The sequence below is a fragment of the Plectropomus leopardus genome, chromosome 1 (genome assembly GCF_008729295.1).
Source record: "Plectropomus leopardus isolate mb chromosome 1, YSFRI_Pleo_2.0, whole genome shotgun sequence".
Taxonomy (NCBI): domain Eukaryota; kingdom Metazoa; phylum Chordata; class Actinopteri; order Perciformes; family Serranidae; genus Plectropomus; species Plectropomus leopardus.
Genome location: NC_056463.1, coordinates 24,573,734 through 24,717,912, shown reverse-complemented (window position 1 = coordinate 24,717,912; position 144,179 = coordinate 24,573,734). Strand labels below are relative to the sequence as shown.

The window sequence follows — 144,179 nt, the reverse complement described above, 5'->3', positions numbered from 1 at the left end:
AGAGGGAGCTTAACCCTTTCAGCCATACTGCCATATACAAGACAAGGGCAGAGAGTGGCAACATCCATAACTCTGGTGTAGAGATGCAAGGGAGAAAATGTGTCTTTCCTTTTTGCATTATATTGCAAATTTTTGTAAAAAAACAAACCATAATATGCATTGGACTCGGTGTTCAAGGTTTCTGTGAGTAATATTTTTATGTTTTGAATGATGTATTAAAAAAAAGTGTAGCCAAAGAGTCAAAAAGAGTGAGCTTCATGTGGACTAATCCTGAGATTAACTTGTCAGGTTCTGCTCTTCATCTCTGCGACTTGCTTCAGGTTTCATCAGATTACCTGGCTGTCAGTCTCACTCTCTTAAACCAACTGTGAACTGGACTGAATGTTTAAGCACCGTCATGACAATGTCACATTACCATGTTAAGTAAATCAGTAACATCTAGCATGTTGGCCTGTGTTCAGTTAGCATGATGACATGCAAACATTCGCATTACCAAAATAAAGCTCAGGCTGACTCTGGACCATTCAGAAATTGATCCAGAATCGCTGCAGAAGTCCCACACAGCGCTTTGCTGCTATGAGCTCAAAATATGTGTGCAGGAAGTGTTCAGGCCCTAAATAATTATAGGATTAAGATGACCTAACAACAGTAGAGATACCTATTGACTGACATCAAGGTCTGATTCAACAAATCAAAAGGAGTCCTTTATGCGTTGAAAGAATGACCAAATGTTCACACCCAAAACTGCTGGAGGCCATAGGCTCCAGTCATTATTAATAAAATAAAATTACAGAGAGAAAGAGAGAGAGTGTGTCATTGATTGACTGGTTTGAGTCTCATTAGTGGTAATTAAAGGTACATACCAGTATAAGACAGTAATCTAATTGTTCCTTCAACCACAAACAAAAATTCAATGTTAGCACACAACAGCTGAAAGAAACTAGCTTACCTTTTAAAGAATTTCAGTCACAAGAATTTGCACGTGAAACATACTTTTTCCTTGTTTGGAGGGAACTTCTCTACCAGAGGTCAGGGCTTCTTACTTCACTGTACAAAGGAAAACAAATATAAACAATTTGTGTCAGTCTGTTGACATCATATGAAATATGTTACCATGCTTTTCCATAATAATGGTAGGCAAACCAAACATACTAGAGATGCTAATCAAATGTATGTGTAAGGATACATTTACATTTTACACGTTACACCTCAGTGTAGCACGCCATTGATGTTTACATCTCGGGCTGTCAACTGTCTCTCTTCCATGAGTAGATGCACGCTTCCCTCTGCGCAGTGATAGGTTTGGCAGGTGTAGTAGAAAGAAAATGTTTTGGAGGGTTTTTAAATGTTTTGGGGTTTTTTGGGGGAGTTTTGAGCACCACAAGCTAAGTGCCTTTATTTTGGAGAGAGAGAGATGAATGGACTTGAATCCATATCTATCCATCTATTTAGCTATCTGGTCTGCAAACAGCCAATAGGTCTGTGCTGACTGAGATCATCCTGTAAACTGATAGAAATAGTAAACTGTACTGATGATACTTACTGCCGGATGTCTTTAAATTTTTACAGCTCAATACAAACAAGACTGCAATCCTCACAGTTGGCCCCAAAAAGTCAAAGACAAGAAAATGTATTCACACTTGGCATTACTGATCTCAGATTTGAAAATCACATTACCAGTATCACAAGAACAGTGTTCTGTCATTTAAAGTGTGACAAAATACATATCAAAACTTAGAACATTCGGTTCTCAGACTGACTCTGGGAAATGGTTTCATGCGTTCATCTCAAGCAGGTCAGACTATTGTAATGCTCTATTTGTAGGATTATCGAAACAATCAGTTGGATTACTCCAATTTATTCAAAATACAGCAGCCAGAGTCTTCTCACGTACAGGAACATTTTAACGTGTTTCTCAGTACTAAGATTACTTCATGAGAAATCAGACCTCTCAGGTCATCAGGCAGAAGATTTCTAGCTGTGGTCAGAATTAGATTCAGTTCTGGTGAGGGTGACCTCAGTTACACAAAAGTGTGTCAAGAGACAGAACTTTATTTTCTGCTGGTTAATAACTCTGTGTGTGTGTGTGTGTGTGTGTGTGTGCGTGCGTGTGCATGTGTGTGCCTGAGTGCATGCACGTACTTGAGTTTTGTGTAAGGCCATGGGCTCTATAAATAAAATTGCCGTTGACTGACATCTTATTGTCCCAGTTTGTGTGCTCAGGAAAATGTGTCAAAACCAGTCATGATTATACAGTATGCTGTGTGTTAATAGCAGCCAACATTTGTGCTGACAGATGCGCTGAAGACAGATGTATGTGGAATGAAAGGAGGAGAAATGAAAAGTAGACACACGAGACAAGAGGGGAAAGAAACAAGCATGCTGCCATCAGCTGGTCCACTGATATTTACAAGCTCTCAAAATTCAATTTCCAAGTTTATTTCCACAACAAAAGGGCTTCAATATTAGTTTTCATTTTGTTTTGTAATGCAAGTCTCTTGGAGATCTGTGTCACTGTTCCTACTGGACGTGATCTATATTCTTGAAGAAAAAAATATTACAAAACAGTAGAAGAATAACAAATCCAATCAACAGGCGTGTATTATGTTATTTTGTTGTATATGGCACTGAGCTCAACCCGAAGTTTCTTAAAAGACGGCCTATTTCTGGGCTCATACTGCCAGCAGCTGTTCATAATCCTTGAGATTTCCACTGGGCAGCCGTGTGGAGCAGGCATGCGGTATCCTGAAAAACATCACAGACAGTCAAAACATTTATTAAGATCATCTTGACACACTGTGCACATTTTCTAAAACATGTGGAATCCAGAAAAAAGGCATCTGTGTCAGAATAAAGCACTATGGAGGAGCAGGAATTGTCCTCAGTGCCATCTAAACACAAACACACTGGGCCTCATTCACTAGTATGTGCATAGAAATGTTCTTAAAATAAATGCAGGCGCAAAATCACTGTAGCATCATTCATGACGCACGTACAGGCCAATTTTGTACTTACCACCGTGCGTATTTTAGTGAATCAGAATCATTCTAAATTCACAGGCGTATTTGTTTGATAGCCCATCGATCACTCTCTTCAAACATGTTATGTCACTCTCTGAAGACACGTTCTGCCCTGAAAACACTGGCTACAATATCTTCTGGCACGGCTTTGGCAAGAAATGTCCCAAAAAATGTTTTAAAAAACTAGGGGGAAAATAACTATATTTATAATTACTATAATTGTATATTAAAAAAACATTATACAACAGTAAAAATGTAGGATAGATATTTTTTTTTAATTTTCAGAAATCTTTCTAGGTCATTTTCTTGTTCTTTTTTAACCTTTATTCTTTGGCCTTTTCAACTGGTAATTTTCTTGTACCTTTTAACAAATTTTTGGCCAATGTTTGTTTTTTTAAAAAGAAAAATTAAAAAAAATCTAACCAATCTGCTCAGGGTTTATAAAGTTAATACATTTGGCCTATGCATTAGTAATTCAACCGTTTTAAATATTGTTGTCTATTAAAGTCTTTTTTTTTTAATCAATGTGGTTTCTGTGTGATAGGCGTTTAGTTAAATGTTTGTTTACACGTTTTAAGTCAGCCGTACCTTCATTACAAGGTTTTTGGTTAGGGGACTGCGTTTACCCTGAACCCCTAACCCTACACACGGCTTCAGGAAGTTCACAGAGTAGGAACATATTTGGGTAGAAAAATACTTTTGGGTTTCAGATTTGTGCTTAAAACATTCATACATGCTGTTTCAGCACAGATTTGTGCATACACACTGTTTGTGAATGAGGCTCACTGACATTAGCTTATCTGACTGATGGGTCTGTACCTTTCTCCACCTCGTCACGTGTCTGTTGGTTGGTCATGCTCGTGTAGGGCGTCATCCCCATTGAGAAGGTCTCCCACAGCAGGACACCAAAGCTCCAGACATCACTCTCTGTGGTATAACGCCCTAAAAACACCAGCAGGGGGCGGCATTAACAAAGGCACAGCACATGTTTTTAATAAACTACTGGCAGAGAGAAACAGGAGAAGTGTCTGAGGCTGTGACTGCAGGGGAGGAAACAGTTGCGGTGTACCATAGTTCAGGGCCTCAGGAGCCGTCCATTTGACAGGGATCTGTCTGAGGCCGCCCTCTGCAGAATAGACACCATCATCTTGCTGACGGGACATCCCAAAGTCGCTGATCTTTACAACGTTGTGCTCTCCAACCAGACAGTTTCTGGCTGCCAGGTCCCTTAGAAAAAGTCAACAAGGCAGAGAAAGAAAGATGTAAGAGGGATGAAGGCAGAGGCTGATAAAAAGTTAATACAGAGGAGACACAAAAGCATCATGCTCTGAATGAAAAAATAAATGTAGCGAGAGAACGGAGGACTAAAAGGAGTGAGAGAACAGGCGCTCTTGTCATGTCTCTGGTGTTACATGTGAGACAGTTTGACATGCAGCGTTACAAGCTGAGCAGCTACCAGCAGCCGACTCTGATCTGTCCCCACCGGGCAAATCGCACAGTGCTTCTGTAATGAGCCCAGTGTCACAACCTCATGTCTTCTCCGGAGCCCCGTCAACCTCCACTGATCCCTCACCCGAAGCACCACAATCACTCCCACTCAACCACCCATCCCCTTAAACCCAGGTCTTCCGTATCAGATTGCATCATTTCAAATACTTTCACAACATACTCTTGATCTCAGCGTATCCGCATTTTTCTTTTAATGAATGCTTCGAAAGCAAGATTTATTTATGGTAGTAGATTACATGCAAAAGCCCATGTTTGATGTTGATCATCAGTTCCTGCTCACTTTGCGATCTACGGTCTTTAGAGGTTTTGAGCCAGTTTTCCTCCTGGCTTATTTCAAAATGTTCAAAAAGAAAACATCTGCCATTTCAGCATCCTTGCTTTTACCTCTGTGTCTCCTTCAAAGCTGATTTTAAAGCTGTATTACTGGAGTTTACAAGACTCATGTTTTTACACCATCATATTGAGCTGACTGCTTCTCTTTCGATACCAGAGAGGCAGCTTTTTATGACCGGAGGAAAGATCTGTCCATTACAGTATCCAAAAACTAGGTTTAATTATTTTTACTGTGTTTTGTTGCACTTTAAAGTGTTTGTTTGTTTGAGACCTTTGCAGCTAACTCAGCTCACAGTAAAAACCTCCTAATCATCTGGATCTTATGTTATCAGAGAAAAAAAGCAAGCACACATTAGCAGGTGCTGGGATAGCGATCCGTCTCTGACATGCCAAACAGCAAAGAAGAAACACTGATTTGTGACGTGAACCTGCTTTATTCAGTGCTTTAAGCGATTTAAATCACCTGGTACATTCGTTATGGAGAGGAAGAGACCTCTGTGGAAAATTCCTTTCAATGAACAATGAACCCAGCAGGACTTCTGCAATGCACACTGAACCTTTAAGGTTGTGGTTGCAGCTTATTAGTTATGAGGATCCTGAGTCATAATACCTGTACAGTCAGGGCTCTTCTCTGTGGACTAAACTCCAAATGGACAGCAGTACAGCAGTCACTACCCATCTTCCACCACATGTTGCTGCTTACTTACGTCTAATTTCTTTTAAAAATTGTTTACAAAATGCCACATTTGCTCTCTGTACACAGTTTAAGATGCTTATTTGGAATATCTCCAGGTTTTGAGGACATTTAACTTCCTCTGAGTTAGAAAGCACTTATTGTGAGTTGCTTTGGATGAACATGTCTGTCAAATGAATGCAGTGTGATGCACTGTTGAATTAATGGTTGAGCTGTCTTTCTAATTCAAGTGGAAAAAAAAGGTAGGTCAGCCAGCAGAGCATTTAAGCTTCCTCTTCAAGGACAAAATGGCTATCAGTTATTTAAGATAACTTTATCCTTCACTTTTAATCGACTGTTGAGGGTTACATCAACATATGGGGAAGTGCTGCTGTGGGAAAGTGCAGTTTGGTTTACAGTTTGGTGATGTAAATGTTAGGTGAATTATGTTCTCTATTTAGGCCTTTGTACCATAAAGGCTTTTCGATCCATCTGCCTGCAGTTTGTTCCACACTTGTTCTGGTAAAACCTACATTGTCCTTTATGTAAAATGAACACATTTTAGTGTGCAACCAATTCACTTTAACTGAAACTATCATATGTCCAACACACTTCTCTGCTGTGCTTTGCATGTTTTCTGTGTGTTGAATTCACCGTGACTTTAGATCCACCCCTCAGATTTGAGCTACCGACACATTAAGTATCCTACACTGTCCTCTGCTCTAAGAATGTTTACTTGTGTTATGCTTGTTTAGTTACTTATATCTTTTTAATGTCTTAGATTGTGTATCTGTATTTGAAAATATATTTTCAATATGGTGTTAAGGTGGAGCACTGCAGCCTCTCTCTACTTTGTAGACTGCTGTTAAGTTTTCTTCTCACTTGCATTTTGTTCACCATTAAAACATCATTTTGTTCAACACAAAACTACTCAGGAGAGAAAAAAGCTCTCGCAAACAAGCTTGCTGAAGTTCTTTCTGGCAGAAATCTGTTCAGCTGAACCCAAACCACATTTTTTTTCCTAAACCAAAAAAATCCCTTTCTGGCTAAAAGCCCTCCAGGCAAACCTCTCCCAACAGTGCACTGACCCGGTTTAAAGCCAGGTGTCCCGAGTCCTGACAAATATCTGTAAAACTCTAAATTGTCCCAGTTTTCACCAGAATTAACATTATAAAAGTATTATATGGTGCAAACTCAATTTCATTCATGACAAGTGTATGGAGGGGGTGGAATTTTTATATTACATCCTAAAAAGGCTTAAAGGCACACATATTTTAGAGCAGGGCTGCTTTGAGTGATAGGCTGTCTTGGTAGGTGTGTTAAGCACTCAAGTAATTGTCATCCATCCAGATGAAAACACCTATGGGTAAGCAGAACATTTATATGTGTGTAAAGCGAGAGGGAAATCCAAGCACTCCAAGATATATATGTGTGTGTCCATGAAAGCAGGTTCCTGGTTTGAGGTTTGAAAATATGGTCACTGACACTAACAGGACAATAAATTAACATAGCTTATTTATTTATTAATTTATACAATAAACCCCTGTCTGTCCTGTCCTGTCATTTGTGGATTTTTTTCCCCAAAAGTGGAGATTAAATAAAAGTAATTGAGGCAACAAATTAGAATAGCTTCCTCCATTTTGGACTCTCAGGATGTTCATCCCTCAAGGTCAGCAGTGTTAAGACACCTCTAACAAATTATACAAAGTCAACATCTTTCCTGCGACTGATTCAATAATTAGACATAAGCAGATAATGAATAGACTTAGAAAAGTATTATATATGTTAAAAAACGATTGTATCAGTTGTATTAAATCTTATCATATTGTACAAACATTGATTTATAGGTTGACCAACCTGTGGATACACTTCTTGCTCTCTAGGAACTCCATGCCAGATGCCACATTTTCTGTCATTTTGACCAAAATTTTGGTCTTCAGATTGTGACTTTCATGCCGCAAGAAGGAGAGGAAATCACCACCTTATGAAATGTACACACACACACACACACACACACACACACACACACACACACACACACATATATATAATTATACATACATATTTAGAGAGAGAGAGAGATGATGGAGGAACACCAGAAAGCAATAATGGTGGACTGAAGCTTGAAGTATGTAACAGGATCATGTTTACCTTGAATGAGCTCCATGATGATGTAGATTGGCTGTTTCTGAGTGCACACTCCTATCAGCTTCACAATGTTAGGATGGTCGTACTGCTTCAGGATCCTGGACAGCAGAGAAGAGGAGATAGATGTGTGTGTGTGTGTGTGTGCGTGCGTGCGTGCATACGTACGTGCATGCGTGTGTGTACTTACCTGGCTTCCATCAGGAACTTACTCTTGTGCTCCGGGGCCAGGTTCTCTTTACAGGATTTCACCGCCACAGGAGTGCTATCAGAGCGTAAACGACCACTGTACACCTCTCCAAAGTTGCCCTGTATAGTACAAATGCCAACATGATCAGTGACACTTTTTTAAAGTCATTTTTAACTCAGCAGGTGACAAACTGTATGTTATCTGAAGTTAACAATTTTCCTTGCGTCAATTTTTGATTCAATGAAATAAACACGCGCATCAATTTAAATCACTTTTAAGTATTCAAACCAGCGCAGGAAGATATGAAGAAAATCAAAGATCACAGTATTTTCGACCAAATACCCCTGTATCAATATTGCAACCATATTGTAGGGTTCGCAAAATATTTACACAGTTATTTTTGATGAATAATGATCAGTAGTGCTGATATACTGACTATGAAATAAATGAACAGATAGAACAGTCTGGTAAGTTCAGGAAATTAATAAAGTAAATGATCAGTTTACTGTAATGCCTTCAGAGCCATGCAACATCACTTACAATAGTGCAATATTTAAAAAAGACAAAACTCCCATATCACTATATCCATATAATATCCCCCGGCTCTATGTAAAATTCGCACATCGGGTAAATTTGAAGTAAAAAAAAGGGTTAGTCATTGCTGTAACTCTTCCTCCTGTGCATACAGACAGCATGAGGAAAGCCCTTCTTTAAGCAATTTCAATGTAAGTATTGGGGGACTAAATCTGCAGTCCTCCTCTGGCAGAGAAATGACTTTCAAAATTCAGCTGCAGCAAATGTGAGACTTCAGCAGTCTAAATTGTTCAAACCAAGTGGATATTCTTAACAGTTACTGTCGTTTGTATTTCCAAGGACAGAGTTTGCTTAGTGAGTCTCGGCAGAGGGACAGAAAAACATAGTGAGAAGTTTCTACTTAGAGGACCAGAACTTTGCAAGATAGAAACAATATTTGACCAGTTCACACTGACAAAACCTCATATTAGCTTTACTTTAACTTACAATAAAATTTATTTAAGACGGGATCTCTTTGCAGACAGAGTGGAGAAAACATTAAAACAAACAAACAAAAAAAAAACCAATTTCAGTTTTCATGTGGTCATGCAAACAAGGTAAATGTGAACCTGTCCTATAAAGTGTCAGCAAGGTCTCCAGATCACTCGTGCAAGCTGGCCTCTGGTTATTTCAACTGACAGGCAAAAAAACCCCAAAAAACAATTGAAGTAAATTATTGAGACTCATTAAGCATGTCTTTCTTGTCCTTTAAACAAGCCTAACAATAAGTGAACGCAAACATCTTCATAATGTTTAGAGAAATCTAACTCAGAGACAGATAAACACATGGACACACAACTCATGACTCCCTCTGATACTAATTGGCATAATCACAAGCAATGAATAAAAACTAGATGTTAGCCTTTTCTCACTTCACCTCTAATTTTCTGTCAATGGATGTTAAGTTCACTCACCCGTCCGATGAGGGGTCCCAAGATAATATCATCATGTTCCAGGACCCACTTGTCCTGATGGGGTTAAAAAAAACAAACAATAAGAGACCCACAGTGGTGCTGTTTTAACATCTGAGACCAGCAAGGAAGGAGAGACAAAAGAGGAAAAGAGAGTATTGTAGAAAAGATCATTAGAAAGCAAGTTTATGTTTGCATGTGTGCTCATGTGTGACAACTATGGAAGCACCTAATTTAAAGGGGATCATTACACTTATATACAATTTGTTGCCATTTTCAGGTTCATACTTTGAGATTCTACAAGAACATGTTGATATGTTTTATTTTCCGTAAACTGTGTGTGCTGGAACACCTGTATTCACCCTCTGTCTGAGATACTCTGTTTAGCACTTTTCTCTTTAAAGAGGCTGCATACGACATCCAGAGTGTGTCTATGGTACAGATTCTGAGCCGGCGGCTCCCAGCTAACAGTGCTAACTCAATAAGCAGCATCAAAAACAGGCAGCAGTCTTGACACAGCTAACAGTGTCCTCACATGATTACTTGTACATACGTTTACCTCATTATTTGACCACGTTTAATATGAATATTCAATATTGTAACATGAAAGATAATATGGAAAAGCAAAATAGGCCCCTTTTAACAGTTAGTATAGTTTTTCGTGTCTTTTTTTTATAACAAACACAAACACGGAGGACAGAATAAGAGCTCTGAAGAATAACTGCCAGCATTACCACTCTGAATGATAGTCAGTTAGAGGAGAATTAACTGATGGGAGCACTCACCGAAGAAAAAATAAATAAATAAATAAATAAATAAATAAAGAGAGCAGTTTGCATATTTAAATCTGCCTGGTCTCACAGAGAGATGTAAAATGACTATGGCCTCTTCACACCACGTTATGACAAAATGTGTTGAAATTCCAAACAGTGCAACAATTACCAACAATTTATCGACTGATTTCAATATGTCTCTTTCACAATGTAAGTCTGTGGGGAAGAAAAATCTTTTTGGGCCCCTTGGCATCACGTGACAAACCTGGAAGTTGTAATTCTATGTTTAGCCACTATGTTAAATTGGCTTCAAAGTCCAGCGCTTTTCCTAGAGGCTTGGTGGGTGAGTCAAACAAACGTAGGCCTTTCAACCAGGAGACTGATGTCCCTGTCCCATGTAAACAAAAGGTCAACCGTAACTTGTTTTAACTTTACTTTACTTTATGTTGCTGCGTCAAATTATGTGACCTACACGTCATGTTATGACATACATACGTTGCTTACTTAACAAACTAATTTTAAGCAAAACAACAATCTTTTTCTAAACCTAATGGTGCCTAACTGAAACTGTGTCCGTTTCACGACAGCTTGTAATGTGGTGTTCAGAGTTTGTGGTCATTTCACACATTTCCGTAAGATCAGGTGCAGCACACTGAGCGCGCCAGCTGTACCTTCAGTACAGGTTTCTTCAGCACGATGTCGGATCTCTTGGTGACGTGTTGTCGTGAGGACAGCAGATGATGGATCAGCTGCGGGATACTGTGGAAGCTCTCTCCATCCAGACGGTACATATTCTACTGACACAGATGGAAAAGCATTTACAGAAGTGAACAGATGTACAAAGATACAAAGAGGAGAAAAACTTGAGGACATAATGAAAAAAGCATGCATCACAAAATAGCCTCTGAATTCATCGATTGTTTTAAATAAGTTGTCTTGTATTCGTGTTTCATTTATTCTAAAAATTCTGTTTAATTCACAGAAAAAACAACTAAGTAACACAAACAGTATTGGGAAGGAAACAGCTCTATGTATCTAATGTCTTGGCAGTATCAGTGATCATTCAAAACTTGCACTCACATTCAAATACAATGTAGCCAGACACAGAAACACAGAGGGTCTACATTTAATTTAAAATGTCCACCCTTCTACAACTCACAACAAAAGTGTTTTGTTCTTTACTTACATCTGTGTTCTGGATGAGGAAATGCTTGCACGATCCTTCCCACTGCACAGACAGCACATAACCTTGTTTCTCTTGACTCTTCCTCACCAAGAAGTCTCCGTCAGTCTTCAGCAGCTGTTGGACCTCTGGTCTGGGAATGGCTCCATGGTACCAGTCCTGCTGTCCCAGAGGACGATCTACCTCCTGCACCGGGGTGACGGTCGGAAGCATCTGAAGGCAGGAAGAGAGAAAAGCAGAATCTTTAAAGCTGACATGAATAATGAAACAACAAAAAGTGATGGAGGATGGGTTTTAGGGTGATTCTGCAGAGGATATATGGAGATACTTCAAAGAAGAGTCTGTAATACTTTAAAGTCGTACCGCACCACCTTCCATACCTCCAGGGAACCACAGAGTGGGGAGCTGGAGAGCGTGAAGTAGCTCACTCTTAAGGAATAATTTGGGCTTGAAGTCCAGCACATTACAGATAGTAAAATATTTGCCCAAGTTGATCTTTTACAGGGTGCACACAGTGATTTTTATCTTTTATCTTTTCAGATAAATTAAAAACTGAAAGACTGGCTGTACGAGATCTTTTCCTGTTGAGAGTTCGTGTGGAGCACAGCTGGGTCAGGACTCCATCTGTGCTTTCGTCTGTCAGCGATGATAAAACCACGAAAGGTAAACTGGCTGCTGAGAAGTAAACTTAGTTTTAGGTCAGGCAGAGTTTCCAAAGTAGTAACTTGATGGTCAAAGCTGACCTCATTAAGTCCGACGGTGCCTTCAGGAGCACAGCGCCCCAAAAGAAAGATCGTGTGCCTGAGTTAGCTCAGCTGTGCAGTGGACACACTTTCTCTAAAACATGATGAATTGTTTGTTGTGTGGTAAGAGCTATGAGTGCACAAAAACAGACGCTGGAGTTTGAATTAAGGTCAGGGAGGTGGACAAGTGAGGAGGGGAAGTGTCCTTCAACTGGAACGAATGTCCTTCCTTTTAAAATGTCCTTCAACAACATACTTGGAAATGTGTGAACAATGTGATGCCAAACAGCTTAATCATTTGTAACTATTGTGCCTGGATAATTATTCAGTGTTCAACCTACCTCCCATTTGGGTTTAAACAGACCGCTCAGATTGTTCTTGATCCCATCCATGAGGAGTTTGGAAGCAGTTGGAATGTGGTCCTGAAAAAAGAAAAGATCCAGAGCATATCATGTTGGTCAGTAAAGATGCAGAATAAATAATTACTACCAAAATAAAAACAAAAAAATGCAGAAAAAAGTACCTGCAAGACTTGCAACAGAATAAAATTTTGGAAAGAATTATGTTTATTGGTAGATAACGTTTCAAAAATGTGTTTAGTGACAATAAAGCAGGGCTAAGATTATAGATTCACTTATTATTCATCAATTTGCTACAGAAAAAGTACAAAATAAAAGTGTGGACTCAATTCACACGAGTCATTTTCCAGTCACAAATTTGGTGACTTTGAACCATAGACTGTAAAAATAATGGAACTAGCCACCGTGACTTCACATATTGGTTTGTGAACTGCCATTCTGAGGTCTCAAGTATGGCATTTTTGCTGTCCCCATCTTGTTTTTTTTTTTCAGCACCAGAAGTGACCACATTTGGACAAGAAGTTGGAGCTGTGGAGGAGCGAGCAGTGGCTCGGATTGAGAACCAAGGACACTATTGGCAAGTGGCTCCACCCTTTATAATGCAACACTTCAATAAAATGTAAATATGTGAGTTATATAAAAATACATTCCACGTACATTTGCTATGAAAAGGGGGATATATAACCATAGAGACCAAAACTGTTTTTTTGCACCAAGCTGTAAACATGTTTATCTCTGTTGGCATTTTAACATGGAGGTCTGTGGGGATTAACTCTGTTTTGGAGCCAGCCTCAAGTGGCCAATGAATGAACTACAGTGTTTGGCACTTCTGCATCGGCTGCTTGGTTTGAACTGAACTTGACAAAATCGAACAAACGGGCATAAAAAGTCTGCTGCCACACTAGTGGCGACTATGTGAGGCCGTAATCTACTTTGGCACTGCAGTGCTAAATGCTAATGTCAGAATAATAACATGCTCACAATGACAAGGCTAACATGCTGGTGTTAGGCAGCTTAATGCTCACATGTTGTTAGCATGCTAACAAATCGCTAATAAGCACCAAACACAAAGTCCAGGTGAAGTTGACAGGATGTCAATAGTTTTGTAGGCATTTCATATTTGGTCATACTTGACAGTTCATGCAATCTGATGGTGGTGATTTGTGAAGTCAGAGGATTATTTCGGGAACATAACTATATACAGTATTTGCCATATTTCCTGGTAACTCAATCAACAGTTGTTGAGATACGTCACTTAAAAACAACATTGTCAACCTGCTGCTGGCGGTTGACAAAAAGACAAAGATCCCTAAAGTCAGTAGGCTTCATCCTCTGATTAAATTCAGAGCTAAGAAAAGGAAAAAAGTTAGGAGAGACTATGGCAGAGAGAAACATACATTGCTTGTGTTGGACGAAAGCGAGACGCCGTCTAGGTCCAACTTCAGAGCAGAGGGAGGTTCTTTGGAGCCCAGCTTGTCCAGTTTCTCCTTCAGAAGAAGCCTCTGAACCTCCAGCTTTGCTCTCACTCCCTGAGACAGAGCAACCTGCTGCCGGCACTCCTCCATTGCATGTCTCTTGCTGAACTGGTAGACTCTGGACGAAGCAGAGAGCAGCAGTAAGTCAGGGAAGGTGAGTTGTATTTGTTTGGGACTTTTCAGTCTGAACAACATAAATGGTTGCACAAAAATAGACAAACAGACAGTGCAAGACCACACGGACATCAATAATAAGTCTGTCAGTCAGTATAATCTGTGCATTACGCACACTGCACAGATTATACTACTCGGCAGATCCATTTTTTTGCCCTGAGATGCAGAAAACAACCAGTATTCCTGTGCTACAAAAATACAATTTTGTGCTACGTCTTCAGTAATTTAGGATGATTTGATTAGAGCTGAAACGATTAATTTATTGTCAGGAAGCTAATCTAATATCTTAACTATTAAAAATATAAAAATAAATATATAAAAATGTGTGGAGTTTGCATGTTTCCATGTGCATGAGTTTGCATGTTCTCCCCGTGTCTGCGTGGGTTCTCTCCGGGGTCTCCGGCTTGCTCCCACAGTCCAAAGACATGCAGCTCAGGTTGATTGGTGACTCTAAATTGCCCTTAGTTGTGACTGTGAGTGTGTATGGTTGTTTGTCTATACGTGTCAGCCCTGTGATAGTCTGGCGACCTGTCCAGGGTGTACCCCGCCTTCCGCCCGATGACAGCTGGGATTGGCTCCAGCCCCCCCGTGACCCTTACAACGGACTGACTGACTGACTGACTGTAATGCGTTCAAGCTCTACTCAGTAGAGTACTGAGCAAAAGCAGATTTCAAAGTTCACATCAATATATATATCAATATTGTAGATATTATAGAGGGGATTGTGATAGAGGGGACTGCCTTATATTTAATATAGTAATATTGTTATGTTAAAAGGTTTTTCACATGATAAAGCTCATTTTAAAGGATGTTTCATAAATTTGTTAAATTGAATTTTATTCAAAGATAATGTTATGAAGGTCTTAATTACTTCAAAAAAGTTCAGTTATTTTTTTATTATGAAGATTTCTGTGTTTTCCTTCGACAAGAGCGGGAATATAAAACAACAAATACAAGATGAATAATAACAACCAAACAAAAAAACCAAGACAAACTATATCGGTTTTGGGCCAAAGTTCATGATTGCTGCACTCCTACATCAGACCTGCCTCAGCTTCTCAAATGTGAGGAATTGCTACCTTTCTTTGTACTTATGGGGTATATGGTAGTAAACTAGGGCGCACTCAGTCCTCAACTTCCTCAAGTTAACAGACTCTCAGCTATAAGAGGTCACACAGGGTCAGCCTCATACAGCATGTCACTGTTGGTTTACAAAATGTTACTTCAAAATACAAACCAAAGGGCAACATAACCTCCACTTGCCTGACTAACACCAGCACCATATGTGCTCCCCTGCTGCTCCTTACAAGGTATCAACTCTTTGCAAATAAACACCATGTTTCCAGTCGTCCTCCAGGAGCTTGACTCGATCACTCCCGCAGGACTAAAAACCTCTAACACCTTCAGACAGCTTCATCAACCAAGATAAATGAGGGGATGGAGCTCCATACTGTAGCTCTGACCATGTCTCTGTATTATAATTCATAAGGCACCCACAGTCCCCCGAGAACAAACTGGTTATTAGCCGTTGCCCAGCCAAGAGCACACTGAAGGACTGCTGCCTCCTCTGTGACCTCTGAATACAACATCAGAGCATCATGATGTCTGTGGTGGGCTCACCTCTGGCCCTTCTTGACACCTTCTCGCTCTGCGTCCAGCTCCAGCTCCAGCTGCTCCACCGAGGTCTGCTGGGAGCCCAGAGTGCGAGCCAGATTCAGCAGCTCCTCCTCTATCGCAGTCAGTCTGGGAGACGGAGATGGAGAAATAACTTGCAGGGAGGAAGTAATTGATGCAAAACAGTCAGAAAGGAAATAGGAGGTAAAAAAAAGACCAGAAGGGTGAGGAGGAGGAAGTAGTTGGGACACTAAAAAAGGAAATTAGATTTTAGATGGTGTCGTTTGTTCTTACTTGTGCTGCACTGTCTCGAGCGTGAGGTCGTTCAGTTCAATCTCTCGTGGACTGAGCTGTTCGTTGTCCTCCAGGAGACTGCAATCAAACTCTGCACACGCAGGAGTCTCCCCCACAGACCTACAAACACAAACACACACTATCATCGCTCTGCAGCTTTCTATGATTGCACTGATTGATCTGAGAGGAAGTTTTTCCTCTGTCTACCTGTTCTGCTGGATGAAGCTCTCATATTCTCTGTGGGGATCGATGGCCGTAAGAGCAGAAGATATCTCCCTGTGGATATGGACCACTTCGTGATGGAGGAGGGTCGAGATGTCGAAATACTCCTGCAGGATCTCCTTTCTGGTTCAGAGGTTGCATCGAAACAGAATAATACAAAGTCAGTGTTTTATCACTTTACACAGTGCGTAACATAAGGGTTTCCAGGCTGGTTAGTTGCAGGTTGATTTGTATCAGTACGATAAAAATATATGTTGGCAGTTTTTGTCCTAGATAAACAGTCCAACACAGAAAACATTTCAACATGTTTGAATTCTCGTCATATTTGTACTGTTTTAGGAACAGCCTGTTTTGCAAACTCTGCGGTCAAACCAGCTGTGACATCTGAGATCTGACAGCTGACTGTCAAAACAATTAATGCATAAAACTGACAAATTGAGATTATGCATCCCCTTTGGTCTTCAAACCTTATCATCAAAGTAATGTGGATTTTAATTTTTTATATTTATGCTTTCTAAATGCACAAACATGGAAAGGCTGTCACTGTTCTCAATAGCATGACCAAACATTAAAATAACACTGAAAAAAACATGCATTTTCATTGCTCACTTAAAGGTCCAGTGTATAAGATTTAGAGGAACATATTGGGACACCTGGACTATATTATTATAACTATGTTTTCTTTTGTGTATAATCACCTCAAAATTGACACCAATAATTTTTGCGTTATTTACCTTAGAATGAGCCGATTATATCTACATATGTAGTAGGTCCTCGTGCACGGAAATCATCATTCTACAGCAGTACAGACCACACAAACCACACACTGACTCTGGATAGAGCTATTCCTGTTTTTGCATCAGCCTCTTAAGTTAGCAGCCCCTCCTCAGTAAGCAGTATTGGAAAAACAAAGATTTTTTTCCATGTGAAACTACTTTATTTAAAGTTTCTACCAGTTTAAAATCACTGGGTCCTTTTGTTTTAATACGATATAACCCCCCGTAAAACCTCCCTGAATGTAGTGATCAGAGAAAAAATTTGAGGACACATTAGCAGGTGCTGAGCGAGCTGACTTATCTGTCTGCGATGTGCCGAATAGAGCTGAAGAAAACCCGATTTGTAATGGGAAATTGCTTTATTCAGTGTTTATACCGGTTTTAATCTGCTGCTCCATTTGCTTTGGAGAGAAAGAGACCTCTGTGGATAACTTGTCTCAACCTCCTTAACAATGAACAGAGAAGTTTCAGATAGTTGTAATCCTCATCCTAAAATGCCACTAAATCCCCCTAAATCTTACAGACTGTTCCTTTAACCACAGTGCACACACCATACTTGGCAGATCCATTATTTGCCCAAGGAACCAGTATCCCTGTGCTGCAAAAAACACTATTTAGCCCCAGGTGTTCGGTGAGTCAGTTAGTTTGGAGTAAATTTGTTAGAGCTGAAATGGTTAATTGATTGACAGAAAAGTTATCGGCAATTATTAAAATAATTACTTAATAGAGTGCTACAGGGATGAAGTTTTTTATTATGGGCTGACCTGGAAGTTGGTTTCCTCGACAAAAAGCCTTTGGGATTCTTCCTTAGACTCTTGATTATTGGAGAAAATAAGGTCTGTGGCAAACGTTTAAGGCTAACAGTCACATGACTTCATCGTTACCACCACAACAAGGCGTTAAAGCAGTGTTTGGCGTGATGACGTTCTGTTGTCTTATTTACCTACTTGTTAGCAAGTGTCTTAAAAATCTTCAAGGAGGTAATTACTGATTGAATTTATGTTGTAAAAATGTGAAAGTCTCTTATACTTGTGTTAACCACAGACTTTATTTCAGGATTCTAACCAAAAATGCATTGACTTTGAGACTGAAATTGAGAGTGCTAAAATGCTAACCCATTTCCGTGTTTTAGGACTATTTATTGATTGATTTTGATTCATTTCGACAAAAGCAGACTGACAAAAAAAGTAATATTTACAGACAACGCAAAACAAAGTAAAAGAAACGGTCAACACATGATGACTTGGTATAAATATTTGAAAAGTAGTGAGAAGAAGTAAAAAACATATTTAATCCCACCCCTTCTCCATAAGTAATTGAATTTTAATAAACCACCTTCCTTATATCTAAAATTTTATATTATTTACAGAAAAAAAGACAAGGATAAACTAAGAAAAAACAAATTTTAACTGACTATCCTCTTATATTTAATGTGCTTGAATGGAAACCCGCCAACTAAATGCAAACGGAAAAACAGTAAATATAACCACCGTACACCCACGCCCACGCCCACACACACACACACACACACACACACACACACACACACACACACACACACACACACACACAGTAGTAGATGTAATCTTACAGTATGAGCACCATCTCCTGCTGCAGTGTCTGCAGTGCACTGAGCAGGGCCGGCTGGATCTGACTGTAGTGGTGCTGATGGTAAACTTGTGCGGCTTGCACAGACAGCACATACTCATTATGCAGCTCGTAGAGTTTCAGTGAAGCCTTTATGCATCTCTCTTTAGCCTTGTCTCGCTCTTTATCTGCAAACACATAGACACACACACACATGCAAGAAGGAGGTTGACGCAACATACCATGATGTAAAAAAAAAAAACAACCAAAAAAAGCAGTCTGTGCCATCAAAGTAAAACTGATTCTGTTCAGAGAAGTTCGTGATGCCAGAATTCCCCACCTTTCATGGCCTCCTGGTACTTCCTCTTGGCCTGAGATGCATCTCTCAGTGCCTGTCTGTAGCTGCTCTTAAGCCTCTCCAGCTCTGTCTGGGTTACCTGATGCAGCACGTAAACAGATGGAAAACATTTGTGAGAGGGTGGGCGTCATTCAGAGGAGCTGTTAGTGTGGTTAAAAACAGCCTTACTAAATGTGAGACCATGTCACACAGGAAGTGGACAGTGGCCCTCTCATGTTGCACTGCAGAGGAACACGAAACAAGAGAGAAGACTTAAGAGGAAACGATTTGACCTTTGTTGAGCTGTGGGTGGTAATGTATCAAAACTCCACCTGATAGCATCTCTGACATTGTTGCTCAGTCACAATCACAACAAAAAAATGCATCTCTTGTGCCGCACCATGATTCAACACAAAACCAAAGCCGTCATCTGCATAATAAAGTGAGAAAATTTAAATAAACAAACTGTCTGCTGGAGACGGCCAAACTGAAACCCAATATGGATCAGTGAGAATGAACACATCATTTCCCTGATGTAATTGGGTGATAAAAACAGTCGGAGCAGCCAACAGTTCGAGATTGCATTTGCACACACTCTTTCCAGTCTATTGAACCTCATTTCATTGACTGCTGTCTATTTATAATGCTTCCACTGCACACTCATCTGCATGTCAAGATGATACACTTATGAAATATCAACAAATAGATTTTGTAGCTACAACTTCTGCTTTTTCTCTGATAATAATTGTGCAACATGCGTAAATACGCCACCACTATGACTTTGTGACTTTTTTGTGCACGATTATCACAGAATCCAGAAATAGGGTAGGTAGCAGTGAAGATATTGACTCTGACATAACATCGGACTCTTGAGCTCAATTTGCTATTTCAAACGTCCAACAGTGGTTTCAAAATAAATTAAGTATTGCTTCGCAACAACTGAGATATTGATGGCAAGTCATAAGTATATTATCCCTTAAAAAGCAAAAAAGTAAATTCACAAAATGATATATAACTGGATTATAACTTTAAATATGCAGTCAATCATCTATGACCAACACTATCTTCCTTTGAGAATATAGACATATTTGTTTAGTTTGGCTTTTTGAAAAGTCAACTGTAAGGACGCAAAAGCAAAAACAATCAAAGCTCAACAAAGAGCCAACAGCTTATTTAACAGTTTTATCACAGTCAGAGGTCTGACAGTGCAGAGGTGTTCGCCTGCATTTTGGCTTAATAAGTATTGGTGCATTTGAGTTTCTGTGTGTGCATGAGTTTCACACCTTGGTGAGCTCCTGCCGCAGCAGGTTCCACTGCTCTGCGTAGGTTTTGCGGAGCTGCTGTTTGTCTCTGATGAGCAGCGTCAGTTTGCTGATGGGACCATTCAGCAGATCCTCAGAGCGCTTCCTCATCACCTGACTGAGGCAGTCTGTCTGAGAGACCAGCACTCCCCATGACTGACAGACGGGGGACAAAGATCAGGGAGACAGGTCATTTATATGCTGTGGATATCAACAAAATCTGATGAACGTCAGACTGTGGACCAACAACAAGTTAGCGGGTTTTGGCATGTTTTAAGCCACCAAGTGATAAATTAAAAAACACTAATATTGTCCTTATATGCATAGACTTGTTTTTTTGTTGAAAAAGTCTTCATCACCGTTCCTGTAATAAATTTGATGAGGTCTTTCCATCTTTGGCAGACATTTTGGTGACTTCTGCATTTTGCCCCAATTTCTGTTTATGGCATAATGCTTCCTGTATTACTTATCTGACATGGTTTGCAATAATTCAAGAAAGCTTTAGGAAAATGAAACCAAATTTTGAGTTAATTCAAATACACTCTTCGGCATTTCATCTACAGGTGCTACAGCAACATGACAAACACAGGGTCTGACATCCCTGAAGAGCAGACGTGATGATCAGATACAGATCTGAATCCATGAAGACACAAAACTTCCAACTGTTGTCTTTTTATTTAAGTATCAGATCTAGAGGGATGTTTAGAGCATATTAAAACTATAACAACTAGGAATCAAGATGTTCAGGTCAAGGTTATTGGAACTGATCCTTCAGCAAAACAACTCATGATTTTATTTTGATACTTTGGGCCATTCTCAGTATTTTGCATATTGCACCTACACGATGATTCTCAAGCACTCATTGGAGTGTTGTTTAGATATATGTTTTGTTTTGTTTTGTTTTTTTGCACAAATTTTAAAGTTCAGAAAATACAGCATATTTCTTTTGACAGCAAAAAGTGAACTTCTGATTGGGAGAGCATTTTTCCCACTAAGACCTCATACTCGGACATAATTCTGTTAGATATTTAGGTCCATCTGTGCTTGTTGTTGCACAAACAAACAGAAAGATTTTAAGTGAATGTGGTAAACCTTTTTCAATGGGTCAACTGAATAAATCCTTTATATGAGAAACACACTATTGATTTTGAACTTCACCTTAATTTCAAAAACTAATTTAATATAAACTGAAATCAAAAAATGTTTCATTATGGAGAGGATTTCTTCCACCTGACTGACTGTTGATCAGTGACTGAGCTGCAGAGTGATCTATAAGTCCTTACCTTGTTGAGCTGACTGATGTAGTCCAGTCCTGCCCCAGGCTGAGGCCGGTCCAGCTTATCTGCCATGGCAGCCATGTGGTGCAGCTGCACTGAAAACTCCCTCTCACTCTTCGCCCGCTGACCCATCCACTTCTTCATGACCTCCATCAGGTGAAGCTCTGAGTCCAGCAGCCGCATGACAGCTGCATGTGCCTGAGGGCACCGCAGGTCCTCCCCGAAACCCATCTCTGAATATTTAACCTCTCCCCCCGTCCAGGATTCCCAGTCAGCAGTCCTACAGTCCTTCAGCAGCTTCAAGTTCTCACGAGTGGGACACAAACAGAGCGGCAATCTGAAGCAGCCAGCTGCTCATACAAAAGACGAGATATTTCTCTGTGGACAGAGTCAGCTTTCACTTCCCTGTGAGAACAAAAAAAATGACAGCGGGTAATGTGAGGCAGCACTTCCTCATGTATGTTAGAATGTTTCTGTGCCTGTAATTGTAATGTTTCTTTCAATTTAGGAACAACTTTAGTGTCACAATGACTCCAAAACCTTCCACTGTTGCAAATGCAGGTTGTAAAATATCCAGACAAAATGCAGAAACAACACAGACAGGTGGAAAGTGAAGGCTGAGCTCAAAACATGCATATCACATTATGGGCACTAACGTTCATGTTTTTCAATTCATGCATCAGAAATATCAGCTACTGGCATAAATACAATGTTGAGGTTTACCTAAAGGAGAACAACATTTTTTAAAATGGGTGCAGTAATGAGAGAGAGCACTGCAGCTGGCAGCTGCAGAACAGGCTGCAGTGTAACCACCTGGGGTATTTGTGCACCCTCAATTTACATCCACAAAAAGTGCTTGTTTTTGCCACTGATGGGCTCAGAATGTTATTATAAGTCTCTGACAAGGGTCATAGCCAATTTTAGAAGTGAAGGGGACAGAGTGTTCAGGAATAAGCAGACTTTTATTGAGTGATTTATCATCCTCTCACATTCAATTGTGCCTCTCCTTAACGGCTAAAGAACCAAATAACAACAAACAGCCACATTATGGCACCCGGGGACAGTTCTTTAAAATGATCAAAATCATATACTACCAGGAATCAAAAGTTTGAGCTGCCAAGCTCTGGTTGACACAGAATGACCCTCAAGCATCTACAGGATAGGTAGCAAGATAATCAAGTGCCAAGTGACAACACTGGGCATGAAAAGTTCAGTAATAGCAGTATAAATTAATCTCAGTCACTCAAATCCTATGGACATGTCCTCAGCCAGTTATAATCTGTCCTCACCTGTGAGGCCTGAGGCTGATGGTCAGTGCTGCAGCCTGCTCTCTGTCCTGGCTGCGGTGTGCTGCTTTCTCCCTGCTCTGTCTGTTGCAATACAGACAAAAAATATGTGCAAAGAAATTGAAGAGTGGTTCTAAAATAGCTGTGGAGATGAACGCCAAAGTCATTCTTATTCTATAAATATATTTCCCTAAAGCCATTGGTTATAATCTGTCCTCACCTGTGCAGCCTCTCCCTGACTGTCAGTGCTGCAGCCTGCTCTCTGACTGCTGCATGCTGCCTTCCACCTGCTCTGTCTATTGCAAAAATACAGATTAAAAATTGTGAATAGTGGTTGTGAAAAAGCTGTGGAAATTCATCTCAAAGTCACTTTTTATGCTATAGATATAGTTTCTCAGCCAGTTATAATCTCTCCTCACCTGTGAAGCCCCTGCATGACCATCAGCGTTGCCTTCTGGTCCAACTTCCCATCCTTGCTTTTTCTACTGGAGCATTAAAGATTAAAAAACATAAGTGCAAAGCAATAGCGAGCACAAATTCTGCGCCGAAATGAAGAATGAATGGGTCTACTCCTAGCATGATGCTAGCTAGCCAGCCATAGTTATTAACGTTAGCATGGCTATACTGGCATCTAATTAATTTGCCATAATTTAGCTAACACTATCGACAGGCAACGGCATTACTCAACTTACACGGTTTGTTTCGAAGAAGGAGTGCAAGTTTTTTGGCCTCTTGCTGGTTGCTTTGCTGCACATTATTTTTGTTTTTTTTAATTAAAACCGATAGTTCAGAGCAGTGCTGCCAGCGCACGTGTCACCTGTGTCATGTGATCACAACAAGACCGTACAGCAAGCCAGACCTCGCGCGTACGCCGCCGCATATTCACGGTGCGTTTCAAGACCGCTCGGAAAAACGAGATACGCCATTTACAAATGAATTGAACCGTTTAAAAAAGTACGGGGGACAGAGGGCACAGATACAGGAAGTGCGGGGGACATGTCCCAAGCGTACCCCGCATGCGCTACGCGCCTGCTGGCGACGTTAAAGAAAGATTCCCTGCAGACACAGACCTTTTTGTTAAAAAATAAGACTTTTTGTTTTACCACAAACAGCCCCAAATCACTATCGCCAAACCCACCACACTTCTTTAAAATAGAGTAATTCAATAATTTTAAAATACACTTCATTCAAAGTGGGCAGAAACAAAACAAAACTCACAAAAGCTATCTTGGTTTGTCTTTGTTCCAACAATTACCAGCTCAGATTGGTTTAAATAACCAGTTAGATGCGACAATGTGTTGCTTTTCACACACTAAAATTACTGTTTATTTAAAGGAGTCTTTTCAGTTTGGTGATACCATGTTTGGGCTGTTTCTGGTTAGAGAAAGGATCTTATTCTTTAACTAAAAGGTCTATCGCTGTAGGGTCCTTTCTATAATGTTAACATACACAATAATGAACTGAGCCTGTCGGTGGCAAAACAAATGGCAAATTGACAATGCACAAATGCCCCAAGTGGTTACTTGAAGCATATTCGCGACTGCCAGCTGCAGCAATTTTGCTCAATACTGGACCATTTTCAGAAACTGTCACGTATGCAAAAACATGGTAAAATAGGGTCCAGGTTAAAAAATAACAGAGTTACTCTTTAAGTATTATGATTTAATGTTACCTTTTATTGACACTGCATTTCATTGGCAAATATTGTACTTTTTACATCACTAATTTAATTTTACATCTGTAGATTTAACTACCCAGCCCCAACCAAATACAGCAGTCAGTACAACAGTAAGAACAAAGTAGCAAAACCATAATACTCACAATAGCCATCTTTTTCTCTTCATGCTTTTAGTACATGTTGCTGTAAATGAGTAAAGTTTTAAATACAGGAATTTACTTTTAATAATTATTTTCATGTTATTTTTTATGGTACTTTTACTTAACCAAATGGTCTGAAAACATTGTACACAATTGAATATTTTCATTTCTTTTACTCAGGGTGCTTTAAATGTTTTTAATGATGCTATAAATGTCCATAGGAACAGCTGTTGAGCAGGTTATTGTCACAGTGTGGCATCAACATTTCCCCACAGTGACCTGAAAGTCTGATGTGGGCAGGTGCAGGTTTATGCTACTGTACATATAATGAGGAAATAATAATATTCTAAATATATGGCCAAACACTAACACTGAACAAGTGTCAGTGTGTTGAAATCTTCTCTGGTTGTTTTTTTTTTTTTTTTTTTTAAAGTATACTGCTTATCGCTTTTACAACAGACTGTAAAAACTGCTGATGGTGTTTGTTGCATAAGATAAAATTTAAAAAAAGGTTTTCATTTTCTTTTTAACACAGTGTGAACCCGGTCTCACGTCATTACTTGTATTTATGACTTGGTTGGTGTTGGATGCAACCTCTCTGCTGTAAACTCATTGGCTTAATTACACCAGCCATACATCATCAAATGCACTCATTATACTGAGCGGGGAGAAGGGACAAAAATACAGTGAACAATGCAGTGCAGCTCACACTGGTTTTACAGACCGCAGAGGAAACTGCTGCTTTTATCTTTAGGTGCAGTATGTACACAAGAGCTGCATGTTACAGCCAACCATACAGTGTGGCTACACACAGCAGAAAATTATGCAGCACTGGACAATTTCATTCACTCAGGTCCTATTCTAAAATACAATTTTGAGGTAACCATACATGTGTATTTCCATTTTCTGATACTTGACTCTTCTACTCCACTTCATTTCAGAGGGGCTGCGGTCCTCTTTATTTCACTACATTTCGAAACTATCATCTTTCAGCTCGCTGTGCCAGCACTGACCTGTCAGTGGATCACAGACTTCCTGACAGACCGGAGGCAGCAGGTGAAGCTGAGGAAAATCCCACCCAACACTTGGACCATCAGCACTGGCGCCCCCCAGGGATGTGTGCTCTCCACACTGCTCTTCTCCCTCTACACCAACAACTGCACCTGAGGTTAAACTCATGAAATTTGCAGACCACACACCGGTCAACAGACTGAAAGTTGAACAACTGGCTCTCTGGTGCATTCAGAACAATCTGGAGTGATCATCACTATAAAGATGACATGTCTGCTTGTCTTCTTGATGTTTCTGGGATCCACCATCTCTAAGGACCTAAAGTGGATGTCCAACAGCGACACCATCAGAAAAAAAGCCCAGTAGAGGATATAGTTTCTGCGCCAGCTCAGGTAGTTCAAACTGCCTCAGAGGCTGCTGATCAAGCTCTACTTTACACTGCAATCATCCACTCTGTTCTTTGATATTTCTGTTGGAACCCACCAGCCAACCGCCAGACAGACATTGCTTTCCCTAAAGCCGAGCTGCTAGCACATCTAAAAACAGCTGTTTCTACTCTGAGCTTGTCACGTTTCCACGAGAATTATTTCTCATCTAAACTCATCAGAAGAAAATAAAATAAATGTGAGGCAAATAATTCCAGTATTTCACACAAATGTTCCTGCAAAAGCAAAGATCAGAGTAATAATTTGTGTAGCAGAACTTTGTTTTTCCTCTTATCTCTTCCATAAATCATCTCACAACCTCGCACATTTATTTTGCAACCCACTGGAGGGGAGTCTGCCCCCAGGTTAGGAACCAATGGACAACACACTAAACTGCCTACATATAAAGTAGCTAAAATGAGCTCAACCTGACCAGCTACAACACTATACTGCTGTTTACACAATGAAACATCAATATGAATAGCTTAGTATAACAATATGCAGTATATAGATAGATATACAAGTTACAGATATACAAGTTAGGGCCAAGTTTCTGCAGAATGAGCACCTTTACGCTTGATTCCTAATATATATTTAGCTAATTTTGAATAAAGCACTTGAACCTGTAACAGAGTATTTTTCATGTCCTTATTTTGGCACTTTTACTTGATGCAATACCTCACCCACAAAATGACTATTTGTAAATCAATTAGCCATACCGTGATACTTTGAATTTGTGAAGAAAACTTGTTTTTGTTCTTGCATGCCTCCACGGACAATGGCAAACATATTGTTTTTTTGATTGGGGACCACATTTAACAACAGCGAAGCTAAACCAAAAAATCACTTTCTAAACTCCTGCACAACTCATGCAGTATAATCCAGGTGTCATTTATCCAGACATATGCTCAGTGCTTTCCAAACACATGCATTTTCATTAAAAACGCTTAGTGCTGGAGTCTGGCTTTGAAGAGTGCATAAATTAGTTCAGTTCAGTTTTAAATACTAAGGTCTTTTAGTAAAAGTGTTTAGGAAGCACTGAACATACAACTGGATATATGAGATTTGGATTATACTGCACAAGCTGTTGGAGAGTTTGTAAACAAATGTTTTGATATAGTTTTGCTGGTATTAAACTTGGATTGTATTGTAAATTGTAAATGGACTTGCACTTGTATACAGCTTTTCTAGACATTCGACCACTCAAATCCTTTCACACAACAAATCACATTCACTCATACACTGGCCGTGCAAGGTGCTACCTGCCACACTCATGCATATTGGGGCGCCCACTAGCTCACCTGGTAGAGCAGATGCCCCATTGACCAAGACCGTGTCCTCACTGCAGCAGCCGCAGGTGCGACTCCAGCCTGAGGCCCTTCGCTGCATGTCATCTCCTCTCTCTCCCCATTTCACACTAATGTGTCCTGTCTAATGAAGGCAAAAAAACCACACAAAAAATCATGCACAATCACACATCCATTGTGTGCAATTTGGGCTTCAGTATCTTGCCCATGGTTACTTTGACAGCCCTTGTGGCTAAGGAGGTGGTCCCCAATCAATCAGAATCCAACATGTTGATGCAGATTTTTGTGGAGACATTCAAGAAAAACAAAGTTTTCTTCACCAATTCAAGAAAACACTGATGCCATGACATACACATGTGCATTTTGTGGGTAAAGTTCTCCTCTAAATGAAGGATCAGAGTACCACTGTTTCATTTTAAACACCTACATCAACTCATATGCACTTGAAGAACATTTAAGTTAATAAAAACACATTCAAATTTGCATAGATCTTTATTTTTAGTAGAATCTATAATTGACATCAATTAAATAAAAAGGAGAAAAACAAGAGCAAAAAAATCTTTAAATTACAAGAAAATTACACTGCACCATTCATATAGTACAAAAATAGGCCTTATTTTAGAGTTATGTCCCATGTAAGATAGTCATTCTTGTACATTATTCATAGGTCACAAATCTGTAAGGTACTGTGTGCAGCCACAGGCCGGGAACCTCACAAAGAGGCGGGAGCAGGTCACCAGAGTTGTCTGAGGCCGCTCCACTAAACGGCCCCCGCTCCCCCATCACAAAGTGTTTCATTTATACTTGAACAAGCATGTGCACACACGGACGCACGCAGATCTGATTCAGCCCTTAAGTTAATGGAGATGGGATACATTCTACCTCCTCCCTCCACAGCTGCTGAACATACAGGGTGTCACCGCAGATCTCCAAAAAAAAAAAAAACCCAAAAACAACCCAACCTAAAAGCAGAGATGACAGAATGATGTCAACCAAACACTTTGAGTGAAGGGGGTCGATGGACTGTGACAACCTGAAAGCAACACGTCGTAACACTAAACAGACAGCATTAAAATGATTGTCTTTGGTTATGCCAAAGATATTGCTCCTATTAACTCCATCCGACTTCATATTGATCACTTCAGACTACATCCTAAGGCAGGACTGAAGCAACATCGAGCTCCACGTGAAACAAATCAGCTGTATAAAGAAAAAAGCCTCCATCGTTCCCATGAGCGAGTCTCTTCTTTATAGCCAGAAGAGACTATTTGCAACAAGCAGCCAGATTTCTTTTTTTTTTTTTTGTAACATTCCTGTTACTTTCTACATTAAAAGGCTTCACACTTTAGTGCCAATGAAGTGGCAGCCTTATGATGATGAGCTGCTTTCTGGCACAATTAGAGAACCTCTTCTTTTTTAGTGTGTAGTTTCCATCACATTCTTGCCGAGAAAGAAGTGAGCTGGCTGCTAATGGTTTTTCAGCAGCTCCCTGTGCTTTGGAAGCACCAACTACTTAATGCTGCCCGCATTCATGATTTTCTTAAAAGTTGAACACTTGAATGCACAAAGCTCTGAGTTCATCAGTTTAAAGTTTTCTGAGTTTTCAAGCTGTAGAGAATACAACATCAAGCTAATATGAATAAATCATTTTGTGTGTGTGCACTCGAGGGGCCACAGAAACTTGTCTGAACACCCCCGAAGTGTTGCACTTTAGGAGAAACTTTTATTTTCCCCGGAGGTGATACAAGTCTTTTGTAAGGGGTGATGCACAATGGACAATGTTGATGAGACTGAGCATCAATACTGATAGCAACAAATTGGTTCTTCTTAAGAAGCAAACGCTTCGCATCCAGGGTTTCAGAAAATAGTTTGGGGAAGAAATTTCGGTGCCGCATAAGCCCATTATCTGTTGTTTACACACTTCACACCGAGCTGGGGAGTCAATAAGATTTTGTGGCTGAAGTCTGAGGCTGTAGTTATTACATTTTTAAATTAGCACCCCCCTTAAACCGGGGCTAATCGAAGCCTAAATGGCAGTAGGCACTAATGCGCATCACACAAAGCAATGCAGCACACACTCTGCAGTCACATTAGCTTTGTTCCAGGGCACTTTCTCTAAATCCACAATCTCGGGTTGGTTTCCAGTTTAGTGCTTCCTGGCTGAAACTGCAGCGATAAGCCAAATGTGCTACACCTGCACAGGCCATCTGAGATGAATTAGGCGTCCTGGCTCAGCGCTGTGTCTGCAAGCATATGTACCAATCTCTCTCCATCCTTTTGAACAGGATGTTTGAGGATATTGGTTCTTTATTCTTTTTCTTTCTGAACAATTTGCAATTTAAATCACATTCAGCTCTAAATATTTATGAACGATACCAACCGAAGAAAAACTTTTCCAAACACTACTGGTTAAATTAAAATTGATTAGTTTTGTGTGCTTCTGCACGTTCTCGCCCTCAAAACAAGGACATGATTTGATTGTCAGTGACATGAACTTATGAACACAGAGGTCTTCACCCTTGATGGAGCCGTCTGGGTGGAGACTATGAGAGATGAGGCAAACAAACTCCTCTATCAATTTCAAGTTGATTGAGATCTTTAAATGCAGGCCAACAAGATCTACGGACAATCCTTCGACCCATTCTATTTTCAATAACAGGTTTTAAAGTCGAGGTGTGACGGCCCATGAATGCTGATCCTAAAGGTAATAAATTTTCGGAGAGATAGGAGATTCAGCAGACTTGAATTTACAGCAATTTTACAGTTTCTGAATTGCTTGTTTCTCCTCTAAAACATAAATTTGACTTACATGCTTATTCTCCTAAATCTTTCTCCGACAAGCGTTTTCATGTCTGACCTACATATAATTTGACCTCTATAATCATTTAACAGCTCCTCTGACGGTGTACGAAACCTCGCTGAATGATACGAGAGGTAGATTTTAAAGGAAAGGATGAGCAGCTGCGGTTTTGTATGCATGTTATCGCCATGACAACCTCTCTCAGCAGGCGCTGCCATTTTGTACTGAAAATGAAAAAAAAAAAACCAACAAAATTTCAGCATAGTAAAAAAGGAGATCAATGGATTCAAAGTGGCTACACTGGGTTAAATCATAAGATGCACATTTTAGATGATAACCAGCCCGAGAGAAAAGGAATCACTTTAAAACAATCTTCCCTAAAGGTATGATTAAAATCTCTCAGAATAAATAGTTGCTGAAGTATCATTCAGAATATAATTAATTGGCAAGTACGCTGAAGAGATAATCTGAAATTCAGATTAGATGAGGACTGGAGGGTGAGTGCAGAGACACTGATGAGATGTGGCGTGTCTATGCGGGATTTCTAAACAGCATTTAAGATTTGAAGAGACTGCGAGGCGAAGGAGGAAAGGAAACCTTCGCTTCAGAGGGCAGATAAACATTCCTCGATCTCACGAGCAGTAAAATAACTCACACACGCACACACTTACAAAGTTTTAGCCGTAATGATATGTGGTGCGTCTAACGTACGTTTGTAGTGCTGATGTGCTCTGACAAAAGGGAAAGCCTCAATGTATTGTAACTGCGTCTTCTGTCAATGAATCAATCACAGGTAACTCAACACCTGCCAGCTGCTTTTGAGAAGCTCTTGTGCTCTGCAGTCACATATTGTTCTGGGTCCCATCAGCACTTCAGCTGCTTCTCTCTCAGCCCCGGGGATGTGAGCACATCAAACACAGAAATTAAATATCCCTGGAAGGGATTGTGCCTCAGGGTTGATCGAGTAGCCTGTGTGTGTGTTTGTTTTTCTTTGAATTCATCTTGCTTTTTTGATATCCTTCCATGAGATGGTTGGGGAGGTTATGAGCACAGGAGAATTTATAGTTTCCAAAAGTGGGATAAATTGAGTCCATCTTGAACCCCAAAAAGCTGGAGAAAGCTTTGCTAGTTGTGTGACTCACAGTTTGTTCTGCCAGAGCTGAGAGAGATCTTTCCAGACTGTGTACAATAGGAGAACTAAAGCCCCCCTTCACACCTAGAACAATAACCATACAGATAAAAAGAGACTGAAGGACAGATTTTGTTTAAAATGAATACAAAACTGTCTCATCATGAACAGAACTCAGACAGTGTATTTTGTTTCTCTGACTGGTGACACGTCATTATAAACCATTAAAGTCTGGACATCTTCTTGACAATTATTATGCTTTTGATTTGTGCGTTTTTAAATTACACCGTGACTGGCTGCAGATAAGTGGTGCATTTTGGATGCTGATGTCACTAAACGACACTTCAGAGAGAATCAATGTTTCCAAATCCGATTTCATGCCTCGTAATACATTTTTTTTTTATCTCTTTTAAGTTAAAGTACTAAATGTGACAAGACCGGCTTTAGCTTCTCTATAAAGGGCATTACACTGTTCATCAGATTTATACGCTCACATTCACACAGACACGCACGCACACACACACACAAACACACACACACACACACACACACACACACACACACACACACACACACACACAGACACACACACACACACACACACACACACATCTCCACTCCTCACATTCAACAATCTCATCTGGCTACTGCACTGAGACTGATGGAAAGAGGGGAAAAAAAGGAGGAAATAATAATAATTTGTTTACTGTAACAAAGAGGAGCTGGAGCTGGAGGGGAAAATGGACTCTGCTCAGACAGACACTGTTAGTGATTGAGGGCAAGAAGAGGGGGAGAGCCAGTTTAATAGAAAAGCGCCCAAGTGTGAACAGAGCAAAGCTTGGGCCATCCCGAGCTCTGAGAGACAGCGGCTTCCCATCAGGTCTCCCACAGGGAATCCAGAAGCAGGACTCAGACGAGAACACGGTAAGACGGAGACAGGAGAAAAGGGATGAGAGATAAAACCAGAAAAGACTGTGAGAGGGCAGTTTACCACAGCCCTGACTTATCAGACAAATGAGGGTGAGAAGACTTTAAAAGCAGGAGAGAGGGAGGGATGTGGGGGAGGCATTAAAGAGCACTTTGTGTTTTGATAAAGGCAGTCCTCTCATTTTGGACGTCAAACTCCTCATTTTCAGAGTCTGTATTTATCCCATCATCCCCCCACACTGTCGGGATGCCGCGGTATGACACCACCCTGTTCCCCCCCAGGCTGAAACTGCCCCCGAGGCCGCCACCAGCCTCCAGAGAGGGCAGCTTGATGAGAGCGCCTGAGCGCAGCTGCAGCAGCAGGAAGATGCCAGCGAAGGTGGCGATGATGGCTATGCAGCTGAGCACGGCGATGGTGATGGGCAGCCGGGAGCTGAGCTGGATCTGCATTCCCGGGTTCCCCTGGCCCACCATGAAGCTGCCGGGGGACTCACGCATGTACTGGTTGAGGTGCAGGCAGGTGCCAGATATGGGGTCCAGGGAGCTGTGAGGGGGGCAGGACAGGCAGGCCTGCGGGCTGAGGCTGCTGCAGGTCAGGCAGGGCGGTGGGCAGGGCATGCAGGCTGGGACGGAGGCTGGTGGTATAGAGTTTCCCACTGTGTAGTTGAGCGGCTGGGAGCCCACTGAAAAGCCTGGAGGACATTCTTTCACACAGCCCTGCTGAAAGAGGTAGTGGCCGGCGTCGCACTCTGCAATACAGAGAAACAAAACTGAAGCACGAAGCTTTTACCTTTTCATATGAGTCAGACAACCCAAAAACAGAACCAGGATTCCTGCCCAGACAGGCGTGGCTCAGAGGACACAGTGGCATTGGCTGCTTTTAGTATATAAATCTCTGCTTGGGATGGCTCCTTCTTATCAGTGTACATACATGTGTAAAAAAACAAAACAAATGTGGCCTGTGCTCTTACAATTATATATTAACATATATTAATATTTTCTTGGTGTTGGTCCCCAGGTTTGGAAAGTACTTGGCAAAAAATCTTTTAAGTATGCTGCCCCCTCTTGTTTTTACAGGCCCTGATAAAGACTGTTAGGTGAAAGTTGCTAAGCCTATTCAATAATGGCTTTTTAACTTTTGCAAAATAGTGTGCCTTGTTGTCTTTAAGTTATGGCTACCCCCTCTTCTTGGAAATATTTACAGAAGGACCTGAAATTGTCTGAGCTGATTACTATTGAGGAAATTAAGTTCCTTTCAAAGGACCCAGAAATTAGCACTCTTGGTCAATGTGACTGCTACTCAAATTCTCACTGAAGTCAAAACTGCACATGTTTATGTATTGGACTGTTTTTTGTGCTGCATTTTAACTGGATGTATATATTTGTAACATGATAAAGCACCTTGTGTCTAACATATCTGTGCTCATGGACCAATGAGTTATTGAGAAAATCTGTGACAAAGTTAAGAGGCAATTTTATATCCATGTCGCCACTTTGACTTTTGTTAGAGCTACTTTTGCTTACTCAAAAAAATGATGACGAAAAAAAGTTTTGCAATTTAAATGCTGAGTGCAGCATGTTTTAAGTCAACAGAGCTGTTTCCATATGCAGCAGGTCCAGATGCAGACCATTGCCTATAATGGCAATTAACAGGCTGTGGGTGCTGAGGGTAACAGAGCTGAAACAGGAGTGTGAGCCAACAGAAAGAGGGAAATCTAATTTACTGCGGGGCCTTGTCAACTTGTTCAGAAACACAGAGAAACTAGAGCTGTGAGCCTAGAGTCGGAGAGCATCGTTTAACACATGATACATGATAATGATAACATATGATACAATAATCAAATGTATGATAATTAAATTCTGTTCACTCTTTAATGACTCTGTGGATGATCTTATGTGTCGGTGTGTAGGTACATCCGACAGCCTGTAGGGGTCAGACAGTCACTGTTTCAGACAACATGTAGGTGGACTTCACACTGTGATGTGCTCACTCAGTAGTATCTTGAGACCTTGCCTATAGCAGCATTTAGATGAGGTAAGGGAAGGCAGTATGGACGCTATTAAATTCATATGAGGTTATTAAAAAGGGACCTGCAGTAAAATGTTATTTGATCCCATCAGAAGTTAGATCTTCATTTCAAATTGATACTGATGCAAATGCTCTGTGACGTTTGCAGGAAGAGTTTGAATAAGCTAATTTCAAACGAGCGTGCCAAAAGCTGACGTAGAGGCGTGTGCTGCAAACGGAGGCAGCTGAGCACACATGGGACAATATTTCATCCTGCTCACCTCACACGCTGCTTCACTTGTCACATCTCAACATGACTCAGTAATTACACAGCCCCCTCTCGGCTGTTGTGACAGTAACTTCCTGTGTGGAACAAACTGGGGACAAGAGATACCAGTCTCACCGATGCATATCTGCCTCAGGTCCAGGGTCTTACAGTTGTTGTTGCCAGGCTGAGCCTTGTCACAGGAGCTGGAAGAAGCTGAGCCAGTGCCGTACAGCACCAGGATGAACTGGGTCAGAGTGCCTGAGCAGAGAGACAGAGGAGATAGAAGACTGAAATTAAGTGGGAGACAAAGTGGGCCTGTCAAAAACAGTAAGGCTCTGGCACTCCCTGGGGTGGATTTCGTAAATGTATCCTCTTCTCATTGTCGAGTAGACTCTTGGATTTTCTGCATAAAGTGACAGAAAATGACTCCTTGAAATGAGGCGCAATTTAAAGACAGCATGATTTCACTCTGTGCCTAATATGAGTGTTATAAAGTGCACATCTCCAAAGAAGCATTCAAGTGTGGGGACTTATGAGAGGTTTCACTTTAGTAAATCACTTCTCGCTGAGGAGGGAGGTGTGAGGCGTTTATCAAGATCTGTTTTCTGGGGTTTTCTTGGCCTCTGAATGCTGTGGGTGGCCCTGATAAGTCCAGATGCAGACGGCTGTTGGTGGATGATCCAAGTGCAAACAGAAAGAGTGAAGTATTCACTCCACTGCTTTATCACACTCGCTGCTATAAGAAAACTGATTGCTGCAGAGCTGTACAGAGTCAGCTTCACAGTGCCTATAAAGAAAACAAAGACACAGACACTTGATCTCTAATCTCCTGCCACTGAATCCTAAACCCTGGAGCCAGACTCAACAGATTAATGCACGTGTTGTATAGCTTCCATGAAAGGTCATTCTGGTGGCCTGGTGGTTAAGATGCACACCACGAGACCACAACACCCCCTGTTTTATTCCACTGTCCTCTCGCATTTCCTGTTTGTGTATATATATATATATATTGTCACACACATACAATATATATACATACACATGTACATATATACATGTTTTTATAAAGTCACTTAAAACTAGTTTATATTAAAACATTACATGCTTCCAATAATTATCCCAAAAAAAGATATCAGCATAATATTGCTGTTAACTTGGCATATGAGAATCAGAGTTTAGTGTTCTGCTTTATGTCTTTTTTTAATGGCCAATTATGTACTTAGTAGGCTTGGGCAGTATCTATTTTTGTCTAAACCTTCATACCTTTATGTCATTTCAGTATTTTTGTGATAAAAATAAAACAAAAACGTCGAAGCAGCTGCTTGTGATAGAAGATAGTTTAGCATGTATGCCACTGTCTAGCAGCAATGCATTGTTTCTAATATGCAGTTATTCTAATCAGACATGTCTTGATGGGTTTAAATAATTATGGCTCATAGAATAATGAATAGATAGGGAATAAGCGTCCCTCTTGGTGGAGAACCCGCTAATACTTGTAGCCATGACTGATACAGATATAGCAGTGGGCTGAAGGGAGATGATGTCTTGAATAAAATTATGTTGCTAATAAACTGCTTTTGAGGTTGTAAAAAGTATTATCAAATAAAGTAAGATACTAACAGCAGATACTCCCAAACAAGGGAAGAGGCATTTTTTCTCAAGTCCTGTAACGTTATCCCCACCACTCGCAGTCACCATCTTTCTCAGCTCAGCTGTCTGTTCCACCAGTAGAGACTGACCTCTGGTGGTGTGTGCTGTGCACTACATCGCCTGCATACATCATCTCCGTATCAGTTCAACTGAAAGCGCAGCATATGCTTTAATAATGGTATAAAATAATCATATATTTGACCACATTTTTAGGTCAGTTGGACAAAACAGCATAAGTGTTACATGAAGATAATAATGGGCATCTTTAACTATTTTCTGACATTTTACTGTAAAAAACAAACAAACAACAATTAGTCAATTAATCAGATGAAAAGTCCACAAATTGAAACAATAAGGAAAACAATCATTAGTTGAAATCCTATTTCAAATATGGCCAAAGGGTGGATAAACTCACACAGTACCACATTCTAGATGTAAACAAAAAAAAAATGCAGGCAAATCCACCAAAATGTTAATTTCTAAATAACAAACATGCTTTACCATAGTCACTGGCACCAGCCACGTTCTCAATCTCCAGCGTCCATGCACCAGCAGGGTTCTCATCCCAGGAGTGGGTGGTCATGAAGGCCCAGTCGTTAAAACCCTCGGATGAGTAGTCATGAGGCCTGCAGGAAAAAGCAATAAGTGTAAACTGTGTTTTCACCACCTTGTTCGGTACTGTCTGTATATTTGCGTACTTGTGTGTTTGTACCTGGGGTGGAGCAGAGTGGAGCGGGTGCCGGCAGGACTAATGAGGTGGATCGCCAGGTTTCCCCTGCGGTTGTAGGACAGGGTGAGCCGGGCCTGGACGTGCTCTAATGAGGTCACATGACTATCTGTCCCAAAGCAGGCGTCCACGCTCTTGTTAATCGACAAATGGCTGCCAATGTTCCTGTCAGACATAAGAAACGACATGTGAGGAAGACACATAAAGACAGTGGTCGTAGGTTGTGTGCTGCTGAAATCATTACTGGCTTGTTCTGCGCTCGGGATAAGCTACTCTCCAGATAACTGTGTGAGTGTGACATTTGGCTCCCGGCCAGCGTGAGAGCCTGCGAAGGGTGAAGAGTTTGTGGCCTTGAACAGGATTAGCGTCTCACAACCTGTAGCCCCAGTGTCCTCTGCGAAAAAAAGCACCTCTTTTTACTCCCTCACTTAGGCGATTACACGCATCCACAACAATTCTGAGGAGGTGGAGGAAATCGGGTTGAAGTCACACAAGGTGATCACAAAACTGTCGCGCTCCTTTAATACAAACTGCTCCAACTTTTTATGGCACCTTTGCTGCACCCTCACATGGGAACAGTCCAAAAGGTTAATTTACAGCACTTATCTCAGTGCCAACAAGTCATGCAGTGAGCGTCCACATTATTATTGTGACACAAACTGGCAGTAATGCAGCATTTCTACATTTGCATGTTCAGGCTGTTGCAATATGCATTTTGAGTCAGACAACATGAGAGAGGAAAATGGAAATGTATACAAATGGCTGCTAAACTTGATTTATCATTGCCATTTGAACACTGCGGCACACTATGATTTAAGGTCTGGAAGAAGAAAAATCGGTGCCTCTGTTGTAGGCATGGCATCTGCTTTTACAGGCACACATAGGAAAAACAGAGGGACAGATATGCTACACACCCGCAAGAGTTCAACAAGTAAATGAGAAAGAAAGAAAGAAAGAGACAAAGAATGAAAAAAAGACTTGCTTTTTTATCACCAACATTTCAGTAATAGCTGCATGTGAAAATCACCACAGTGATGATTGTTAACACTACTGCTGAAAATTAAAGTATGCCTGGAAATTAACATAACATTTCTCTGTTCAGCTCCGCCAAAACAGCACAAGCTAAGAGAACAACACTCCACAAACAGTATTATTTTATTTTTTAGTTGGCTTCTGCTTAAATTTGTTTCCCCCCTGGCATGATGAAAATGCTACCAATCAAATACTTACCACATATTGGAAATCCTTCATTAAAATATTTTTAAATTAAATCTGTTCACAGCAATAATCCTGGGGAGACACAAATGTGTATTTTAATCCAGTGTTTATAAAGCTTTGCAGAACCACCAAAAATATTCTGAGAGGCAGCCAAACCCGCAGAATTGTCATTTATTTGGTGGTTAGCACGCTTAGAGTCTTTCTAAAGCATAAATCACTTTCTGAAAAGCTTTGTCGGAGCTTCCAGCTCATGTCATACTGCAGACTGCTGTAATACATAGTGTAGCAATATTTAAGACATTTAAATGTAAGACTTTTTAAGGACTGTTTTTAGACATATCTTTTTTATCCAAGTATAAGATTACTGCTTATTTTTAAAGAAATTGGTAAAAATGCATATGAACCTTGAGACGAAGGCAAAATCACCAAAAGTTACAGAATTTATCACAGCCAGAAACTGTAAAAACAGAAATTATCATTGTATTTTCAAATTTCTGATTGTCCTAGAGCATATCATGTGTTATTATACCAGTTTGTGAAAAAAAATCCATTAGTTTTTAAGGTTTTTCATAACCATACGAACCCTGTATTTATCAAAATGAAGATTGACGAAGGTATAAGATTTCCTACATCAGTTATTGTATCAATGTGGTCCTGGGGGCACTGTATGGGTAACTAGCATAGAAGCAATTTTGAGTACTTTGGCAAGTATTTATACTGTATGTCTCTGTAGATAGACTTTTCTCAATATTAGAGCGATGAGATCACAAATGTGCAAGATGCAGACACGAAACAAAACAGGCATTTAGTAGACATCAATATAAACATTAAGTTTGAAGATAAGCGTGGTCCGAGTGGTGGAGTAGAAAGTAGGGAAGGGGCCATTGCCCCCTCATTTTACGCCCCTGGCTAACAACTGTTTAAAGTTGCAGGTCACAGAATTGCAGCTGAAGTAATCCTAATGCAAAATGGTCTCTAGTTATGCAAGACAATCTAAGATATTTTAAGACTTTTTAAGGACCTTCAGTCACTCTGGGTTTGTTTCTCGTTTAGAAGTCTATCAAAAGAAAGTGTGCAAACGCATCTGCAAGTCCTTCAAATTCAATGTTGAAACAATAGACAAGAAATCTCTCTCACTTACTGATTTGGAACAAAGGCTGTATGCTCACTTATTTGGTTAGACACATGCTTACAGGAGCTTTCCTGCAGATACTTCATGCTCTAAGACACAGTCCATCTTCCAAATGTAAACATAAGATTAGGCTAGCCAATAAGATTCAAATCAATGACCTGCACTCTCCTGCTACTCTAATATCTGTAGCCAAATCAGTCTATAATCTGAGTAACACCAACTCCAAACCCCAGAGCTCTTCATTCATCATCTAACTGTTACACATGTTAATGGCAGAGAAAGAATTGTAATTATGCTCATAATGGTGTAGTGCTGTCTTTTTCCCTGGAAATGTGTCCTTTTTGATCACACTGTCATGATTCTGTTAGATGTAATCACTGGATATAATTGACAGTGATACAGACACTGAACCCCTACCTGCCGACTTATTTCAAGTCACTGTGGATAAGTAAGTCAGCTAAACACCTAAAATGTAAATTGAATAACCTGCCTTGACTGCTGCTCCCAGACGCTCGAACCATCTGCTCTGAGCATCTCATCGCTGCAGTAAAAGAGAAAGAAACCTCAAACCCAGCAAGGGAAGTGACAGCCAGCGCATAATGAAGAGGAGATGTCAGGCTGTTTAGACTGTGACACCAGGAAGAGAAGGAATAAAATGGCTGAAGAGAAATTTACCATCTTAACAGCAATAGCAACACCCCAATTGACAAATTATTTTTGCTCTTTTAAAAGCTCCCTCTCAAGCTGAGCTGAGTGCCTGTCGCAAACATTCACACAAATACACATACACACACAACGACACGCTGCATTTCACCGGGCACACAGAGCTGAGCTGCAGATGAAGACATAACGTGTCACTGCAGCAAAGCATGACGGCTCAGTTATACAGGAGCATCTCCAACACCTGCGCTCTGATATGGACCAGTTTGATGTCAATTTCTCTTATCACTCACTGCGGCTCGAACAGCCAGTTTTTTTTTATCTCATCATGGCGCTTAAATCTCAAAACACTGTATAACAATGCATTTACTGTGCAGCTCCTCTGCTATTTCTTGTAATGGTATATTGACTACTATCATATATCTTTCTGATCACATTTACCCCTGCATATTTTTATCGGTTTTATCAAACGGTTGTGTTTGATGATTACTGACCTTTGTGCTCTATATGCTGCTGCTGGTCAAGCCAGGTTTCCTTCTGAAAAGCTACATTTTTATGTCAGCAAGGCACTTTTCTGGTAAAAGGGCCCCTCCAGTGATTTAGTATTGCACTCCCATTAAGTTTGGGGACACACATGAGACAGATGAGGACAGTGAGAAGATGTCCTGATTTCTGGGTTATTTCGTCACAATTTAGAAACCTCCCAGAACAAGCCCCTTTTACACAGCCTGTTCAGGGCGGTAATGTCATGCCCTTGTGCCCCTTTGCTGCTCTTTATAAAAGGTACAATTGTGGAATGGGGGCACGGAGTTGTCTCGCCTTGATGCCTGCAGCAAAGGTAGTAACAGTGCTGAATCAATGTCTGAGCAAAAGGGACAGCCGGCAGGACAGGACAACGGATGGGATGGGTATGACGTTTTGAAGACGTGCTATGTGTGATTTAAAAAGCAGATGTCAGCAGTTAGCAGCTAATCAAGGAAGAAGAACAGTGGCCAAAGATGTCTGCAAATTGTGGAAACAATGAGGTCAGGGAGCTCCTTACCCTCTGAGCAGAGGATGAGATCAACAGCTATATGACAGGGACGGTAAATTGTCGTTATTTGCCATGTTGTGCTATTACTGTTGTCTAAAAAATCGCTACAGATGCGTATACTATATGTCACCCTTGAGACTGTTGTGTTACACGTCATGCCTGTCACGGCTTTTTGGCCTCTGCAATGCGGGCATGCTGTCTTAAATCAAACACCAGGGTGGTAAAATGCCACTGCTGTTTGGTTCTTGCTGTAAAAATAAAAAAGTGGTGTAAACTTCGTAGCGGACCTATAGAGCAATCTCTGTGTAAAAGAGTCTGCTGTTGCTTTTCTACAGCTTTTCGAAAAATCTAAATAGTCCCCAACATGGCAAGTTTATGTTAAATCAGTGCAGTGCTCCTATAAGGAAAGATATAAATTATTTACAGTGTACTTAATATGAGGGTGACAATTTTGATCTGAAATCCAAAGTGCTCTTCAGAAGTGCAAAAATTAAATAATCAAAGTGAAATAATCAGTGCAACAGACTTGTATTCCAACAGTGTTTCTAAAATATACCTTCCATCTAATCCTATGAGTGTCCTGCAGCTCCTTCAGTAAACTTTACTGTTGTTCTTCTCTTTTTCTAATGCAAAATGAAGAAAACCATGGGAAGGAAGCCATGCTGATAATCATGGCATCAAACCAACAGTGAAGTTAAGTAAGTGGTATGACACAAGGATCAAAGCATTGTGGGTAAAGGTTAGGCTGTTTGCCAAGTTTGTAAAATGAAACTACCTTATAATAATGTTAGCTTGTCATAACAAGGGGACCTTCGAATGAACAGACCATTAACTCTAAAATGTACTTTAGAATTAGGCTGTGTGGGTTGCATTCAAATGAATTCAAATTACTTGTTACTTCTAATTAGTTTTAACTAGATTTTTTTTCAAGTGACAGCCGAAATAAGTGTTGACAGTTGTAATCAGGTTGTGAAGATAAATTCAGTGAGTGTGTGCGTGTGTCGTGTACTAACCTTGGCTCAAAGACCATGCCGATCACACATTTCCGCTGTGGCTTCACATTGGTCCACGTTTCTGCCAGCGCTACAATTGCACTGGCATCAAGTAGACCATATCCATATGAATGGCTAACTGCAGAGGCCGAGAGAAAAGAGGAAACAGACATGTGGATATGTTGGCCTGGAGAGAGCAGCATCCTCTCCAAACTCCAACTTTACAGACCATCTACAGTGTGTAATAAGCTTTCTCATGAACATTTCCAGGGCCTAGTTACAATTTAGTTTATTCGATGCCTAACATGTTAATGAGCCTCAAAGGCATTTGCAAACTGCAGAGGGCAAAAGAGAAGTTGGAAGGAGTTGCTGTACCTTTGCGCCCAACCCCATTGGTTCTCCAGTCGTTGGTGAGCAGGTGGGCAGGGTGAGAAGTTCGCACAACCAGATGTTGCATGTCCCTCCAGGTCAGGTTTTTACTGGAATGTGTGCATACGCAAGCACACATACACAGACACACACAGTCACATAGAGGGAGAGAAAGACACACACACACACACACACACACACACACACACACACACACACACATACACACACACACACACACACACACACGCACACACAGACACACACAGACACAGACACACACAGACACACACGCGCGCTGGCTTCAAAATCAAGTCAGGGCACTCAAACAGATCAAACAGACGCCTCTGACAATACATCCCAAAGTCTTAACCTGCAGGTAGACAACTGACTAAGTACAATGAAAAGCCAGTCACTTACTCTCCTGAATAAGAGTAAATCATCAGTCAACATGTTTTTTAACTCAATTTCTGCCCTTTGGCAAAATGTATTTATGTATTAGAGAACTTGAAAAAATGTTAAGTGATTATTCTGGCTGCAGCTACGCAGGTTTGAAGGGCCCAAATAAAAAGGGTTACAGGAGGTCACAGTTGGATTTAACTTTAAATGCATAATACGTATTGTGGATTTAGTCAAATAAAGCATGTTATTTAGTAATTTTGTTCAAAGGCTTTCTCATCAAATCTGTTCCTAATTGCAATCCTTTACCATCACTTCACTCTCTTTTCCATCAAGACTAATTACTCATTTTCAGGACTGTTCTGACGTTCATGTTTGTCCCTCCATTAGTGCTGCATGACTCGATAAGAGTGATTAGTGCCGTTTTTGTAAGTGCTCTGTAAAAGTCTGCCAGGCAGAAGGGTTAAAAAGTAATTCATAAAATGGGATAATCAAGCAGAATCGATGCATCTGTGCCAGCAATTAAAGCCTGTTCAAATATGAGAGTATTAAATATATAATGGGGCTTCTAAAAGTTTTTGTAGAAAATTATTTTACCTGTTGCCATTAAATAACCATTTTGCAGTTAGGAAACTTAGGAAACTAAGGAAACTAACCACGTGCCAGAAACTGATAAGAGTGGGGCATTAATTTAAACTACTTTCTGAATATTTTAGTGTACATGCAGGTTCTGAAAATGACCAATCTTTCTCTAGAATAATTACAGCACAGTCTAATCATGAGTTTGTTCCATACAAATTATATTTTTAACATTTTTCCATAGGAGAAAAATGATTTTAATCAACAGGAGTCAGGGAAATATGCAGACTGGGAACGAGGCTGCAAAGCTTAAGAGAATTGCAAGGCTGTGCAAGACTTGGGAAAAAAAGGTGATAAGCACTTACTTGGCCTCAAGGGCAAGAGCAATGATCCCAGCAGCCAGCGGGGCGGACGCAGAGGTGCCTGTGTGGGAGTCTGTGCACTTTGATTTGAGGTCTGTAGTCACCTATGGAAGGAAGATGAACACGGGAGAGCTGAAATTGGAAAATACTTTTACAAGAACTGCTTGTGTGCCTTAACATAAAAAATACATTCACACAATATATAAACACTTGTCACCTGATAACTTGGAATTTGCCTCCTTTAAGTGAGCAAAAAACTTTATTCTCCATCACTTCTTTTCCTATTATCTTATATGTATGCGCTGGAAATCTCCAAACAGTTAAAGAAGCTGGAGCTTAACAGCAAAAAGTCCTCAGCACGGCTCCGTGGACAAGCTGGAAAATCAAAGTAGGGAAATCGTATAACTTATGCTCAACCTCTCTCAACAACTAGCAGCGAGGTGTCTTTGAGCAACACTCTTTTTAGATCAACCGCTCCAGTAGAAATCTACTCGGTGACCCACAGCAGAGGGCTGTGGTTGTACTGGGCAGCTCCCAGGAGTGAATTTCTGCAGCTGCATGAATTCAAAGCAAGGCGGTGCAGCACCGCCATGTTTGCACTCAGCATAACCTATCTTGGGAAGGATAAAGGTTACCAAACACTGCTTCGCAAAAGCCCCCACAGTATTAAGGGGAGTTCAGTCTACGTAACTGAATAAGAGCAGTTAGAGTCAAAAATCTGTGCTGACCAATGCAGAGTCTCCAGAAACTAATCTTTTAAAGGACTAAACAGAATAATAAATGCATTGGCAGAACTGACATTAATACTCCGATTATGCATTCAGGAGCTTCCCATATCCCTCTAACTTTAAATTAAAAGAGAATGATAATATAAGTGAAAAAAAAGCCTAAACAGACATAAAGACATTCACTCCTACATAACCCCAGAGGTCCCACCCTCTCTTCTACTCCATCTCTTCATTCCCAGGTTCATGAGTGACAGCACAATTAAATGAGTGCAGCACTGAGGCATTAAGGGACCAGCCACATGTCACAGAGATGTCATAAGCTGTCCGTCCAGTTGGCCTGGCTGCTAGACTCTATGCCCGAAAAAGAAAGATTGTGTGTGTGTATGCGTGTGTGTTTGTGACAAGAATATTAAGCAGCAACAGATTGCCAGACAGAGTTTCAGCCGTTTACTATACATAATAATTTTAATGGTCCAAGACTGAATGAATGGAGAAGAAGAAAAGGAGGAAAGAGCGAAGAAGTCACGCTGTGGTTCAGACTGCAGGATCAGAATTTAACTGCAGAATCTACAGAGCTGAAACTATTAATCATTTAAGCAGTAAAGAAAAAAAAGCAACAATTCTGGCTAACAACCTCTGAGATGTGAACATTTTCTGGATAGTGTTCTGGGATAGAAAGCTGCTTCTTTGTGCTCTGGACCGACAAAGTAATTTTAAGCTACAGTATATAACTTTTTCTGCAAATATGACATAAAGTGATTGTTTATAACTGTCGCTAAATCCTAACAGTAGCACATGAGAGAGATAATCTGTGAAAAAAATCAGGTTCCTCTGCCTTCTCATTGTGCTGCTGGAGTTTTTTTTTCAGGAATCCAGCGTGGCTGACCAAAAACAACCAATTAAAGCCGGGAAGACTCTCTAACACAGTGTCAACCACTGCTCGCGCACACACTGTGCTGCCAACAAGAGCATGCACAGTTAACTGAACAAGATTGACGACAAAAAGCTTGCTTCCACTTTCACATAGGAAGACCGAAAGTCTTGGAAAAGGAGGGACGGGCAGGTTTGTTTCTCAGACATTATGTTTTTAAGGCTCTACTTGAAGCCACGCACTGAAGATATCGAGCTTGACTGAGTGAGAGCATGCACAGGGGACGGGGGGCTGCACAGCCTGTGCACAAGCTGTAATTGACACTGTGTTAAGAGACTTCTTCTGGCTCTGATTGGTTGTTTTCCCTCAGGCATGGTGGATTCTTGCAAACAGAAAGAAAACCACCATAACCACCAAAAAACTATGATCTTTTTCACAGATTATTTGTCTCATGTATGACTGTCAGGATATAATAACAGCTTTAAAAATTACATCTTTTTTTTCATTTTTGCTAAAAAGTCACATTGGAATATCTTTTGACCATTTAAAAACCACAATAATCACTTTATCAAGAGAATAACTAGTAGACTAATCGATAATTAAGATACGTTTTGAAGCTGTGTATGTACAAAATGTAAATATATTTATTAAACAGCATGATCAAGGGGTATTCCTAAAGGGTTTAGAAACATTAAAAAAACAGCAAATGAGATCAAGTATTCTTATTGTATTTTCACCAACCATGCCAACCAGTTTGTTTTTTTTTTTGTTTTTTATTTACTATTAACACTGATCATTATGTCCAATCAGCTACCCAAGTGGACAGTAAACATATTCAATTTACAATAACATAAAAAAACAGAGAAAAGCAGTACATAATCTTAGAATTGTCCAATTTGAGGCTAAAACAAGCCAAAGCTCTGCTTTTTCCTTTGTTTAATGACTTGAATCATTAAAGGTAGCTTGCAGAGTTTCTGAACATTAATAGTGCTCTGAAACTGGGTTTTATATTAGTGGGAGCCTGTGTAGTTTGTCTCGTGCACAAGCGCATGAATGCACAAACACTCGCACCTGGGTGAAGTGATGCCTACTACTAGTTTCACACTATTCCAGTGATCTAACTGTGGGTTAACACCCTATGAAATACAGCTATGTACCAGCAAAGGCAGAGATGATGAAGGCTGGAAGCAACTGAATATGGATGGGAAAGATTGCTAAGTTTACATGCACACTAATATTCCACTATTAGTCCAAATATGACAATATTCTGAATTTCATGCAGCTCATGTTCACAGCATATTCTGTTATTAAGAATTAGGCCTTTTTTAAGTTAGCAGTTTCCAAAAAGACATGTAGGCTATGCTGCAATTAATCAGATTTTAGGAGCATATTTTGATGAAAGATGAAAGAAAATGACAAATGCCACATGTTGATGTGATAAACAACACATTAGGGTACATTTATTAGAATATGCATGGCGTGTGTAAACTTGAATATTAGTGGAATATTCACTTTTTAATTTGCCATGTAAACACCTTCACAGGAATGTTGTCTTCTTCGAAATAAGAGCAAAAAACAGAATAAACAGAGTCAATGCAGATTTTAGAATGTTGTAAAAAAATGGTTTTGTAAATGTTTTAGGAGGAAGGAGATGGGTTTACCACATTTGTTAGAACTTCAGAATACAGCCTCGATAAGTGTTTGTCATTCAAATACACAAGGAAGCTATGAATCGAATCAACTTCGCCTTGGAAATAAACATCTCACCTTTTATTTTACCACAGACGTGGAAGCAGAAGCTCATGTGAGGGACACAAAGAGAATATGTGAAAGACAAAACTCACTATCTGTTTCTCGTTGAGGTTCCCCGAGCTGTAGGTAGTGGCAAGGGTGGAAGAGCAAGCCTCGCTGTACCACGGGACGTTGCCGTTCTGGGTGGAGCTGCTGATGGACAGGGTGTAGATGCTATTGGTGTAGCCGTCGCAGTTACAGCTGTCCTTTTCCCTCCCTCCGTTTCCAGAGGCCCACACAAAGATGGAGCCCAAACCACCACGGCCCTAGATGATGTACAGAACAATTCAGACAAACAGAACCCCCCCCCCAAAAAAACACCACAGATCCTTTCATTCATTCATGCTGTGGAACACCACTAAACAGAAAAGAAAAAAATCTCATTCAATCTGTAATAGGAATCCCAATTACGGGACGGCAAATTCATTTCAGGGCTCATTTCAAAAAGGGCCCATTAAAACGCAGCATACATCACGGAGGCCACTGTGGTCACTCACAGTAAATAAAAAAAAGGAACTATATGACAACAGCTCATTGTGATAAATCATCCAACCTCTCAGCCTTTGAAGTGCAATAATTTTCATCTAAGAGCCGCTTTATTGTATTGAGTGATGCCTTCTTTCTCTGCATTGATCAAACCCAGCTATGCACCACCCACACCGCCATCTGACAGCGCCGTCACTGTGGCAATTATCTTAGTAGTCAGTGTCAGTGGTTCCAATCAGCTTTATGGCACATGCCTTGAATCCAACTGCTCTATAACAAGAGTCAGTGTTAGCTGGATGGATGTGTTTATTCATGGAGTGCAGATGTGAGAGCTCCGGGTGTGATCTGTATGCTTATTAATCTGTTGACTTGTTCATTTTACATGTCTGACACGACATTAAACAAGCCGTGCCATCAAAAACCTGAATAGTTATGTGACAGCGTTGTACCTTTTTGGAAACTGTTCAGACTACTATGCTGTTAAATGCTGACAGACTAGTTCTCAAAATTAAAATCTCTATGCATTTGGAAGCCTTTGATTAGAAATGATTGTCGAATAACTCAAAGCTCCAGTAACTGTTTGATTGGATTTTTTTAAAAAAATGATTTTTTTAAACAATTAAAACTGAAAAAAGACCACATTCTGACTAACTGAAAGAGCTGAGAGATAAAAGATGAGCTGGCAGTTTAAGAAGTGCCCTTCAACTACCAATGAATATTCAAAGGAAAAACTTTTCATATGTCGTTTCTGTTAGCGCTGCTTCTATTCATTTTCCAAGATTTTCCTCCCTGGTGGCTTTTAGAGGACATTCCCTTCCATTCATAATTGTCAGGGTCAAAAATTGCTTTGTTCTTCCCGCTTGTGTCCTCTCATGCTTGAACAGTTCAATTACTGACTGCTGAAAGGAAGCCACACACAGGCAGTAAATAATTTCTGTCTCACACAAAGACACATACACACACACACACACACACACACCTCTGTAACTCCACGCAGAAAGGCTTCTTTGGCGAGTTTGGCAGGCCCGTCCACAGTTTTGCCATCATCCTCTGGGCCCCAGCTGGCACTGTAGATGTCGATGTGTTGGGGATTCAGACTGAGAGACTGAGCCTCCACCATGTCGGTCACCTCACCATCCAGCATACGCACACCTGCATCCACGTTCACACAAGCACACACCAGATGACAACACAGAAAGGTTTTCTTAGAACACACGTACCATTTCTTTATGATAACTAAAAATGTTCATAACAATAAAATACCTAAGAAACACAGAAACAATGTGATGTGAAGTTAAAGGGATACTTTCGACCAGCATTGTAACAACACAATGTGGGTAGTATGTGTGAATGAACTGTGGTAAACTTCCCTCCATCTAACCAGTGCCTGGATATTCCTCCTTCTCCCGCTGCAAAACTTTGCTGGATGATGCCAATTTAAGCACAACACGTCATCCAGCCGAGTCTCGCTGGCTTTCTTGTGCTTTACTTCCGCATTTTCGTATTGCCCTCCACCCATGCCACCGCCACAGACACAAACAGTGTACAAGTGGAACAAGAGACAGACCTCTCTCTCACTCTAAAACTTGGACCAAAATCAGATCAAACGGTAAAGCTAGGCAGTGCTGATCAAATACAAACTAAGATTATGTTACTGTATTGTCTATTTCTCGCCTAAATTGTCTTTAGAAACACATTTTAGCTCACTGTCTAATTATTTATTGGTCCAGTGAAGTGCAGTGCATTCTGCTCGTTGTAGTGTTGTAGACCTCGTGAGCAAATGTGTCCCTTTTCTCTGTTTTCTTTGGTCGTGAAGGACAAATTTAAAAAATATTTGCATCTTTCTACTGCATAGACAGACTAGTTTTTTTAAAAGACCATCTTTCAAGCAGTGAAATATTTCAAGGCCTAGACGGTTGAGGCTAGCTACACACTGCCACTAGCATAACACACCTGGACTGTTGAGTTGCACTGTGGGTGATGTAGGCACTACTGTTTTTTTTTTTTTTTTTTAAGAAAGAACTAAGCCTGTAATTAAAATATATTTCTGAAACTGTTTTGATCCTATTTTGAAAAGCTGCCTTTTATGAGTGCAACATTGTCATAAAAGCGCAGTGGAGTACTCTTTTAACCCTAAAAAAAAGGACTACACTAATACATGCAAAGTACTGCAGGTGATGATAATCTTGCAGGATCCTGTTTCTCTAGTCCACAGCTAGTTCATGGTGTTTGCTCTGTGGTTGTACCTGACAGTGTGCCCGTGTTCAGTAGGGATTGACACGTGTAGGAACAAAACAATGCTGCTGCAGTGTTGTCTGCATATTTACATGCTTGTTTGCAATGCTGCGCATTGTCCTTATGCATTTGTGCAGCTCATGCTGCTGGAGTTCATTATTTGTGCATCCACTGTGACGTTCCTACGGACCCCCCCACACAACTCATGTAAATCAACGCCATCTCTATTGATTTGCTTTGGCTCTCGAGCCAGCGTGAAAAAATAGAAATGGAACGAGATCAATTGCATTGTGGGTGAACTGCCTCCTCAAGTGTGTAGCAGACATTTGAGGCTGAAATTTCAGATAGAAAGATGAAAGACAATATTAGCTGTCCTCCTCTGTGTGTCTGGATGAAATTGGTGTCTCTGACTGAGCGTAGATTGAATCAGACTTTATTTTTAAAAGAAGTGAACAACTCAGCAATGTTCATTGGCAGGCCCTAACCAAGGATTATTTATAAGGTATTTATTGACTAAGTGCTGTACCGGGGATAAAACATAAACAAAAACACACACAACAGTGCAGAAAAGGCACACAGAAAATGGGCCGCATGTCCTAATGTTCCTCCACAGAGAGACTGATGAGAAATCAAAGACACCTAAAAAACAAAATAATTTCCCTCTTTGATGCATTGCAGGTCAGGTTACTCCTTGGTGCTCTATATGGGTTAAAGTAACCAAGCACATACTCTTTGAAGTCTTCCAAAAGCATCAAACAGGCACTGGGCTGCTAGTGTTTCCATGGCAGCCTGCACTTCTCTGAGAGGGCCATGTGATTCACTGAGGAGACTCAAGTATCTCAAGTCCCTGTCCAAAATATCCCATCATCCCAAAAACCAGAGACCAAAGTTGAAAATGCATCAAGGTTATTTTTTGTGTGTATGTGCACAGTACAGTATTATGATTAACTATCAGATCACATTAAGTTCAACCATATTTCTGCATTTGTTAACTTGCAAAAATCTAGTATGCTGTCTGGCACCTTTTGCCTCTGTATAAAAAGTTAGAGGACTTCCTCCCTCAAGAGATATAGTGCATCCTTCAAGAAAAAAAACAAATCAAAATCAAAAAACTTGACTTGGTTTGAAGCTGCAGGCTAAAATGGACAGAGAGGTATTGATTCTCTTGTCTAAATCCTGGCAGGAAAGCCAATAAGCATATTTCCCAAATTGTTGAACTATTTCTTTAAATTTCATCAAATTTCAAGTTGACTGAAACAAAGCAGCCACAGCAAGAGGTGGTACATAAAACAAAGGGAATTGAAAATCTCTGACACGATTCAGATAGTTTGATATGTTGACCCTTGGGGATATCAGCTCTGAATTGACCATAGCAGAAGAACTTAATGTATCTATTTATTTGTGTTGGAACTGATGTTTTTTTTGTTCTGTTGACGTGGGCTGTATTTAGCGCCGACAAAACTAAGTACGTTGAACTCTCTGTAGTGTCCTTTTAATGCGACACAGTTTAATTCAATTCAGTTCAATTTAAAGGGGCTTTCATTGAGTGGGCAACACAGGTTTACATTGCCAAAGCAGGTGTTAAATATAAATAAAAAATGTACGTACAATAAGTGAAATTCTACTGAACATTTACTAATGCATACATTGCTGCTGATTGGGTAACACTTCTGACACACTCAGCAATTAACAGAAAAAGTACCTCAAAGCCCGTTGCACACTTGTTTAACCTGGAAACTGCAAAACGGTGCACAACAATTTGACAATCAACATGCCCCTGAAGGACTACTTTGTAACCGCATATAATCATCATTATTGGAGGACCTAAGCCAGCAAATATGTGTTAGAAATTACTGTGGAGATATTTCACAGGAGTGTCTCCTCACTGAGTAATGAGCTACAGTATAGCAGGTGGCATGGGGTCATGTGGGCAAGTGATCTTGAGCACAGAGGAGCCACAGAAGCTTTTGCACTCTCCCAAATGATTATGCTGGCCTGAATAAGCACTGCTGCTTCAGATTTAACATGACAATGTGGTTTCCTGCCTTTTGATTCAGATGTTCTGGAGAATGCTGTTTGTCTGCCAGGCTTCCAGCTGTTTAGATCTATTGTTGGACTTGCACAATATGGATCTCTGGACCTCTTGTGTATTGCTGTGCTGTGAATGTGTCAGTTCAATGTTGAGTGAATATTTGGCATATCACTGCAAACTTGTGTTATAGGATAATTTCATACTTGAGCCTCATACCTGGCAATCATGAAGTTAGATTACTGTCTCATATTAGGACACAGATTCAAAGGTTGAAAGTAAGTTTTGGAAGTGTAAATGACATGTTCATCTCAATGAAATGACTGCTTCACTTTGACAATGTTTGTGATGTTTTCGAATTACACAACAAATTTGTGTCTTCAAAGCCTTGAAATGTTCTCAAATCTTAGTTTCAATGTTTTGATATCTGACAGTAATCTAACCTCACAGGCAACTAGCATTACCGCCTCGGGGTTGTATGCCTCCGACAACCACTCAAGTTGCTGTTTACATCCATGTTTGACATATTAAGCATATTTATGGGTAAAATGTGGATGCTTCACACACACTCATCTTCCGCACAAACAGCAGTTTCAAGGTGGACATGCAAGAGTAATGTCACTAATTCAGCATCTGACCAAATGTCTCCTCCTCTGTTCCTTCGATTTTACGTTAAATCTTGGCCAGAAAACATTATGTCACAGTGAGGATGACCAAAATTCCATCACTGAGTCCCAGTGGACGTTTGTGCCAAATTAGAAGAAATTCCCTCTTGGCATTCTTGAGATAATGCATTCAAAAGATGGGACTTAAAGACAGACACCCCAAAAACATAATGCCTCTGGCCATGGAAGCATAATAAAATGTTGGACTCTTACTCAAAAGTTTATCTTGTAACATATTTTGTAGGGCAAGCAATGCCAGGAGCAATTGAAACCCAATTTTCGACCACAAAAAGCCCACTTCATTCTCTCGTCTGCTTTAGCTAAGCTCCACAGCCTTTGAGCTAGAGTGGAGTGAGCAAACGTGCTCAAGGATTTTTGTAGTTTCTGTTCTATTTTCTGAATCTACTGATGGAAAAGAGCCTTGAGTGTGGATAAAAGCACATGTGAAGGTTTTCACAACACTCTGCCGCCTCCTGCTCCACCTACACACACAGCCCACTTGTTATGATAGAGAAGCTGAATGCCATGTGGTATATTCCCACTCGCCATCTGGAATGATCATAAAGAGTTATGGCACTATTCTGACAAGGTTCAAACTTTATGAGAGCTAGAAGTAGGCAGGAAGCTATTGAGATAAGCTGAGAGTAAGGAGTAATGAGAGAGCATGCACTGGGATAAAGGAGCTCCTTCACTTAAAAAGGACTACATATGACTGCTACATCCTGGAGTCAAACATTACAACATCCTCAGACAGGAATAAGATATGAGCAGTCACAGTTATCAAACATATGTGCATATGTGCCAGTGATGAGAGTATAGCAACAGCGAACTTTAATCCTGATAGCTCATTTCATGTGGTTCCAATTTTAGAATTGTACTGGGAGAAAAGGCTAAAATAAAACATCATGAAATAATAAAATAAGCTGTTTACAATGAAAACATATACAAATCAACTTTGTTGTCTTTTTAATATCAAAAAGCTCCTTTTGAAGAATGGGAACAGACACTACAAAAAACTGTTCCCTCCCCGTAGGCAGAAGCAAAAAACAACCCATCAGGGTGCAAAATCCTTTTTAGAATAAACAAATTAATATTTCACAATATTTCTCCACTCACATATTTTTTGTCTTCTCATAAATGAGCAGATTCTACTGTGTGTTTGTGTGTCTCTGACAGAGACAAATAATCCTAAACTTTACTGTTAGTTAGATCTTTTAGTTATGACATTTTCCATTGGTAGTGTCAGAGAGTGTGGCGCTGCAGTGAAGGTCTGACCCCTGTAAGCCCAAGTTCCTGCTCTTAGGGCCCTGACAAATCAAGTGGACGGCTGTTGGTCAATATTGGGCCATTGGTGAACATCTGTCACTCTAATTTTTGCGGTGTGTCCCGCAGCATTGGCACTAGTCCACCCTTGTCTGCTGTTTTTCAGCCGATTCAGCATGTTGAATCGGCGTCGGAGCCGGTGGAGGAGCCCGTCAATGAATAAAATCACTCTAATTGGCAGTTCAGCTCAGTGCACAAGAAGAGAAACAGAAGTGAGGAAAGTAAACAAATGACTAAAGTCAAGAGGTAGTGAGATTGAAACAAACTTGTTATATTGAAAAGGATTTTTTTAGCCATTGAGCTGTTTAGCAGATATAGTTCTGATTGTCTGTGTTATTGTTCACAAAAGCACAGTAAATATCACTTGTTCTTTTCCATGTCTTCTAGTGTATGGTAGGCATTAGAGACACATCCAGCTGTCTCGAAAAATACGTTAAGTTGGCAGTTTATCTGGTAAACATCGTAAAGTGAATATATAATGTTTTGTCTGCACCAATTGACAGTTATTCAAGTTATATCAGTTATATAGTTATTCAGGGGATCGCACACTCGGAGGAGAGTTATATTGGCCATTTTTGTTTAACTTGTATACAAACTGAGAGCAGTCAATCTGACATTACTTACTGACAGATTCCCTAAAAGCTACAGCATCCAATCAATCCCTTTGGAAGCTGCATACCACCATGCTTTTTCAATCCTGTCACGCCATGCAAAACCAATACGGTAACAGCAAAATGGCAATCCACATCACAACTGTGGCGATGCACAGAAAGATTCAGTGGCATGCTGCGTCTGGGAAATGAACTGAAAATAACACTGGTGCTGCGGAACAAGTATTTCTACTATTCTGGCAGCCCAAAAAAGAAAACTGAAATGAAACGAAGGTTTGCCCCTGTGAGATCAAATCAATCACCCCCCTGTTTTTATTTGACTGTACCTCCAATCTTTGCATTGTAGGCCACACCGACTCCACAGATCCCATTGTTGGCGACTGCTGCCACTTCTCCTGCACATCGTGTTCCATGCCTGGAGAGGAGGGAGAACAGAGAGTGAGAGGCATGTTTGAAAGAGAAGCACTTATCCTTGTAAGTGTCATTCACCTTATGACACAGCACTTTACTGTATATAGTGTGCACGTCTAACAACAGTGTGTGAGAGAATATGCTCCCTCCTGCACTGAGGTTGATATGTAGACTGAGACATAACAAACTCATGGTTCCTGGCTTCCACTCTTTTAAACAAATCTAAATTCCCGTTTGTCCAAAAGAAAACATTCAGCCAATAAATGGAGAGCTATGAACATTATCTATGGCCTTCTAGCTTTAGTAACCTTGGAGTGCCTGCAGGGTCTGAATCAAGTCAAGGGAACAGAGAAATAAGACGACATGCTACCGTCACACAAGGGAGGAAATTGTGAATTAGATCTGCCGTTTTCACAATGGGTCTTTCATTAAGCCTGAGCCTCTGTAGTAAGATCTAGCTCCAGGCACTGCAGTATAGAGATCCAAGAAGCCAGTGCAGACAGACTGATCATCACATTCCAGTCAGGTGCATTCCCTCGGCCTGCCAGATGGATACGCACTCTTAATGTCTTTCAAACCGTGGCGCAATCCCCACTGGAGTGCAGCCATTCCCAGACAGGAATGCTGGAGCCAGGTCAACACTGTGCCACATCAGGAAACAACAGAAAAGGTGGGCATTCGCTACAGAACATACTATCTACACCAGCAGGCTTTCATTAGGCACTCCGGGTATCCAGCCAAACCTAAATGAGAATCAAAACACCAGATCAGCGGCATCCATCCTTCCCTGACATGATGGGTTACATCTGCTGTCAGGATATCATCATTCAATCTGAGTGATAGCCTGCCAAAATGGTCATTATCGGTTATAAATGAATTTTGAAGAACTCATTAATCAGCTAAATTGAAGAGCAAATGTTAACAATAAAGAGGTCGCAGGTCACAGAAGCCGTAGCCCATGGACAGAGTTCTGCTTTTATTAAAGATGCAGGTATAATGACAGAAGGTCAGAGTATTGTCATTCATATTCTGGCCCCACAATGTCTCTCTGGACGCAGTGATGAGCTGAGAGGGCAGAGGGTCAATGCCACAGTCAACATTGGCACCACATTTTTGACATGTCACGGGATATCAGTTAGATGGAGTCAGAGGCTATTACACACACACACACACACACACACACACACACACACACACACACACACACACACACACTAATGTCATCTGGACAGTTTTCCGAGAATCTTATCTCGACATTCCTAGAAGAGCTGGCATGTTGACTTTGGGAGTCATATGTCCTCTAGCATCTGTGTTGTGATGCAGCTGATGATAAGGAAACAGTTCAGGTGTTTGAGATGAGATTCTGGGCATGCACAGGCCTATACCTCCTGTTTTCAACTGAGCCTTTCTCCAAAGCTTCTTTTGACACATTCATTACAGTCACTTACATGGCAGACTGATTCTTAGCATACAAATGCTGTTAGAGAGGAAAAGCTCCTGGTTTCTGGATCTGATTGCATCTGATGCAAGAACTGCTTGCATAATCAGGTTTATGGGAGTGATTCTTTCTTGCAGTGATGAAATGGATATAAGAAGATGTCCTTTTCCTGCTCCCACTCATTGACTGGGTCAATGCGAAGAAGAGTGCCTCGGCGGGTCAAACATTTCTGTGAAATTTTCTTGTGAAAACAGCCTACTCCCTACTATTTACCCAGCATCATTTACAGGAGTCACGGACATAAAAGCATACCAAAACGCATTCAACATAAAAAACCCAAAAAAAAGCAGACACACATATTTTCATTTTATAAAAGAAGGCAACACTATTTTTGCTTAAAAATGGACTCAAGCAATTATCGAAATAGTTGCAGATAAATCTTCTGTCTATTGATTTATTGATTAATCTGTTAGTCTTTTAATCTCTGCCTATGATACCCCAGTTTTGTTTTACAAAACCAACATTGGTAGCCAATCAGCACCAGCACAGAATAGTGTAAAATGACAAATACAAAGAACAAATGTACGACAATTACTTTGGGCATCTGTACAAAATAAAACCTGTTCTATAATTTATTTATTCATATACCTATCTATCAGGGACACTGTACATTCAGTTTATTTTAATCTGTAGTCGCTGGGCAGGTTTTTATAAAGAAGAGGCTTCATGCTATGTCAGCAGGTACTGCAGTACAACATTATACATTTACAAAAGAAGCAGATATACGTTAAAAAGCTATTTAAAAGTCATGCCATAGAAAAGGTATTGTATTATGATTACTTCTGACTGAAAGTTTGGTATACTTTTAGCCATCTCTCAGTTTATGTATAAAGAATAATTAATTCGTACTCTGTATTAATTCAATAGGAAGACCTTTCCAGTTGTGGGCGGCTTTGACTGGGAAAAATGTTTGTCCAAACTTGCAGTGTTGAAGAAATAATTTACGTCCAGTCATAAGTATGGCTGTGGTGGTGTGAGTTTATTGAAGCATGCCGGCATACTGGTGAGCTTACAGACACAGAGCAGGTCTGAGTCAGTGAGCTGACCCTGAACAAAACAAATGGAATCACCTATATACAGTATAGGCAGTAATGTGGCAGGATGTAAATCAAAAGGTGAAGTAAAGTAGTGATCAAGCATAATGCAATATACAAAAGGGACAAATAGAAACAAAGATAGGGGGGGGTATTTATACATAGACCAGTAAGGATGGTCAGGGCGCACAATGGTCAGGTTATGAAATTGTGAAAGGGGGGCAGGAGACACGTTTTACATACAGCAAGATGATGGGCCAGACCAGTGGGGGCTGCCCCCAGACATGGTTACTAGGCTTGGGTGATATCAACGTTTTTTGATATACCAGGGTATTTAGAAATCCCAATGGTTTTATTTCCGGTACAATAGAAAGAACAGCTTCTCCTTTTTATATTAAACTCATTGTATGTAGTGCACATCATGTGCCACCAGAGGTCAGTGTCCTGTCTTTACTGGCAGAACAGGCAGCTGTTGTGGGGGTATTGTTACTGGACGGTAAAAAGCTGGCCAACTGCAGCAGAGAGAGACCACGGTTAAAAAAAAAGAAGAAGAAGCATATTTTTAAATCTTGGTGAATTAAGAGTTCATCTTGACCAAACCAGAGTTGGTGATTGCTGGAATGTTGGACTAACTAACAACACACTAACAAGACAAACCAAGATGGTTTTGGTGAGTTTTATTTTGTTTCTGTGTAGTCTGAATGAAGTGTGTTTTATTAAAAGGTAAAATAAAGAAATTGCATTGGGGTTGTATTTCTGTCTTTAATAACGAATATATGTGTAAGAATACCATCTTTCTTGTCATGTTGCGAGTTTATATTGTTAATTTTTTGACTGAAAGAGCTGAGAGAGATTGCAGGATGTAGCAAACTCACTGGTCAAGGATGGGAGCTTGCAATGCAATTGAAAAAAAAAAAGGTAGATAAAAATAGATAAAAAATAGATAATGCCCAAACCAAATGGCAATAGTGATAGGTACTGGGCTTTCGATCAAGTGTTTTTAATGTCTGTAAAAAATATAGAGGACATTGTTCATCACAGTAACATTGCATGCATTCCTACACACAGCCACAACCCATTATAGTGCTTTACTAAAATAGTTAGTTAATTTAGAATATCACAAACGCCACCCAAGGTAACGATGTTAATAGTTTACGGCCCAAATTCCCAATTGCTGAATTTCACCAAAGCTAATTAGAAACCTTGACTCTCTGAGTTCATCTGTCAACAGGATGATCAGTCATGATGAGATGCCTGAGGGAGCTACCGTTCCTCTGACAATGAGGGCAAGGCACAACTGACTGTCCTCATTTTGTCTGTATGCACACATTTTTACTGATCCGCTGTCCTGCAAAGACTGACATCACACGAAACCAAAACCCGGGTTTAGCCATCAGGCCCAGGGGTTTAGAGAGGAGGCTAAAGAAGTGACAGCGCAGTAGAGGAGCTCATCACGTGAAGTGCTCCACTCGCAGACAGAGTCTGCAGGAACAAAGAGCCGTCTGTCACTTACACGCACAGCATTGTTAACAAGTCACAGAGATTAATGATCACTGCTGTAATATCAACCTGATAGACTCCCTGACACACTGAAGGGCTCTCAACCTTCAGTCACAAGATGACAGAGAAGTCTTAACTCTCAACCCCACTCAACTCCATTAATTGCAAAGATGCTTACTGTCCCAGCTAATATGCGACATCATTCAACAGCGATGCGAACCAACTCAAGCATGCTGTTTTGATTAAGTCAAGAGGTCAGATAACACTCCAAGCTCTACAACAAGAGATGTAAAGGACTCTCTGAAAGGAATTGTTTTACGTTATAGTTTTATCTTAATGTATTATTGTCCTTCCTGTTGTTCTGATTATGGACTGATTTGACATTGATAAATAGATCCCTGTGTGTAATTATTTAAACTACTCATTCATGAAGTCTTTGGGGTGTGGAAGGGGTTAGGCCATCAACATTTACCAGAATCGGATTGTATAACACTGTATTGATAAATAGTCTGTCCTTTGTTTCCTGAGTCCTATTCACTCTTGTTGCCACTCACAACTCTTGATTAGCTCTGCCCGCAACCTATTGTTCAAACTTAGCCTTTAATGTTATAGAATAAAAACCTTGTTCTAAGTGTCGATCTTCATATAGAATTCTACATCCTCGCAGTAAACTTCTTTCTCAACTGCAAAGCAGATCAAACTCATGTGAATCAGCCACAGAATTAGACCAATATTTTTCTTCAGCAATTCATAAGATGAATTTCTGTACAAGGCTTTACTTTTACGTTTTGATCCATGCTATGGTCATGTCATCAATCTAAAACAAAACAAAAAAATCTTTTTGGACATTTACATTTTTCCCCCACACCCCACACATTTTGTCTTGGTTAGATTTAAATTGACTAGTATTTTTTAAAAACCCGTTAAGATTAGGTAAAGTTATCAAGTACACATAAATGGAATTATTTGCAAATCTGGGCTGTTCAAAATACCATTTTTGGGGCTTTGAAGCTTTAGTTATAATTATTCACAAGCAATCAAAGGCCCGATGGGAGCTTGGGGGTGAGGGGTGCAGCGTTACTAATCAATCATATTCATATAAGCTAATCAACCACCCAAACCCAAACTGACTTTGGTAGGACTTAGCGTGCTGCATGTATGTGACGGAGAGAGACAGAGAGAGGGCAGAGAATGTGGAGGGTGGACTACTGTGCTCAATGTTTCTGCAAGTTAGTAATAACTCTGAACGCCACGGTCGGACTGCACCGCCAGATGCAAAGCAAGTACTTCACTAGAGTTGCCAACTATGTTAACAGTCTGCTATTTATCTAATTTTTCCTCATCAGACAGCCAATTTAATTGTTTGAAGTGGAGATCAAAAAGGACATCTCCCTCATCTGTGTCTGACACTGGCCAACTCCTTTCAGTTTCTTTCACCCGTTTACTGGTAAACAAACAAAACAAAAAACAAAGCTTTCTAGTACTGATTTGGACATGGATTACCATGGCAATGATTGAAGCTTCAAAGCATTCAAGTCAGCACAATTGTAATTTTGTCTATACACAAGTACATCACTAAGAAAAAAAGTTTTCAATTTGTCACAAGCACCATTTCTCTCTGATTATTAAAACTTTACACAGTCATGTCCTGACACAACACACAGGCAGAGATTCTAGCTGACCACAACAAAACTCAGTGAAGTTAAAGTCAATCAGTGTGGGAGCCTGTCACATTCCCAACCAAATAAAAACTATCCATTCAAAGACTATGCTGTGCATACCTCACAGCATCAGTTTTAATCTCAACGACAGCAGTTACACTGTGAACAAAATACTCTTTTTATTAAAAAGACTTTGATGCCTTCACTTATTCTTCGCAACAAAACCTTGATGTAAAAAATCACTCAATTTCTGGAAAAGGAAACAAGAGAGTCATGACTAAACTTCAAAACACCTTTTGCATCTGATACTCTGCCGTCATATGTAATGGTGATAATAGGAGATTAAGGTGAACAAAGGGCAATTTCAGTAAAGTCTTGTTCCGCTTACAGTGAGAACAAGCCCCGTGGCAGATTCTAGGCACAAAGACTAACTCAGGTTACAGCAACTACAGTCTGCTGTGGGCTTGAGGCCAACAACACGATCAGTATTCACACCCACAGCTGGCAGAACCATTATCACTGTGCAAAACCTAAAGCGCCTCTCTCTGGAGGCTTGCTAAAGAGACATGCTATTGTCATACAGATGTATCCAATTTGTGTGTGTGGACGTAGTGTTACGATGGGTGAAGTATTCATCCAAAGTGGCACAGGGTCAATTGTGCATTACGAAAAAGAAAAATGCACAAAAGCAGCTTTTGGGCTGCAGGTTTTCTTGTGCAGCGTAAAAAGCAATCCTCTGAGGTGTGAAGAGTGATGGGTGTACTTGACAAGTTCTAAATTTGGATCCAGCAGTTTGTGATACATACAGATTAGTGACTTTACAACAAGATGGTAAAAAGAACTGGGAACCAAAAGGAAAAACAAAAACATTGCACAATTATTATGGCTTTTGGCATCAACATTTTAAACCCACTTAAACATTTCATTAAGATTTATACGAAAAGGATTTCAGTGAGACATCCAAGTTGTGCATAAACTCCTTTTACAGCTAAATCAAAAAGTACTCATTTAAGGCTTCAAACTGCAAAGACATATGGTGACATACTGCTTGTACTTGTCCAACATTGCATTGATCTTTTATCTTCCAAGTCCCACTTCTCGCCGAGAGTCTAGCTCACAACATCTCTCATCCACTTGGTCTTTCTCTCTCGCATTAGCTTAATTACTTTAAAAAAATCATTGAGGCTCTTGAGGCCATGGATAGTGGCGTTTGCTGTTCATTAGTCTCTGGGCTGCACTGAACCTCAAAGGTAAATCTGAACAACTGTTTTGCTCTGCTCATTCTTAAGTCTGTTAATGGTTCTGCCAGGTTACTAATGAGCGGGCCTTCAGGACAAAAGGTCTACTGATGTTTATAGAACACGGTAAAGAGAGGAAGATGAAGAAACTGTCTAGAGAGAGATTAATGCAGGGTCTGGTAAAAATTAATCAGCATGCTGTTTGCAGTACCGTTAAATAGGTCTCTCCATCCATCGCTGTGCATTAAATATTTCTGAATTTACATGCATAGTCAGTCTGCACTGCCCCACTGTTTTGTACAGAGCTGCATTGATTAATGAAAGATTAATTGATTAGTTGTCAACGATTAAAAGTCTTGTGTGTAGGATTTAGGGGGATATTGGCAGAAATTGAATACCATATAATATGTATGTTTTATTTAGTTTACAATCACCTACATATAAAAATAGCTGTGTTTTCGTTACCTTGAAATGAGTCGTTTATATCTATATAAGGAGCAGCTCCTTGACCATGGAGATGGCCATGTTGCACTGCCCTGTTTCGACAGTAGCCCAGAGTGGACAAACCAAACACTGGCTCTGGATAGGACCATTTGTGTTTTCGCCTTGGCCTCTGTGGTTGGCAGCCCCTCTGCGATGAACCATGCTAGAAAAACAGATTTTTAACTTTAAACTGATTTCATCATTGTTTTTACCCTTTTAAATCATGGGGTCCGTTTGTTTTGGAGAGGAAGAGATCTCCGTGGATAATTTGGATCCTGGTAAAAAAAAAAACCCTGAACAATGAACACTGAAGGAATTCTTAACAGGAGAAGTTTCATCAGGTTACAATCTGCATCCTCACTGCCAGATGCCACTAAATCCCCCTAAATCTTACAAAGTGCTCCTTTAATGGTCAACTAATTTGGTCAACTAATTTGATAATGGATTGGCTGATTTGAATAATTTTTTTAAATAATAAAAAGTCAAAATTCTTTTGATTCCAGCTTCTTAAATTCTGGTTTCTTTACTCCTATATGACAGTAAACCTAATATCTTTGGGTTGTGGTCAAAACAAGATATCATCTCAAACTTTGGGAAATCTTCAGACATTTTTATAGACCAAATGACTTATTAATAATCAAGAAAATAATTGACAATCATTAATTGCAGCATTAGTTTTGTAAAGTAAAATGTATCCTTGTTATTTCCCTGTGCATCAGCATCTTAAAAAAGAAACTTGCATGTTGATTACACATGTTGAATGGTGTGATTCCGACAGCCATAATTTATGTTAAGCTTTTGCACTGATCTAAATTGGGAGGCAATAAATTGAGGCTTTCTAAAAAAAAGACTTCATGCCAGTTTAGCCAGGTTTAATCCAGAAAATGCACATTTGGAAACCATCCTGATAGGAGTCGAAGGAAACCCTGGAAAGAGCAACATTTACATCACATGCCGGCTAAGATAAACATGAGGGTGAATGGTCACATTGCTGCTGAGCCATCCTCACTGCTTCCCGTATGCTGGGAAAGAAAGACGGCCTTATGGAGCTGAACAGAGTTGGGCTTTCTGCAGGGGAACAGACACTCACAGTCTTACACAACCTTACGCATTTTCATGCCCGCCCACAGGTTGTTTACACATGCATCTGCACCGAGCCACTGTAAAGTAAGACACACACAAATATGCTCCCTCTCAACTGGTCCCGCCACAAGGAAGACACTGAGAGCTGGGTGGCAAGAGATAAGGGCCGAGGTGAGCGCGGGTTGGAAAGAGGTGCAGCCAAAAAGAAGGAAACATCAATAGTAAGTGTCTTAGCTGGGCTCTGGGCCACTATGAGCCACCAGAAGAGCTTAAGCGTGCCTTGGCATAGATTGTGGATCTGCGGAGCTGGAGGGATGTTCTCCCACATTCTTCCACAAGAAATTCCACCATATAAGGTTTTGATGATGGTAATGTTAAAAACAGTTTGAGGCACTGGCACAGAATATAAAAAACATTGGGCTGAATTAAAGGAACAGCATATTGTTTATGCTGTTTCCACAATTATCAAAACTTTTACTGACAATTTTGTGTGTGTGTGTGTGTGTGTGTATGTGTCTCTGCCACAAAGGAGTATTCTCTATTTTTAGTATGAAAACAATTACACACCTTCTACAATCAGTTGCTTCTGAGAAGTTCATCCAGCACTGGCATAGTTACAGTATATTTCCCTCTGGCCTCCATATTCATGGTGCCCGCTCCTGGCCCCAGTCTCAGTCAGGGACGTTTGATTCCCATCCCTGGCTAACTATAATCTTCCCTGCCTATCACCAGTAATCATGGTGAGCCTGTGGATAAAAAAGCCTCTCAGGCCAGTGGCCCACAAACAGCAGATTACAGCGAATCAGAAATTAAAGTCAGACGTGAGGCCAGCGGTGGGAATGAAGGAAGATGAGCAAGGGCCCTCCGGAGTCAGGAGATTTGCTGTTTCATTAATGCTGATGAACTTAATTCAATCAATTCTCTGCAAGACATCACTGTGGTGGTAAACAACTCCTAATGCCGTCTGCAGAGGCCACTGCAATATAGCCGTTTTCTTCACACACTACCTTAATCCTAGCGTAGATTTACTCCACTTACCCAGGCCATAGAAACGCCCTGGTGGCACCTGTGTGATTTAAGAGGCCAGAGCAAATCCATACTCCGAGTTCGGGGCAACATTCATATTAGTAATTGCCCTTTTTTGGAAAGTAAAACCTGTTAAATGGCAGAAAGTCAAAAAAACCCACAGGCTATGGCCTTTTAGTTAGTTTTGTTCCCATAAATGCTGCCCCAGCCACAGGGCTATTTACATGTCAGCTGTCAGCTATCAGACAGCGAGGGGGACAAATTAATGAAGTGCAATTTCATCCTGACATGTCCCCCTCACAGTCGGCATGTAGAAAAACACAGGCAGGTGGTTGCATGGCAAGCCAACAGACAGAGAGAAGAGTGGAAATTAAATGATCTGTGTAGATTTCTACCTGTTGTCATTAAGCTGCGTGTATCGAGGCTGAGGATCGGGGTCGCCATCATTCACATCATAGCTGGCATCCTTGTCCTAAATAAAGAGACAGCCACACTGTTAGAGTCAGTTTGCCACATTCAAATATTCAAAAACCTGCACATTTTTTAACCCGAAATCTGCATAGAAAGGGTTCTTAAAATCCATCAATCGCTAAGTTTTAGCACAAAGACGATACTATCTTTAATTTAAAATCGACTCTATTTATTCTTATCTTCATTCTGTTTGCTGCTGCAGTAACAGCCTCTCCATGGAAAACACCTTTCAGCTCATTTAAGAGTTTTACTCACGTAGTTCTGCATCAAGTCAGGATGGTTCCTCTCTATTCCATCATCCAGGATGGACACCACCACTCCTTTACCTGTGTAGCCCAACTGCCACGCAGATTTGGCATTCAAGTCACGGTGGTTGCTGTTGTACTGAGGATGGAGAAAGCAAATAACTTAGATGGAATCTAATTATCTGAGAGACACCTGAGTGCTGACAAGAATGTGCTTTTAACTTAATCTGGAGAGCTTACTTTAAAAAAAAAAAAAAAAAGAAAGAAAAAAGGCAATCATTTAAGACATTTTGATGAAGACTGAGCCTTTGACTGAAGCATCTGGGGAAAAGGTGAGGCTTATTGAATTTCAGTCATTCTTGCTTAGAAAAAAGATAAAAGTTTCTCAGTAAGAGAGAAGTGGCATTGCAAGGTTACAAAGATATCTCTAGTCCAAAAGCATTAATGCCATGCATGCATTTATTGCATTTAATGTCAATATCAAACAAAGCACCTGTGAACACGGCACACGGTAATCATTCGGTATGCTTTTTGCTGTGCTTTTGCCATTCAACTTGACCTTTGGTCAAAGGCCATGTCTGTCTTTGATCAAGTTCAAAGCTCTTCTTTTTAAAGTGTACCGTCGGTTAAATATAACGCTTGTGATGTGCCTGCCGCCACATTTCCTGTCAGATATCAGACCCTTGTAAGTGCAGTCGATCTAGAGGATGAGGTTTGTTCTTCAGCCTTGTAACGTCATTGACATTTAAACCATCAAGGAGAAAATCAATTAAAGCTGAAAGTTCTGATCTGCAATGCTAATTCAAACTGAAAAAGCCCTTTTGTGGCTGACACACTGGATGCATAATGGAACTGAGAAAAGCATGTGCAAGGTTTTATTTTCAATTTTGCTCATCAAATTAATCTTCCTTGATCTCAGCATTTCTTCTGTACACTGACATCTTTGAGCCTGTGAGCATACAGTATGTGCAGCTTGAGATCTCTGCTTAGAGGCTCAAACATGATTTATCACATCTTGTCATTTAGATAAATATCAAAAAAAATATTAAATATTCATTCTAACAGCAGATGCTGACCATTAGCATCTGTCCACCAAGGACATCCTGCCAACAAACCCACCCACACTGTCCTCTGGCCAGCCAGGTTCAGTTTTAATGAGGCACAGAATTATTTCTTGCCGTGTGAGAGTGACAGCACATTCCTGCAACCTGAAAACCTTTACTACATCTTTGCTCTTCTAAAGCATTTCCTATTATTTTAAATACACAGAGAGTATTTCGATAATGAGAGGAAAATATATTTTTTCTGTAACTTAGAAAATTTAGATATTCATACAGTGTATGACCTGTCCACGCAGTCAACGGCTTCCTCCTGATTAATGCTAACCTAACATGCTACATTGAGGTTCTGCGGTTTGTTGACTAATATATTAAACGCTCTTTTTGACATGGTTACAATTATAATGTGCCTCAAACCCAAGCTGTTCCCAATAAAGGAACAGAACTGAGAAGAGCAAAGGTTTTGCCCCAGTTTTCATGTCTTTTGGTGTTTTAATGAGCTTTACATCCACATGGGGCGCCCCTGGACCTATAAATAGAAATAAGTCTTTAGTTGTATGCCTTCCACTCACACAAGATCAGCACCTCTCTAAAAGAGCGCATGGTATAAGTATCCACACAGCAGGTTTAGCAACGATAATAACAGCTTTCTATCATAAACATCCTCTTCAGTTCAGTTCAGTTGAGTTTAATTTATTCACCAAAAAAGGTTAAAAAATACAAGCACAATTCATGAGACACACTGAAGATGTTAAAAGGGACATCTTGACAAGCTATCTAAAGCCTGGGAATAGGGGCCCAGACATAAAGCAAATAATATTTAAAATGTGATTTCTAAAGTACTGTCTAGATTTAAGAAAATGAGAGTGGATGTATCATAAAGTAACATTTAAACCTACAAAAACATTACAAAGAGCCTAAAAACATAACTGCCCTAGTGCTACCCTGAATGTTCACAAGACAACCTTCACGCAATCTAAACATTGGTTCTATGGGTGAGATGCCATAAAAAGAGATATATGGCAAGTGGAAAACAATAGTAGTACAATAAATGGATTTTGAGAGTAACTAGTTCAGAAGTCCCCAGCCATTTAGGGTGTTCAAGCTTTGACATAGTTTTGTAGTAACTGCTGCCTAAGGCTCTTGTTGAAATAGCCTTAGGCATTCCTTATGTGTGCAACCAAGCTGATAGAGCTGCAACTTTTTGTCGATTAATAAATTAATCAATTGGTTGATCGAAAGAAAAATGAATCAGCAACTATTTTTCCTTATAATAATTAAAGTAATTTTTCAATCAACGAATTTAAAAGATCTGCCGCTTACAGCTTCTCTGTAAATGTGAGGACTTTCTCTTTGGTCACATCATGTGATAGTCAGTAAAATATCTTGTGTGGCTGGAGAAACTAATTTAATAACAATAGTTTGGGCTCTGGGAAATTGTTAAGTACATTTTTTTCCCTAACATTTTAGAGACACACAAAATCATTGGCAGATTAATTGATAATGAAATAAATTATTAGCTGCAGCTTTGAATGACACTAAAAATTCTATTAAATTATGCACAAAACTTTGCCACATCCATATGTGGCACCAGCAGGTTGAAATGTCATTTAAATACAAATAGGTGCTGTGAACATATGGCAGAATCAATTACATATAGTCATGTTAATACAAACAGACAGCAGGCTCTTATCTACTCATTTGCCTTTCAAGTTGCCACTAACTACTCCAACACACTGGGGAAGTCAGTGTGCCTCTGCTAGAGCAAAGACATTTTGAACAACTGGTGATGCAAGTCTGTTTTGCATCACCATGAATTTCCTGTTGCCTGAAGCACCCTCACAGTAATTGAAGGAAGAGTGGAGCCGCGCAGAAAATCTCGAGGGTTGTTGCTGCTGTTTTTAACAGTCCAGCATATCAGCGACATTCTTCAAGTCAAATGTGGAAATCAATCAAGTGAGAACGAGATGGATTCAAGGTGAATCGCCTCTGTCTTCTCCTCGGCTTTCTCTTTTTGTTGCTATATGGACTAAAGTAAACCACCAGTTTTAAAAGCATGTAAATCAGGACTGTGTTTGTGTGTATCGTTCAAGCTGAATCCTTCAGGTGAAGTCGCTCAGACTTGTGCTTTGCGCTTTACAAACAAGACACACAACAGCATTTCGCACAAAGGCGGCATATTGGATTCATACAAGCCGTCTTTTGACTCGGGGGAAACATCACAGCCCCAAATTTAATTACATGTATTGACTTTGGCTGGATAAAAAGCTCAACCGGTGTGCAGCTCTGAATTATGACACACACAAAACACACAGCACAGCCTTTTGTTCAATGAAGTGTCTATTCAGGAGTGTTCGTACTCACCAGGTACCACTGGTCTTTGAATTTGGGATCTAACGGTTCAACGAAGACATCCCTCTTTTTCCTCCGTTTCGACACTTGTTGCTCGGCCCAAGTCACCTAAACAGGAAGTGCACAAGAACACATGTAGAAATCAGCAACAAAAATTTGAGGTGATGCTCGCTGCAACCACAAAGGTTACTGCTCACTGTCACATTAAAGAAAAATACAGAACAAGAATTAATTATGTGCATGACATGAGGGTCGCCATGTCAAATGAATTAATAGAGATCCAAATTCTCAGCGGGACGACGCACACAGAGTGAGATTAGAGGCACGGGGGTATCGTGGACTTTGCTAATGAGACTCGCTGATGAACTCTAGAGCAGCGTGGGACTCATTAAAAAGTCCTGGATTAGTGAAAGAACAGATGCATCAGGATGTATTATGCTTATGGGTGCATCGAAACATGTATGCGCACTAACAATATACACACAGAGGTACAAATTCAGTACAAGACTAACAACACAAAAGTCTGCAGCGGGCTTTCATAATGTGCGAGCTACGGCAGAAAGTGTTGACAGAAGCAGAATGCATACAGTGAGAATAAACCTGCATCTCACTCCCTCTGCAGAGTTGTGCACGCTGTACAGCAAAAACGCCCAGGTGGATGAGAGAGAACAGAAAGAATATGTCAGAGAAGGAAGACAGAGAACTGCCTGCCGCAAGGACGAAGCACCTGATGTGAAGGACAACCAAATCACAGCGCACCTCTCCCTCTCTTTCTCTCTCCGCCTCTGCAGATCACCAGAGACACAAGAGTAAAAAAGGAAAGAAGTAATGAAGGTCACGTTAGCTGCTACACTGAAGCGATGCCAATTCAACACTACTATAATATCACGCCATAATGGAATAATTTCCCTTCAAGGAGCAGGGAGGTTTGTGTGTGCGTTCGTGTTTGTGTTCGCTCCCTTAACGGGTGAGAAGTTCAATCAGTCTAAGTGGAGGAGACGTCTCCACCAGGATTCATCTGACTCTTACTGGGAAGATGAGGTCAGCACCGCGAGGTGCAGCTGTGGCAGTTTACACACAAACCTGGGTGACAGCTTTTTCTCAGTGAAAATGCGCACTTAAGGAGAGATACAATCACGGGCCCTGACACATTCAGTTAAAGAACTACTGCTGGCAAACACAGACAGATATGTCGCCAAATGTGGGAAATGTGAGATAAACGACACAGAGTAGCCGACCATTTTCATGCCATTAGGAATCCTGACTGTATACATTCAAATAGATATGAAGAAAATGTCTACAAAAAATGAATCTGGCACTATGGAAGTTTGGATTGGTCTTTAATACATGTAACCTGTAGAAGACAATCCACAAATATGTACTGAGATTTGTAAGTATGTATAACTTATTCTGTAATTGCATATTTTAATTTTACATAAAAATTACTGTTTTTACAAATGGTAATAGTTTTACCACAAAAATACATCAAACAGGATTCCCAAACACTTTCATGGACAAAATTGTAAAGGATTCCATGACTTTTCAAAGACCCATAATATTGTTTTTCCTTGCACTAACTGCCCATAATTGTAATTTTAACTATGAGTGCATACGTGTAGGGAGAGACAGTGCCGTGAGAAAAAATTAGAAACATATGTGATGGTAAGCAAACTTCACATACTAAAGCATAGTAAAGCTACGTTTCATCGTCAACTATAGAAAATAAATTTACCATTATGTTACGTTACATGGAAGGTTATCCACAGCAGATTACTGTGATTTTCACCAATTCAGTGACTTTTCCAGGCCTGGAAAATTTGAATGTGAAATTCCATGTATTTTCCCAGGTTTTCCTTGGCCATCAAAACCCTGATGTAAAGTCATATTTACGCATTTGCAGATCCATTTGTAAATGTGAAACAGGGTTTTTTCACATTTGTTGATTACTTTCTGTCAGTTTGTGAGCCAAGGATTTCTCTCTTTATTTGCAAATTTTGGTCAAATTGTGCTGCAGCAAATCTGCAGAAAAAAAAAGTAAGGTTCAATTATTAGCTACACCAGCAGGTGGTGACATTCCCTCACATCAGCTGACGGAACAACAATTTGTACTGAAAGAAAACTAAAACAAGAACGTCCACATCCAAACAAAAGCATACAACAAGGAGAATGACAGCAGCCTGGCTTCAGCCAGAAGGTACAAGTGGAGTGTCTCTATAAAAGCCAACTGTTGTGATTCAGGATCAGAGTAATCGTCATCATCTCCAGGAGAAAGTGCCATCACCTACTGTTTGCTAACTTTGTGTAAGTTGTAGTTGTTATGTACATGCAAGGCTAGCTCACATCGGATCCTTTAGTTCAGAGACAGGGATGGGCAACATATTATACCGATATCATGATATGAGACTGGATCTTAGATTTTGGATATTATAATATCCTAAGCATTGTCTTTTCCTGATTTTAAAGGCTGCATTACAGTAAAGTGATGTAATTTTCTGAACATGGCAGTGTTCTAGCTTTTCTATTACTTGCCTTTAACAACTAAGTCATTATATCCACATTACTGATGATCATCTACCAAAAAACTCACTGAGTAAATATTTTGTGAAAGCAACAATCGTCAACCCAACCCATAGCAGTTTTAATATTGAGGTATTTGATCATAAATCTCCCGATAGCTGATTTTCTCAATATTGCCCAGCTCTAGTACAGAGAGATTTTGTATTTGAGGCATATATAGATGCTGACACCTTTTTACTGTTCTGGTAACAGCTGGGACAGGAAACATGAGGTCAAGGTGCAGCTGAGAATACAAGGAGAAAGACAGGGTTGAAAGGGTCAGTGATATCTCGAAGAAAATCCGTAACTCACTTCTTTCCCTTGTGGAAGAAACACACCAGTGACAGAATGGCTAACACATCATTTAACCTTTAAATGCTTTTAATACTGTCACTGGGATAATGATAATTTCGTGTTAATCAGGCCAACTGTCCTTCTGAGTCCATCACAGTGGAACCAGTGCATTTAACTGATCACCTGACAGCGGTATATCTACGCCACTGAGTTGATGGGTAGTCCCAACTGTAGTACGAAATACAAATTATTGTGAAATCCATACATATCCAAGACTCACGCTTTAAGTCCTAGTCTTACACAGTGCTGCAACCTTGCCAGAGCAGAGTAGCTAATGCTTCATTCTGACAGTACTGAATCAAGACAGTTGGGTTAAAGACACCTCACTTTGTCTTTTTTCCCCTAGTTGAAGCCTCTTCTTGTTGTCTCCTGTTGTATCGATGCGGATGTTAAGTAGACTCTTATTTTAGCCTTTTTCCTAGTATTTTTTTAATATTATTAGAAAAATATAGTATTTTTCTAACCTCGTGCTAGGTAAAGTCACCCCCTGCTGGTGTAATTAGTAAGTGCACCTTACATTTTGGGATTTTTTTTTCAGTACGAACTGAATAAAAATCTGCGAACAAACAGGAGGGATGTTACAAATGTCACATGGCCCACAAACTGACAAGAAGCTTTCCACAATATAATGTAATGTATAAAATCAATTTCACAAAGTTCTGGTTTCTTTTTTGTAGACATATTCTTAAATGTGTATTCTGAACATATACAGTAAGGATTATTGGTGGTGTGAAACTTTTTCGGCTATTCTGTTTTGTTTATTACACATTTCCCACGTAGCGGTCAGCTGTAGTTTGTAGATTTTCTTTTGTTTGTTACAACAAATAATGTCCAATCAAAACGTTGTCACACTGTTAACTTTCTGTTTGTGCTCATGTTCTCAGCCTAAGGACTTTTGCTTAGGGATGACAAAATCTTATCTAGTACATTCACCAAATAAATACAGGCTGCCTCTGCATTGTATTCTGGTAAATTCTCTTGCAGACTCACAATGAGAAGATAAATCAAGGTGGGACATAATGTCACCGAAAAAAATGTAGTCAGAAGCTGTTATGAAGCTTTTGTGTCCAAACTGTATATTTTTGCAATTCTTAATACAATGCCATGTCTGACTTTTCTTTTTCTTAACCACGTGTCCTACAAAGAGATGAGGACAAAAAAAAAGATTCAATATTGCTTCTTGTAGCACTGAATCAAATTGTATCAAATCTAAAATGAATGCCATCGTATCAACTGCTCAATCTTCTTTTCACTGAATCAATAAATATGTATCTCATTTTCCGTAGATTGAGACCCAAAGAGAATCACAAACCTATTCCTACATGACATTACTACTACATCTCATTATTTTGAGATAGAAAGGCAGTCGTCAATGTGCTTCTCTCGGTCAGGCTTTAATACTTGCTCTTTGTTCAAAGGAAACAGCAGTATTGACTGAAAATGATCTCTACAGTGTGAGTAACAATGACTCAGTTGTGTACAGGGGAAAAATGTCATCACACTATTCCATGTAATTTTCAGTCACATAGACATATGCTATTTTGTCTTGCGTCACAAGACGTTGTGTGACTTCCCCTCTGTCATTACTTTATATGCTTTTCAATCACATGAAATCCTGTCTGAAACTGCTCCTTTTCTCACATACGTATGGTAGTTCTCTGTTGTGGAAAACAACCATGCTGACTCTGTTCAAACATGACAGCATTCATAAGTAAAAAGACGCAATGTTTGTGTAATATTTGTTATCTGGGGCAACACAGGAAGTTATGTTAAATGAACATGGCAACCGACTGTTTACTGCTCCATGTGTAGCTTGCAATGCATCAAACCTATTTCTTAAACCATTTCACTATCTCTGCAGAGCATGGTGTAGCTTTTATTTCCCTTGATATTGTTTTACATACTATATGCTTCACACAAAACCATCATATGTTAGTCCCTTTGTAATCTTGTGCATGCCTTTCCTGACAAAATGACAGCTTGTATTCACACTTGAGATGTGTAGGAAATGTTACAGGAATGCAACTAAGTCTAACAAGACAGACTGGGACAACGACTCGTATAGAAAGATTACGCCAATGTGTAAAACTGGGAGTGCATACTCTGATGACAGTATATACTTTAAATTAAATCAGAAACATATGATTTGTTCCTTAAGGATGTAAGGGGATGGTTTTTAACCATAAAAAAAAACCATTCCTTTTCAGTTACAGCAAACACAAAGCTGAAACAATTTTTATATGAAATGCAGTCCAGTAATCAATCAATTTTGTTGAACAAAAGGTAAATCTTTTAACATGCCGATTACGGCCGAACCACAGGGTCAGGCTTTAACACACCAGTAAAAACAGAAATAAAATGACTGCTCAACCATAGCTCACATACTTTCAGCAGACATGCAGATTAGCTTCAGTACAGTAGTGACAGTTTCTGCTCCTTTTAGCTCCACTGTGACACCAGCAATTTGCTGCTAATTTGTGCAGCCAGTGATATAAAAGCTGGGGTAGGCAGAAATCTGGAAAAGGCAAAAAAAGAGAAAGACTGCACCTGCAGTTCCCCCCTCTCTGTCCTAACGCCCTCCCACCAGACGACCATGGGCATATGCATGTGCTTCATATGGTAACCCAGAGTTTCTCATACATGGATCTATTTCGTCAGCTCTAAACAGCTCAAATTCAGCCATCACAAACCTCCCCATCGCAGGGTGGTGCTGGTGGCCAGCAGCAGCGTGGGTTCTAACATACGTAACAGCAGCAACAGAAAGTTTCCTGATCCAGTAGAAATCCGGGACTGTCCAGTGCCCCAGAGCTGCTGGTTACACCGGCTGCATTGGGTTGTGACTGCGACTGCGACTGCGACTGCAACTGCAGGGGTTTGTCTCCGCAGCTGCTGCCTGCACACTTCTCTCAGTGAGGTCAGACTGTGATTCGAGGTTTTACCTAACGTTAGCTACATAAACGTGAACTTAATGGTATAGCTGTGAGCCTTTGCTCTGTAGAGCAGAAGGCTAAACTATCCATCCATCCATCTTCTTCTGCTTACGCGGGGCCAGGTCCTACCAGTGGGACGTGCCTGGAACACCTACAATAGGAAGCGCCCAGGAGGCATCCCGAACAGATGGCCGAACCACCTAAACTGGCCCCTTCTGACTCGAAGGAGCAGTGGCTCTACTCCAAGCTCCTCCTGGATGTCTGAGCTCCTCCCCTATCTCTAAGGCCGAGCCCAGCCACCCTCCGGAGGAAACTCATTTTGGCCGCTTGTATCCACGATCTCATTCTTTTGGTCATTACCCAGAGTTAATGACTATAGATGAGAGTTGGGACATAGATGAACTGGTAAATCGAGACGCCAAATCGCCCGTCCATCTCACGCTCCATTCTACCCTCACTCGTGAACAAGACCCTTGGATACTGGAAGTCTTTCGCTTGGAGAAGCAACTTTCCCCCTACCCAGAGGGGACAATACACTGTTTTCCGGCGGAAGGTGGAGGTGCTGACTCTAATCCTGACCGCTTCACACTCGGCTGCAAACCGTCCCAGTGCATGCTGGGATCACGGTGTGATGAAGCCAATAGAACCACGTCACCCGCAAAAAGCAGAGATGCAATTCTGAGGTCCCCAAACGGGACCGCTTCCTCCCCCCGGCTGTGCCTTGAGATCCTGTCTATGAATATCACAAACAGAATCGGTGACAAGGGACAACCCTGGCAGAGGCCAACACCAACTGAGAATGTGTTTGACTTCACGCCAAGAATGCGAACACTCACTCTGGTTATACAGCGACCGGATGGCTTGCAGCAACGACCCCACTACCCACGACCCCTCCAGCAGCCTCGCAAGGGTAAAGATCTTGTCCACTGCTCCACGACCAGGACCGAACCCGTACTGCTACTATCAGCAACATTTTCTTGTAGTTTATTGTCAGACTCTTTTTTAGATAAGTCAGTAATTGTTTTTTGGGTAGCTTTGTAGTGTAGGCAGTTGGGTTTTTTTGGACAAAAATTAAGCGTTTTTGAAGATTAATGCCTCATTTCCACATAGCTCTGTGTACCAATGTGAGTCAACCAGAAGTCCATTCATTCACAATAATGGACGGTGAAAAACACTCAAAACAAACTTTTCTGTCATTTTTGCATTTACATCAATCCATAATAATATTTATTTACTCGCATTGAGCACTAGGGCATACTTCCTTTATTATAAGGAAATACAGACACAGAACAAAACTATGTGGAAAAGCATGTAAACATGTTTTATCTAGTAGAAACCCAATTGTATGAACCTCAAATCACTGGCATTATAGGTCCCCTGAAAAATCAGTCAGTTTTTAGAAATGTTTTTTTTGTTTTTAGCGCAGCAAAGATGTGACTTTATTCCTCGTCATAAGAAAATGATGTACAGATTAGCGGCTTGGGTGTGTTCACTAACACATAATGGGGAGGCTGAATCAGTAAACTCTGGAAAAAAAAACTTCCTGAGTGCTGCATACAAGAACAGTAATTACCTTCATTTAAGTACTTTCATTCCATTTGTGGGAAAAAATACATAATGAAAGTGCGCAGCTACTTAAAATTAGTCATTAAGCTTGTTATCAATTGTAAGTTGTTACAGGAATACATCTCCCGATAGCACCCTTACATTAAATACCAATCAATTTCAATACATACTGCAACTTTCTGTAAAAAGCCCTCATTTCTAACAAAATGTTCTTTTTCATTTTCCATATTCAGAGTAAACAGGAAAAAGAAACAACACACATCATATTTTTCAGCTCCAGACTCATAATTCATATTGAACAGATCTCCTACTCTTGGCAAGAGTGTAACAACAAAACATTCCCATTTTCTATTTTGCAGTTTTCATGTGAATAGTGTTTTGAAAATTCTTTAATAGTCTGTGACAGAGCACAGAGCACAGAAGTTGACAAACAGCATTTTTCATTGTAAATGGGCTTTGAAAATGGAAAACGGTGTCTATCTCATGCTTCCAGACCGATTCAATGCAGAACCAAACGTTCACAAACAGACTGCTGAGTTTGTGTTCAGGTAGAGAATTGTATCTGTCCAAAAAATAGATTTCCCATCCTACTCATTTTGTCCCACCCACATCTTTGTCCTTCTTCATTATACAAACATAGCATCCTCCCTCTGAGGCCCAGTGGAAGTCTGAAATAAAGCATCATTACAATAAAGGACACAGCAATAATTATAGTTAAGCGCTGTGGCTATGTAATTTATATTTATGCAAAAGCTTTTCTTATGTCACAGCTGCCATTGTGATGATACTGAAAATAAACAAACTAGTTCAACATTTCTGAATCACTCATTGCTTTGTTATGTCTTGTCTGATTCCTTCTCTTCTTTTTCAACCAGCCTAACACAAACGCTGAAGCAAAAGATGCCCACAACAACACAGCAACAACATACTGAAACAGAAAACAGTAGAAGGCATGGAGGTAGCAGATAGACCCGGCCTTTAAATCTTCAATAGACCCATTAACAGGGCTCTGTTAGCCAGTCTATGAGATCTGGCAGAAGTCCAGCTGCTTTTGTCAGTAATTAGACACTCTTCAAAGAGAGTTTACTGAGCCTTTTGTTAAGGCCTCATCTCGTCCAGTTTAAAGGGGACGGCCTATCTAGAATTCAAAATTCCTCCCTTTAGAAATATGTTTGCAATGTTTTCTCTTTTTTAGAAAAACTGCAGCCGATGCAAACGTGAATCAAATCTGCTGGCTGCACTTTGATCTGACTATTAATTGCAGCACAGTTACAAAAATGTATCGAAGTTTAGATCCGAGAGAGAGTGGTCTATACATACAAATTGAGGGGATCTGGTAAAAAATTGCAAGCTATTGCAGCATTTGCAAAGCTCCCTTGATTGGATAAACAAACACATAGATAAAACAAAATTCCTGTGGGTGCTGACAAGCTGGCCAGACCCCTCCTGCACAGACAGGAGGACCTGGAACTGTAACGCTCCACTTTCTCTGAGGTGCTGTGGGAAAAAAGGAATTCAACAACAGGAAATGGAGCCGCACTGTTCAAGGAAATCCCAAAGAGGGAGGTGGACCAATTCTAACACGGACACAAACAAACTCAGCAGAAGTCGTTCTATTCCCAGTGTGCACCTGCACTGTGTGGCTGCACAGCATGACAGCATGGCCAGTCATCCACTTTTTCTTTTAAAGGCAGTCGATTAGTTTAGACATATCAAACACTTCTGCACTGCACTTATATATGGAGATTTATCAAAATTGTCCTTGAATTCTCTACTTACAAAAATGAGCTGGACACAGTTTTTTGTTCCTCATACATCAAATTATTTAAAAGAGGCTCAGATCAGAACCTCCTCATTGTGCCTTTCATTTCTAAAGAAGGTGGTAAAAAAGCTTTTTTGTTCTGAACTCCTTCCGAGTAGAGTAAGTTAATTTTAAATATCTGTTCTTTGTCATCATTTCACTTATTTAAAAATGGCTTCTCATCTTAAAACAGGTGGTCAATGTTTTCAGAAATGCCATCACCGTGCCTTGCTTCTCAGATTAAACAATGTGCTTTTGCCTGTATTTGCTCTAAGGCTGCACTCTCTTAATTTTTTATTTTCCATTTTTTTTCCTTAGTTTGCTATTCATTGGACTGTTGTTTCTGTTTTCGTGGTTATGTCTTATAACACTGTATCTGGCACTGTTCTGTTTTTCATTTGTTTAAACAATGTCTGTTTTGGGACCCCCTCAAAAACGAGAAGAAGCATCTCAAGGGATTCATCCTAACATAATACGTTTCCATATACAGTTTAAGTGTAAATATGTTCATACAATTTCCAAAGATTACAGAGACAAAAAGAAGAGGAGGCAGTTGTGTGGGAAGCCAGAGAAATGGGGAACAACCTGACAGACTTTCTGACAATTCTCAAGTTTCTGGTAGACTCCATGATGAGAAGAAAATGTAACACAAGAATGAAGTCAGATCTGTGAGGACAATAAAGGACCCAATGACGACACTAGCTGAGGAGCCTGAATCAGTCTGCTGAATCATCACTGGAGTCAATTGATCAAGACTGGCTATATAAAGCCCAAGCCATTTCAGATTCATTGTTCACCGTAACCCATTGTGCTCTGGGTACGCCAGCTGTCACAGGCGCCCTGCTGCACTCCGTTAAAACCCTTTGACGTTCTCCCGATGCACGCCGCTGTCAGCCAGTGAACCACAGAGGAGCGCAAACAAATAAAAAGCAGCCAGCAGTTCCAATTAATAATTTTCACATTGACAGCGAGTGTCAGCCAGCGATGCAAGAAAGGCTGCTCTGGTTTTTCTTTTTTTAAAGTGACTGTTTTGTCTTGGTTTCAGCGACATTTAACAGCTACACAGCTGCTCTGAAGTGCGGCTGTCAGCCGAAACTTACATGCAAACTATGAGTTTACTGAGGATGCAGAGAGGTTGTCTGAAAACAAACCCTCCTGTCATAACTAAAACAGACATCTCCCCTGTCCACAGAGATATTATAGGAAAAAGGACATTACACAAGATATCACAGGAAAGCCTTTAAATAAAGCTGTAGTGTAGAAACAGTGTCATCATTACACAGTTTGCCCACCTCAAAGCAAAATGAGTGAATGAGAGGCAAACTGGGGAAAACATTTTGGATAAAAGTGCAATCCTTATTAAATGATTTTCATCCAGTTACAATGAGCAATTTTAAGTCAATTTTAAGTAAAAGATAAAAACCAGAGTTAAATTTTGTTAAATGTTTCTGCTTTTTCTTCTCTTTGAATTACAATAAAGTAAATATTTGAGCGTTTTGAGGGACTTGATGACATAATTTTGGGCTCTACGAAATTATATAATTTTTTTTAAAGTTGCTTTCTAAAGTGATAGGCCAGTAAAGCCCTTTAGATGTCATATGATTTTTTACTTGATGCATTTTAATATTTTGACTCTTATCGTACTTACTCAGCACTCTTGATGTGCTTCAGATGCATTTACTTTGATGCTGTGAGCTTTTTTAATAGCTTTTGTGCAATTTTAGTAGTTGGTTCAGTACATTCAAAAACAAAAAGTTAAGGTAAAACTACCTTATTTGTTTTTAGGGTTTCTATACTGTCAAATTCAGTCAGTAAATTTTAGAAAAGTGCCTTTAAAGGTTAGAGACTGATAGAAGATTCTTTAAAAAAAGTGCTCATACTTCTTTCTCCGGCACACACTCCCTTGTATTCCCACAGCTATGAATGTTAATTTCACACTCTTCCCTTTGTCCTTCCCAATGGGGTAGGACACAGACTCATTTTCAAACTAACCTCAAACTCTCTTGCAAAACAGCGAGACAAAATATGTGAAATCTGAATTTAGATCAGTCAAGAAGAAGGAAAGAGTTTCACAGAGGAGTGTGGAGCACCAATCACCCCTGAGCACTCAGGTGAAAGGAAAACGGGCAGTGTGGACGCCCCGTCTCTTCTGAGACAGCCATTAAATGAGAAGGTGACAAATAAGGACTAAGCGTTCGGTTCTTTGCCCTGTGGCTTATTGAATTCTTTTTGGTTTCCACTGTGCTCCTCATTCTGACTGAACATAATAAATGTAACTGATCATTTAGTGAACTGACTATATAATTGACCCCAAACACAATCAAATAAATAAGGGAAAGAAAAAGTTTCATCTAAAAGTATCATTTTCTCAATATCGAAAATCGAGATTCATATTCCTCTTTGTAAATGTAATGTGTAAATACATAACATTAACGCTATAATATTGAACATCTATTTCATAAGTTAAGATGATTAGAATTTTGCTTTAAGAATCATATATGGACTCACAACAGTAACAAAATGTTTTATTGAATTATTGTTCACTGACTGGTAACTTTTTCTGCTCAGTGTGCTTCATTTAGCTTTTGTTATACTTTCTGTATTATGTCAGTTTAGTTCTCTTAAACTTTTCACATTTTCTCTTTAATGCTTGTTTTTCTCCTTAAGTTGAGGGAAGTCCATTTGTATAAGTCTGTGTCTTCTTTATCTCTTATGGCACACTGCTTTATAAAAAAATCTTCAATTTTATGCAGTTTTATTCCGTGCAAATAAAATAAAATAAAATAAAATAGTACATCTGAGGTTTCTAAATAATGAAAAGTTATAAGTCCTTAATGCAGAAAAACCTTTTTGATAAAAGCTTTGATAGAAAAAGTACTTCATTATATACTTGGAAGATAAACTGCAGGTTTCACATTTGTTAAATTTGCCACAGATACGTAACGCTGATTTTTTATTGTGGAAACAATGTTCCAAAATCAGAATAATTCTCCTCTCCATTATTCGCCACAATGTTCTGCATGTTCCACACACTGTTTTCATTAAAAAAAGCTCAAATATGGTTAAACAATCACTCCTTCGATTCTTAGTTTCCACAATGAGCTCAAGCACCCTCCTGTGTAAGATATACTGCAGACATCTCACATGACTACCCTGAGACTAAACAACAGCTAGTGATTTTAAGATGACAAAAAAGTTATATGTAAAGTATTATTTACAAGCTTTTAAATTTGTGTCACTCCTGAGTCCAGAGAGAGGCTAACTATGTGTTTACTGGGTCTAATGCCAAATTTAAACGAGCACTCCAAATACCTGATTCTGAACCATTTTCCTTCCAAGTGGAAAGAAAAGAGCTCTGAACATGTTATCCGTAGCTACTAGCATCTCTACAGCCACAAAGCTCGTTGATGACACTACAAATAAATCAGCCAAACTTACACTTGCTCCCCACAGCACACTCCAAAACATCAATTAACTTCGTCGACATCCATGAAAGCACGGTCCATCAATCGCACAGTCTAAACTTCTTACCTTGGGATCTCTTTGAAGACGGACTTGTGTCCCTCTGTGATCTGTCAGCGATCTCTTCACCACTGTACGATGCCGGAAGTGATAATAATCACCAAATACCTGAAAAGACAAAGAGATATGAGCAGTTATCACATGAGGGCATTTAAATCTGTAATCAGATAATACCTCTATATCTGATAGTAGCTTTAATGAAGTATGAAATTACTGTGGTCATGCTAGCTCTCTACCAATACACCACTAAAATTCAGACATTCACACAATGGTCGAGGACAGAAACACTGCAGCATAAAACAATGGAAAATACATAACTGCATGACCAAATAATGTACAAAGCCATGAATTAAACTTGTTAAACAGCTGGATTCAGTTTGGATACTCAGTACATGATGCACTAAAATGGAGAAACATGCACAAAGACATCTGACCTTCACACTAGTTACACACTGAAGTTGGGTTGAGTTACATGCCTGGATCGAAACATGTAATAAATAAATGAATAGATGCATACAGTAAATCTATGATTTATTAATTTATTCTATTAAGCCCACAGCAGCGTTAACCACAGCGTCCGACGGCAGCGACTGACCAAAAGCGGCAGCATCAAAGATATTGGAGGTATCATTTTATTGGACTCATGTTACAGAAAGCCCTGTGTAGAAACCCTGACATTTGGATTGCCCTTTTCTCTCTAAAGCAAACTTCTACTCAGGTGCAAGGAGGTTAGCAAATCTCTCCCCATGGTTACCACTGCAAATCATTTCTCTCTTTATTTCTCTGCATTTTGTGGTGCCAAGTGAAGCTAACAGGCTGCATTAGCCAGTAAAAATGGTATTCACAATTAGAGGACCTATTTCCATTTTCTTTTCCAATAACCCCCTCCGACGCCTGGTACCGCCACACTGACTTACATATATCCCCCTGTGGGAAACCCGATTCATGACCCATAATCCTCTGAGCTTAGTCCAGTTATTACCACTGTGTAATCAAGGTCATTAATAGAGCAGGGACACACTTTGCTTCAAAGAATATGTTAAATGAACAAAGAAAAGCTCTCCACATCACAGCTGAGCAGTTTCACAGGGAAGAGAACTCAGTGGTGTGAGTCTACACGAGTGCCGAAACAATTATTTGAATAATTCATTGACAAAGTACAATCTGATAACCCATTAATAATTTAAATTATTCATCAAGTAAAAGACATACAGTTGCTGCTTACAGCCTGTGAAAGGTGAGGATCTGCTTGCTTTTCTACAGGTTTATATCACTATAAAATAAAATTCCTTGCAGTGTTTATAGATTGATTATAAAACTGAAAAGTAAATAGATTAACTGAGAGTGGAAAAAATGTTTGTCACAACCCACACATCTTTTCAACTTCTGTCTATCCTGGGAGAAGGATGCCTCCTCAGTTGCACTTCCCGGGCTTTCTTCCATTTACATATGATGCTTTACATATGACACCATCTGTCCTTGGACAGATATGTAAAGCACTCTGAGGCAAATTGTGATTTGCGATACCAGGTTTGCAACTATATGAAATTTTCCCAGTACAATAACTATGTCAGATAATACTGCGGTGTCATATTATCACATTGTTGTTTTTATCAGATTCAAAGACCCTTAAAAGGAATGACAAAAAAGGTTTTTTTTCAGTTAGACCTTTCATCACTATTACTGAAACTTGAAACCCTTTTCATTTTTTTAAAGTATGTGTAAAAAGTCTCTCTTTGAAAATAACTACAGAGAAGGTGAAATTTTCCATCCGCTTGCATTTTTTTATTACCATAGATTTGCAAATATGCACAATTTGATAACCGTGAATTTCCATACCACCTTACACCTTAAAGCCAGTATATCACTGCAACCCTCAGATACTGAACCCTAATCTTGACGAAGGAAAACATGAGTCCAAAGACGTATTTTTACATATACTGTGTTAAGCAGCTGACCAGTCAAACCATGATGAGGTACTCAGCTACATATGCTCTAATTTCTTAATGAATGATTTCACTTAAGTGAAAATGGGAGTCATTATCAGATTTTTGTGTGCAGAGTTTAATAAAAGTTATTAGTAGCATTAACATGTACTGTAGGGATGTGGAGTAAAGAAGGAGAACAAATTATCCACATTTTTCTCAACAGACTGGGATGCTGTGCGTCCCAACAAAGGTTGATGTAAAGCTAAGGTACTACAGTGTGTGTACCGCATTCCTTCACTCTAAAAAGAGTCACGGTTCAGTCTCCCCAACCTCCTCTGCCCCTTTTTTATCACAGTAAACAGGCCGATTCCAGCCAGGCTGACACTAAAAGCCCCTGCACACAAAGACAGTGGACAATAGGGAGGCAATAACCAAGAGGGAAGACACACTTTACAGTGATATCAGAAGTGGAACCACCACCACAACAACATCCTGTGTGTGTGTGTGTGTGTGTGTGTGTGTGTGTGTGTGTGTGTGTGTCTGTGTGTCTGTGTGAGAGACTGACTGAGTAAAACCGTTAAGGAAAAAGTCCAAAAAGAAAAAGCAGCATATAAAAATGAGATAAACGCTGACATCCAGAGGCATTAGCTGAGCCGATGGGCCGTTCTTAGAAGAGGAGAAAAGACGAGCAGGTAGTGGGTCTATTGTGTTATGCCAGATAAGAGCCTGGGAGGTGGGACACTGATCAAAGACATGGGTGGAGAATGGCAGGGTCCATTACACAACTTCTAAATAACGCCAACACCAGTGAAAAGACATACTTAAAACAAAAGCATTGGCCTATTCATCTGGTTAGCCAATGTGTTCCAACATGATTTATCACTTTGCCAATTTTGTTGATGTGAGGCATTTTATTTTCTAGACATGATGTCCCAAAGACGACATCGTGCCAGCGTTCCAGGGCTGCAAAAAAGCACTTTGATAGAATTAAAAGGAAAAAAAAACAGGGTTTTAATGTAACCAAATTAAAATCAAAGATAAAAGACTTTATTTGAAACTCATCATTCTCTCAGAAACTGCATTACACAACTCACTGGAGAAGACACTGACCCCAATATGTCCAGCAGCAGCAGCATCAACAGATTGCAGTGCAGCCACAACACATGTTGTGTTTGCATTCAACAGAGCCACTTTCAGTTTTTCTGCTAATTGCTGTCCTCACTTACATACAGCCATCTGAAAACTCTTGCAAGCTGAAAAACATCTGGAGGTTATCAAAAGTAGTGCCAGGCAACTAAGCAAATCACTATCTGAAGGAGACATACAGGTATGTTTGAAAATAATGCCTTTAATGCTCTATACATCACATATCTATGCATTAGAATTAGGACTGGGCGATATTTCCTTTTGACAATATCACAATATTTTTAGGCTATATCGCACAATACATATCTCAGTGTTTTGAAATCTCATCTCATCTAAACTACCAAATTACTAAACCAATTAAACTACTGTTAAAAGACAGTTGAATTATGTAGGTACTGTTATGTAATTAAGTTAAATACAGTGCTGGTAGGCACTGCTATGTAGGCAAATAAATTAAATACACTGCTGTTATAATAAAGTTGAATACTGCACTGTTATAATGAAGTTAAGTAAAGTACTGTTTTGATTAAGTAAAATACTGTTGTAATTCAGTAACATAAAGTACTGTTATAATGAAAAATATCAAAGTAGAACCATTGATGCTTTTATTCTGAAGCACTTGGCTCATCTTGACATGACAATTAAAACTTGATGTTTGTCATATAGTCATTTTATAAATCCCACAAGGAACAAGATGCATATCAACGAGTACAATCAATGTATCGGCCACCCCTTATGACAATGCACTGTGCTAACAGTTCTTTATACAGTGCATGATCACTTCCTAAAACTTTAAGACCAATTAATCCCTACACGTCCAAACTTCTTTGACAAAACACATTTTAGAATAGGAAAAAAATGTTGAATGTACACTTGCAACAACTCCAACAACTTTCTCACAAGCACAAGTCTAGACTCAGACTCGACAGAGATTTGTTCCAAGATAGACCAAGAACAACTCTGTACATATGCATCAATGCACAGAGGTACACGTACAGGGACAGAGGTCACCTCACATTAAAAACAGCTCAACTGTTTTAAACACATGCAAACACACACATCAGTTCACCTCACCTGACAACATGAAGTCCATTCCAGTCCTGCTAAACGTCTACCCCTGAAGCTAAACCATCATCTGGCAATCAGCTACAACACTTAAGAGTATATGTTTTCGACCATTTAATCTCGGGACCACTACGTTTCAGTGGGGCTTAACTGCTTTCCACTGGGAAAAAAGGGCCATTTACAACAAAGACATTCAGATGGAAAAAAGGATGTGGAAACAGACGGATCAGGACTTGTGAGTGACCATTACTGATGCGATAAGCTGGGCACCGATAGAGCAGAACAGGCTTAACCTGTGCTCTCTGAGTGGCCTATTACTGAAGTAAGGCATTAATCCATCAACCTCATTAAAATGCGCGGTAAAAGACAGTGGAAAATTACTGTCTGCTGGTTTGTTTGCCTGCCAAATTTACCTTGTGGGAAAGCACTTATCAAAAGGTCTGGTGTCTCATCTCCAGTGACTGTTGACACAATTATGTTTTACAAAGAGCCAAACAATGTCTGGAGACAGAGTGGAAAAGAGGTTTGGGGGCTGCACTAAAGTGATACGAAACAGTTTTCCATGTGGAGCCCTGAATGTCAAGAACAAAGCCTGTGGATTTTGGAAAGTCTATTTGAGAAGGCCATTACTGCAGTTTAACTACGGACACATCAATCACGACACATTTCACATCAATCACTGAACATTTCCTTTCAGTTTTGACACTCAACTGCATTTGATTTAGGGGCATCCGGATGTAGGGCATTACCATATTTTTTTGTGCACCAGCAGGTTGAAATAAATTGAGAAAATGAGACTTACTCAGGCACACAGGCGATGTAGCCTCCTAAAATAGTTCAGCAACTTGTTTATATAATGAGGCTGGAGTCTAATTACTCAGCATGGTGAATGGATAGGGCAGGGGCACAGACTGCCACAGCAGCAGCTGGACATAACCAGCAGTTTCTTTTAAGGAGGGGAGAGCGGACTGAGCTGCCCCACACACCTGAAAAATGGGTTTGCACAGCTGGTCTGTCTTTCTGCCAAACTACAGTTAGTCATTACATGTGGTTTTTTTTGCATTGTTTTTCCCTCCTCTTCATTCATCCCACAGTAATCATTCTGTCGCTCCTCACTCATTGGACTACAGTTATATTTGGTATCTATGTGTACTTGATAAGAATCTGGGCAAAGTCGACACTTTTGGTAACCTTTGCACTGCAGAGGAGTACACAGGTGTCGCTGAAGTGTGCAGAGAAGTTTCACAAATACGTCTAAATCGTGTAGGAATAAACTATTATATTTATAAAGCCTTGTAAGGCAGACTCGAGCTACCATATTTATAAACACACCGTCCATTCTCAACAAGCTGCCGACCACATTCCTCCGCTGTGTTTATACAGTACACACAGATTATGATTCTTGGCACAGTTTGCCGTTTACCGATTGTTCAGAAGAAGTTAGATTAGTCCATTAAATGGTGTTGACAAAAACAAGTGGATTAAATAGGATGGGGAAATATGGTGCATTTGAGAATGGAGGAAGGCTGGGGCAGAAAGTTGACATTTGAGATAATTCAGCCATTCATTTTTAATTTAGCCAGAAGGCCTCAGTTTAAGCCCTGATCACATACAGAGGAGTACCTTGTTCAGTGTATCTTAGTGAGGGTTGCACTGCTATATTCTTCTCTGGGGGCCATTGAGCATCATGTGATTATCATGTCTCTATCACCAGACAAAAAAATTCTACACCTTAAATGCAGCTTTTATATGTTATTGCACAAAGATTTCTTTCTTGGTCTATTCAATGATGGATTCCTCGGTTCTGTCCTTCAGTTAGCAATATAACCTTTAGTCCGAACTCTCATTCAATCCTGTTGATCTGCACAGAAAATGAAATCTTCCGCTTACAATATATTACATTTCACCACGTGCTCGGCCTGCCACCAGTCACCCACTCCACATTCCTGCACCATTGTGGCTCCCCAATGAAATGACCCTCCCCCTCAGGTCAAGTCTATAGAGTAGAAAAGCCTAAGGACCTTTTTCTTTTAGAAAACCCTTAAGTGCTACTTCTCCCTCCTCTCCTTGCACCTGACCTTGTTCTTATCTTGCATTAAATAAAAAATGTTGGAGAATGGTTTCTGTTTCTTTACTTTTTAATGAATAGGGACTCAAAAATCATTTTTAAACTCAATTTTCCCTCATTGTGTTGACCGTTCAGAAAGTTTTAGACACCATTGTCCTGAAACGACTTGAGTTCCTACAGTGGAAAAGGACATATGACCTGTAATTTAACAGGTTCTGTTTTTGTTTCCTCTGTTATCAGCCGGATGTGTGGCATTTTGGCACTGCTCAGGAGGTGATACTTAATCAAAACTCCAGGTTTTTCCCAGGAGAAACAAATCCAACAGCCAGTTTGCATCATGGGAAACTCCACAATTTAAAACTCCAAGGTCATGCATTTAGGTTTGTTTCAATATACAAGTCGGATTGAGAATTTTGGACCTTTTCTTTTGCTGCAATGTTAATCATTTGTCTGTGTTTACTGTAGGTTGTGTACGAAGCTCTGAGTTTCATCGATAACATTCAGGTGGTACTTTCGAAATTTTCGAAATTGTGAAACGTTTCCAGTCAAGAGCTGTTTACTAATGCTAAATCAGGTGCCAATTCATGCCATATAGTGTCACCTTTTCACTGATGTGTATCAAAATATTCTTTTCTGTAAAAAAAAAGAGTAAATAAGTGAGACAGACCATAGACCTTAGAGGTTCTTACAAGTTCAGGTTGTGGGAATCTCTTGTTTATGGGTCATTATGTTCCTGCAGAAAGAGCTGACAAATTGGTGTTGGTGTTGACATGATGGAGAGTGTCTGGATGTGTGTGTTGTAAGGGATACACATTTGCAGTGCTGCTACACTATCAGTCATATTTGATGAAACTCAGACAGCTCATGCTTCCTGTTAATCGCTGGTGAAAGGGCGCCTGCATTAATTCGGGGAAACATGATGTTTACTTGTTGGCAACACTGGCAGAGCATCACTGTTGACAGACATTATACTGTGCTGTGATGCAATGCTGGCAAAGCCCATGAAATTGTACTACTTGTTAACTTGTAGGTACACAGTACAGGTCAATGTTGTAGCAAGACGAAGACAAACACTGTCTATATCTATGGCAAACCTCAAAATGAGATTACAACACAAGGGCCAATCCCAAAACACTCCTAGCCCTGCCTTTTAGCCTGTACTGCTCAATTTGGCATGTTCACATCCAATAGTAGGGTGTCCTGACTCTTGTTATGATAGAGGGGTAGGGCAAAGTGTGAAGGCCATATGGCCAGCAACACAGAGATTTTTCAGAAGCACACTTCAAACTGAGTGCTATGAGCAATCATCGGCAAAATGTATGTAATAGCAACCAAAATTTCCTTATTACTGAAGATTTTAAGATTACAATAACAATCCCATTATTTTAGTTTAATGCCATTTCTGTATCACTGATCTTTTCTTTTTAAACAAGCATAACAAAAGAAATGGCAAGTACGACTATGTGTCTTTGTCTGTGTCTAACTAGATTAAGTTACATTGGTTTTGCTAATTTGTGCATGGCAGTCCCATATTTTGACATATTTCCATGCTGCATCTCCCTTCGTTTGATGGCAAATGACACACAAAATTTGACTTCAGTCCAGAAGCAAAGTTGCTGCACTTGTTACCACTCCTCTAATATCAGTGCAGACTGGCAGGGTGGGAGCATGGGGTGCCGTTAACCTACAGAGCATCGCTTGTTGCCTGGTACTGAAGTGGTGTTCTTTTTTATTTGATGATTTATTTAATGTATTGACAGTGTAAAAATTAGGCTGTGGACAAATCTTGGTTATCCTGACAGCCACAAAACGATGCCTGCAGGCCAGACAAGCAGAGGATAGCCATTTATCAATATCTAACAACACTCGCCATGTCGTTACATAAAGGCCAGAAATGGGATTTGACCCAAGAAATTATTGTTTGCTGATTTCTAACTATTAACAAACTAAATAAATAAGTATTAGCTCATGATATGTTTCACCATCTTTGGGTCTCTGCATTAGTACTTGTCCACTGCAGCACACCTCCACTTTATGGAGTGGATGAGCATATAAAAAGTTTACAGTGTCATGGCAGGGCTGTTAGCTCACGGGTCGATGGGAGCCGTCCTCAGATGACTAACTCTTCACAGCGAGGTCTTTATGGTGCTGCGAGGGTAAAGCCAGACAAGCACAAGACAGCACACATACACCGTTACATGGCGTTATAACACCAAAGCCATGGGTGCACAGAATCAGTACGGAATAACAATTATAGAAAAGTCAATACATTTGAGAAGTAGACAGGCAATTACTCTGTGCTGTTTTGTTTCCCACTGTTATAAAAAGATGTGTTCATGGACATTCAGTCGTGGTTATGGATATTTTCCCTTTCATTTTTTAGTTTCAAATGTTTTTTTTATTTTCTATTTCCATCTTTGAGAAAAGAAAAAAACATCCTGATGCGGTACAGAAAGGATAGTCATGACCCTTCGGCCTATGATCGTCACTCTCACTTCACGGCTGGACCAGAACTGACTGACTATGTGAGATGTGAACTCTAGCCTCAGGGTGGAGTCAGATGTCATCCCAGAGAATCGGTCAGTTAGAAGCAGAGCTACAATAAGCAGGTGGTGCAGTGAAAGGGTTTCTGACAGACGGTCTGACCTCAGTCTGAGAGGTATTTTTTAAAAAATAGCCTCTTAGAGGCAGGTACATGCTCCTTTAGACAACAGCCAACTGTGACCAGGAGGAAATCGTCAACTTTCTTTATAAAAATCAGTTTGTTTGCCTCAATATGTGTCTCAGTGGTAAATGTCTGGTTTGTTAAAGCTCTAGTAGGATGTTGCTCGATCATGTTCACTAACTCGACACGTAGAAGTTAAAAATATTCTTCTTTTTTAATTGGTGTAATTTACTTCTTTACTAACGAACTCTACGAGCCAACATGTATCATATCCATTCATAGCCACAGGAAGGACTATTGTTGGTGCAGCAGCACCCAAAAATGGATTCATCTGAAAATAAATGAGTAAGGGATAATGCCCAATGAGGTATCCATGAACAGAAACTAATGGCCAACGTGGAGGCGTGAATGAGTAGCAGAGGATGGTTGCCTCTCCAAAGGCTTATTAATTCCTGATAATGGAACAATCATTACAGCACCATAAGGTTTTTATGCAATGGAAATTTGATTCACTCCACCAGTAAATAGAATAAACCTTAGATTTGACTTAGCAACAGGAGATATTTCTAGTCTGCTCATGGACCCCTTTGGCTCAGCTATTAGCCAGAAAGCTAATGTTATGCTAACAAGAGTCAAAGTCAGTATTATTGCGTATAGTAAACAAACAGTAAATATATTTTGACAGATTGTTTAACAACAGGACTAGCTAACTATCTAGCCATGTCACTGTCCTTAAATCAAGTTTGATATCACAAATTATACGCCATGTGTTAAGTTACTGTTGGTCGCAGCCTGAGAGTAGCGTGTAAGAGTAGAGTTGAAGTGTGAAGGGACGTGAAATGATTGTTCAGGATCAGAGGGGGCAGTGTAGTACTTTCGGTGTGTGTTACAGTCTGCATCCTGTGGTGTTTAGAGGATGAGCCACTGATGGACAACATTCAGTGTTTTTAAATTATCTGTAATCAGAGGCTTTGACTGCGCCTCTTACTCATAGTAGATACAGGCTGGTACCAGGCTTGGGAGGTATCACTGTATAACTGTATTTTAATGCCAAATAATGTCTTTAAATACTTTCACAAATACAGGCACTCCTCTTTCTATTAACCTCATTGTCTCCAGTCTCTATTGGTGGAACAGGCAGCTGAGCTGTAAGACACGGCAACACCTGGTGGTGAAGGGAGAAGTAACAGGACTGTAAACAGCTCACAGCCAACAATGGCAGAGGAAGACCATGGGGAATAATGTCATGTTTTTTACATCTAACTTGGTTAATTAAGGATTTATTTTGAACAAACAACAGCTGGTAATTGTTGGAACAATGGATTTATGAACTAGAACACTAGCAAGAGAAAAAAAAGACTGTTTGAGTGAGTTATATTTTGTTTTTTGTTGAGTATGAATGAGGCATGTTTTATGATGAGTTAATGAGGCAACTAAGCCTTGCCAGTCTTCTTTGACTAAGAGAAAATTGAATTCAAAAGGTATACAGTTGTATTTCTCTGTTTAATAAGGATAAAAGGTGCGAGAATACCCCAGTGAAATTTCAGGAAGGTATAAAGGTGTGAAATATTACATACCGACCAAGCCTAGCTGATACTATCATGTAGCCAGAGTATTAATTTAGAGCGATGAACAGACAGTTTCACCAAAACTACTTAGCAGATGATTAACTGGTTTTAACAGACACCATGCAGCCAATCAGAATAGAGTATTCACTCAGACCACGGTATAAACTGATGAAAATTTATGAAAATTAACTAAGATTGACAGTAAACACAGGTTACACTGAAACAGTAACCTATTAATGACACTAACAGTTTTCATCATTCTGTTATTAATTATTTATTCACACATTACCTCACTATCAAAAGGTACACATCTGCTGTGAGATTTAATCTACTGTTGCCATGGTGTTCAGTAGACAGACAGTGTGCAAGTATATTTTATCAATGTTGTTAAGTGTCTACATGTTACTTATCCCATCCCCCAACTTTTTTTCCAGCACTCCTAATACAGAATACTCTCTTGCAGCTATGTGTCCATTCCTCAAGAAAGAATCAATTCCTCAGCTTTCATATGCAATTTGTTGGTCCAATAAGACCAGTGACTGTAAAAGCGTAGTGAGGCTTTAACTGTAACTCGTGGCTTTCAAAGAATGACTCTGGTCTTTATATTCATTATGTTGCCCTGATAAAAAGAAAGCATGCACACAACTTGAGCTTTTCCTCAAATGCCTCCTAAATCTAGAAAGTCAGCTAAATGTTTTGATGTAAGGCAACAGTAACAAAACAGTCGAGTGCAAAATGTGAGTCAACCGTAGCACTTGATGTTTTTCTCCCTCACCCAGTCAAAAACAGAGTACTTCCATATAATGCTACAGTTTGCGTTTTTTGTGTATTAATTAATTTATTTTTTAAGGCAGTGGTAGTAGAAGTAACATTGTTCATTACTCTCAAAGTAGCATTTTACTTTCGTTAATGTTTAAAAACTCAGTAATTTATTTCTCTGTAATCACCTCCCAGAACGCTGCAGTGCTTCTGCACACACTGAAAACCCACTGCAATAATTCAATGCAATGTCCTTCAGTAGCAAGACTTCAGGCATAACCTGTTCAGAGCATGACAGATAATCTAACTCGTGGTCCTCAAGAGAGAACTCATGCATTAAACCTAACAACTTTAAAGACTCCCTCCAGACATGTTTTAAAGTATGTGAAAATACTAAAATATAATTCAGATTTTCTTCAATTTGATTTTCCTATCTAAAAAGTTTAAATAAAATCTCCAAATGAGTTGGAAATAGATCTACTTTTTATCCCTCATGGAGAAATTCTGGATCTGACCTCTGACCTGCCCACCAGCTCTGCAGAGGCCAGTTTTTGCTTTTGCTTTCTGTTTTCTCCAGCACTGGCGCAGGCCATTTTTTTTCCTACCATAGCAAAGGCATGGCCTACCCTTCTCTTACTCTGATTGGTTAGTACTCGTTACCTTTGTTGGTTGGATAGATCGGGTTCAGGCATAAGGAGAGAGATCAGTTAGGGTTAAGGTAATAATATCAGGGTAAGCCTATCAGAGGCAGAGTAGGGAAAGTCATGCCTTTGCCATACTTGGAAAAAACTTGCGACCGGTTGAGCAGTGAAACAGCAGTGGGCATCATGATGGCTAACATTAGCATAAGAGCAAGCATCGCTGAGATTCAGTCAGGTCCAGAATAGGATGAGGAGTCTGTTCTTCACTGAAATTGGCTACTAGCAGACATGTTAGAATGGCAAGGTTAGTTAGCATCTTTATGTATTTAAGTTGTTTGTTAGATTGTCGGCTAATTGGCAATGGCTGACATAGCATTAGTGATTGCAAAACCATTAGTGGCGTTAGAGGCAGTATGAGGACGAGACTCTCTGTCTCATTTAATTCTTTGTGGATGTGGTGACAGTTTCAGCAAATATGACAAGTTTTTTTCTTAAAAGTAACCAACTCAAGCTTTAAAAATGGGGTCTGTTAATTACAGTAGCTGTAAGCTATCATTGATTTACTACGTGTGAAGAGGAGGCCATATTAGAAAGGGAAACCAGTGGGGTTAATAAGACTTAAATTACCAGTGAATTAGTTATGTGTATGACCTTATTTTAAGATGGTGAACATAATCTCAGGAAAGACTTAATTTAGAGTTATTTATTAACACTTATTTTTTGTTTTCTATAATAAGAATAGACCATATTTATTAAGTGTTAAGAGAGAGAGTGACAATTATTAGGCCCTATGTTCAAAAGTTCCTTACTTCCTATCAATATGCATTAATTGGGAGACATATCAAAGTAACTAAACCCCCAAACCCTTTTTTTCAGTTGAAAAGCAACATATATGGGTATTTAGTGTTGTTGATTGATACAGGTCCAACTCTTGACCTTTGAGTTCAAAGTATCACAATTCTATATAATACTGTGTTAAAATACAGTCTAAAGGTTGAATCCTGGCTATTGCAATTGAATTTTGCTATTGGCTGATCCAGGCAGCAGGAGCCTGATTTCATCACCAACCAAGCTCCCTGTTACCACCATGGATGTATTATGAGGAAGTCAGTTACCACCCTGTCGCCACCCTCTCACCAACCAGCTATATTGTGTGTGTGTGTGTGCAGGGGGCAGGGAGGAACTGTGGATGGAGAGGCTCCATTGTTGGATGACTGGGCGTGTCTAAGCCTCCCTCCGAGCCCTGCCCATTTTGATAATATTCTGATACTCAAGGGAAGAGGCACTCAAGCCAAAACGGGAAGCTTTAATTACTCTTTAATGGAAAACTCTAAGTTAATGGCCTAGAAGTTGTAGAATATGGTCATTCAGAATAAAACCTTAATAAATGCTTTAAAGTAACTAATAAAGAACCAATGTGTTACTAACATGCATGCTATCAAGCAAATAATTCATTGTAAATATGTCTACCCTAATATAAAATGTTACCAAAAATGTAAAAAGAAATAGAAATGGTCCAACAGTCTGCTCTGTAATCAGTGCCTCAGAATCTCTAATCACAGTTGTCTGATAAATCAATCAGAGCTGGAAACAAACAACTTTTCATGACCAGTCTGCTGGAAATCAAAGGTTGCCCCATTAGAGTCATATGAACGGTGAAGACATAATCTCTCAAAACACGTCGCCGACTTTCATGCAGATGCCTTGATGAGCTCATCCTCATTAGTGGGGGAATTCAACTGCATCCATCGCTAGTTACCCTGGTTTGTGTGTGTGTGTGTGTGTGTGTGTGTGTGTGTGTGTGTGTTTGTGAGTGTGAAAAGGAGAGACAGCTAAACTAAGATGGAGGAAATTGGAGAGGGACAGGGAGGAAGCAGGATTTTATCACAAGGGAGGCAGTTGAAACTGTATGATTGCTTTTGATGCCATGAGGGAATACTGAATCTAATCTGGGCTTTGAATCTGTATTAAACAGTACAGTTAAATTAACCAACATCTAGTTTAAAAGGGAAAAAAATACTCTTTTAAATTAGGAATAATGAGTAGGCATTTTGCATTCCTGGTTTAATTTTGGTTTCAGTGTACTGATTTAATTATTGCCCACTTTTAACATAATCAGAAAATTCCCCATCAACACTTTTAACAAACTGGGGCTTTAAGAAAATCCAAGTTAACACAACGAACATTCTGTGAGAGCCAAGTTGCTATTTGGCCATGCATTATGATAACAACCCAATTATTCTTTAAAGGGGTTGTTCAACATTTTGGGAAGCATGCTCCCTTTCTTGCTAAAGGGTTAGATGAGAAGATTGATGACACTTTCTTGTCTGTATGCTCAATATGAAGCTACAGCCAGCAGACAGCTGGGATAGATTAGCACAAAGTCCAGAAACAAGGGGAAGCAGCTAGCCTGGCTCTGTCCAAAGCTCACAAATCTGCCTACCTGCACCTCTAAGAGCCAAGTCTGCTTTGGTCAGCGTGACGTAAATGTCATCATCCACCGATGTCCATGAGGTGCTATTTGCACCCACATGTGGATATCCACATATTTTTTATAACCACATAGACTGCACCCATAACAAGCCTGCCGAATGTGCATGCTCCAAACTCTTGTTCCAAACAGTCCAGTCCAAAACACTGCAGTCAAGCCATCTGCTGCCGCCTCACCACGATGAAGTTTGTTTTAAGTTGGATATTGAACGGCTATCGACTCCAGACCCAGAAGCATCTTCTTAGTTTCACTTTCACCTGATGTTGTCAGTAGGAGGACTGCAAGCTCACTTCCCAGCCCTTGCGTTTACTGCCTGGGGCTGACACAGACCCTCAAATGTACTATGATTAGAACTCGTTGCACGTCTGCATGACCACAGCTGTCTGCACACAGTTAATGCAGAAAGTATGTCAGACCTTTAAAGCTTCCAACATTAAGCTAACATAATGTAACACGCAACACATGTAAGCATGTATAATTTTCCTCCCTTAAACTGTTGTTTTTGTGTATGCATGCAGGAACTGTAGAAAATTACGGTAAGCAGTGGAGAATGATAATGATTAAATTAAAAAAAAAAAACTCCTAGGAAGCAAGAGCATCAAATATATATGGCACAAAGTATATCCATGGGCTTTATTTTACTTAAAGCTATTTTTGCTTTTTGAAAGTAAAAAGTGACAGTGATAGGAAAGACAGAAAAGATTTACCATGAATTCATTGGCATTTCAACTGCTTCTCAGCCCCCAGGGCCCCCTGCCAGGAGCACTGAAATAAACGCCATTATATAAGTAGACATGAAAGCACGCTGCATAAAATCCTGGGCTGGACAGAATTAATGTGCGCTGATGAATAAGCATGAGCATGATATTAATACAGCGGTGAGTCTCACAGTACGAGCAGAGCCGCAGATTACAGCACTGAATTAAATGATTAGGCTGAAATTTTTCAGCCGCATCACCTGATTTGTGTTTCATTTTTTAAAAATGATCACATGAGAGGTTTCACTTTAGGACGTGTACACAGAGGTAACGTCCTTGACGATGAGTTTGACAGCTGAATCTGAAGCTTTTTCTATAAAGTTAACGGTGCGTTAACGCTGGCGAAGGAGTACTTCGCTGCAAGGACTGCAAGGACACACATACTGTAACTGTGTAAGCCTTCTTTTCAAATATAACATCTCATTAATAACCTGTTGAGTTTATCCCCACCTTTCCTCTCTCTCTCTCCCTCTCGCTCACACACACATGCACACACATACAATGAAGACAGTGCAAAAGGTGATTGCCAGTGGGACAGGAGCTAATAAGATTTAACTCTGGCGTCTAATTTTATCTCCCCTCTTTACTCCGAGAGCACTGACAAAGCACTGGTGCTGGACAGAAATACCAAACAGGCTCTCCCAACCCCAATGAAGGACCACAGGGGCTTTTTCAAGAAGCTGCACTCTCTTAATTTCCTAACAACTCTCCGTCTAAAACATTTCCATTACCGTCTTCTCCCCCCACAGAGGGCAGGTCACTTTTGTCTTTGCACCCACCACAGGTAGCCAACCCTTCTGCTCCTCAGTTTAATGGACTGTCATGAGGGTCTCCCGGAGGTGCGCAGCAGCATTTTTAGAGTGACCTTGAGAAAAATGTAAAGAGGGAATGATGGTCCCATATTGGTAGGTGAAGGGCATTCTCCTTTTAATGAAAAAATGTCTTCACTAAAGAAAAAAATGTACTTCCATTTTTGTTGTAGTTGTGATTTTATAATATTTGGCATTTTTGTTGGGTAAAAAGACAAAATAGTAAGCATCTGTCAACTTTGCATGCTCTGGAAATACTGTATTTGTCTCATCATTGTTTGTTTGGTTTTGTCTAACATGTCCCCGCTGCTCACATGAAATTGAGCCACAACCTCGTCCTACAGCTGCCAACGCCCGAGGCTGCACACATTACAGTCTGTGATCCCCCTCACTCTACAAAAAGCCTCAGACTCATTGTACTCCTCCTCTCTACGCTGAAGGTGAAGTGGGGTGAAAGAAAGACAGATCACAAAACAAGATCGGCCGCACAGATGGAAGAGGGGAAGGCCTACAAGACTGTTTGTTACCGCTGTTTCCAAGGAGATCAGTTTGGGTTCAGTTTTGACAATGTGGTATGTTGTAGGAGGGCTAAGAGGGCAAGAGATTGTGATAAAGTATTTGGTTTATACAAAAAAGAGAAGGATTTTACAGCCTGGTTTTCTAAACCAACAATGATAAAATGGGCGATTTGTGTAAGAGATTATCTTCAGGAAGGAAAAGCATTTTTCCTCTGCCCTGTATTCTTTTACAGCGTCACAAGCCTTTTCAAAACATGACACCAACCAGACAAAACTGATTTGGTATGGTATGCATAGCGCACCTCAACTTGGTTATTATGGAAAAATTGTTGCGCACATCATCCTGGCTAAATGACCGGCTGTCTCATCAGTCATTACTTATCTATGCTGCTATTGTTTTGCTTTAGGGCAAACTACATGCTGGAGCTTTCTGCTTTTATAATGTTATCGCAAAGCTCTTAATTTGCACAAAATCCTTTTGCAGCTTCCTCCACAGACTTAATGGTGAATTTTATCCAATAATGAGTACCTGGTGCCTTATAGGCCACTACACACACACAAACAGACCATTTCTCCGTCTCCTGCTCAAATCTGTCCCAACATCAATTTCACAGATAAATGTGCAGAAATAGGCGAGAAATTGATGTCGCCAGAAATTGATCCTGTGACTGCTCACACAGAAAAGCACTGAAATAAGCCAACACATACAAAAAAAGGTTGTTAAAATTATATATTTTTCTATGAGACTTATAACTGGCTTGCCGTTTATTGAGGGGAGGGGAGTCTACACAGTGTGATCAGCACAATGAGACAGATCATCAGCGGTGCATAAACGCACATTACGGGCACACCCGTTTCCCAGCTACCTGGTAGAGATTACATTTTTTAATCTCTGCGCTCACATCAAAGTTTCCCATAAATGAACTGCATCACAACTGCGAACAGCACCATGAAACTGCCACGGACCATTTCTGAAAGCACATTTGATATTTATCTGTTGAAAGATCCAAAAGAGGACATCCTGTAAGTAAAGGATCATTTCCCTGAATATCTCAGCCATCTTTAAAGTCATTATCGCAGGCAAAGCATGTCATACCCGGGTCTGATTTGGCATGTGATGGCTGGCTGGAGTTTGTAGAATCTCTTTTGGACATCTGACATTTAAAGGATGGATTATGAACACAGCTGAATGCAATATGAAAAAGTAGGTGTGGTTCCCCATTTTGTTAGCTCTTGAATGCGGACATGATGATGCCAACTACAGCAGCTTGGTCAGTGGCCATCCGCATCTAATTTGAACGCACAAGGCACCCTTTAGCATCTTTATGAGATTTACCAGGCTTTCAGCTAAACCCAGCGTAAATGCATCTGCAGCATTAATGTAGTATTATAATAAAGAAAGACCAAGTTGGATGGGAGGGGTGCAGGATGGTTCAAGCAAACATAGGACTTTTACAGAGTAAACCTTAAGTAGTTTTGGTTTTGGTTATTTTCTTAGGCACTATGCACATTTCAAACAGGCATTCAGTATGTTTACACAATGTTAGAAAAAGTCGAATTATTGTATTAATCTAACTTAAATTTGACTTTTAAAATGCTTGTAAACATGTTACTTTGACTGAAATGTCCATCAAGTCGATTTTCTAGAGAGAGTCGATTTACTCTCTCATGTATACGCCTCAACCAGATCTGGACTGGCCTGCTCCAAAGTCTCAGCACCAGGTTTTGACCTGAAAATTGAACAGCATCAATTGGTAAAAGGAAGCTGTGAAAAACAAAAGAAGAAAAAGTAAAGAAACAAAGCAGGACTAAAGGAACAAGTAAATGGTAGAGTAATGTACATAGATGATGCACAGCGCCGAAAAGTTATCCATGTTGTCACTGTTCGACCTCTGACCCGTTTGCCGCTGGATAACCTGTTTGGTATGGGATGTAATTGGTCAACCTGAAGAAGGTTCAATAGCATTTAGCTGAAAGGGAGCATATCGCCACCTACCGCGGCGGAGTCAGACATACTTCCATCAATATATTGATTCTTCTCCGGTGCTTGTACACGGGGACAGGGACAATAGTCCAGTTAAATTGCCTAACTGAGCTATAATTGTAGCTCGGCTTCACTGTGCATGTAAACGTACTCCCCATCCATGGGCTTCCAAAACTGACAATAGAGAGGTACCTGGAGCACCATAGTTTGAAGCGTAGGGCCATTGACCATGCTGCCGTATTCAACGAGTCCAGAATGAGAAAGTGCTGAGGATGCACATAGTCCTGCAGATTATTTTACACTTTTACACTGATCAATAAAAACACAGCAAAGGCAAGAAAGAAGACAACTTTTAACAAGCAAATGTGGATGTGAACAATGCAAGATTCAACCTTGAGAAAAATAAGCTTTGTGAATGTTTTATCATCACCTTTGTAAGAACTCAAGGATACACACAATGCACTGCTGTGAGAAACACAATGTAAAGCAGAAACTTTGTTTGTTTACAAGAAAACTCCACAGGGCACCTTCAAGTTACTATCTGCAAAATGGGTGCAGCAGTTGAATAAATGAGTTAATGAAACATAAGGTGCAGTTTGTCCTTGCAGCCTGAATCAAGGCTGAGTGGTAATGCAGGTAATGCCCTGAGAATAATGAGCAAACGTTAATCAGTGTGTTACTCTTTTACTTACAATGAAGCTGAGTGAAAATACTGTCAACAGCAATTAAGTGGAACTGAAATTAGCTGAAAGCAGTGAGTCCATTTCAGAGAAATTGGTTTGGGCTTTCAATGGGTCATCACGGTTTATTTACGCTATCATTCTCTAATCTTATGGAAACAAATCAACATAGAAGTCACACGCAAACTGGGTCCAGCTGCTGCCGTACACGTCGTAGCGCTTTGTTCCTCCTTATCTGAAATTGATGTGTTCATTTATGTGGGTGAATGTCGACCAACAAAATTATTCATAATTTCCATTCCCTAGGCAGTATGAACAAATGAGCTCCCCCAACCAAATAATTCAGCAATTGGGGGAAGATCTGTTGAATGCAGTTACGACACAGAATTATTCATAGTAGACAGCAGCGCGGAGCAAAACAACTCTGCCCTCGTCTACATTATGAGAATGAAAAGCAGTCACTGCCTTGTCAAGGAACATTAAACTCATATGACATGGCTGCCTTTATTTCAGCTCCCTGTCAAATAAAGCTACAATGGGTCCAGCATAAAAATAATATCAATCAGACACACACTCCAGACAGTGGAAAGTGCACTGATGTTAAGCAGTTTGTTGCCTTGCATATTAAATGTGATCCTGGCAAAGAAAACATCACACTCAAGTCCTACGCTAATACAGTTCAGGTAACATGACGAGTGGTGTGAGAGAGAGAGGGAGACAGACACAGAGAGACAGACAGAGAGAGACAGACAGAGAGAGAGAGACAGAGAGCACTGCATGCAAGATGAATTACCAAACGCAATTATGACTACAGTTTTTATTCATTCAAATGACAAACTTCACTATCAGACCACAGGCCGTCTCAGGATGTGTGCAAGAAGTGTGTACCTCTAAGCTGAGCTATTTTTGTGTGAATGCCTTTCTGGTGTTTATTTCAGTCCAACAATCGTTGAAACCAGCTGTTTTAGAGAGACTGAACTTCTCATCGAAGTGAGCACAGATAATGACTTTTTACAGTTTGGGAGCGGCTGTGTGCTTGACCTGATTTGATCAATTAAAATTCACAGATGTTCATTTTCCCAGCGGTTTCATCACTCGCTCCACTTTGGATTTACAGCACTATGCGGATGTTGTTGTCACCGAAAATGTCAGACATTTAACACACTCTCGACTGGGAAGTACAGTAAACTTCTGGTAACTTCATCTGTCCTCTATGCTCATGCTCTTTTCTTCAGTAACCAAAGTCTGGCTGTTACGTCCAACATACCTTGAAAGGACAAAAGAACTCACAACAACATAATGAGGAACATCTAAAGAGTGTTTGGCACTGGTCTAACTGGGACACTGGTAAAGATGGCCGCTAACCAGCACGGCATTGCAGACACAACTGCTTTGCTGGATGTGTCCTTGCTGAAACGGGATGTGCTCCACGTCGTCTGAGCACACGGACATCAAGCCATTCTCCATCTCCACCTCCACCTCCTCCTCAATCTCACTCACAGCAGGCGAGAGAGAAAACAACGGAGCCAAGCATAACACAATGACTGGGTACTGGCAGTGACCTTACAGCACAGTCATTTCATCCTGTGGATACTTCATTTTTCCCAGAGGGAGTTTAGATTGTCACAGCATCAATGCAATATGGAAACACATGAATAAAACTCAAATCAAAATCCAAAACTTCAGCTGCCCCCACTGTGCAATACCATCGTAACATCATATAAAAATACACCAGTTAAGACCAAGCCTGTACATTTTATTCCACAAAATTAAATAAAGGAATATAAACACAGCGATTGCACAGCAGTTGCCTCCTCAAAACCAAACAAAATCTGCAGATGTTTTGTTCTACTTTTTTTTCCTTTACAGTTTTTATCAGTGATCGAGAATGAAAATCTGGCAAATTTAGCTGACCATTTTTTTTTACTGTAATCTGAAGGACAATATTCATTTAAGGTAATATTTGTATTTTTAAATCTGAGGAGGTGTTGTCAAAATTCTTCGTAGGGACCTGGTCATGACACTAGGTGATACATAAGTTATCTAGATATAAAGCATCATCGCTTTACATCACAAAGTAAATGAATGATTGTAAACACAGATACTGTAGGAAATGTAATTAAGGCACAAAAGAGCCTGATCACATACAACACGTGTAATGCCAAGCAGTGGTCATGACAACTGGTTACATCTGACACTGAACTGTAAATCAAAACCCCATCAGTAAGCATCTATAGCAGGACTCCCGTTAAAGCCCCTCCACACCCATGCTCCACCCACACAGCTGTTTTCGTTTATGTCTCCTGATTAGATCTCTTCTCAAGACAGCATGAGCGAGTACAAACTTGTGATGGATTGACGGCTTCATCATTCTCCTGTTAACTTTAGTGCCCCTGTAATTATTGTCATCAGTTCATAGAGTTCTGATGGCAACAACTAATTCCTAGCATACCTCGACCCAGGGGAGCAATTTACAGTTATCAAAACAGTTAATGATTACATTTTTGATTTCCATTTTGCTTGCTCTCATCGTTTAAGCTCAAGTTTTATATATACTTGCTGCAATGTAAGATATCTTAAAAAGTTTTTTATGTGGAATAATCATTTTTAAAATTAATTTAAAGTAACTAACTATAGCTGCCAGATAAAAGTAGTGGACTTAAAAAGGTCCAGACTAGGATATATTGGCAGAAATGGAATATTATATTCATTATTATATTTTTATTAGTGTATAGTCACCTGAAACTAAGAATTGTTGTTTTTTTGTTGTTTTTTTTTTTTTTTTTTACCTTAGCTGTTTATATCTGCATACGGAGCAGGTCATCTTCTACACAGTTCGCAATGTTGTATCTACCATAGCCCAAATGGGACAATTCAAATACTGGCTCCAGAAAGGGCCATTCACATTTTCGTTTCAGTTAGTTGCTATCAACAACCTCACCGTTAGATTCAACTAAATCATACAAACTGGGCCTTAAAGGTAAGTACATGTGCCTCAATTTGTCCAACAGCACTCTACTTGAGTAATCGTACTTCGTTTTATTCCACCACAGCCCAGAGTGACACATACAGAAACAAATCAACAAACAAAGAAATCAAACTGTTAACCAACTGTTTATCCAATACACTGACACATCACCCACTTGAATCTACTTGATGTTGACATAAACTTGTCCCGTTCTCTGTCCTTTCAGTGTACCCTGTTTCCCGTTAAGTGTGTGTCTGTTGGTCCTGTGGTGGCATTTCAGGTCACACTTCTTCATAGCGGGGAACATTCCTCTCTCTTCAAGAGTCCAGAAGCTCTGAAAACATCATCTGTGTCCAGCTGACTGCCACAACTGCTGGATTCAGCATTCTGGCTGCCCAAAACCACACTGCTGCTCCATGGCAGCTGGGACAATGACAGGAAGGCCGGCCGCAACCATTTCCTAGAGTCTGACGATACCATCAACATGACACTCTGTACTATGAAGATTCTCAAAATCTTTGTTCAGCATGTTATTAAGTCACATTTTTTACACGTTGCCGGCTTGTATTGTAAAAAGGTATGTGCAATGACTTTAATCATTTCTATATATTTATCCCAAAATGGATTCTTGCTGTAGCATTACTATAGTGGAACAAACAAAGGCACTGTACACATTAATTTGTGGTTGTTTTTCATTTCTTTCTCTCTCTGTGTAATTGTGAAAAAAGCAATGCATGTTTCCTGGAACAGGCAGAAACAAGTAATACCAGTCTCTGAGAGTTACTGAGAGATGGGACAAAAAGAAAAATGAAGAATAGTCCCAAAATAGATGAACAAGTCGACCTGGTACCAAAATAAGGATAATAAAAGGTTCCAGGCTGTGTTGTGTGTGTCGAGGGGGGGAATAAGATTCTTTCACAAACAGCCAGTATTATAGGTCTGGAAAGCAGTGGGAGGTTGTCTGTTTTCTGAGGACTAAACACATGAACCCGCTTATTGGGAAAGCTCCCTCAGAGCTCAACTCCGCACAGGACTCAGCGCTTTCCAACACACCATAATTGCAGTTCTCCTGGTTTACTGTGTGTATTGGAAAGTCAAGGAACGGCAGCACCAGACTCAGGGAAACCTGGGAGCTGGAGTACCTCCACTGTGCCACAGCAGTGTACATCTGGACTCATGCCCTGGGAATGAGAGCGACTCACCAACTATAGCCACCACAGTATCCTGTCCAAAACATTGGTAACATTCCCTGAGCTGAAACAGCCTCCAGAGAAGCACATCCAAACAGATGGACACTCCTCACAAAAACAGCCTCTTCAGTCTTTCCTGTGCAGTTGGTTTCCTGTATATTGTGGTAAATATTGCAGCAATCTGGACAATTTGGGGCTGTGAGAGCCCAGCTCACTCCTGAGCCAATTTTGACATCAATTCTAGCATACTGCATGTGTATAATTACATTTATATTTGCATGATGATTTATTGACTCTGTTGCAATTTAAATGGAGGGCAATAAAGCAGGCTTTTCCTTACAATGGATACAAATTTGCAAACAAATGTAAATGGATGTAATAAAAAAAGGGGTTCTCTGTTCTAAACACACATGCATGCTCAGTAAGAACACCTTATATAATTCAACAAAACAGCTGGAGGAGCTATACAAGCATTCAGAGGCCCATGGCTAATTGATAGATAGCGCTAATTGTGTACTGTGGAACAGCCTTTTGAGTAAGATTTAGGGGGATTTAGTGGCATCTAGCGGTGAAGACCAGCTTAAACTTGTCTTAGTTAGATTCAGATTCAGTGTTCAACATTCAGGAGGTTTTTAACCTGGAGGCAAATTATCTGCAGAGGTCTCTTCTTCTCCAAAATGAATGGACAAAGTGATTAAAACCAGTAAAAATACTGAATAAAGCTGTTTCGTGTTACAAATCAGTGTTTCTTGTATGTTAAAAGCACTGTTTGTCATGGAAGGGCTGCTAATTACAGTGGCAGAGGCCAAAATGTGAAAGGCCTTATCAGAGCTGCTCTTTGATTTGCCATTCCAGGCTCCTGTAGAAGAAGGGTGGTGCAACTTGGCGATTGCCATTGACAAAGAACGGCTCCCCATGTGGATGTAAACGGCTCATTCTTAGATAAGAGATAAAGAAGAACACAATGAACACAAGATAAAGAAAACACAATGAGAATTATTTTCAGATTATCATTCACCAAAGGAAAAAACATCATTATATTTTGTTATATTCCATTTCTGCCAATATATCACCCAAATCCTAAACACTGGACTTTTACAGCCAAAATGCTGACACGTGTTTCCAAATTTTACATCCCTCTTTACCAAACGTCTTCGGATTTTGGCCTGTTGATCTGATACAACAAGCAATCCAAAGATGTCAACTTGAATTGTGAGGGGCATTTTTCACCATTGGAATAAATAGTGGCGGATTAATCAATAATGAAAATGATTAACAGGAGCCCTATACAAAATATTTGTGCCATTAATGCCTATAAAAATCAGTATCATAAAAACAGCCATATCATCTTTTTTAATCACTGCACAGCTTTCCTCTCAGCAGTCCAAAAAAACAGCTATGTATACTGTATCATTCCCAATACAACAAGCTAGTGACAACAAACCCCCACAGTTAAAAACTGACTGTATAAGGCATCCAATTCAGTCAGCCTGGCTACAGTCAGCAAAATCATCACACACAATAAAGAAGATGAGCTCCGTCTTCAATAGCAGGCACCAGGGATTCAATTTCACAAACATCTCATGAGGTGGGGGAAAACTGTAACCCATTGATGCATAGCTTACATCAGCAATAAAATATTCATGAACACTCGAACGCACACACACACACACACACACACACACCAACACCAACAACTGATACTGTACACAGATGTGGCAAACTCCACTTCCTTTGCAACATGGATAGATGACCTAGAAAGAAATGCATGTTTTTTGGAGTGTCACTCATCTGTCGAGCTCAAACTACCCAACTTTAAGGACTTCCATGGAAAGTGAAGAACATAGAGAGACCTGACTGTCACATCAATAAAACAGATGATATAACATCCTGGAAGAACAAACACTTATTTTTCAATGGAGTGACAAAGGAAAAATACCTCTAGCGCATTTAAGAACCATTTCTGCCAAGTTGGCAGGTTACCAAAACATTACTGGAAACATTCAAAAACAAATAAGCACCTACTCAGAGTGCAGTGCTGCGAGGAGGAAACAACCTTGTGCGTGATTGGAAGAGCTGAAAAGCTCTGAAAAATGAATTTAAAAGGTACGAGAGAGAGAGAGAGAGCGAGAGAGAGAGGTGTTTGTTTGTTTTTGATATTCTTATCAGCGGCTTTGTGTCAAACAATATTTTGACAAGATTTCTTTCAAGGCATGTGAATATAAACAACTGTATTGACATCGTGAGGTTGCTCAGGCTAAAGAAGAAAAAAATACAACTGATGAGAGAGAAACACAATGTTCCTTAGATACTTAGATTCTAATTTAGCCATCCTACAAAGAAGAAAGTGTACTGGCAAGCACACAGAATGTACTGTACAGTGTTTGTACACTGTAGGCTACATCACACACATCACAACAAGAAAACCGTATAATTATCATAAACTATTTAAAGTTGGCTCTTCCAGCAACACGAAAGCAGAATGCTCTCACACAGAAACCTGTTTTCCCACCCCCGCAATCATGTGTAGCTAAACTAACTCTATAAGTGATAAGGACACCTGATCTGAAATCTAAAGCCGCATCTCTGCTACACTGCAGCACAGCTAAACAGCTCAAAAACTGCAGATCTGTTACAACTTAGCAGGACTCCTGTTACAAAGGAGAAAAAAAAGCTCCACCCAAATGCTGCATTCCTCACTGCATTCTCCATTAGACTAGTTACAGGCTTTTAAAGTGGACATCCTCATTGTTTTCATTGTAAAAAGGCTTATCAGATCTGAGCCCAAACCCTTTTCAGATTTTACCGCAAATGACCGCCCCGCATCCCGGGTCAGCTTGTGTGTGAGCGTCTGCCAGCGCATGGTCAACATGAGGAGGGAGGCCAAGTTGGACAAGCCCAGTTAAAGACAGGAGCATCCTGTCCTCATTACCTGCTCCATGACATGAGATACAAGCCAAAACCAACTGCGTTCACAGACAGATCAGTTACCTCTAACACAGCGCTGAACAATGCAGCTCACTCCAGCTGCCAGCAACTTTAACTTTCTCTGTTCAGCCACTGAACTGAGCAATATCTGTTAGAGCTGAGGCGCTTCTTATTAAACTAAATGAGAAACCATGAAACCTACATAAATCCTGTATAAATGTATTTGGCTAAGTCCCTGGTTTTCAGCCACAGTGACATATTCACACCTGGAAGCTGCCCAGAACAACCGGTCTTATCTCGTGGCCACTGAAGCAGATGGGTAAGTGCATTGTTTAACGGCCCCATGAATTGGCTTCCTTTCCGTAGAGTGATGTGTTCATTTCCTAACCCAGAGTTATACGGTTAGTCCAGGGATCAAATTCATGACCTCAGAAGTCTGACCTTATTTCAGTTTCTTTAGTATACTCTATGGTATCCTAGCCGAGGACATAATAAAGCGCGAACAGTTCATTTTGGAATTTATTTTAACACACAGATAATTTATAAGGTGTTTTTATGTGTTTTTCCTGGCTTTCAATTTGGCATTTTGCCTTTGTTCAATAGACGAATAAAAGCAAAATGATAGGAAACAGGGGAGAAAGTTTGGACTGAACTGAACAACTGAACCAGGGACGCTGTCGTTCCTTAATATGCATCTACAGACCATCAGAACACGAGGATACTGCTGTTCATAGTTCTTAATCTGAAGATACTGTTGGAACTTTTCAGCTTTTACTTAATTTAAATATTTAATGCCTCTTGTAAAAAGATCTAGAAAATTAAAGTATTTATTAAATTATTTTCCTAAGTTATTGTGACATATAATACATCATCTTTAAGTAGCAAACAAGGACTTGCAAAGAAAGGAGCTTACAGTCTTGAACAAAAGCACACTGCAGCTCAAATCCATATAGTGCAATTAAAACACAGAATTTAATCACAGGCCTATCTGATCATAACCTGACTTTATTTGCTCACAAATTAACCCCCAAAAAATTTTCAACCCATGCCAGTAATTCAGTGACAATAAAAGGCATTCCAAAAACCAACTGGGCACAATTTCAATCTGAGTTTCAGCAAATTAACCGGGAAGGCATAGTCTATTAAAATATGATGATCTAAATAACTGCTGCAATTAACCTCATGAATGCACAAGTATACACAAATCTGGAAAAGAAAACAAAGGAAAAATGAATTGCCTTGGTTGACAAAGTAAAACTGGAATCTGATCAAAAAGAGAGATCAGTCCCTAAAAAAAAGTTACCCTAGGTGCATTTCCAGCCACCTCTTTTTTGTGCATTTTATATTTGCACATGTGAAAACCTGAGTGAAACTGTCAAAATTCCACAAAATTTTGAAATACAATAACAAAAACCTTTTTACATTTTACAAACAGAAGACAGAAGAGGTGAAGCTGTAATGCTCTCACATTCACAATGTTGGAGCCAATAAAGACTTTGCCGTCTTTGTTTAATCTACAGAGCCTCCTTGTTATTATTAAATACCTTTAGTATTTAAGTTTGAAACTGTAACGTAATTTTAATGATCAATCTAACTATTATTTCCCATCAAGGGGCTGGTGCTGGAAAAAAGCTTCGACTATATACACACACACATACAGTACATACACACTGCTACTGCAGCTGTCACTGTTTATCTGTATTTGTCCCTTACAAATAAACTAAATTAAGTTAATGGAAAAAAGCCACAGTGCCCACCTGAAATACTACTGCCGTCTCAGCAAATAACTTTATTTTCTCTATTGATTAGTCAACTAGTTATTCTTTGTCTTATTATCGATGAGTCAACGACATGACAAAAAGTAGTGAAAAAACTATCCCAGAGTAGAAGTGGCTTCTTCAAATGTGTTTTGTTAGAAAATTAAAGATATTATGTTTAATGAGAGCCTGCAGCAGCATTTTTCACTGTTTTTGCATTAAAAACAACTGAAGCAATTAATAAATTATTTGTCATTTCAGCTCTACTATACTTGTTTGCTAACAAAGGTTTATTAGACATCTTGCTGGGCAGAGCACAACTCCCCCGCATGTTTAAGCATGTACGCTTCACAACAGGCATAATCCATAACCACTTCTGTGAGCACTTTTGATTTCCAGTTATTTTTTGTTAGAAAAAAGAAGCAAAAGAGTGATGATAGAAAACAGCAACCTACTGCTATTTGTCCAGCTATTATTATTTCATATGAACGTAACAAAAAGTAGCTCTTTGCATTTCAGCGCTGACATTCTTCAAATACCTTAACCTTCTCTCTCTTCTGTCTCTTTGAGCATGCTCATATTTGAAAGCCAGAGAGAGGTGCACGTCCATGTATTTTCACGTCCCCTCAGCACATCTGGCTCTTGTTACAGCCCCTGTGACCTGTGTGTGGTTGTGCTTCATCCCAGCCCCCATCGCTCCTCTGTGGGAGAGCAGAGTAATGACTGAGTGCTGCTGGGCCTTTGCTGCTGCAGTTCCCAGGACCCCTGGCAATATGGGTGTTCACTGCTTTGCTCTAGGCTGGAGATGGCCTCCTGCTGACCAGTTTGTTATTTTTTTTCCATCTTTGTCTTCAGAGTGATGTTTTTTCAAGGAGAGCCAGTGAAGCCAGACGTTTATGTCATCCTCAGGCTACGTCTCCAGAAACACTGATTCATGCACTGTCTTTGTCTTCTCAGGATGTTGCCCTTTAGTGCTATCACTGTGGGGCAGGGTTTTAACAAGATAGCAATTACTGGTTTAACCTGATGCAGTGCCCTTTTGATTAATAAGCTAATCAAAAAAGATAAACACATTCAGGGTAACAAAATGTTATCAGTGGTTGAGCTGTAATTAAAGCACGAACAACCACAGGTGAGACAACAAATCTCTCTCAGTAAAAGGCCTGCAGGCTATTTGCATTGTATATTGTTTTCCTAACTTCAGGCATTGAAACTGAATTCATTCCATAGACAATGCAGTGTTTCCACTTAGAGTAACTTCAGACTATAAAGTGGGCTGCTTGAAAATGTTGTTTTTTAAAAACCCTAAAAGGGGTGCCCAGAAATCCTTTTCATTTTAACATCTGGCAGGTTCAGGGACACAGTTAGCTAGAAAAAAGCATCATTGGACATAATTAAGATCAGATTGGTATCTTTTTTCCCCATATTGCTATATAAGACCTTCAATGCATAAAAATAACTTGGTTAAAGGTGGATCAAATAAGCCAAAGACAATTCTCTGGTTTCCCAACTTGTTTTGCTGCAGCAAGAAGTGCGTAGGCGTGATTCTATTTTGTTCCGTGACTCCATGAAGCTGCGACTGATGGATGATGACAGACAGACTGAAGTTCACCGCTGAGTACTTATTTCGCTGTCTTTATTTTTTTTTTTTAGCTTTGTTATTACAAAGCTTGCTGCTTCTGAATCATATTTAGAATGTGGCATATATGTCTTTGAGGACCAGACCCCATTTTCTTTTTTAGATTTATTTCAGCATATAACTATAAAGCAAGGAATCTCTGTATGTTCATTCAATCTACTTCACATTTGTCAGGTGTATTACTGGGGACTCGAGAATGTGCAATCAAATTTGGTGCGAAATTGACACAAGAAACGTTCAATATCAATAAACTTTGAATAAACAAGGTATCAGGCTATGTCGCTCTCTTACAGCAAGGGGCCGGGGCTTCAGGGCTCTGCAGCATTGAGCATGTCTTCACATCAGATGAAGAGAGACTGAGGCTGTTACAAACATCAGCAAACTCCATCTTGCATTACTTTTCTCCCTTCCTCTAACAAGGAATGCTGGTATTTGCAGTGGTAGAATAACTACTCAAAATGTTTTTTTCTGAAATAAAACTATGAACTATTACAGCAAAACTATTAATACCGTATTAATACTGCACTGGGATTATGAGGAGTTTTACTTAACATCTGTTTACGGTGGGGATTTGACTTCTAATATAATACTGGATAGTTAAATAAATAATTGTGCATCATATTTTATTTTGTTATATGTTGCAAGTAAAATCTAAAACTGCAACATAACCTAACCTAATAACCAACATAACATAAGTAGGCTACAATGTTATCCAAACATCATAAGAAATCTATAGCTGTTTTGGGCCAACATGTATTGCAGGACGTAAAGAGGCGCAGTGTCAAGTGTGAAGCTGTCTGTATTAGTGGTTCTTGGGAAAGCTGCTGGCAGCAATACCAAACTATTGGTCCATTCTGAACAGGCATGTTTTGAACAGGCACTGCACTAGTTAAACAAAAATAAAATATTGCTCTCTGGCGACTGTGGCCAATCTACAAACTGCTTCAGAAACAAAGGGATTGGTGAGATGCCACAGTCATGATCTACGTTTCTTGAAGATGCCACTCCGGTAACATCTGCTCTTAAATGTCACAGTGTGTTACATAATATATGGAAAATTCAGGTTCACCTAGGGCAGTTATTGGATTTCTGAAATGCACTGTCATCTTTTTATCTTCTTGAACTATTTAAAAGGTTTCCTCTCAAAAGTGAATTACAATGCTTCAAGGCAAAAGAACACAACATGAAGGTCTGCTAACAGATTTAACAATATGTTTCTTCCAAAAATAACAGAATGATAAATTAATGTTTTATTTGTTTATTCATTCATTGCCATTATGTGTAGTTTTGCAATTCAGATACTTTCATATTAGATGATGAAAAATTATACTCTAATAGACTGTATCAGCGACATTAGTTTGTTGGTGGTAATGGTTTAGAATTTAATTGTGGGAACATCGGCTCCAAAGTCCTTCCTGTCAACACCGATGTCTACAGCAGAGCAAACAGGATAAGTCAACATCTGCAGTTCATTAACTTCCAAAGAAGAGCAGCTTTCACTAAGATGAAGTTAGATCTGGGTCTGCTCCATGAGAGAGCGAGTCCGGAGCATCGAACAGAGGGAGGCTCTCTCATTGACAGCAACACGAGGACCAAAGGCAGCGGGACCAAAGACGCCACAGACATGCGCCACTCTGCTGCTGATCAACCACACCGAGATGAGAAACGATCTCCCTCTGGATGAGCAAGCTCAGGCTCTTAATGGGTCCGCACCAAACAAGGGCCCACATCCAACTACTCTGACTGTGAACTATGTTTGCAGCGTTATCGTTACTGCACTTCAAAGCAGCACCATCTCCAAAGGGACATGCTACACTGGCTCTATAGGGCTGCACACTCCGTTAGAGCCATCAGCTCTCATTGGCTAAAGTAGGCCAGAGCCACAGTGCACAGAGGGGTGCGTTAAAGATTAATGAAGATATTGCACAAGTAAACCAGCTTACAAAACATGCTTAAGCATAATTAAATATTTAGAGGTGGCAATCTATATGGCTGGTGTGTTTAAGCCACGTGTTTGACTCAAGGACCCTGGAAAGGCCCCTCAGGTATAGCAACATATTGTGGACAAATGCAAACAGTGATGCCGTTTCAATAGCTGGCAACCGTCCAACTTTGTGTGACATATACAATATTAATCATATATGATTAAAGAGCGCAGAATCAGCAACAAATGTATTAATATTGCAAAAATGTTCTTTGGGTTTCTGTGGGTGTTCTTTCGTCAATAAAGGAAGTATTTGTCATAGAGAGATGAAAAGGCATTTATCATATTCACAGTGATTTAGTGATGTTTTCTCCAAAGGCTGACTTTAAATTATCTGTCCACCACATCTCCCAGATATATTAAATGGGCTGTGCTTCCCCAGTTTATGGCTTCTTTTGTGTTGACATTAGACTGTCATACAAAACACATCATTTTATCACCTTTAGAGCACAAAGTAAATGCAAACATTAGCTGACATAAATGAGCAATAACCCACTCAATATTAATTCATTCCTGAAAGGCTATTTCCATTTTTCATGCAGGCGTGTTTACTGACACGGCTGCATTTTGGTTGCATTTTCTTATTCATCAGGTCTATACAGCTGCTGGGAAAGCACAAATAAGTCACAAATTTTGTGACATTTTTGAAAGTTCACTGCAAACTTTGCTACAAAGTTGTGTGAAACACATGCAAGCATCCTCTTGGGGAACTACAGTTTGGGGGAGATGCAAAGAGTTCCTGAAAGAGCTTCATGGAGGTGTTGGTGATTTTCGCTCCTGGCAGATGACTTGGTGGCAATGCGGCACAAGAAAGAGGAAACACCTGTGTCATGCAGAGAAGCTCATTTCAGTGCTCGGCAGGCAGCTTCTTCTCCCATCATCTCTGGGCCAATCATATCCTGTCAGAAGATTTTCCAGCAAATTTCTTCAGTCCCCCCAACCCGCCTATTTCCCTGAAGTTAATTGCCTCACTTCTCCAGAGTCCAATTATGGACTCCATACCTTCAGCCTCTCATTTCTGGTGTTTTCCAATTCACTCTGTACTTTGCGATGTAGTTTGAGCTGAGAGATGGGTGAGAAATAATTTAGCCCTTATCAGGCAGAGCAGGACCAACAGTTTAGCAGAGACTCTAAATTGAGGTGTTCCAGTTTACACAATTATATCTCCACAGTGTGCTGACTGACAGAAAGAAAACAGGGTTAGACCTCCAACAATTACCAATTATTGCAGGTGAGATAATAAGCAACAACTTCATGACAGAATAGAGACAACAGAGATTAAAGTGATTACTTGCTGCACCAACACTTTTAAAAAGCCACCATCCACTTTTACGCATAAACAATAATTGTTTTAAGTCAAAAATCATTCCTTTGAATTGATTTGAACTGTTGACAACAAAGATTGATAAAATAGAAATATGACTTATGACCAAAAGTGCAAATTCTGCAAATATTGTGACAATATATCGTAAGTGTGACACAAAAAAAATAACGAGTCAATGGTGTGATTTTCTTTAAGAGAGAGAGAATGAAGTGAATGAGTCAAAGTGCTCCTGCTTCACAGCGGAGTTGCAGCAATTAGTCGATCACAGGAAAATTAATTGCCAACTATTTTCATAATCAATTAATTGCGTCAGTCATTTTGCAAGCAAAAACATCATTTACTGGTTCTAGCTTCTTAAATGTGAACATTTTCTGAATTTTCTGCTTTTCTTTCTCATTTATGGTATGGTTTATTGTAAATCAAGAGTCTTTGGGGTTTGTACTGATGGTTGGACAAAAGAAGCAACTTAAAGACATCATATTGGGTTCTGGGAAATTGTGATGAGCATATCTATTGTCTTTTTTACATTTTATAAACTTAACAATTAATCAATTAATCCTGAAAATAATTGGCAGATTAGTCAAAAATGAAAATAATCATTAGTTGCAGCAGCCCCCGCTTCACAGTAAAATTCTCCAAGTGAGCTGATTACATCTTAACTGTACAGCAACTGCAAAAAGCATTTTTTTCTGTCATCGCTTTGGGTTGGCTTAGCTTAGCATAGTTAGCTAAACCAAAGGCTTAGCTTAGCATAGTTAGCTAAACCAAAGTTAGAAGTTGGTGTTAATATATATCTGGACATTTTTTCCTTTTTTTCTATGAGCAGATCAACTACTGAGGAAAAGAAGGGTCAAGCAAATAATGCTGATAGACATTATTGTCTGTAATTTCAATTTCAATTTTAGCTTAAAATGCAGTTTTTAAACTTGGAGAGGATGCTTGATCGCTTATTGACTGCGCTTACCAAATTAATGAATGGTGAATATTTTTATGTGACAAGATTGCTGAGACAATTTTCTCTCAAATGTTTCATGCACATAAATATGATCTGAAAGCACCAAAAGGCACATGCTAAGTATGTCACATTATGTCAACATTAAGGTGTTTGAAAACATTCATCTGATTTTGTGAGGCCCTATGGGGAAGGAGCTTTCATTTAAAGCAGCCTGGAAAAAGGGAAACCCAACCAAATGTGGAAAGAAGAGATTAGAAGTTCATCCCTCCTCTGTATCTTTAAACTACTTTTCCTTTTGTTGTAGGCTAGATTAAAGTGAAGTTTCTTCAGAGGCTTTCTTTAAGAGCAGTGCTGTGTCATGAGTTACAGATAGGAGAGTGTCATTTCATGTACTCCATCAGAACTACAGATAATATCAATCTCTTTTGCTCCTTCTTTAATCTTGTGCTGAACAGAATATTAATAATCTTCATGAAAAGGGTCTAACTACTTCAGACAGGGGGAGAAGAAATCGGCACATTAGATAGTAGAAATAGGCCAAGATGGTGCCACGGAGTACAGTGAGGGCACAGTATGCCAAACACAATCCTCCCTTACATGCAAAGCCCTGGGGTGGACCGGCAGAGCGAGCTATGAAGGCAGTTGGCCTCTAAATATGAACACAGACGGTTTTATCCACCAACAGAAACCACTGCTCCGAGAGGGGAAGTAGCATGCTTCTGAGAAGTGTGACACTTTACTTTGAAGTGAAGGTAGGAAGAGATGCGTTTTTTACATTTTTTATTTATCACCTTTTTTTTCTTCTTCCTCTGGTTACTATGAATACCCAAAGACAGCTTCTACAGAATTGTATTTTCATGTATGAACAGTCTCTTTCATACTGCAGGAGAAGGAAGCAGGAAGCAAGAAGAGATTCTTGGAAACGGTGCCATTGACACCTTTTACGTGACACATCCTATGACGCAAGCTCTGTGAAAGGAAGACTTACCTTTGTTATGTTATAAGAATACTTCAACTGCAAAATGTTGTATATCAATTACTCACCCTGTGTTACCTTGATTTCATGAAGAAACAGTTTTTCCTGTCCAGTTTTTCCAGACAAACATTCTTCATTACTGGGGTCGACGGGGGGGTGCATTAAACAACAGCAAAACTATCAAAACCTCTATACTCTCACACAACTTGTGCTGTATAATCTAAATCTCATTTATCCAGTCGTATGGTTCACTACTTCCCAGACACATACATTTTGGCTAAAACATTACAATAATACTTCGGCCAATACGTAGTGCGCCCTGAGCGTAACTGGGCTTGTAATGTTTTGGCAAAAGTGCATGTGTTTGGTCAGTACTCAGCATATGACTGGATGAGTGAGACTTCAGTTTTTCCCAACACATTCATTTATTTTTGGCTGCCCACCATGAACAAAACATCTGCTGCCACATACTGACTTTTTTTTTCATTTGGACCAAGTTGGACCATCATTAAGAGCACTATGAGAATATATATGTACAATTTGGTTTTCCACTGCACCACGCTCTCGGAGCGCAGAGAGTGCTCTGGGCATAGACGGAGCAGTAGAACGCAATTTGCAGTGAAATGAAACTAATATAATCGTAGATTGAGCTGAGTCTAAAAATTTGCATTCCCTCGCCTCTGCAGCAACCGCTCCTCTTATCCATTGATCTGATCTGAACTAATCAACTGTGATTGAATCGACTAAGTTATTATCCACTCCACCACTCACTTGGAAATACAATTGGTTAGTTGTGGGTGAAATATCCCTTTACAAATGAAGCACATGTTAAATGTTGTTATTATCATGATTGTGCAGCTTTACTTCTCAACAGTGACGGTAATGTAATAGGGGTATTTTTAAAAAAAGATTAATGCAAAGGCTATCAACTGCTCAACACAAGGTACAGCCAGAAAAGGACCTGCAACATTGCAAAGAGCAGGGTAAATATTGAGACACCATGGCTCATCATCTGTATGAGAACTTTCATGAGCTGCATACAAGATGGAAGAGATGGTAAAAGCCTGAGGCCACAGACTGAGACACACAATGTTAGAAAACACACGACTGACCTATAAAATATAAAAAGAAAGCTATCTAGCAGTTTAACCAGCAGTCAAGCTTAACAGATCAAATAAAAATGGTCTGCTTTTGTTGTTGCAGTGAACACAATTGATATAATTTCAAACTAAACCTTTGATCTTGTGGCTGTTTGATCCATTTGAGATAACACTATAATGATTCTTAAGATTCATTTAACTTGTGTCAGTCCTCCTTATCAAATCACTTCTGACTACTAATAGCAATCTCTCTAATCCCATTTCACTATTTATTTAAATTCCGGCGTAACGGCGGTGCAATTGAACCAAACGTAGCACAAAAATGTGAGCCTCCCCCTGAAAAACTGCAGTCCAAACCTGATGATGTGGGCAAGAAAAGGTCTTTAAAATGTAAAATAACCACCCCGAGATGCAAGCTGGCAGTTAATGTCCATTTACCACAGTGTGAGTCAGCCGTTTCTTAATTTTATTACTTTAACTTAGTTTTAATTATTCCCCTTGTTCTAAAATGGCCCTATAATGTAGAAGTGAAGTCAAATTGAGAGGTGTAATCCATTTGCATACCACTTGGTCACAGCAACCTTTTTCTTTAAAAACAGATAGCGCGGTTCATTTCAGGTACATTCATATTAATATCCCTTACTGGCATCATCTACTGCAGAGAGAAAAGAAGGGAGGAATTTTAAAACCATATTAAAACTAAGTAAGAGAAAAGAGGACATGTACTTTAACTGAGACGGTAGGTGCACTGAGTGCATCGGGGTTTTACATGATTTGCTGCTGTCAGAGAACGTTGCCTTAAAGTTTCCTCACTGACAAACGACCAACCCCACTGTCACAGTGGCTAGCTGGTATTGATTGATTAGCAGTGACAGAAAAAAGAAAGAGACAGTGACTTTTGTCCCTGACACATCAAACCAACCGTAAGGAGCTAGCTTCAACAAAGACAGACAGATGTCTCACATCAGCCAGATAACTGTCTGTGTCCCTCAACTTCAAAACAGTATGCCAAAAAAAATTAAAATAATCTAGCCAGTCATTTTCCAGTCAGAGGAAATCTGATCAAACAGTCAAAACATTCAACAGGCACTTCTACCGCTACTATAAGTAGCAGAAACACTAAAATAAAGAGAAACCACCTAATGGTTGGGTATAACTAATTTTTTAATTCCATGAATTAAAGGGAAACAACTTGAGGGCCATCTAGAGCCACACTCTGATAGCCCAACAGCACCCGCATGGACAACTGTGGGCTTGATGTGGCAGAGCCTTTGGATCTCTGGGTAATGTAATAATGGGTCACACCCAATAAGTTATCTTTATTAAGTAATGAGCACTGCACTTGCCACCAAAATCACCTTAAAATACTGAAGAATTATTGCACTTCTAGGAGCAGTGTGTAGGATTTAGGTGGGTTTATCAGCAGAAACGGAATTTAGAATTCAGAATTACGTTTTTTTTAATGTATAATCACTTGAGAATAATAAATGCGTTTTTGTTACCCTAAAACGAGCTGTTTATATCTACATAGGGAGCAGGTCCTCTTTCATGGAGTCCGCCATGTTGCGCTGCCATGTTTCTACAGTGCACATGAACGGACAAACCAAACACTGGGTCTAGAGAGGGCCTTTTACATCTTTACTTTACCCGATGGCCACAGTGGGTGAGGATTAGCGGAGGGGTATTCACTTCGTTGCAATCTGCTAACTCACCGCTGGATGTTACAAAATCCTACACACTGCTCCTTTAATTAATGAGGAAGTATATAAGTTAATATGTTTTAAACAAATGAATTCATAAATTTGTGAAGAGATAGAGCTGACTTCAAAAATATTAATCGTCAGCTATTGCGATAATCCTTTAGATCATTTATCAAGTAGGAATATGAGAATTTACTGTTTTTCCTTGTCTTGAAGTTATAGGAAAAATCATTATTTTGGGGTTTTGAATTGTTCAACAATTAATCAATAGTAAAAATAATTATTAACTGCAGTCCAAATGTTTAATTTATTTGGATAAAGAAAGATATCCTTTAGCAGTACAATTAATTCAGCAGATAAAGGTAGGGATTCATAAAATTGGATTTTTTATTATATGCGATACGCAGGTATTTTCCAACTCATTTTGGCCGATTACCGATACATGCAGATTTTTCTCCACCTATCTGCAGAGAACATCAAGTCTCTCCTGTAGTGGCATTCACACAATATTGTAGCTTCTCTTATCCTGATGGCCCACTGGCAGGTGCAGACATAAAATACAACGCTTCACTGGGCATAACAAGAAAACTACTTCAACTCAGGTTACATATAAAACATGCCATATTTATTGTCATGTAACATTTTTGAATGAAACTGTAAAATTCAACGATGTTCTCCCTGACACAGTTCTGACAATAGCCACAGCCAGGTTACATCTGACCTATTTTGACTATTGAAAGTCTTAGCATAAAAGAGTCATGTTACTGGCAGCCTATCATATGAGCAGCAATATTTATTTTAGGCCGATGTCAATATTTCATTTTAAAGCCTTTATCTGGAGATAAAAGTTGAAGTGCCAATATTACTGTATAATATTACTCATCAATAAGAAAATCGTGATAAAATGATGATCTTACTCAGCATGTGCAACACACAAGTATGATTAAGATGTGTTAATTATTGTGTCCACAAAAATGTTTCCACACCTCTACAACAGTGTGCCGCAACAATCTGGCCTCTTTAGGGTACAGGGGTGTATGGATGCTTTAGTGTGAGAAGGATGACAAGTGAAGGCGAAATAAAAATAACCATCATCAGAGCTGTAAAACCTGCCCAGCTGCAGTCTTTGATCCTCCCCTCGAGCTCTGCTGCCTAATTCCAACACCTGCACACACCAGCAGAGTCAGACACAGAGCGCAGACTCACCACGCCCGGACACACAAAGCAACTCTCATTCCTCCCTCAGCTGTAGGGAAAATAAAAGGCTTAACAGATTTGTTTGTTTCCAATTGTAAAGTAATGCCTTCATTTTAATCAACGAGCAGTGATGTGCTGGAATGCTGTCACTGCGCCGCCGAATGCAGGAGCGTCTTTCTTTCACTCATCACTCGTGGTGATACTTCACCTTCCAAAGTTAATGAGCAAAGAGAATACATTAATAACACGCCGAGGGCCTAACAGATGTGACTGTTCCATGTCATTTATTCTGAGTATTTATCATGGCAATGTCAGGTTGCCAGTTTCCGTGCTTGTAGAAAGCTTTTTAAAGCCATTGTCCAAAGCCGTCAACTTCATTAGCCAATAGATGTAAATTATTTTAATTGTTTGGTCTAAATAATGTAGAGGTTGACTAAAAGTGGATTTTAAAGTCGATTATAATACCAATAGTTTGAAACAGAAACAAAAGGACCATCATTAATCAGCTGATACCAATTTCAACCTAAAATTCTCAGGTACACACTTAAATGACCCAGACTTCCTGTCTCCATGCAAAACAAATCAGAGATGGACAGCAGGCTGTTACTGTTAATTGTACTTCAAACATGTACTTCAATTACTTCTGAGTGACTGACTGATTTTGTAATTGATATATGACGGGTAAAAAAGTAAATACATGAATATAGATTGAAACAAGGTACTTAAGACTGGAGTAATTTTGGTTTTTCAAAATACTTTCTCATCTGTGTATGAGATGCTAGAAGGCTTTTAATTTGAAACAGAAAGACAGGAAGAAAGTGTTTCACACTATTGCTCTAGCTCTGCAACTGATGGTTCAGCCATAAAATGCGTGTAAATAACTCTTAAAATAAAGCAGGGCTGAACATTCGTGTTGCCACACATTTTACCATACCACTTTACCAATTTTGACATTTTGGCATATTTATTCTTTATTCTACCAACCTGCCCAGGAACTACAGGCAGAAAATAGCAGCTCTGCTAGAACTTGGTACAACGCCTCTCTATAAGGTTATTGTTTTATTGTGCCTTACTGTCCCTGTCTAAATAACATTACATTACATTACATTATATTGTAAATCACATATCATATTTGATAACATTTTGATACATTGTTAAAACTGATGTTTTCAAAATGTCTTGTTCTGTGTCAACAACAGTCCAAAATCTAAAGACGTTTTCTTCACAATTGTAAAAGACTCTGCAAACCACAAAAACATAAGATTTGAGACGTTGAAACCAGAGAAACGACCGAAATTGATAAATTATCAGAAATGTTGCAAATTAACCATCTGTCAGTCAACTCATCCATTAATTAAACAACTGCTGCAGCTCTAAACTAAACAATGTTATTCCATATCTGAACTGATGTACCTGCTTCAGTTTTCATTCTAGTTTTCATCTCAACACTTCAGGAGCCTCCTTAAGCAGAGGAATAACTTGCACACGCACAAAGTGGTTCTTCTCTGTAGCAATGAAAAGGTATCTGTCTCATGAATTTCTGTTTGATACTTCAAACTGACTTTTTCATTTGGTGCCAGCAGGGTAACACATGCACGTTACGACATGGGTAATGATTGGATGCCTCAGCAGCACAGGATGGTTTCTGTGGTTATTTCTTCACAACACATGCCGGGTTGGGTCAGGCTACTTAGCGATGTGGTGGGTCGTTACTGGGGTTATTTTAAGCGGCACAAAAATGCATACCAGCTCAGGAATCGAGCTTGTGAAGCAGGTTTAATAGGAAGAACTTACTAAAAACTTGGGACATCTGTTTTTACTCGAGTCCATGGTTCACATTTGAGAGAGCTCAAGGCTTTACTCAGCATTTATCCAGCTAGCTCTATTAGGCCTGCTTCATGAGACAGGCCACAGCTTCATCTTAAACGCTGTGTCAAGACATGCTCGCCAAGCTAACTCTGGTCAGACACAATAGAACATTTTCCTTCCCAAAAAATATCATAAAATGGTTTTGAGCAAGTTGCTGAGACCAGCCAAACCACACCACTCTTTGTCTCGGGGATGCAATTTTGTAAGTACATGGGTGTAATTGCTTTGTCTGGAGACCTTGCTGTCCACGGGCAACACATAGTTAAAGGATTTAAGTGTTTAGGATTACTCATTAGTCTGCGTGCTGTGATTCAGAGCACAAATAACATTCCTGGTCATGAACAGTAAGATCTTATGGTGTAAAACAGAACACAGTTCTCTGAAAAAGTGCTGAGACTATGGAATGAAATAAGAGCATGGTGAGTCACTTGTTGTCTTTTACAAAACTCTCCTCTCATTCCTACATTATGTTTTGTGCATAAACCTCATTTAGTGCAGTGTCACACCTACTGTAATTAAGCCTGGAAGACTAAAAGTTATATTTTACAACTTCAGCGCATTTTTTTCTAAGTTGGGAGGAACGGAAGATAAAACCAAAAATGGTTTTTAATATCACTTTTGGAAAATTAAAATACATTTGAAGTTGTTGATCAGTGATTGTCAATGAGTACAACATAGGTACATAGGTTTAGAAACTTTAAAGTTCATTCAAAGATATACTATGCTAGATTTTCCCCCCAAAAAATATATCGACTCAACAGAAGTAATGGTAAATGGTTAATAGACTTGCACTTGTATAGCGCTTATCTAGTCTTTCGACCACTCAAAGCTCTTTAACACGACTTGTCACATTTATACACTGGTGGCCATGGCAACCACACAAGGTGCCATCTGCTACTCGAATTCTGGAGCATTCAACATTCACCGTACTCATACACCGAGGGCACAGCCATCAGTTCAGTATCTTTCCCAAGGACACTTGGTCATGCGGACTGGCGGAGCCAGGGATCGAACCGTTGATTAGTAGACGACAAGCTCTACCACATGAAGCACAGCCGCATCCTCAATCATCACTTATGACCTGCTAGAAATGTGTGACAGTGTGTTTATCTACAGGGACTCTGCCCTCTGCTAGACCCAACGACAGTGGAGCCAGGGGGTTGGCTTTTACTTTCACTTTTGCTGGCGAGCATGTTTACAAACCGTAACCAACAATCATGCACAGTTTACATTTGAATATAGAAGAATCAGCAGTCAGGTTACTTTTTTTCTGATAAGAATGAAGTAAGTATATCTAACATTAATAGTGATATTCATTCACAAAAATATTCTGCGAAAAAGCAAAAAATAAAAAAGCTCTTCCTATCAAGGTAAGTGACTGCTGAACACTTAACCACAACTTGACACAGCTATCAGGAGAGGATGTTATGATGTTGAAGGTTAACTAACTAATGACTTTGCACTGAGGTCAAACAGGCAGCGATAAAAGAGGGATACATCGTTAACGCAAACTGGATATCTTTCTCTGTACATTGCCCACACCTACTGTGCCTGGAAGGTACAGGCATTAAAAGATCTTAATTATTCGAATCTTTCTCAAGATGGAGCAGCAACTGATTAAAACCTATTTAAGCTCTATCTAACTCTTGTCAGTCAGGAGATGAAATCATGCACTGTATGGTGTTTTGGAATTTCAATCATTTTGATCCAGTTGCTTTCGCTTGGATTAACATTATTTGAAATTTGCCTGAACTGTGCAATTTTTAAAACAGAGAAATAAAGTGCTGTGCATTCAGAAAGAGGGCGACTTTTTAATCCAGTTCATGCAGGTTTTAGTGCACACCCACAGCTCAACTAAAGTTCACCCCGCTCTTACAAAGTTGACTCACCTCAACTGCTCTCTGCTGAGTTTACACTACAGTCCCTGTTGGCCATTTCTCTCTATCCACCACTTCACTGAAAGCTCATACTTTCATCTGTTTCTGTTTCGGCCTTTACACTCAAATTTTAGTATAAATGAGCAAGTAAATGGTTTTTCTGATAATCAACCACTGCTGTTTTCTTCCAATCTCATGTGAGAATTATTGTTCTCACGAGAAATGGGGACGCAGTTCCTCAAGTTCTAATTATACAACGCATAAAATGAACTTCAAAATAAAAATAAGGAATCATAAATAACTCATAATATTCTTAAATGAGCACATTTGGATATTGATGGGATATAAAACAAATTGACAAGTCAGATATTAGCTAACCTCATTTTGTGCAACCTTTCGGGAGGTTGATGCATCCCTTATTTACCCAGACAAAATGTAATTGGTTTTGTTTCACACATGGCCCCTGTATGAAGTGCCTCAGTTGTCTGACTCTGTCATTACATCTGAACATGATACCACATCAAATAGCAAAAAATGCGGCGGATCACTCACATGTCCGTGGTTAATGAATCCATGTTTACTGGCAATTTGATCAGCTTCCTCCTGACCTCCAGGTATGTGGACAGCCCATTGGTTGGTGAAGACCTTCTGACCCAGCACTGGTTCCATCCCAGAAACCAGCAAGACCAACAGAGGCCCGAGTAGCAACTCCAGCAGCCTGAGCCTGCGGCCTGAAGGGGGACATGGAGGGCCAGAAGCCATGGGTTCTCCTAGTGCAGCACGGTCTCTGAGCACAGCGCCTCTCCGACGGGCCGGGGCTGCCCACGGTACATGCAGGTGCACGGAGAGACAAAGAAGGGGGGCAGTCACAGCTCACCTGACAAGAAACAAAAAAGAAAATAATGACAGTTTACACATTTGCAAAGTTCAGAAAACCTTGTAAAGACTTTTTACCCAAGAAACTATTGGCATTAGGCCAAACAAGTAACACTTGGTCAAAATTTGAAGTTTTTAGGGCACACAGACTTCTAAAAGTGGTCACCAGGCACCAGCTGTTGGATACCATTTTTAGTCACCAAATATTTTGAGTAATTAAGAAACAATGCACTTAAACATCAGCCTTATAATGAAAATGTGACATAAAAGAACCTTTCAAAGTAAACTACATTGTCCCGACAGAGCAGCAGTGATTCAGCCTGTGTTAGTGTAAACAATTCTATGCTCTTATAGCAACACTACCCAAAATGTAATCAGCTGAGATTTTACATATGAATATTTATGAATGCTCTTTGGAGGACTAGACATTAGTGTTGCCATGATACTGTAAGTATTAACTATGAAAATACCTTAAAACATATTGATATTCATCAACCCCCCAGGATCAAAACGTTGTCTTTCATAATCTTGTGTGGCATGGAGTAAGTGTGCAGACCTTACCATTTTTTCCAACATACTGATATTCAACAAAAATTTTTATACCAAAGAGAAAAAAATTCACAAAGGGCATAAAATGTACAATTTTTATGAAAACATAAATATGTCAAGGCTATATCTAGACAACATTGTTTTTTTCTTTTCTTGGTAAGTGACAGGGAAAAGCATAATGACTGTAAATAACATTAATGATTCATTTATACTATTTTCCATTAATGAAAACAATGCTCTTCCAGTAGTGCACATATTGATCAGCTTCTGAGGTTGTTAAACATTCAAAATGCAATGCAAATAGGAGATGCAAAGTGCAAGTTAAAAACAAAACTTTGGCCCCAAAAGCCTATATGCAACTGGTAGCAATGAATGACGAAACAACAGCACTGAAAGCGAGTGAGAGGAGGCAGGGCTGCTGTGTGTGTGTGTGTGTGTGTGTGTGTGTGTGTGTGTGTGTGTGTGGGTGTGTGTGTGTGTGTGTGTGTGCGTGCACGCGCGTGTGTGTGTGCGTGCGTGCGTGTGTGTGCGTATCAACTCACTTTTGGAGAGAAGAGAGAGCAAGTAGCAATAGGATTAATACAGTGCAAAATGGTTACTGAAAACATTTTACATATTCAGGATCAATATGTATTAGTAATTCTATAGTTTTGACAATAATATCTGACATACTGATATACCAAATTAAATATAATAGTTTGCTGAAGTATAAGAAATCATACACTATGCACTGCAGTACATTTAATTTAAACCCCACTTGAGAAAAATATTAAATGAAACATTTGTTCAATGGAGTGGCTGTGATGCTGTGAGAGATAAAAACACCGTCAGGTTTACAATAGTTTAGCAGCTGTTCAGAAAACTGACAGCTGACAGTAAACATAAAAAAAAAAAAAAAAACATCCTGTTGTTTACAGCGTTATCTTCTCAAACACAGAGTCAGGCTTGCCAGCATTACCTAGCTCCTGCATGTCTGATTCATCTGTAACTTTTGAGTTGCAACAAATCAGACCCGTTCATCAATTAAAGACCCAGCAAATGACGTAAAGATATAAAGGGTTCCTCATTGTTCGATAGATGATACACAGCCTATAAAAGTTGTATGAGGATCTCCAATTGGCGGCATTAATCTTGCGAATGGCCATCTTCATCAGCCCTTCAAGGGGTGAGCTAGTTCTTGCAGCCTCCACCTATTTAAAACCTATTATGACATTAAATTAAAAAATGGTTGTCAATGATGGAAACCAAAGGCCAAGAATTGGTTGCCAATTTCTCAAAAGGGTTGTGAATGGCAATGTGGCAACAGTTATTGTCGAGCCCTGTCGGGTTTTGTTCTTCGCTTTGCAGTTCCTTCAATGTTTGAGAATAAGGAACCGAAACAGGAATAGAGGAATAAACCTGGTGTGAACGTTTTCAAATTTTAAAATGTACTGTAACTGAACACTAACGTGTAAAAATGAAGACAAAACACACTGAATAATGCATGAATCTGTTTTGTCCTCGAGGAAGAAAAGCCACCCCAACAGCAGCTTGGGCCAGGCGTACTGCAGCCCAGCTAAGTACAGGCATTTGATAATCCCACAGGAAGTGGTGAGTAGGACGTCAAGGCCAGGCCCGATGTTGTGGTCAGAGACACAGCAGCAAATTTTGGCATTTACGCTCTCGTGGGAGGACACGGTAGATGAAGCTTACGAAAGGAAAATGCTTAGGTGTACTGGGTTTCCAGTAGAGGTGGAGAAGTGTGGTTGGAAAAGCCAGGCTACGCCCTGGATGCTGAGGGATCACAGCAGAGTCGGTCTCACTATGAGGTGAAGTAGCCACTCGAGGGTGGAGTTTAAATGCCTGAGGCAGCCGCTGAATGGCTGCGGCCGAGGAGAGAACAAACACACTTAACGTGTCAGAGAGAAATGTTTGACTACGGCCTACAACAGACTGATTTGAGTGTGGGTATTTCATTGCGGCATGATGACTCATAAGTCATCACCGAGACGTAAGAAAAAACAATCTAAACCACAATCTCATGAACAAGACAAAGCAATATATCACGATGGTATAGCTACAGTAGCCACAGCTCGGGGTGTTATTTTGTGGATACAATTTTGCCTCTAAACTGTTGTTTCAAGCCAGAAGGGTCAGCTGCTCCTTCGGTCTGTTGAGATCATTATCCAAAGTGCTAGCTCTATTGTAACCTCTGAGCCGAATGGACCGTGCTGAATACAGTGCTCCTTTTCTGTGTTTCCTCCTGTATGTATGCAGTCACATTAGTTCTCCTAATACAAGTCTCTGTGCTACAGGGTTCCTTATCTATATGCAGGTGTTACACCCATCTATAAATCAACCCCTCTTCTGTGTTAACCAGTGATACATAAATTTAACTCACTGTGCCATTATGCCACACTTCACATGGACAAAGAAGCTCCTCAAACTGTCACTGAACAGTTTGTTGTGAGGAAAGAATTATGTGTTTAGAGGTAACTGGGACATTCATCATTTACACCTAATTGTTAATTTTGCAGGCATTTTATAATTGGACAGAATCTTTTCACTTACGTGCAATACATTCATGAACCTTTTTAAATTAGCATCTGATCACCACTATATTCCGTTGTATACATTTACCTTAAGGCCACTTTGGAAACCTGTTACACATTCTTAAATGTTTGTTTATGAGATGTAAAATGAGTTTGACCCTTTGAAACCTGGCCTGATATTCAATGAGCAACTTAAGAGAGAAAAATGACCCAGAAATAAGCAAGGAATTACTGAAAAGTACAAAAACGTTACCTAAAAATTAGCACCAAAAAATATATATACATATACATATATACACACATATATATATATACACACACACACACACACACACACACACACACACATATATATATATATACACACACACACAACACACACACACACACACACATATATACATATATACATAATATAAAATTCTTTTAATTAATTTAAAATATATAATAATGATCATTATAAATATTTACCAGTAGTTATCTGGACATTTTCTCCTAGCTTTTTTAAAATGCTAAATTTATTAATGTCTTGCAATTTGCGGGACATTTCTTGCCAAGCTGCTTGCGCAAACTTGTACACCCCAGAAAGTTGCCAATAAGCCAATGTCAGTAAACAAGGCGTATATCTGCCGATACTGATGTGATAAAACGGTGTGTCACAATACACTGGCACTGAAAATAACCATGAAAATGAAATACGCATGTGTTAATAATCAGGGTTGGAAATTCACTTTTTTTGTCCACCTGCTACTTTGGCTGGTGGTGTTCACAATCTGCCAGCCACTCGATAGGTTTCCATTGTTTTCTTGGCTTGTGAGTGATGCAAATCTAGCAGCCACTTTGCAAATTTTACCAGCATTTGGATAGTGGCGGGAGCTTATTTCCAACTATGTTAATAATACATGTGATAACATAATTTAAATAACAAAGGACCTTTTAAATCATTTATGTTTCTTTTCCGTTCCTGCTTTGCCATCATGTTGCCTTTTCACTATGAATGAGTTACTCTTTTTGTATGCTTTTTTACAGTTATGGTTACAGACTCTCTCTCCACCTCCCTACACTCCTTTTGTTAGTGTTATTCATTTGCCAAAAAAGAAACAAAACGGACAATCAACAAAGAAAAGATGAATTTGACAGATAACATCATCGCTTTCAAATTCTCTATAACAATAACATTGTTATCGTTAACTCTTTTTGCTACGATAATCGTGTAGTGAAAACCTGATATTGTGCCATCCCACATTTACAGGTATTTGCACTACATAAACAACTTCAGATATATACTTTGTTAATTAGAGTAGGGCTACTCTTGTGTAAATTTACAGCATAATAACTAACATCTGGATAAAAAACAGCGTTTATGACCCTGGCCTTAGATAACAATGTTCATTAATTCAAGTATACTGAGGAAGCAACATTTTAGTCATACATTAATTTGGTAAAAATGGCCTTAACGGGGGAATTAGTATCGCTGCTGTAAAAATCCCTCTGATGGCTGATTTTCCCATCTGGCTGTTTCCAAGGAACTCCCTGGCTGATATCACTCCTTTTGCATCGATGTAAAAACAAACACAGTCACTGTAAATCCCCTGTTACTTATATTAATTACAACTATCATGCTGATATTTTAATACACTCACCTATTCATGTTTATCGCAGACAACCATCTGATTTTTTAATTTTTCTTTTACAAAAGAGACCCTGTTGAGTAACTGGCATTTCAAATCAATATTTAAATCCCTCTGCAGTGACCTGATGTATGTGAGGAACTGATGGAATTGTTAGGTGGCGTTGTGTGAAGAAGACAATTTAAAACTGCTGAAAAGACTGGATGACAAGCGCACTTTTAACAGCCAGTGACGAGTAAATGTCTAAAGGGTTAAGACAGACTGGGTTAAATGTGTTGTGAAGCCACAGGTAACTGCATCATTAAGCGTCCAGCCAGTTTACGGGTCAGCCTGGCAGTCAGTCAGTCCGACGAGCTGCTAAGCCGCGCCAAGCATTTCAGCAGTAGACGTGTCATTTCATAAATATCTGGTTATTTAAAAAACACACACGGCTATATATAAAACAAGCACCATGTGTATCAAACCACGTAGAACAAATTGTGCGCCGTAAGTGTCTCTCAAAGTAGAACTGTTTTTAACGTGCCAGCCTTTAGTAACACCCAAATCCCTCCACCACCTTTTTAATTCTTCCTTCCTGCTCAGTTAAGCCTATTTAAACACATAAACGCATACAAATCAGCCTAAATTAGCCTAAGTAGCAAGGATCCACACCCAACATTAATTACATGTTGACTTTTTGTATCATCTGCGCGGTTCCTACTGAAATTGAAGACAAACAAAAATTGCTTCCTGGCTATTTAAGCCAATATTTGCTTAAGAATTTATTGGATTTAAATTAATCAACATTTTATAAATATAGTATATAATGAAAATAAACTAACAAGCAAACTAGAGATAAATCTGTCGGCAAAACTCACTCAACTTTGTCCTCTGTCCTTGGATGCAACAGGTAAATAGAGTGTGAACACTTCCAGCCCTCTGTTTGATTTCCAGAGACGCACCGACTTTAAAGTACAGACACCTGTGACCTCATCTGCCCGCTCAACCAGTCAGTTTCTTTGACGTCAGCCTGAAAACCACATACCAACGCAACAACTGCCCAACTACTTCACTGTTCGCGAGGGACAAAGGAGAAGCCGACCGTCACGCTGTGAGTGGTCTTTAGTGTTACCACAGTAAATGAAACCATATGCCAGACTGTGATAACAGAGGTTATAACAGAAAAAAAACTACACCAAATTATAATTAGCCAAGTATCATTAAACCCAAAAGGATAATACCAGCCTCATTACCGAACTCATCACGACGTTTTAAAAAGGAAACAGTTTACACCTCATCAGTTTATTATTTACATTTTAATGAGATAAAAATGAACTCAAATGCATTTAGCCCCATGACCCTTTTCTCACACACAAATATCTTGTAATTACAGCCGCATCTCTCTTTGTGACACATGTGAAATCAATACCTCGGTGCGCAAAAGCTCAGACAGCCCACAGAAATGTGGAAATAATAAGCTGTGTATGTGTGTGTGCGTGTATGTGTGTGTGTGTGAGACAAACCGATGAAGTGACAGTAATAATATTGATAACAGTTGGTTAGTTCAATATGCCACAAACATGACTCAAAATCACATTGCGTTTGCAGCTAAATACTGCAAACACTGCTGGATCTATGTTCCCTAAATTGCGTTACAGAGGGAACTCTCATGGCAGATCACAGGTAAAAAACTAGGTTTACCGCTCTGGCACCAACAACATCACCCTCACACAGAAAGTGAGTGTTACACAGGCAGCACACTCCTCCCTATCTGCAAAAGCATTTCCTCTAGTTCCTTGCTAACCACGACACTGTGTTAAGTTATTCCATTATCACTGCCATTAATTAGAAAGACTTGTTTTTTTTACAGCAAATCACTGGAGTGTATGTGCGCTAACACTTCACAAAGCCTCCATTCAGTTTAAAAAGCATGGTCTGCAGTGTAATTGTGCTTATTTGGTCTTCTGGTTTCCAAATTCAGTTTTACATGTTTGCCTTGTTTACTCTCAAATATATGCTTGAGGTTGCAACATTATCTGAATCTGAATTTAAATGAATAACATCTTGTCACAGCAAGGGCACATATTGTACAACTACAAATTGGAGTCTTAAAGGTCCACTCAGTGTGTGAGGTTTAGGCAAATTTAGCGGCTTCCTTCAGTGTTTTTTGTTCAGGATTTTTTTTTACCGCTACAGTCTCTTCCTCACCAAAACAAACCCACCGGATGATTTAAACCGGTCAAAGCACTGAATTAAGCAGTTTCATGTTAAAAAGAAATCATTTTTTTCTGACGCTCTCGAAGTAGAGGGGCTGCAAACTTCGTTGGCTTATGCGAAAACATGTTTGGCTTTATCTAGAGCCAAGGTTAGGTTTGTCCTTTCTGGGTTACTGTAGAAACATGGCAGTGCAACATGCCAATCCCCGTCGATGAGGACCTGCTCCCTGTGTTGTTATTAATGGCTCATTCTTAGGTAATGAAAACACAACAGTACTTATTTTTTTAGATTACAAACTGAAGAAAATATACTTTATTATATTCTATTCAATTTCTTACCATAGATCCCCCGAAATTCTTCACACTAGGCATTTTATTTTAACCATTTTGCCTAGTATTCTAGAACAATTAAAACACGGTGCATGGATAGAAAAGACAAAGTAGCCTGGATTATATACGCAACAGACTGAGTGATTTTACATCTGGATTCCGTCCTCTACGTTGCTATGAATATTTCAGATGTCGAGCGTGAGTGATAAGAGTATAGATTTGTATTTTAATGTTGTTTTTTTAAAGACAGTTGTCAAATAAGATACAGCATTTATGCAAAAAGAACATAAACAGAGTTGGTATTTGCATAAGTCTGTTTGTAGACCTTGAAGGGAGCCTCTGGGTGACACACAGCTTTTACTACAAGCTGAACAACTCACAGAAAACAGGTGTCTTGAAATTTTGACATTTCTACTTAAGTGCCTTCACAAAGACTGCTTTTAAAAGAGATTCAATGGGTTGTTAATTAAAATACTAAAAAATAAGTAGCCCTGTAAGATCTTTGGGACCACCACTGAAAGGTGCTCAAACTAAAGGAGAAAAAAAGTTAACAAAATGGTAAAAATGTACACTTCTGGAGAGATGAAATCCACATCCTGACACAATGAGTATAAAAAGCCTTTATTCGAGATGTTGTCAAGAGGCAGAAAGAAACACCTTTGTGTTGCAACTAACACCTCCTTCACCTTTCCCTCCTGAAGGCTTTCAATAAAAGGAATGGATTTTAGCCTCTTTCTCTCTCTTTGATGGTGTAGGACTTTACCAATTATTTTTATTTAACGAAAATGGTTCATGCGCCTTAGTTTCAGTGTTTTAAAAGCATGTAACCATGACCAAATGGCGTAGTTGTTCACAAACTACTGAATGCAGTTTGTGATCATTTTTGTGAATAAGTCTAGTTCTTATAGTCAGGGTTACCAAACATCTTCATGGACATAATGTCAAAACTTTCCCACCACTTTTCAAGAACACATAATATATTTTTTTTTCATGCTCCATTTGCCCGAGATTTTTCAAAACATATCAGATTCAAGCTCTATTCAAACATAATTTCAGCGAGCTGGCATACATGGAGGGAGAGCAAAATGCACGGAAAATATGAGGAACGATGTGTTGGCAAACAAAATGTCATACAGCTACAGAAAAATAATTTTTCTGTGCTGTTAAATTACATGGAAGGTTATCCACTGGAGAGCAGCGTAACAATTTAAATACACAAAGCAAAATGTTATGTCTTTTCCAAAACGTAAGATGATTTTTACTAATTCCATGATTTTTCCAGGTTTTCCGCGATTGTGGGAACCGTGTATAATTGGAATTTTTATTGTGAAATCTATTTGAGATTTAATAGGTTGAGCTCAGCAGGCCTAATTAAAGGCAAACTATGTAAAAAAGAAAAAAAAGGTGCAAACTATTAAAAAACTCTGTTGTCTGTTCTTTTTCTTTTTCTTTTTTACACTGTCAGCAATTTACTTCTTTCTGCAGCAATGGTCGGCATTAACACATAATAAAAATACTTCCATTGCATTTTCTACTAGACAGATAACTCTAGAGTTTTCCCTTTCTAAGTTCAGTTTTCCTAACAAGAAAAAGTTCTTAATTGAGATGCTTGTACAGTAAGGCACTCAGCATACAGACACAACTCTAACCTCTTATCACACTGGGGGAGCGAGCAGCCTGGCACATCAGAGCAATGTGCATTGTGTATTTTAGGTAACTTGTTTTCATTTGGTATATGTAACTGCATGCAAGGGGCTCCACTAACTTGTTTTGGTGTTAACACATAATGCGATCGGTACTGCATAAATGGAGAAGTAAAATAATAGTGTTAGATGTAACAGAGGCACAAACAACACACTGTAAAACCTGACAGGTTGTGATCTTACTTAAAATTATCTTATGAAACCAACTGCCTTGAAAAGGGAAAGGATATATAACTATTTTTATTGTTAAAATTATATCTGAATATTAACTTTACTTGAAATTTAGCTATATTTACTTAATTTGGTGAAGTTTCTGCAACTTAAAAATGTCAATTGAAATTAATTTGTTCTTTCTAAGCGTTAACAACTTCAGTAATACAAGTTAGTCTGACTAAACTAGATCATGACAGAGGATTTTGCCAGCGATAAAGTTAGGAGATCTGCAAGTTCTGCTTTCTTATTGTGTTTAAGAACATACAAATATGCTTCCTAGCATGCCAAAATCCGTTTGCATTTCAGCACCCCGAGTCCCCTCATTAAAAAGTCAGTAGGTTTGTTGAATTCGTTTCAGGTTAGAAGCATCAAACAAGGTCTGTGGTCAACACAGGCCAAAGAGTCACGTTTTGTTTTTGAAATTTGTCAGTTAATACCCCGCTCGTTAGCAACAGTCTTTTTTACAAAACATAAAGGCTTCGAAGCTCACAAGTGGCTCAATGAGACTACAGAAGGTGATCATGCTGAGCCGCATCAACCACAGCTTTACAGCCTTGAAGCGGTGGCGAAACAACTGTAGTGTAGTTCGTTTTAGCCTAGCAATAGCTTTTTTACTTCTGACATCTGCATTTAGGCTTCAAAAATCCTGAAAGTGGTAAAGATTATTGTGCTGAACACAACGTGTAAATATTATAAACGTGTGTTAAGCACTTATTTTCTGCAATGATCTGGAAATCCAGTTGAAAAATCCCACGGGCTTTTTGACGAGCGAACCAGGGCGACATCAGCTTCTGGGTTGGCCTACGGAGAAACATCATCCCTGGGGCACTCCATAGCACAATAAACTTGGTTTATTGAAGTTGATAAAACTTAGAAAGATTGCTTTAATAAAACTTGTTATTTTAAGTTGCAACAACTTCAAAAACTTAAGTAAATATCACTACATTTTAAGTAAATGTAACACTTAGATATAAAGTAAACAAATGAAATTAGGCTAACAGTTAGCTGATATTTACTTACATTTTTCAAGGCAATCGGTTTCCTAGATATTTTTTTTTAAGAAAAATTCATTTGTTAGGTTTTACAGTGCACAACAAGGCCAGTTCCCACTAGGAAGCACACTTATTTCTATTACTCAATAGCTGAGGCTTCGTTACGTTAGTATTTATGTCAGCCCAATGTTGTGTTTGATCAGATCACAGTGTTTAAAACTACAAGTCAGCCAGACTAAACCAACAACATCAGCTGTGCTTTGCATTGATTACTCATGTCAAAGTTAACTCCCAAAGGGTTATGCAGCCTTTATAACTGCTGTTATATCGGCGTATAATAGCCTACTAAAAGTACAGTAAAAGTTTCCCATGAGCTGCATGTTTAAACGGTGACACATGCAGTGCTTTAAAAAGACAGTGTTGTCGGGGAGCAGATTAACTGCATTAACAGTTGAGGAGGGAGGAAAACTTCTCTCGCTCCGGCCTGTAACGCCACATTTGAATGTTTCTGGGCTAAAGTTAAGAGGTTTAAATACTGATAAGAGTAACGCGGTGGGTTTGCAATCGGTTGACTCACCTCACACGTTAAGTCCGTGACAACAACACGCAGTCATAATTTGGCTCGGAGCTGGAGCTGATCCGATGATGACTCCTCCGCTTGACAAATATGTCTGAAACTGTACAGCGCCGTGATTAACGTAAACTTGACACCGCGGTAGGCTGACCTGCTCCTTCTCACAGGTGCCTCCCCTTTTCCTCTCCTCTCATCCACCCCTGACGAACATTTCTGACCTCACATTTTACTATCGACCGAGCAGTGTGAAGCACGAACAACAGTTTTTTTTTTCTCGCAGGAACGACCACAGAAAACCGGACGCAGCGCAGTCGACGTCACCTCGGCGTGAGTGTGTGTGTGTGTGTGTGCGAGATCCCCCCTTCGCGAGCCGATACACACACAAACTGACAGCAACCGAGATCAATAAGACAACATGCCGTCCTGCCCCGTGCAGTGTCAGGGTCCCGGTGGTACCGGGAGGCAAACTCGCCGACCACGCAGCCCAAACAAGTAAAAATACAAGCGCGAGCACACAGGAAACTTACAATCCGCTCAACTTACCAGCTTCCTTTTACATCCTGCTCGCCCCGGCTTGTTGTTGTCTCTCACCGCGGTGTTACAACCGACGACGGCACGGTGAAGCGGTTGAAAAATTGATAAGAGAGAATTGCTGGTTATAAATAGTCATGATACCCCTCTGGTGTGCCGCTGAGTGGTCCGTACAAGCCCCAGGAAATACGTCATGGCCGTGGACAAAGTAGAGACGTTGGAGCAACACCTACTCAGCGGCCAGCGGCGCTGCGACACCCCCACCTGCTGGTCAGCGGCGGAACAACACCCCCATCCTCACACTGAGATTGACTGCTGACAAATTGTTTTACTATTGTAAAAATTCAGGAAAATTCAGGAAAAAAATGTTTCTCATTCATTTTGAAATTGTTCTCATGCAGAGACATTTTGACCAGGCATTCTAATACATAAGTCATTGCCGATTTTTTTTTATATTTTAACCCTTTAAACCCCTCTTTTTTATGTGAGAAGTTTTCAGCTTTTTTACAATTTGCAAAGTATAGTTTTGCCATGGCAGCTACTTTGACTCAAAAAACAAAGCAGTGCTCATCAAATACTATAAATATCTTGTGACATGTAGTGCGAAAAAACTGAAGATGTTTTATCAATCGTCATAGTCCCTGCTGGACTTGAGATACTTCTTCTTCACACGTCAACATGTACGAATGACAATAAATGAACCTCGAACCTTTAATTGGCATGCATTTTATTTATTACTATTCATTTTACCCTTTTCATTTCTGTGGGTTTTTTTTGTGGTTTTATTGCTTTTATTCTTTCTGTTGTTGTTGTTTGTGGTCTATTTCTTTGTATTATTTTATATTGATATTTATATTGATTATGCGTCCTGCGTTGCATTTTGCTTTAATAGTCCTCTGGTTTTAATTTTATCCTAACTCTGCCAAGTTTCTTCTCACCTGGGGCTGTTTGGCTTTCTGTTGTTGTATTGCCACCTATGTATATAATTTCTGCTTTGCTTTGCTTGTCAAAGCACTTTGCAAACTCTGTTTTAAAGGTGCTATATAAACAAAGTTATTATTATTATAAAGTTGTTTATATTAGGGATACACGATAATATTGGCGTGTCATCTGTATTGGCAGATATCTGATTTAAAATGTAATATTGGAATTGGCTAATATGCTGATTTCTGCAGATATCACAGACCCCTACTTTTTTTAATTGACAAAGTCAAGAGGTACAAAACATCAACCCTAAGTTGATGTGTTTTTCTTATTTTGCAAAAAGATTGGTTATATCATACATAGACAAGCATTGTATTTCATGTCTCCATCTGCTGGTGGGTTGTCACGTTAAGAGTATGCATAATATGATGCTGATTCTACTACAGAAGACACTTGAGGATCACTAAAATTATGTGAGTATAAAAGTGGATTTATTGATATTGGTTACAGGCCAATGGGTTGTTTTTATATCAGCAAAAAATCCAATATTGTGCATCCCCGGCACATATGAATATCCGGGAATATTGGTTAATTGCCATTTGCTAATGTATCTAGGTTAAAATAACATAATTTCATGATTTTTTTTTTCAAAACATGACCTTTGCTTTCCCAGTTGAAAATCATTTCACCAGAGATACATTTCCTCATTTAGGGTATAGATTTAACATTTTCCCCTTAATTGAATAGTTAATGTGTCAACATTTTATAAACAATCAATTAGCTACTTTCTCTTTTTAGTAGTAGCGAAGTAGTGAAACTTGTAAAAAAAAAAAAATGCTGTAAAATTCCAAACATTTTAAGTCAACATATAAGACAATGGGGTAAATAAGTATCACCATGAAACTTCCTCATTTGATTACTGACAGTGAGACATTTTTTTTTAATATTGAGAGTTTTAAGAGATTTTATATTTAAATATGCAATTGATGCATTATCTAATTAAATAAGCTTTGTGTTTATTTGCATACATTTCCACAACAAACACTGGATAAAGCCAGCTTAAAAATTAACAAACCCCTCTATAAAAAACTTTAGAAAATTGAGAGAAATAAAACTGTAAAGTTTGGTGTATGAAAGTGTTACTCAAGTTGAGATTTTTGGCCCAGGGCATGAGAAAAAAACTTTTTTTTTTTGAGAAAACAGCCTTTAAAGATGTGTATTGTAAAATTCTATGTATTGCTTGAAGGCATAAGGTTAAAACAATATATCTATCTGCAAATTATGCATTACCTTAATGATTTTACAATTTTTGCATAATTTCCAGAACAGAAGTCTTTGGACTTTTTCTTCCCACTTGTCTGAAAGAAGATGTTTTATGTAAGAAAAATCGCACAAAATCTCAAAATTCACCTGTGTGTGAAGAAACTATGTTTTCACCTGCAGTGTCTCAGGACTTATCGTATGCCCATAATTCCAAGAATCACCATTTGCAGTGAGAACATTACTGTTGCTGGTACACACACAATAAATGATCTTTCTCAGGGTCAGTCTGTTTGAGGCCCCCCAGGCATAATTGGCTGCTAGGCACCTACTGACCTCCAGACATGCTGCCCGCTGTGCAGTTTGCACCCTGTCCTCTCCAAGACACCACGAAGACAATCCAGACGATATATTTCAACTGCATTATTTATTTTCTCAGAATCAGACAGTAGCCGACTCCTACGCTGGAATAAAACTTTTCGGTCCCATGTTGTCTGTATGTCATGAAGAGCTCAGAAAGTGAAAGAAGTAATATCTTTAAAAACGCACCATGTGAGCACAGTAACTGCTAAAATTACACAACTATTATTGAAACTACATTTTTACACAGGGCCCATGTACACAGGGTCACAAAATAAATTACATGCACATCTTCATGGATATTGTATTGTAGAAGGCCACATTCTTTAACAAATATGTAATTAATTAAATTACTAAAAGAGGAAACAATTAACAAGCGGTTAACCTTGGGGCTCTTGGGGCCTCTGGAGGTGTGATGCCCAGGCAGCTGCTTGCTTTATCTGGTCGATATTCTGGCCTCCTTCTTTTTCCACCCTCGCTGTGCTGATGTCGCCTGTAAGGCCCTGCATCCCATCTGAGAACCTTAAACCACAATATAATACAGACCAGGGGTGCCCACAAATTTTCCCTTGGGGGACCAAAACTAAAAACGTAATGGTGGGCCACAGTCCAAAAGCAAACACCAGTTGTACCATATTGTATTGCATTTTATTGTGTTAAGTTCCCGTAACTGAAATGCCTTTGCCCATGTGCCACTACTGTTTTTTTATTTACTTCAATCAAAGTGACTTCTTGTGAAGTTTCACAACAGGCTCAGATTATAGGAAAGAAGATACTAAATAGGGATCCTACATATTTAAAGAGCATTTTTACATCACGCAATCTAAAACAGCATAAACAGTGATATCTATCTATCTATCTATCTATCTATCTATCTATCTATCTATCACCAAATCAAACCTTTGGCTCACCAGCCCCACTTTGGGCAACCCCAAAAAGGGTTAAAGCATCTAATTAGGGGGCACATTCAAGTTCTATTTAATTCTTGTTGAGGCTTTTACATGTTTGTTTTTTTTTTTTTTGTAGTTTTAGAAACATTTAAAGGCATGTAAATGTCAGATCACAGATTTTTTGTTGTTTTGCTCTTTAAAGTCACAAATCCTGAGAGCTTAAAAGTTCCATTGCATTTAACTCTCATCTGTAATGCAGTGGCACACTCAAGAGATGAAAAATACCTGCATGCAGGAGTATTAGGGGGGATTAGTGAATCCTCTTACAGACTTACAGATACAGCAGGCTGGTCAATAACTAATTCTGATATTAAATCTTACTATTACATCTCTCATGCCAACAAATACAAAAACATTTGCTATCTCAGTATTATAACACAATACTGAAATAATACTAATATAACACACATATAATCTCTTATAGAAGTTTTAAGAGTTTATATTTAATAAAACATACAGGAAGTATAAAAGATGTTACAAGAGGATAAAAGTATTCATACATAAGGTCTGCATTTCTGTACTGAAATCAGCAAACTAGGTCCTTGTAGATGGAAATAGGTCCCCATGGGGGCCACAGGTCTCGATGGTAGGCAGGTTAGTGTGTCAACAGACTTTATAAATAAACGGGTAAAAGATTTCAAAGGTCTTTTATAGACACCACTCTCAGTAGTTAAGGTGACAGGATTTAAGATATTTCAGTGTTATTTAATTTATAAAATATTATTTCAAGTGTACATGCTTGATCACACATCCTGTGAAGTTTATAAAGCCATTCCCTCTGTCAGTTAAACATGAATCTTCATATTGTTTCCTTTGATTGTTTGAACAAAGTTATATTATACACATATCTACATATTGTCAGGCTGATAGCTCACATAAAAGTGAAACAGGAGCAGCAGAGCCCAAATAGATCGATGTAAATTCAAGTACCAATGCACAAAGGAAACATAACAGTTCAAAATATTTATTGGAAGTACAAATATGACGATACCAAGGGAGGTCAAGGGATAATTACATTCGTTCCAGCATGTTACATGAGTTGCCATAACAAGAGGCACAGAGCCAGTGAGCGTATGGTGAAGCTGTCTGCTGCTGGAGCCGAATTTCTCCCTGTGGGAGCACACAAACAGGGTATTTATCATCACCCTATAAACACAACATAAAAATCAAATTGGTTAGTGCAAACAAGTAATACCATAATAAAAGTGTATACGCTCACAAACTCGTCCTAGGAAAAATTGGCTCTAACTGCCTCATAATGAAGAAGGTTATTAAAAAGGACGTTTTATCACCATCATTGTTTTTCAAGACAAACCTCTTAACTCCAGCAGGACATCTCCTTCATATCGAGCAAGTCCGACAGCGTGCCGCTGCTCAGCATCCAGCTCTGCCCACTGCTTCTCAGTGACCGCCCACGCCTGCTCTGCGCTCAGCCACGACATCTGAACTGCACTGAACACCACCTGTCAGACACACAACCAACACAAATACTGATTGACTCCTACAGGACATTTTGTCATTTGAAAAGAGGCCCTTTGCATATATTTCGTTATACTTTTTGATATAAATTCTTTAGTTTTCTTATGATTGTTGAACAAATGTACTGTAAAATGTATTATACTGTAGATTATTTATGTATAGAAACATTAATGGTATTCTCCTCGGCAGGGCTATAATATTAGCTAGCTCAGTGATGCTAGGTGAGGTAGCAGAGGTAAAATATGTATTTTTTTTCAATTTGGAAGCAAACTCTCCCTTTAAGTATTCATCCATTTAAAGGAAGAGAAAATGTCATAGGGTAATAGTTTGATCCATTAAATTTTTATGACATATCATGACAAATACCTAATTTTCTAAAATAAAAAAACATTTTTTTAAACATTTTTTTCAAAAAAGTATTAAAAAATAAATAAATCTATGGCAATTATAGGTAAAATATATACATTTGGCTGCAACATCTTTAAATTCCAAGTTCACATAATTTTCAGAAATCCACAAAGTCGATAAAAGCAGCTAATTTTATCACAAAAAAAATCCCAAACATTTGTTCATAGTTGCCATATATTTTTGACAGCAAAGCTTTTTGAAGTTTTATGGAAGATAAAACGCAGGTGTCACTTATCACAGTAACAATGGCTCCATTCTGTTCAAGTGTCTCAGTAAGTCATGACAGTCTGACATTAAACATCATTTCTCAAAATCATACAATTCAGCCACATTTGCCATTGATGCTGCTTATAGACTGTTTCAAATTTTATAACATAAACACCGAAAAATGGGTCCCTTTATATTTCCTGTTGGAATATCTGTTAATGCAGTAGCTATGTTGGACCAAACAGGCTTGAGACAGAACTGTGATCTGTTTGGAGATCAATAACAAGGAAAATTAAAATGCATATTTAGATAAAAACATAAGTCAGCATCACGTAATCTATGGGGTTTTTTTTTGGTTTGTTTGTTGGAAGCGTTTTTCAGTCAAAAGTGAAACAGCAAAGATGTGATGGTTATAGTGTGGTCTATGGTCTTGCCATGTTTGCCCCATTAACTTCTATAGAAATGGCACCAAACTCTGGCACCACCATAGGAAAGAAACAGGGACCAAAGTTGTTGCCATAGCAACAGGACATGATTGAAACAGTCTGAACCCATGGAAACAGAGTGAAATTCTATTTCTTTGAATGAACTTTGATTCTGAAGGTAAACATTGTTCTGCAGGTTAGCTCTAAAGCCATAGGTGAAACTCACTGCCATCTTCTTAGGTGACATCAGTGCGATGGCTTCAGGGGTGATTCCCTCCACTTGTTCTTGTACCAGAGCTGACAGCACCATGTCCTCCAGGCCCACTGGACAGGGACACAAACACTTGTTATATAATTAAAATAAAAACAACAGAATGCATAAAAGTTCTCCTCAACTTTTCAACTTTTTAAGACCTGCCATTTCCTCCTCCCATCCTCCTCACTCTTTGAAAAAACAAAACAAAAAAGTTTACATCCCCAGGGATATTATGTTCTATTGTACCTGCCAATGTTCCAATTTCAGTGAAAACTTCTGGTCCCCAAGCACTGACCGGACCAAAGGCCTCAGGTCTGGACAAACGGCTTGTCAGTGCCTCCATCTGCTGCTCAGTGCATGGCAGGGACGTATCCCGCAGGAACAGGACAGCCATACTGCAGAGTGAGCAGAAAGATTTAGGACCTTATCCTCCTCTGGGGTATGCAGTATGTTTTACGAGAGTAGTGCTGCTAAGAAATGTGCACCAGCCTCCTGTTAATTAGCATCTGTTGGCAGGCCAATGTAGAATCGATTCATTGCTCTCTGAAACCTGAAGCAAGTCATTCTGTTATGGTATTAGAAGGATTCATCAAGATCATCACTGATGCTAAGAACTGCTGTGTCTGTGCATAATGCAATTATTAACTTGTATACAAATTAATAATGAATGTCAACCACTTTGCACTGCTCGCCTTTGTTTAGATGCCATTTTTTGTATTTTATATACAGTAGTATTTCACAATTATTTGATGACATATTGGTGAGTTGTTGCATTACAGAGGAAGTTTATGTTTTACGTGTTTGACTGACCTGAGGTTGTAGGGGCTCAGTCTTTTTATTTCTGAGGGATACAGACCGCACATCAGATGACCAAATGTTGCCAGATCAACAGCCGTCAACTGCTCCACTTTCAGTTTGCGTTTCCGCATTGTACCTAAAATCACTGCTCTCATCTGGGGAAAAAAACAACAAATCAAAATATTAAAGAAATATTTTCCGCACAGAACAATTATTTGTACATCAATTGCTCACCCTGTGTTGTGTTGAATTTGTGTTTCTCCCACGCCTCCACAGTAAATGAAGAGTCTGAAAACTGAAAAGACTCTTGATGAATTTAAGTAAAGGGGTCCGAGTTAAACAACAGCAAAACTCTGTAACAACATTCACACAGCTCATGCAGTATAATCCATGTCTCATTTATCCAGTCGTATGCTCAGTACTTCCCAAAAACATGCATTTTAGCCACAATACTACTACTATTCAAAAAACTCAGGTATACAAGGAACACTCCTGGGCAAGCGCGTGCGTTTTAGCACTGCTTGTGCATTCAACTGGGAGGAGTTCAAACACAGGAACACTACTCATCCGTGCATGAGACTGTATGCTGAAGTGTTTTAAAAACGTGTAGTAACATTTTAGCAAAAATGCATGTGTTTGGGAAGTACTGCGTATGCGACTGGATAAATGAGACTTGGATTATACTGCACAAGTTGTGTAAAAGTTTGAAAACAGATGTTTTGATAAATTGTTTTGTTATTAAACGGAGCCCCGTCACTTCAATTCATCAAGTGTTTCCTCCATTTTCAGATTCTTCGTTCAGGCTGCCAGCATGGGACAAATACACAGTTTTCCTCATGAATTCAAGGTAACATGGGGTGAGTGACTGATTTATAAATCATCCTTTTGTGGGTAAAGTGTTCCTTTAAACACACACTAATGGCTTGTTCTCCAGGAAGAGATTCTTTCATTTACTTTAAGTTTTACATCAAAATGAGAGATTAGAAAACCTTTTTAGGGCTCCAGTCTGTCAGTGTCCCCAGATGTGCCAAGACACCCAGATCAGTGAGATTGGCGTCGTGCAGCTCTTTTTCTCCCATTTCAGTCACCACCGGGCCCAGAGCCAGCATCTGATCTGCTCTCAGCTCTCTCACTGGACTGAAGGACTGGATTGAGTGAAAAGTTATGTAGATGTTACAACACTATACAATTTACTCAGCTGTCCTTCTCTTTCAGTGTTAGAGCCAGGGTGCAACTACCTGCTCTAAAAAAACCCAGAAATTCTCAGGCACCACAAATCAAAGTTTGTTGACTTTTTTTTTTTTAGGGATAATGCATTTTTACAAAGAATTCGGTTCTGATGTTAG

General features: G+C 39.6%; 3 protein-coding genes across 6 annotated transcripts in view; all 3 read right to left on the bottom strand.

The window, feature by feature from the left end:
• Window positions 1-2,415: 2,415 nt before the first annotated feature.
• Window positions 2,416-21,868, bottom strand: fes (FES proto-oncogene, tyrosine kinase). The gene is made up of 18 exons (XM_042506411.1): window positions 21,476-21,868; window positions 20,175-20,348; window positions 18,895-18,991; window positions 18,559-18,742; window positions 16,177-16,314; window positions 15,970-16,089; window positions 15,682-15,804; window positions 13,810-14,005; window positions 12,395-12,475; window positions 11,314-11,523; window positions 10,799-10,921; window positions 9,358-9,411; window positions 7,871-7,989; window positions 7,687-7,781; window positions 7,393-7,516; window positions 4,090-4,247; window positions 3,840-3,962; window positions 2,416-2,745 (listed from the first exon to the last, which is right to left on the bottom strand). The coding sequence occupies exons 1-18, from the start codon at window positions 21,698-21,700 to the stop codon at window positions 2,603-2,605; spliced, it is 2,487 nt and encodes an 828-aa protein (XP_042362345.1). The 5' UTR covers window positions 21,701-21,868; the 3' UTR covers window positions 2,416-2,602.
• Window positions 21,869-27,789: 5,921 nt separating this feature from the next.
• furina (furin (paired basic amino acid cleaving enzyme) a) lies at window positions 27,790-135,932 on the bottom strand. 4 transcript variants are annotated; one of them, XM_042506114.1, is made up of 16 exons: window positions 135,779-135,932; window positions 124,194-124,518; window positions 81,107-81,205; window positions 68,381-68,476; window positions 64,969-65,097; window positions 64,638-64,714; window positions 54,635-54,723; window positions 48,425-48,597; window positions 47,013-47,225; window positions 43,573-43,673; window positions 42,236-42,339; window positions 41,882-41,999; window positions 36,811-36,990; window positions 36,600-36,724; window positions 34,584-34,706; window positions 27,790-32,921 (listed from the first exon to the last, which is right to left on the bottom strand). In XM_042506114.1, the coding sequence occupies exons 2-16, from the start codon at window positions 124,401-124,403 to the stop codon at window positions 32,314-32,316; spliced, it is 2,445 nt and encodes an 814-aa protein (XP_042362048.1). In that variant the 5' UTR covers window positions 124,404-124,518; window positions 135,779-135,932; the 3' UTR covers window positions 27,790-32,313. The 4 variants fall into 4 exon arrangements, with proteins under 4 accessions (XP_042362048.1, XP_042362127.1, XP_042361968.1 ...); XM_042506193.1 differs by lacking the exon at window positions 135,779-135,932 and adding an exon at window positions 135,239-135,437; XM_042506034.1 differs by lacking the exon at window positions 135,779-135,932 and adding an exon at window positions 130,086-130,186.
• A 2,758-nt stretch (window positions 135,933-138,690) lies between these two features.
• Window positions 138,691-144,179, bottom strand: part of LOC121944128 (stereocilin) — a 20,436-nt gene continuing 14,947 nt past the window's right edge. The window contains exons 23-29 of the mRNA XM_042487818.1: window positions 143,823-143,978; window positions 142,846-142,988; window positions 142,282-142,430; window positions 142,006-142,103; window positions 140,576-140,723; window positions 140,295-140,370; window positions 138,691-138,832 (exon numbers count right to left, since the gene is read on the bottom strand). Of these exons, the coding sequence (XP_042343752.1) occupies window positions 138,691-138,832; window positions 140,295-140,370; window positions 140,576-140,723; window positions 142,006-142,103; window positions 142,282-142,430; window positions 142,846-142,988; window positions 143,823-143,978 (912 nt within the window). The remainder of the gene's footprint in view (window positions 138,833-140,294; window positions 140,371-140,575; window positions 140,724-142,005; window positions 142,104-142,281; window positions 142,431-142,845; window positions 142,989-143,822; window positions 143,979-144,179) is intronic.

Bases quoted from the DNA above. Each gene is read 5' to 3' on its own strand.
- furina (XM_042506114.1), bottom strand. From the start codon at position 124,403: ATGGCTTCTGGCCCTCCATGTCCCCCTTCAGGCCGCAGGCTCAGGCTG. The intron at 81,206-124,193 runs GTGAGTGATCCG...TTGTCTTTTCAG, and splicing joins GATTCATTAACCACGGACAT to GTATTTGGTGATTATTATCA. The intron at 64,715-64,968 runs GTGAGTAAAACT...CTCTTTATTTAG, and splicing joins CTGACTTGATGCAGAACTAC to GACAAGGATGCCAGCTATGA.
- fes (XM_042506411.1), bottom strand. From the start codon at position 21,700: ATGGGTTTCGGGGAGGACCTGCGGTGCCCTCAGGCACATGCAGCTGTC. The intron at 18,743-18,894 runs GTGGGGAATTCT...ATGTGTTTGCAG, and splicing joins GTACCAGGAGGCCATGAAAG to ATAAAGAGCGAGACAAGGCT. The intron at 16,090-16,176 runs GTAGACAGAGGA...TTGTGTTTGTAG, and splicing joins AGCTTCATCCAGCAGAACAG to GTCTGTGGGGGAGACTCCTG.